The 114,875-nt window shown below is 42.0% G+C and overlaps 2 protein-coding genes and 1 long non-coding RNA gene across 10 annotated transcripts; 1 reads left to right on the forward strand and 2 right to left on the reverse strand.

Moving 5' to 3' along the window:
* The first annotated feature begins 7,309 nt into the window (after window positions 1-7,309).
* Edem3 (ER degradation enhancing alpha-mannosidase like protein 3) lies at window positions 7,310-74,784 on the forward strand. Of its 8 annotated transcripts, none has more exons than XM_039090448.2 (21): window positions 7,310-13,261; window positions 17,122-17,167; window positions 26,244-26,344; window positions 26,908-26,947; window positions 30,725-30,837; window positions 31,760-31,913; window positions 37,732-37,866; window positions 39,380-39,485; window positions 46,017-46,114; window positions 48,400-48,525; window positions 48,705-48,788; window positions 51,661-51,744; window positions 52,353-52,477; window positions 57,844-58,009; window positions 58,243-58,397; window positions 59,365-59,521; window positions 60,923-61,114; window positions 61,705-61,870; window positions 64,804-64,989; window positions 66,094-66,141; window positions 71,026-74,784. In XM_039090448.2, the coding sequence occupies exons 1-21, from the start codon at window positions 13,101-13,103 to the stop codon at window positions 71,430-71,432; spliced, it is 2,850 nt and encodes a 949-aa protein (XP_038946376.1). In that variant the 5' UTR covers window positions 7,310-13,100; the 3' UTR covers window positions 71,433-74,784. The 8 variants fall into 8 exon arrangements, with proteins under 8 accessions (XP_038946376.1, XP_038946377.1, XP_017454191.2 ...); XM_039090449.2 differs by having other exon boundaries at window positions 59,365-59,464; XM_017598702.3 differs by having other exon boundaries at window positions 59,368-59,521.
* On the reverse strand, window positions 49,178-51,095 carry Rpl23al9 (ribosomal protein L23A like 9). The gene has a single exon (XM_063272742.1). It carries the CDS (start codon window positions 49,732-49,734, stop codon window positions 49,264-49,266), a length of 471 nt encoding a protein of 156 aa, XP_063128812.1. The 5' UTR covers window positions 49,735-51,095; the 3' UTR covers window positions 49,178-49,263.
* Window positions 74,785-105,644: 30,860 nt separating the features above from the next.
* Window positions 105,645-111,444, reverse strand: LOC120096277 (uncharacterized). The gene is made up of 2 exons (XR_005492537.2): window positions 110,983-111,444; window positions 105,645-106,890 (listed from the first exon to the last, which is right to left on the reverse strand). It is a non-coding gene; the product is annotated as an uncharacterized LOC120096277 (long non-coding RNA).
* Window positions 111,445-114,875: the final 3,431 nt, after the last annotated feature.

Here is a 114,875-nt window from a genome sequence, read left to right on the forward strand (position 1 = left end):
AGACACACCAGAAGAGGGCATCAGATCCCATTACAGGTGGTCGTGAGCCACCATGTGCTGCTGGGAATTGAACTCAGGACCTCTGGAAGAGCAGCCAGTGTTCCTAACCGCTGAGCCATCTCTCCAGCCCTCGTCTTACACTTTTCAACAAGTCTTTAAAATCTAGTATCTTGGAAGAAAATCCAAAAGTATATTTGCGCTCACAAATTAACCGTGTTTCAAGTGTTCGATGGCCACCTGTCATTAGTGTCACCCTGCTGGCCTGCACAGTCCCAGCGTGTACCATTAATGAAACTATTAATCAGCTTCACAGGAGTGGGAGGAAAAAGGAAAAAGAAAAACTTTACAAATCCGTATAAATGGTTTCTAAACTCCAGGTTCCCTGGCATCCTAGGGGAATATGACGGAGCAAGGCTTCTGTTTAACAAACACTCGTCCCTGCTTCCGCAGCTGACAGCACTAATACTTTCCATGCTCTCTCGCAAAACCTAGGATTAAATACATCGAGCGATTTTGCAAACTGTTAAACTTTCTTATCAACTTCTAACAGACTCCCCCTTTCCAGAGGTGGAGCCGGAACTAACTAACAAACTAGCAGGTTGTTTACGCTACTGTGCCATCTCCGGGGCCCTGGAAGACTGATCATTGCTTTTACTGCTTACTAACTGCCTCTCATTCCTGTGGGACCTGGATACTCACTAGGGAAGCTGCCTGCAGCTCTTCCAGGATCACATCATCTCTGCGCATCTCACACACAGGAGAAAAGGGGCATCATGCTAATAAAAGGGGCTCCTTTTGTAACTGTTAGGCTTCCCCAGAAAGCGTAATGAGTATTCTACACACTAACACTTCTCCAAGCACCCGTTATTTATCTGCTGTGCTAGGGGTCTCAGTGAACACACTGTATACCATAATGCTTTAATGGGATTGCTTTGCGCAATTAATCTATTTTTAAAAAGAATCTGAGTGTATCACAGATCCCTACCTGTACCTTTCTAAGTAAATATGACTGAAGGAGAGCAAACAAGGACTTGGCGTGACAACTGAGCGACTCCCAGCGACTCCCGTTCTCCTTTCGAGCTACAGAATCCCTTGAGCTTAAGGTCGGGCACATTTATGCTCACTAAGAATCAAATCCCAAGCCTTGTAACTAGGTGTGACCAATTCCTAACTCCATGATATCCATTCAAAGAGGGTATGAGGAAAGAGACACAGGCAGCTTCCGAGTTCGTGTCCCTCTCAAAGGACTCTGCTTTCGTCCTCCCTCCCTTTTGTATCTTCAGGTGTTTTACGGCCCTGGTGAGCCGGTCATCATGGAAAGCCTTTCAGTTGACCAAACAAGAACCTGCATTCCTAGACCATCATGGAACAGATTTGCCCAGTGGTCCTGGATTGTCCATTCACTACTGAACTTGCACTGATTTGGATTCTAAAGAATTTTAGGGTGGAAAAGCTTAAAGCCTCTGGGACAAGACAAAGTGCTATAGCTGGGGCCAATGTAAGCTTGTAAACGTGGCCGTCTGTCATTTCTCTCTTGTAGTTTCTAAATCAGCACTGGCCAACAGAAATCAGTCTAATGCCATTTCAATTTTAATTTAATTCACACACACACACACACACACACACACACACACACACACACACACACACCACAAGACACAGCTAAAATGCTAAATCTTACTGTGATGATTAATAGTAATTGCCTCTGGGCACTCTTTCGAGGAGATGTCTAGATTAAGGTTAGTCTCTGAGAATGTCTGTTGGGATTATCTTGGTTACATTGATTTATGTGGGAAGATCCACGTGAACTTTGAGTTGGGCTGTTCCACGAGTCAGGGATCCTAGATTACATTAGGTGGGGAAGACAAGCTGAAAATTAGCATGCACCAGTGCACTGCTCTCTACTCCTGACTCTGGGTGAAACGGGACCAGTTCTCTCGGTTCCCCCGAGTGTGATTTCCCTGACACGGTGGCTTGTAACCTGGAATGATAGGCCAAACAACCCTTTTCTCCCTTAAACTGCTTTAGTCAGAGTATTTGATCACAGCAACGGGAAAATAAATGAAGACACTAATCATACCCTCCCCCACCCACCATCCCCCAAAACCTCCAGGGGTCTCCGGGTAACCCTGGCTGTCTTGGAACTTGCTCTGTAGATCAGGCTGGGCTTGAACTCACAGAGATCCACCTGCCTCTGCTTCCCAAATAAATGCTGAGGTTAAAGGCATGTGCCACTGCCGTCCAGCTGACACTCACCATCTTGTACCAGCTGGTTATCTTTGGGGTCTTTTTCTTCCAGGACACTTTTTTCCTTTACAAAGCTCCCATGACTACCAGCTTCAAGCAGAGTGTTAGTATTACAGGATACAGTTAAGCACCTAGGATATATTTCTTGAAATTAAAAGGAGTTGTCCAGGGGCCATTAGGTCTACACAACTCATTGAACATGGAGAAGTCGAGCTGGTGCCTAGCTAGAATCTCCCACTCCTACTGACTAGTGTTCACGGTACTGTAAGGAACACACACGCCTTACATGCCACCAGAGAAGGTTCTCTTCATGCCACGGATTCACCTACGGCCCTGCAATCTACAGTGGTGTTCTGGCTGTAGGATAAGCCGGAGCACTAGTGGTACAGAGGTTGTGGAGGTAACCAGCCACCCTCTGCTTGGATTTAAGGCTCATTCTGTGAAACGGAACCCATGCCTGCTTCCATGGCCAAGAGCCTGAGACTAGAGAGACCAGGGACTTAGAGATGTAGCTAAAGCGATGTAGCAATAAGAGGATTCCTCAGGAGTCTCTGCTATACCCACAGATCAGCCATCATCAGAGAAGCTTCCTCCTGCGGTAGATGGGAACAGCATCGAAGACGCACAATGGGACAATGTACAGAGACCTTGGACAATGTGCAGAGCGTGAGAGACCTGGGAACGCTCAGTCCTCGATGGGCTGTCTCTATCGAGCCCCTCCCCTCAGGGGTCAGGGAGCTACTGGAAGAGGAGGCAGAAAGAGTGTAAGAGCCAATGGGAATGGAGGGCACTGAGCAAACGAGGCCTTCTAAACACAGCAGGACTGGTTTACATATGAGTTCACGGAGACTGTGACAGCCTGCACAGGGTTGGCACAGATCTGTGCCAGGTAGAGTCCCATTGCTGAGAGGGGAAGTGGATACAAGCCCCCATCTCTAACCCAGAAGCTATAACCACACCCAAAGGAAAAAATCGTTTTCTCCAATGGAGTCTCACTGATAATACAAATCACTCTTAGGGCAGGCCCCATGTTTGGCTGTAGAATGCTAACACAAAACGAACTCAGTGGCGTTTTTGAGGTTCTTTGTCTCATAATGCTTTGTGTAGGCATTATTTAATTTCTTGTCTTGTCTTTCTTTCTTTCTTTTCTATCCCACCCCCTTTGTCACTTACAGGTCTTTTGTAAATATAGTATGGTTCCTGTTGTTTTATTTTAATGGTATTTCTGGGTCAAACAGGCACCACAAATTCATCATGTCCCAGTTGAACTCACCTGTCTCCTCTTTTCCCCTGTGGCCACTCATCCTATGGCTTCCATTGTAGTGAGTGGGGTTTCCACTGTAGTAATCACTTTTTAAGTAAGGGATTCATCCAAGTTGCTACTTATATCAAATGTTTGTTGAGCATCTGAAGTAATGAACAGATGGAAAGCCTGATCAAACATGACACAGACAATGGGCGATCCCTGCTGATGGTGACGTAAGGGAGCCTGTTCTTAACTCTGCCCACTGTTGAGCATTCATTATTCACTAATTTAAGGGGCAGCACTAGGTACAGATTTCACTGAAGACTGAAATGTGAAGTCTTTTTCAGGAAGTTAAGGAGCAGAGTTGGTCAGAAAATGGTGTGTTTCCGTGACATAAATATATCAAAGTTTATTAATTTTACTACATAAATAAGACATGCTCAACGGTCAGTGGCTCCTCTAGGATCTTGTTCCTTACTGTCGCCCTCAAAGATCTCAGCATGGCTTATACACAGTAGTTATTAAAGGATATTTAGGAAGTCAGGACACTCTTTTGTGTTCAAGGTCATTAAATTTGGCCATGTCACCTCCCCCACACTCTCTTTGCTTTATATTTGTATTATACTGATAGCAGACATTGCTGGTTTTATGATTTAAGTGAATATCATATACCCTATCAAAGAGATCTCACCCTGACCCCCTCTCCAGACTCTCTGAGCCTTATAATTGGGAGGAGAGAGAGTAAATAGTTCAAAACTGAGAAAATAGTAGTTCATCATTTAGAAAAAAAATCATTTAGAGGCAGTGTGAAGATCTTAAAAGTCAAATATTACCAGGGGTATAAAGTTTGTATTGATCTCAACATTTCGTGTGTGGGAGTGTTTCATCTGCATGTATTTTGTCCACCACATGTGTACAGTGCCCCTAGAGGCCAGAAAAGGATGCTGGATCCCCTGGGACTGGGATTACAGATGGTTGTGATGCACCACACTGGTGCTGGAAATTAAACCCCAGTCTCCTGCAAGAACAAGACGTGTTCTTAATTAATGCCGTCTCTCCAGCCTCCATTCTTTCTGTTTAAATATGAGAGCGACAAGCTCAGTCTTTAAATAAACTTTAGAGTTTTGCCTCCATCCATAAGGCAGAAGGGAATGCGTTACCTCATAGGAAGTAGTGGTAAGGCCAGGTGGTTGAATGCTGCCTCGAGGCTAGAATGCGTGGATTGGAGACCGAGTTGCTCTATGGGAGGTGAGGGTCTCTCAGAATCTTACTTTTTCTTCTGGAAATGAGACCCACAGTAGCATTTACAGAGATACTGTGAGCGGATAAAAACAAAGTATGCCTTGCAGAACTATTTTAGTTTCTAATTATTCTATGGAAAGAAAACACAAGAGTAGAGAGGGTAAGGGAAATGCTTGTCTAGATGAAGAACAAAAGGAACATGGGAAAAGGTAACAGTTTCTTATCTACTCCGGTGGAAACACGCCCATGGCTACATTGTACTCAGGGTACCAAATACCCAGTGGGTGTTCTCACCATCTAAATTAAGCTTATTGTACTAGTATTTGTTTATGTATTTTATTTATGCATTTATGTATGTATGTATTTGTTTGTTTGTTTGTTTGATTATGATTTTCTGAGACAGGATCTACTGTGTAGTCCTGGCTGGCTTAGAACTCACTTCCATGTGGACCAGGCTGGCCTCCAGCTTGGGGTGGTCCCCCTGTCTCTGCCTTCCGAGTGCTGAGATTATAGGTGTAAGGTCTCACTCCTGGCTTAGTAAGTATTTATTAAATGATTTATGTATACCAAGCATTGTTTTAGCAAACAATAACAAAAAGGTGCTTTTCCATGATCATTCACATAGTAGAGTCTGCAATAAAATAATCTTTTTTTCATATATTTTTGCTTTTAATGGTGATTTCCAATCCTTTGATATGAACAGTAAGCTCGTTATTATTCATTGTTCATTAAGTTGTAGAAAGCAATTTTATTAGAAGATTTTTTTTCTTGGCCCGTGGGAAGGATTTCATTATGGAGACTCGTGATTTAGAGTCAAATAGGCACACATTTCACACAATATTGTACTCTATATTTTTAGCATATTTTGCTCAAGGAACTTCTTTTCCCTCGCAGACCGTGTTAACTAAGCCTGACTCCCTGCTCTCTTCCCCAAGCTTCACCTCTCACCACCTAAAACCTTCCAGTAGTTTAAAGAAAGAGAATGGGTCTAGCCAAACCTAAGGTTCACTGTAAAAAAAAAAAAAAATTACGACCAGAGTGTCCAGTTCAACTTGCCGATCTCTTCCAGCGTCCCCTCTTTTTAAAGACTTACTTTTAACGATGTGTATGTGTGTGGGAGGATGTACATGTGAGTGTAGATGCCTGAAGAAGTCGTGAGACGGTGTTGGTGGAGACCTGAAGCTGGAATTATAGGCTTTTGTGGAATCTGCTTGGCTCGAGTAATTGTCTCATGGTTGTGACTTCATGGTATGTTTCATGGTTGTTTCAGGTCATGGCTGTGAGTCTAAAAGCACAGAACCTGTGATTTAACCAAACTCACATAGGCCGTTTGTGGTCCCTTGTTGTGGCCTGCCAAGAGAAATTAGCCTGGTTATGACGTGGTCAGGTAATAACCCCACTCCTGTCATTTGGCTGCTATAATTACTGCTGAAAGCAAGCTAGTAGTTTCGTACGATTAAACTGCGTCCTAGTTAGGGGTTCGACTGCTGTAGAACAAACTGCTATAAAGCAGACAAACAAGTAAAAATATCATGACCGAAAAAATGGAGGAGGAAAGGGCTTGTTGCATCTTACAACCATGACCATCATCTATGGAAGTCAGGGCAGGAACGAAAGGCAGGGACCTGCAGGCAGGAGCCGATGCAGAGGCCATGAAAGACGCTGCTTACTGGCTGCTCCTGCAGCTTGCTCAGCCTGTTTTCCTATGGAACCCAGGACCACCTGCCCGCAGGTTGCACCGCCTTCAATGTGCAACTTCGAGGTAGTGGCCTTTAATTCCAGCGCTCAGGAGTCAGAGGCAAGCAGATCTTTGTGAGTTTGAGGCCAGCCAGGGCTATACAGAGAAACCCTGTCTTGGAAAAAACAAAACCAACTGACCAAACAAAAATGCTTCACATGCTTGCGCTGAGATAGGGGCGTTTTCTCAATTGAGGTTCCCTCTCCTCAAATGCCTCTAGCTTGTGTCAACCTCACATACAACTAGCCAGCATGAACTGTCTCTCCTCAAATGCCTCTAGCTTGTGTCAACCTCACATACAACTAGCCAGCATGAACTGTGTGTGACAGTTATTCGACACTTTAAAAGAATCAGACTCATATCTGAATCCTCTGCTCACTTCTTTGGTAATTTACATTGGGAAAAAAATACAACCTAAAACTGAATCGTTTATGGGTTATATACAATATAAGTGTTATATGTAGGTCTCAGATGTGTAAGGTATCTGATTATATTCTATTCAAAGCTCAACAGTCAGGAGTAGGCACAAGGTACAGGTATATGGACATGCATGCCAAATAAATTGGAAATGATCCCAAGTGACACAGGACACACGGGATCCTGGGAACCCTACCCCCCTCCCCCGCCCCAAATTGGCTGCAAGTCACCCACAGAAAGGCTACGAAAGCACTGAAGGTAAAATTTGCTTATCAATTACTTGTACAATATTCAATAAAATCCACCAATCTTTAGTGGTACCACTGTTCATAGCTCACGTTATGGTTTCTTTATGCTCGACCCAGGGAGTGGCACTTTTAGAAGGTGTGGCTCTGATGGAGTAGGTGTGTCATTCTGGGTATGGGCTTTCTCATCCTAGCTGCCTGGAAGCTGGTATTCTGGTAGCAGCCTCCAGATGAAGATGTAGAACTCTCAACTCCTCCTGCGCCATGCCTGCCTGCCTGGGTGCTGCCCTGCTCTTGCCTTGATGATAATGGACTGAACCTCTGAACCTGTAAGCCAGCCCCAATTAACTGTTGTCCTTTATTAGAGTTGTCTTAGTCATGGTGTCTGTTCGCAGTAGTAAAGCCCTAAGACAGCTCATTATCTGATGCACAGAAAAGATGATGAACTTTAAAAGGGCGGTGGTATCTAAAACCACATCTCAAAGTTTGAAGTTTAAATCCTGTATCTGAAGTGGTAAGCTGATTTCACTAGGAGAGTGAGTACCTGTGGACAAACATATACCATGCATACACAAGCATGCAACACATACATACAAGACTGGGAAAAAACCCTCATGTAGGCGCTAGAGAGATGGCTCAGCAGTTAAAAGCACTAACTGTTCTTCCAGAGGACCTGAGTTTGGTTCCCAGCACCCACGTGGTGACTCACATCCATCTGTGACTCCAGTTCCAAGGGATCCCATGCCCTCTTCCAACATCCATGAGAAGAGACATATATGCAGATAAACACTCATTCACATAAAATCTTATATATATGCAGATAAACACTCATTCACATACAATCTTAAAACAATCACGCAGAATCTTTATTTATTTATTTATTTTTTTTTGGTTCTTTTTTTTTCGGAGCTGGGGACCGAACCCAGGACCTTGCGCTTCCTAGGTAAGCGCTCTACCACTGAGCTAAATCCCCAGCCCCAAGAATCTTTAAAAAAAAAAATTATGTAGATCAAAAAGCTCACAAGACCTGCTAACCACCCAGTCTCCAACCCCTCATACAACTTTAAATGTCTTACAGGTGAAGTCATATCCTCTGAGGGAATGTGTGCACAATCCCTCCCAAACAGGGGTGGGACTCTGTAGCTTTTACAAGGTCTCCATGGCAGAATCTGTGGTTCACTGGGTAGCACGGAGGTCCAGGAAGGTTAGGATTTAGGACAGGGAGGTGTCAGGCAGCACAACAAGGTAGTGGAGAAGATTTGTGGTAGAGATTAGAGCCAAGGATGTGGGCATCTACACCCACCCCTGACTCCTATTTTCATCAAGGCAGCTTTCCTGTTATATTCCACAGTAATGATAAATATCAGTAACTACTATTTATTGAGCTGTTCGGAATTTTCCTACATATTGTGCACACACATTATTTTCTTATCTTCATGAGGTAAAGGTGCCAAGACATGAGTACTTCCCAAAGTTCTGTGAAGTCAGCCTTATCTTACAAGCAGAAATGCTAAGACACAGAGAATTGTAATGGCTGGTTTATGTGGACAGGACTAAAAGGTAGTAGAGCTGGTTCAGAACCATAGTTCTTGGCCTCTGTGATGCCAGAGCCAGAGGTCGTTGAGCAGTACTGACTTAAAACCTGTGGCTACTCCTAACTGTCCAGAACCATATTGGTGGTGCAAAACGAGGCTGTGAGTCCGAGGAACAGAGAAAACTGGGCCTCACCTCTGATAAAGAGAGGACAGGGAAAATGGCTACTAAAAGGGCAAACGTTTCTATCGTGTATTATTACAAATGATACTAAAAGAGCAAATGACACATCTTGTATCTTTACAAATGATACAGGAGACGGTACTGGTGCCAGGGAATCAGTGAGGGCAATCTGAAGTGTTCTGAAGGTCTCAAATCATTGCGGACAGTGATTCATCTGAATTCCTTGTTCCCTTTCTGGAATTTGGAGAAGACAGCCATTCCGGGAGACAGCTCATATTTACTGAGTGCTTTTCATGAAATTCACCTTCTGGAGCTTTAAAGTTCCAGAATGTAAATGCAGAATAAACATTGCCTTGATTTAATATACACAGGCTTGAGTTCACAAGACGAAAAATGTCCTGTAAATTCCACATCATCAACTGATGGGAATATTGAAAGGAGAAGGATGGGAAGTCATTTGAGGAATGCTCCAATAGCTGCTTCTGAATCTTACTTTAGGAGCATGAGACCTGTAGAATTAAAGAATACAGGGGCAAGGGCTGCTCTGTGACCAGTGTTGTTCAGCTGCCCTCAGCCTCCCAGGACTCTCCTTGAGACCTAACAGAGTTGAAGTGGAGCTTCTCCCTTGTGTCAGTATGGTTTCTACCCACAATCTTTCATAGCCTCTGACGCATCCAGGCAGGAAAGGGAACATATATATTTGCATAAGATACAAGGCTGTGTAAACAAACTCTTAGCTGGTTAAAGGGCACCACTTTATAAACTGCCCTTATTAGTTTTAATGGGCTCTACACAACCAAAAACCCATTTTACATTCTTTAAAAAGTCCTTCTCTCTTTTCCCCTTGGGTGTTTTATACTAATACTGTTTTGTTTGTTTTTTTGTTGTTGTTGGTTTTTTGTTTTTTGTTTTTTGGTATAACTCCAAGCTCTCCAAATTAACTTCCATATCCTTTGAAAAGATCACTCATGTGTACGTCTTTTTTTTTTTTTTTTTTTTTTTTTCCGTTCTTGTTTTCAGAGCTGGGGACCGAACCCAGGGCCTTGCGCTTCCTAGGCAAGCGCTCTACCACTGAGCTAAATCCCCAACCCCTCATGTGTACGTCTTAAAACTAACAAATTTAAAATTTTACAGGAGTCCAGTTAGCTAATAATTCCTATTCCCATCAATGGGTTAAAATGGGATCTACTTTGAAATGTACTTTTGTGAGTGCATTTCCATCATGAATATGAATCTCCCACATAGAAATGTTAACTTCCAATACTTTTTAGGTCAGATTTTCCTATTTTTGATCTTGCAGAGGTTGGTGGAAAATGGACTCAACCATTGGTTAGAAGTTGAATCACAGAAGGGAGAAGAAGATGCTTATTATTCAGTGAATCAACAAAGAATGTGTCCTGGCCGCTCACTGCACCCTTTAAAAACGCAGCGTTAGCTTGGAGACAAGCAAAAATGCAGAAAAGATAAACACTGAGGCCAGGACTTCCTTTCAGTATGTTGTTTCTTTAACAAGATCACTAATGTCTTATTGAGAGCCAAAGACTCAGAAGTTTTTATGATTAGAACATCTAGAAGATTAATAATAATAATAATAATAATAATAATAGTAACCATAGTAATAGAGCCAACTGGGTTATTGTCAGTACGCCACTTCAAATAACAGACTCGAAAATACATCTGAAAGTCCTTAGGTATTTTTCTCCTGTCTTTGTTGTTCCTTTTCTATTACTAGATGATTGGCGTTGACCTTTGGCTTGTCCTGTTCTCTATGCCACATCCACCCTGACTCAGAGGCATTCATTTACTTAGCTAACTTCTTTATTAGGGCTGCCAACACGGATCCAGGATGGCAGCGGTGCAGGATTGCAGGTTTGTAAAAGGGATAGATAAACATCGTTCAGAAATGAGCTCACGTGTACAGCATACATTTGAGCACAGGGAAAGGGCATATTATTTCCATTTTATAGTGAGGAAACTGAAGGAATAAGAAAACAATACCTTCACTACTTCTTGAACATGTATAGTTCGGGGAGACACAGCACTAGGCCTTTTAGAATAATCTGGTTATTTAGAAACACACCGGTTAATTCCCCTCGATCAATCAGAATCTAGAGCATGTTAAATTGCACTAATAAAGACACAGAGTCCAGTGGAAGAACAGGAAGGAGGGTGGCTTGAGAGCTCTCTGCAAGGTTTAGAACTGTTTTGTGGGGATGGAACCTAAGCCAAGTCTTAATGGTTTGTGGGTGTGGGGCAAAGATTACAGCATAACAGAGACTATAGAAGAGCAAAGATAAAGAAAAGACAAATTGTGAGAATTTATTTCATGGTCGAATAGAATTTGAAGGGCAGATGGAAGGCAGATAGGAGGAATTCAGAGGGATTGCAAATTGAATGTTTACTCTGTGGCAGTGTAGACTAGGGTGGGAGTGTAATCTCTTAGACTGTTGCAACAGTTCAGCAAAAAAGATAATGAGATCTGGAACTAAGCAAAAGTGGAATAGAAAGGCAATGGTCTGAAAGATGGCTGAGATATGGACCTGGGTAATTTAGCCACTGGTTGGACACTAAGAAAGCAGAGGGTGTGTAAACATAGTTCTGAAGCACTAAATAATTTTACACTTGAGTTTCTCTTGGACCAGACAAAAAGGAAATTGAATATAAGGCTAATGATCAGGACAGATATAAATCTAAAAATCTATTAGAGAAATATGGTGGCTGAATCCATGTTAGAAATCACTAAGGAATAACCGAGAGTACAAAGAGCAAAGGGGTTGAAACAAAACCTTCAGGAAACACCTGCGTTTTTGAAAGAGGAGTGGAGGAAGAAAGGTTATTTTGTAACCTGGAGGGTCAGAGAGATAAGACTTAAGTGGTGAGGCACTAAAAGCAAGAGGTTTCAGACAGCTCAATACTGCTGAATGAACAAATAAAAATTTACTGTGACCACAGAGGTCACATCCAAGCTTCTCGATTCTGTAGCTACCTGCTGAAGTAGCACAAAAGAAAGAAATGTGCTTTTGCAAGAGAAATCCACTTGTCATTTTACCAAAAGTTAGCCTGCCAATCAGCCATTGCAACTCATTACAACATCTGGTCTTCACTAGATTTAAAAAAAAAAAAAATCACTTTTGAATTGTACATTTCTTTACTTCCTGGGCTTTTACGATGACTATTATTAATCATGTCCTTAGCTTTGCTTGCCCTTCTTCATTTTGAGGGTCCTGTTTAGTTGCTGGGGCTACTGAATTAGAGGTGTAATCCAGGAGTGAGATTAATGTTTGCTAACTTCCTCAAACCTTTGTGCAAAAGTCCAAGCTACGTGTGCAAAAGTAGAAGGATGATATATACATACTAGAATTGAGTATATACGCTAATAAAAGTAAAACTCTCACATGGTTCAGTCATCAAAGACTCAAGTCATTTTACTGTTGTCATTTGCTTGCTTTTTTTTGTTTTTGTTTTTGTTTTTGTCATTTCCTTGAGGGCAGATGAATATTCCCAGTGTTCCCAAAGACATTCGGTACCAACCTGGGGACAAGTCTCATTCTGTCAGCTCTCAGGAAAAACATCTTCAGGCAGAGAATGGCAAAGAACTTACGAGTTCCAAGGATTGGGCAGCCCACCGATGAGGTAGGGTTGGCCAAAGGTCCTGCGGAACGCAGAACGCCTGGAACCTGCGTGGCCTTTACAGAATGGGACTACAAGTCCCAGAATGCAGGGCGCTACTAGGCAGAAATTTAGCAAGGCGCCTGCGCGTAGGGCTGTAGGCAAGCCGGAGGAAGCGGTGCACTTTGGGACTAGTAGTCCCCAGGTGGCAACTCCTGGGGTCGGAGGTGGGTCGAAGGGACAGCTCCTTGCCCAGTCCCTCCTTTTGTCCACGTCCCGCTTCTCTTGGCCAATGGCAGGTCCTGTAGCTGCGGCCAGCCCCCCTCCAAGGCTGTCTCCATTGGTCCCGAGGCTATCCCACTGCAGCTCTACCCGGAAGTAGCCGTGGGAAGGCGGTTTCCTAGACTACGACACCGGAAAGCTGGGGGCGGTGCTCCGAGCCGTGGAGGGCGGAGGGTGGTGGCAGCGCTGGCGCTGGGGACCGGCTCGGTGGCTTCGGCAAACAGTTTGGCGCCGGCGGCCGCCAGCCTCACCCCACAGCCGGCCCTCGACACGGCTCGCAGCCTCCTCGGCGCCGCCATCCCGCGATGTGGCCCACCGTGCGGGTGTAGCAGCTGCGCGTGCGCGGAACCGCGGGGCCATGAGCGAAGCCGGCGGCGGCCGGGGCTGTGGGTGCCGGGTCCCCCAGCGAGCGTCATGGAGCCTGGTGGCAGCGACGGCCGCGCTCTATCTGATGTTGGCCACGACCGTGTGCACGGCAGGGGCCGCGCCCATGAGTAGGGAAGAGAAGCAGAAGCTTGGGTAAGGGTGCGTGGCTGTCCGGGTGGGTTTCCTAGCGAGGCTACCAGCAGTGGAGGTGCCTGTCATTGCGTCCCCGGCGCACAGTGGACTTTTCTGTGGTGACTCTAACAGCTGGTGAGGCTGGAGGACCTCGGTGCGGTGGACAGGGTCCAGGAGGATGGGAGCCGATCCCCGGGACGTGACCTCGGGGGCTGTCGAGTGTCTCCTGGGCAGCCTGTGACATCTGTGGTGTTGTGTCAGCGCCTCTGCCATGTCGGGGGCTGGTGGAGGGGCTGCCGCCTGGGTAGCGGAGTTGTGAGGGCTCCTTTTGGCAGAGGCAGGGTTAGAGGTCTCGCCCAAGTGAGCTCCCAGCGGGAAAATGCTGCGATGTTTACACCTGTTCAAGGAAAAGGGGCGTTCACTGGGACTTGAACTTTTCCGACTTCACTACCCACCCCTGCTGTGTGTTCTTTGCCACGGGGCATTTGTGAAATGGAGCAGGCGATTTGATGTTATTCGATTAAGTGTACCCCCTTAGAGTAGTTTTATGAGTCTTAAAAGTGTTACAAAACACTATTTATAACATTTAATCCAGTAATTCTAATACTTCCGAAGTGTGGCACAAATGACTAAGTACGAAGTGGGGACTCTCTGGAAATTGCCAAAACCGTGAAGTTAAGTGAGAGAAGAGGAAATGCTTACCTGTCAGTAGTACGACGAGTTGATTGTGAGAGATGCTTATTAAAACAGTGAGGTGGGTGGGCTTTGCTTGTCTGGTTAGTAAGCACAGAGCACTAAAATGCAGCACTGGCTAGTGAGGATGTGAGAAAACTGGGTGGGAGTGTAAACCACGTGATCGATTTATTGACACCACTCCGGAATTTTAAATTGTGCTTGTGCTTTGATTCATTTATTTCTCTGCGGAATCTATCCTACAGAAATAAAGACACTGTTAGAGATAAGTGTATAGAGGGGTGCACTTTGAAGGAACAGAACGGACTCGGGGAAGCTCATACATTTAGAGTTATGTACAAAAGTAAGTTGTAGGGTAATATATAAGTAGAAAACACACCATTTTATAAGAAAAAAAGTTGCCTGAACTCAGGAAAAATAAAAGGTAACTTATCCCACAAAGGGGAGGGGAGCCATTAGATTCTAAATGTCGATGCTTCTTTACTTCAGTCATTGCAAAAGAACTAATTTTTTTTAATAAAGGAGCAAATAAAAATGTGAGAGAAAGAAGATGAAGTGTCAGCTACTCAAACAAACTTTCCAGTGAACTCCAGTATCTTGCTTTTTTTCCTTTATAAGTTTAATGTATTATTTTGTGACATTTTAACGATGTTCCCACTCTGCTGGCATTTAACTCACGCCGTCTCTAAAACTGTTATTTCATCCCGTGGTGGGTGCCATCTCCATTGTGCAAATGAAGGAATTGAGGTTCAAGGTTAAACTTGCTCAGCGTCTCAAAGCTTGGTGGAGTCAGGCTTGCTGGTTTTTTTTTTTTTTTTTTTTTTTTTTGTTACATTTTTATTTTTAACCCATGTCTGATCTCATAGCTCACAGTCAGTGCTGTACTTCCTTAAGATTTGGGGGGAGGGGAAGTATTATTTCTATTATGGCTGCAAATATTTTTCTTGACATTCTTATTAAAATTTTTATGAGTCATTGGTTCAGTCTCAAAAAAGACAAGCTGTACCCCCCCACCCCACCCCACACACACACGTTGGAACTGTGAGCAGTCGCTCAGCTGCTTGCACTCAAATATCTGATCATATGTTATCTTTCATGGAAAAAAATGTTTTTCAGGACAAGCAATCTTGCTAATATTTTTAGTTAACAGAGACTATAAATCAATGCATTCACTGTTGATGTTGGGAGGCAGTGTGACTTTAGATTCTAACCATTTATAGAAATTATTTAGGAATGAAAAGCATTTTTAAATGGGATCAGAGTTCCAATATCCCCTATACAGTTGGTAAATTGATATAAGCCCATAGAGACTTTTTAACAGTTCAGTATTGTCACCGTGCCGTTCTGTAGCTAGGTCCACTTTGAAGATGGTGTCGTGGGGCTTGCCAGTTGTTGCAGACATTCAAGTATGCTCTCATCTACAGTCATAATTTACTCATACTTTGGAAAATTGACAGCTCTCAAAGTTGATTTAGCAAGGTTTTTGTTTTTGTTTTTTTAACCTGCGATCCACCTCTAGGCTGTAGCGTTCCCAGAGACAAGAGAGTTGCCTTCTTGATAGTAATCATGTATTGTACTTCAGAGAAGGAAAAGTTAGCCTATCCTATTTTTATGTTATTGCTTGCACGTTTTGTGGGGCCTTGACTTCACAGCTGTTTGAGAGATTTTTATCATTAGCAAAATGAGGAGTTCTCTGAAATTTCTGAAATTTGCTAGATCTGTGTAAATGTCCAATATTTTATCACAGTAGCAGGAATATTGTTTTTTAATTGCACTTGCCGGTGTACAAGTGTGCCATGGCATGTAGAGTCAGAACAACATGCAGGAATTGCTTATCTCCTTCCACCACGTGGGTTTTGGGATCAAACTCAGATTGGCAGGCTCTGTGGCAAGTGTCTACTTAGCGAACCATCTTGCCAGCCAAGGGCTTGTTTTAATGGCTAAGTGTTTTAAAATAGTCATAAAAGTTGTCAGGACTTATTTAGGTCACCAGAGTGAGTGTACTTGACCGTGCTGGTCCTTACAACCCAGGCTCTGTATATTAGCTCTTTCCGCCAGAAAGCTCTATTGTTCCAGCATTTCATCTTCTATTGTTCTGAAAACGACAGAGTAGCATAATAGGAAGGGAGAATATAGCCAGTTACTTCCCTTACTACTTTTTCTATTCCTGGTTTTAGTGGCTGCTATTTCGGGAAGAGAAGAGTTAGTAAAAGACCTTTTTTCCCCGCTGTTTTCCTTTGCTAGTTATTGATTTGGCCCTGCCTGGCGCTCACATTAGCTTTTGTAATAACACTCAAGCCCTGGTCATGAGACTGCTTCATTGTAAGACTTATTTCATTGCTGAGACTTGCGGGGTTTGATTTGTAAATCTGGTTTGGGCACCTGAAACCTCCATTTCAAACAGCTGTATTGGAAGTTGCTACAACTCTCTCTCTCTCCTCTTTTCTCCTCCCTCCTCGGCTTCCTCTTTAAGGATCTGCCTTGGCTGATCTTAAACTTGTGATCTTCCAGCCCTAGCCTCCTGAAAGCTAGAAGTCTCTCTTCTAACTCCCTTCTGAGCCTTAGAGTTTTTACTTTTGAAGTTCTACTTTTTGAGAGTGTTTTTAAGAGAGCAGAGTACATTAGAAAGTGTATCTTTTGGAAAGGAGACAAACATAGTATGTACTTAAGTAGGCATTAGTGGTTTTACTCAGTTTAATGGGCAAGGCAAAGGCTTGAGAAAATGTTTTTATTTCATAGTAGCATACACATCCCCCCACACTGCCCTTAGTAGAATATATAGAATAAGCAATAAATGGTGCTAGTAACTGTTGCTTTGAGGAGCTGTCTAGAAACATCCCACTCCAAGAGTAAGTTACATAATTACGTTAATAGCAGTAGTGTTTTTTTTTTTTTTCTTCAAGACCTGCTTTCCTTCTCTGCCATTCTGACATGGATCATTCAGTAGTTTTCTTAGGAAAAAAAAAATCCAGAAGTTTTATTTTAATTGCCAGGACTAGGAATAGGAATAGTAAAATCTTGACCCAGCTCCTTGTGGTGAGGTAAGAAAAGCTTCTCTCCTCGCTCTGTGGTATCCTAGCTTGTTTTACATTTTTATTAGTGTGCTTTTATGAAGGAGAATTATGTTCTTGAAGTATAGTAGATGGAATATGCGTAACTTTTCTCCCTCTCTGTTTTTTCACAATTAGAAATCAAGTCCTGGAAATGTTTGATCACGCTTACGGCAACTATATGGTAAGTGTGACGCTGGGCTGTGCATACCGTTTGCAGGAGCTAACTAAACACAGCTGGGAATTTTTGAAACCTCAGTTACTAATGTGTATTTTTAAAGAAAGCTTTTTAAAAACAGCAGGACAGATGTAAGCTAGCAGCATTCCTGTTGGTGATTCTTAGGGACTAGGTAAGAAATTGTCAGCAGATCATGAAACTTTGTATGTAAGCAGTTTACTTAGGTTCTGGCAGCAGTTGACCATGTGCATAGGTAAACAGGAAAAGGTGTTTCTGGCTTTGAGTGATGTCCTTTAGGAAAGCTGCAACATTACTTTATAGACTTAGGAAGCCAACCATTGCATTAGAGATAATATCACCTCGCTTCTGTCCAGATGTTATGATGTGGACTCTGAATTATGCATTTATATATAGGACAGAAACCACGGTTATATATCAGTATCATTAGTCCTTTTATATGTTCTCATATTTTATATGTCTGTGAGTGTATGCCATGTGTGTGAGTGCTCCCAGAGGCCAGGAGAAAATATCCAATGGCTAGGAGTGACAGACAAGAGATTGGGAGCCACCCAGACAGAGTGGAATCAAAATCAGGTCTTCTGGAGAGCAGTAAATACTCTTAGCAACCCTGTTACCTCCCAGGCCCTGTTTTTATATTTTAAACACATTTCATATTTGATAGCCCTTGTTCTCTTTTATCATTGCTTGGCTAGAGTGAGGTTTGACTTTTAGTATGTTTTTAGGATCTGATTGTTATGAAGCTTTGGGTATAAACATTGAAAACACGATTTTAAACTTTCTACTCAGTGTAACTGTAGCTACTCCTGTAGTATTTCTTTCAGAATCATTTATTCCTCATTAATTTTGTTTAGGGGAAGTGTAATTTAACAAGTCTAGGCTAGTTACGGTAGAAATAGCCAAATGGACCCCTAATAAGACCCTCAAGCTGTAGCCAGCTCTTACAAATAAACTTCTGATTCCAAAGTTGAGTAAAATAAGAGAGAGCTAGATGGATTTACCACATGTTGCTCTAAGTAGGGCCCTCACCTTAAAGCTTATATTTACTGTGTGCATATATTTGTGTATGTGTTCATGCGTGTGCATGGAGGACAGAGATCGGCACTGGATGGTTTCCTTAGTTACTGTGCACCTTGCATTTTGAGACAAGGTCTCACTGGTCCCAAAGCTGACTTGCACTTTGGCTAGACTGGCAAGCCCAGCCAGGGATCCTCCTTTCTCTGCGTCCCCAGTGCTGATGATTGGCATGAGTTTACATGTCTGGCTTTTGTGTGGGTTCTGGGGAATCTGAACTTAGGCCTTCATGTTTGTGGGACAAGCACTTTACTGACTGAGCTGTCTCCCCAGTCCTTAGGAACCTCTCTTTATAAAGTATGGCATCTTTAATATTTTACCCCTTCTAAGTATACAGCTGAAAGTCTATCACAATGTATTCAGTGGGTCTGTGACAGAGGGCACCGAGGGCAGCCCTCCCCAGACTTAATGACTCAGTTCCTAACGTGACCTGGCTGCGCAGCTTCGCTGTAAGTAAGTACATATAAGATTGACGTGAGAGGGGTTTATTCACTTAGATCCTGACCTGATGAATTAACTCCTTTGACTCAGGTCTTGTAGAGTGGGGATAATTGCAGAGGATTGTTGTAGACCATAAGACTTTTTAAAACAAAGAAACCCTTCTTTATATTTAATTTTTAATAAAGTCATCTTTATATGTCTTGTGCTTAGGATGGTACTTGAACACCTAAAGTATTTATTAAACATTTTTTAAAGAACTAAATTGAATTCTTGTAAAAATGAAATCAAACATTTTTGCATTTGATTATTTTAATACATCTTGCCTTTTAGAGTAAAGAAAAAAACCTAGTAAACTTCTTTTAAAATGGAAAGTTGTGGAGGATGTCGGGATCCATAAACTTCCTTGTCTTGGCTGCCTATGTTAAATGTGGAGTGCCTGCTACGATAGCTTTAATAGCGCAGAGAGCTTGCCCTCATTTCTCAGCAGCTGTGTGCAGTGTGGGCCTGCAGTTTGCTCTGCAGACTCTTCTTGGCTCCCAGGGGAAGAAAATGGCATTTTCTAAAGATGGGCAGTATTAGATAGTTCTGACCATGGACTTGGGCCCGGGAAGAGGATCCCTGTGGAGGCCCTGCCACCTACCAGCCTGGCTAAGAAGGGAAGGAGGTGAGGTCACAGATCTGGGAGCCTGTTTTCTCATGTGTATAAAATGAAGGCAGTCCCTTACCAGCCTCACAGTCCTGGGCAGGCAAGACCGTCTTCATCTTACGCAGATTGCCTCGTTAGAGCGAGTGTCTGGCAAGTACTGGGAAGTACCATATGGAAGTGTGGCCGGAAGTTATAACTTGTGTATTATTTGGCAGAGATGGAAATTTCTTCTGTAGGCTGATGTGGTGTCACACATCTCTAATCCCAACATTTAAAAGGCAGAGGCAGGAGGATCACTGCAAGTTCCAGCACAGCTTGGTCTATACAGGATTAAGACCCTGTCTCAAAAAACCAAAACCAAACCAAACCAAAAACCAGACAGGGAGAAAATTCTCTCCTAAAATTCATCTAGATTTGAATCCATTTGGTTTCCAGGTGAGCAGAGACCCTGCTGACAGCTCACACGTCTGTCACTGTCTGGGCATATACTCTTGGAGCTCATTTTCTGTCTGCTCATGAGATACAGGCTTCTCCGTGTATCCTCTGTTTCTTGATAGAACGTCTTGCCCGCTCCCGGTACATTACTCCCTCTCTGATCCTCAGAGTTATCATGAGACATATTCTGATTTTGTGCTATTGGCCTGACTATTAACATTGTAATGAGTGTTTGACAAATCTGTAGTCCCATCAGACCGTGCACAGATGGCTTTCTCTTTTCTCCAAATCACATGAAATTTGGTGTTTATTTTGGCAATTCTTGCATAACTTTACTTAGCCCTAGACCACAGTTGTTCTAAGGCTTCTAGGAACAGGTTTTGTATGTCTGTACTGAGTTAAGTTTGCACAGTAATACAGATGATAAAATGACATGTATCAGGGCCATGCCTGCTTATGATGTTTGATTCTCAGGGTTTATCCTGGCTACTCTGGGCAATCAAACTGTTGTAAGCAAAACATGTTCTTTCATGGACCTCTAAATACTACAGCTAAGTTTGGAAGGGTTGGGAAGCAGACTTTCCTTTATCTAGTAGCACCCTCCTAATTCTACAGTCACTTTAAGTGGGACTTCCTGAAATAGTCTTTTGTTTGTTTTGAGATGGTTTCTGTATGCGGCCTTGACTCACTGTGTAGCACTGACTGATCTCAAACCTGGGCATTGTCCTCTCAAGTGCTAAAGTTAGGGCTGTGCACCACCGCACCCAACTGACCAGTTTTCATTATTAAGCCATATGACCTATTTTAATATTTTATGCAATTTTCAATGCAGTTACATTGGAGTTCCAGATTTATATCCATCTATTCCCCCTTTAAATTTTTATTTTACAAAATATGTACAACACACATTTTAGTCATTTTTAGAAATACAGTTCCAAGGCATTTATCTTTAGAACAGCGGGTCTCAACCTGAGGGTTGAGATCTCTTTGGGGGTTAAATGACCCTTTCACGGGTGTTGCCTTAGACCTTCAGAAATATCAAATATTTACATTTCGATTCATAGCAGTAGCAAAATTATAGTTACGAAGTAGCAGCAAACACTTTTATGGTTGGAGGTCACCACATTATCAGGAACTGTATTAAATGGTCACAGCGTTAGGAAGGTTGAGAACCACTGGTCTGGGACATTGTCTTTCATCTGAAGTCTACACTAGGTTTTTCTTTTTAATCATTTGTTCACCAAAGAGTAATCCAGGAACAGACTGTTTTAGGAAGGTACCAGGTCATTGGTAAGTGTGAGTTTGAGTTAGAACAGACCGCCAGAGTTTGCATTTTGATTTCCCACCACAGTGTGCACTCAGTCACTACACATCCTGTCCAGGGCTGCATTGTCAAGGCTTTTAATGTTAGCTGTTCTAGTGGGCATGTGGTAGTGTTTCACTTTTCCTGGTGACTAATGTGGCTGAAAGTCTTCCCATGCATTTATTTTATGTTCATGTATCTTTTGAAAAAGCATCTGTTACATTTCCTTTTTCATTTTAAAACCAAGTCCTCTGTCCTGTTATTGCTGAGTTGTAAAAATTATTTTATAACCTAGATGTAAAACCTTTATCATGTTTTATGGGTATTTTTTAGTTTGTACTTTGAATTTTAATTTTTATAACAGTGATGTTTGAAGTAGAAGTAATTTAAAATGTGATGAAGTCAGATTTAATTTTTTATTTAAAAAATTATGCTTTTATAATTTCCTAAAAACAAACAAAAAAACTTTCCTAGTCCAAGGTCACAAAACTTCCCATTTTTGGCTTCTAATTTTTTTTTTTTTTTTTTTTTTTTTGGAGCGGGGGACCGAACCCAGGGCCTTCGGCTTGCTAGGCAAGCGCTCTACCACTGAGCTAAATCCCCAACCCCTCTAATGTTTTTATAGCTTTAGTTTATTACTTAGACTGATGACTCATTTCGAGTTAATTTTTGCGTATGATGAGATAAATGTTGACGTGCAGGTTTTCCATGTGTCTAGTTAATACAGCAGCATTGTTATTATGTATTATTATGGCGGCCTGCTTCTGCTCAGTTACTCTGACACCTGTATGAAAAGAAATGATTCGACTCTGTGCGTGCGTGTGTAAGTGCGCATGCGTTTGAGTGCGTGGGCGTGCGCCCCCGCCCGCCCGCCGGCAGGTGAGCGGGTCTCGGCTCTGCTTGTGTGCTGCTCCTTTAGAGCAGTGTAGATCTGCTAACTTTGTTTTTCTTTTCCAGGACTGTTTTTGACTATTTTAGATATTTTTGCATATCTATGTAAAATTCAAGACCATATTGCCAATTTCTACTGAAACAGTCACCAGCTTTTGTTTGGGGTTGTGTTTTGTCAATAGAACAATTTGGAGAGAATTTCTTTTCTCCCTTTTTTTCTGAGACCGAGTCTTGAACTTACTGTGTAGTCAGAGATCACCTCCGACCTCTGATCCTCCCCCTCTGTCTTCCAAGTGCTGAGGGGCCCCAGTACTACATACCTAGACCCCATACCTAGCTTTGTAGAGAACTGATTTTTTTTTTCTTGTTTTGTTTTGTTTTGTTTTCTGAGACAGGGTTTCTCTGTATAACAGGCCTGACTGTCCTGGAACTCCCCCTGTAGACGAGGCTGGCCTTGAACTCACAGAGAGCCTCCTGCCTCTCTGCTTCCTGAGCCCTGGGGTTAAAGTTGTACCCCATTGCTACCTGGCTGAGCACTGATTACTTAATATTAAGTCTTTAATCTATAAATATGTTTCTATCTACTTAGGCTCAACAATATGATTAGTGATTTTAGTTGTTTTAGTAGGATAAAATGCCTTCCCTTTACCTAACATATAAGAAGTGTTACTAGACCGTCTTTGGGCGAGTGTTTGACTTGACTCTGTAGATGAGTCTATCACCTCAAAGCCATAATAAATCGAGAGTCTGATGTGGAGAATCTAGTAGCTTATATTTGTAACTTCCTTTTTCTCCTGTGTTTTTAGTCAGGTGCATTTTCTACTTAGTTCTGTATCACCTAAATTTCGTTTCTGAGTTATAATTAGTTATCCTGACACTTGGTTTCAAGTCAGCACGTGAAGAGGAGAGACTGTTCTTCACAAGGCCGTCTGAAGCCCGCGGCCGCTGTCTGCTGACACGTATACCTTGTTCTGGCCGTATGCACACTCTCTGGACTGTGCTTTGTGGTGAACCTGAAGAAAGGCTATGGTTTTATTTTTACCTTTAATCTTGGGACAAAGAGCATGAAGTATTCTTACACCTTAGCTCAGAGTTACTTTGATTATTTTGCTTTGTACTTGCTATGGATATTTTTATTATTTTATTATTCTGGATTTGAATTTTCATACTTAGTTTGTAGTTCAGATTTAATTTCAGATAAAAGCATTTGTGTTTTTGTTTTTTAGAACTCTAAAAATAGTAGTGTGAGGTTTCTAAACAGTTTAAAATAGTAAGGAACTTTCTGCCATCAAATTAATATTTTAATTTTTTACAAAATAACTTTCAAAATATTAAAGCAATTTTAAACTTTTTAACTTTTATAACTTGCTTGTGTTAAATATAAAACAAAGCATTAAAATTACAAGCATTCCATGTTAAGATTGACACATAAAAATAATTAAGAATTTATGCTGAAAATATGTATTATTAAAATTTAAAAAATATAGTATGGGGTCCAGAATGCAGTGACTGTTATGGATTTCAAATGTGTCAATATTTGTTCATATGAATCAATCATCATGGAACATTTAAGTTTTCTAAAAAGTAGGCTAAGAAATAAAGTGTCAGTGGCTGTAACCACATACTCTAGTGTACAGGAAAACTGAGAATTTAAAAAAAGATGTGTTTTTATGTGTACAAACCCTCCACATACATGTACAAAAGTGCAGCATGTACATGCAGTGCCCTTGAAAGCCAGAAGAGGGTGTCAGATCCTAGAACTGGAGGTAAAGTATTAAAAAAACGGAAAGTAAGCCCCTCGCTGTTTACACGGACAGCTTCCTGGCGGTGCTCAGGCAGTGCCTGCTCTCCTCAGACACAGGGCAAGCGCCTTCCTTGGCGTGGGGCGCTGTCTCAGTCCTTTCTAATTCTGGATGGGCGTCAGGCATCAATGCTTTGCTCTCAGTGCCATGAAATACGTCCTTTGTAGGATTACTTTCACTCTTTGTCATAACAAGTTTCCTAAATTACGTTGATAATTTGGCCAATATATTCCATATAATTGAGAAAGAATAAATTCTTTAAAAAGTATACTTTATAAAATTGACGTTTGGGGGAACAAATAGCATTAAATATTAGAAACAAAATAAATTCCACATAGAGAAAACGATTTTAGAGTGTGTATATGTGTGTGTGTACACTATGTGTGTATGTATATGTGTATGAGTAATGTTTCTAGGGCCCACAGTAGCCTGGTGTGGCGTTCCTGAAACCCAGAAACCACGAAGGAAGGAATAAACAGACTTATCTACTTAAAGCTTATAGCAAAAACACTATAAACAGAAATTAAAAACTAAACAAGGGAACGATAAAAGGTATTTTATTGTTTATAACAAATCATGTTTGTTGACTCTCTTTTGGCAGTAGAAGTAGCCTTTAAAAAATAAATTATTTAAAGAGTGGCTAATATAAGAAGATGTGTATACTTTTTAGTACTGGAACTTTTTTTTTAACCCAGGAGATTGGCAAAATGCAAAGCATCAATCATTTCATACTGAGTGAAATAAATAGTAAATTGATACCCTGCTTGGGAGTAACAATTCAATATTCCCTTGACTCTTATTTATTTTTAAGTGATCTACATAAATAATATGTATATGAAAGGTGAAAATGTCCTCAGCCGTTTGTTAGCCCATCCTCCATGTTTATCCATACAGGAATAAATAAAGTATGCATGCCTTGCAGGCTTGTCCTGATAAGGGTGTGGCTCCTCAGTCAGGTCAGCAGGTTTTGAATTCTGGATTCATCATGGCAGCTGCTGAGCCTAGGCTTATGTGATGGCCCTGGGTCCTAGTTTTCCCCATGTGAAACAAAGACAATTAAATCTCCTTCAGAGATTTGTTGAAATAATTGAACTATTTGTATGTGTAGAATAGAGGGTAGAAAACACAGACTCAATAAATACCAGTTATAATTACACTTCATTATTAAAGTATTTCTGAAACATTCCAGTACAGTGGGAGAGGTTGTCTTAGTAACACCAGAGCCAAGGCAACCTATGAAAGGAAGCATTTAACTGGGGGCTTGCTTACAGTATCAGCGGGTGAGTCCATTGTCGTTGCAGGAAGCATAGTGGCAGGCAGTGGGGCATGGCACTTGAGCAGTGGCTGAGAGCCCACATCTGATCTGAAGGCAGCAGAGTAGCAGTCTGAGAGAGACAGACAGACAGCAATCCGAGAGAGACAGACAGACAAAGTCTAATGTGGGCTTTTGAATCACAAACCCCACTCCCAGTGACACACTTCCTCCAACAAGGCCACACATCCTAATCTTTCCCAAACAGTTTTACTAGTTGGAGATCAAATGTTCAAATCTATGTGTTTGTGGGGGCCATTCTCATTCAAACACCACAGGGGTACCTTGTGTTTTGAGTAAAATATAAAATAAATGGGACCAGTGAGTATACTTGGCCTAAGTACCTACTTGTGTAAATACAATTTCTGTATATAGATCAGTCACTCCTAGAGTACTTGCCTGATATGCCTGAGACCCTGAGTTTGCACACAAAATAATGCATGTACATAGCTATATGAGAACCCGGAATGTCCCTGGTATTGCCCATCACCAGGAGGAAGGACTGTATTCAGTAAGATCCACTAAACTGATCTGGGTTTTGTTCCAGTCCCAGTTTTTATGTGGGCATGGCAGTATGGGCTTGTCATCCCAGTTTTCAGAAGGCTGAGGCAGGAGAATTGCTGGTAACAGGCCAACCTGGGCTACATACTGAGACCCTGTTTCAAAAAGAAATGTTAAAAATGATACACGTGCATGCATTTGAGTGTATTAATACATGAGTAAACCTAAAAGGCGGAAGGCTGGTCTGAAAGTGGCAACTTCTAGAGGGAGATTCAAGGGAAAGCAGATTATCAGGTTTCGTTGTTGTTATTGTTTTTTGTTGTTTGTTTGTTTGTTTGTATCTTAAGATAAAGTAGCCCTGGTTGTCCTGGAATTGCTCTCTAGACAGGCCAGCCTTGAACTCACAGAGACCCGCTTGCCTCTGCCTCCTGAGCACTGGGATCAAAGGAGTGCGCCACCACTGCCCAGCCAGAGGTTTTTTAAGAGAAATTTTAATATGCTTTTTTTTCCAAGCATGGATTACATTTCAAATTAAGATTTAAATTATCTATATTAAATTATCTACAAATTGTATAGACAGTCCACCTTTTAAGTATCAGTCCTATTCTCTAAATGATTCTCTCACTTTCTTTAGTGACTTATTAACGATTTTTCTGTAGGAACATGCCTACCCAGCTGATGAACTCATGCCTTTAACCTGTCGAGGTCGTGTCAGAGGCCAGGAGCCAAGCCGGGGTGACGTGGATGATGCCTTGGGAAAGTGAGTACGAGCCTGAGGCGCATAGATAGATAGCACGGCGTCTCAGAGTAGCCAGTTCCACGTGGAAAGAAGTCACAGTCACAGTCACAGTCACAGTCACAGTCTGGGCTTTGCCGACTGTAGATTCCCTTTTCATTTGTTTGTTATTATATGTGCATGTTTACACATGTGCCACTGCATATGTATGTGTGTGTGTATGTGTGTGTGTATGTATGTATGTATGTATGTGTGTGTGTGTGTGTGTGTGTGTGTGTATGTATGTATGTATGTGGTATGTTTTGATTTATGATTACTAATTTGATTTGTGCTGCTAGGATTGGAGCCCTAGCATTGAGCTTTAATGCTTTGTTTTAAGTGGAGCTAATGGTGTTTGTTTCTATGCATCTTCAATGATACATAGGATGTTTCAGATTGCTTGGTTGTTGTATGATCATGTCGCAATGCAGGGACATGGAGGAGCTGCTTACTAGAACTACCAGTCAGTAGGATGTAGATAATTGTGCTCACACAATGGATGGAGCATTTCAAGTAGTGTTACTTATCTTGTTACACTTGTTTCTTAGGTTCTCCCTAACACTGATCGATTCTTTGGACACTCTTGTGGTAAGTTCCATTTTTCTTGGAATTATTTACTTTATAGGTTTCATGATATGCGTACTCAAGTATCGCAAGTATAACCAGCGTGCTATGTGTGGAATAGAGCCCACAAGTATAACCAGCATGCTATTATGGAATAGAGCCCACAAGTATAACCAGCATGCTATTATGGAATAGAGCCCACAAGTATAACCAGCGTGCTATGTGTGGAATAGAGCCCACAAGTATAACCAGCGTGCTATGTGTGGAATAGAGCCCACAAGTATAACCAGCGTGCTATGTGTGGAATAGAGCCCACAAGTATAACCAGCGTGCTATGTGTGGAATAGAGCCCACAAGTATAACCAGCGTGCTATGTGTGGAATAGAGCCCACAAGAACTTAAGACGTCCAAATCTTTGCTTCTTAGTAAATCTTGAGCATTACTGCCTCATGTACATTATTGTCCCATACAGTCACGTAGCATAACAGAAACACTCAAATAGTTTTTGGAGATGCAGGGTCAGGTACCCCCTCCCTTTGGAAAAGGAGGATGAAGCTTTTGAAAGAAGGTACTTTAGAAAATGCTTTGTTGTCCTTGTTCTGTGGTGGTATGCCACATGATGCTGAAATACGCACAAGAAGGCTGTTTTGCCTTTTCATCTTATATGCGGGAGATCGTGTTGATCAGTCTTAGTTTTAGAGTTGTTTGTGGCGTAGAGGGACACGAGTGTGTTCTAGATGCCCTGGTTCTGAAATGCTGTCTGTTTACGGTTTTTAACCATTGTGGAATGTGGGCTTGTGTAAGTGTTTTCTTTACTTTAAATTTTTGTACTTTTAATTATTATTCTGAGTGCTGATTAATCTAAGAACAGGATAAAAACCTTGTTCAAGTAGCAGAAAATATTTACTTCCTGGTAGTGTTCCTGTATTTTTCTTAGCAGCACAGTCTTAATTTTGGGACAGAAATCTCACTGTCATAGCAGCTTAGAGAGTGCACCTTTGGCATCCAGAGAGACATGCCCACTCAGGTCACTGCTCTGTGATTGCTCTGGTGAGGCCTCAGTCCTGCTTCTCTCTGACCTTGATGTAGCTGTGGTGAAAACTGACTTTAGATCTTCCCACTGGGCTGGAGATTTGACAGTCAGAGCTTTACTAGCAAAGAGGGATAAAAAAGTACAAGCTACATTATAAGAATTATGAAAAAGATCTGTTAAGATACTTCATTTCTGATTTAGTAGTCACAGGGTAAGAGAGAGAGAAGACACACAAACTACCCCAGTCGACATAAAGGTGTGTCCTGGAGCTGTACAGCCTCTGGAAGGCACAAGTGTCACCCAGGAGACCAAACGGTGTGATTTGTGTGTAAGTGTAGCTGAGCGAGGCACAGGGCCACTTTGGGATGGGGAGAAGGTGAGGGACGGGAGCTGGGAGTGAGCTCTGGAGAAGGGTTACATCCTTCTTCATTCCTTCAGAGTTCCTCGAATTTCTAAGTTCTTAGTGTGTTTTCATGACTGTGGACTTTAGTTGTCATTATTGCTTTATAAAATATCTTCAGACATAAAGGAGACAAGGTTTTTGCACGATGCATAACTTTTTACGTTTAGAAATATGTCGACTTCTCTTATTGGGTGGCCGCACATTGTTATGGAGATGGTTTCTTCAGGGTATACCTTTTAAAGGAGTTTGGTATTAGTTCTCAAGGTAAGATGCCTAGACTAGTAATAACAGCATTCTTAAGGATTTAGTTAGAAATACAAATGATTTCTAACTGGTGAGTTGGCTCAGAAGGTGTGTTTACCACCAAGGCCAACAACCTGACAAGCAGGAACCCATATGGTGGAAGGAGAGAACTGACTTAGGCAAATTGTTCTGAGGTAGGCATGATAATGGAGAGCCTGTTAGAATTGACTTTGTAGCTAATCGCAGGCAAAGGGTGAGTTCTGCTCAGAAGTTTGGCATTGGTGCTCCTGTGATGTATGTTGGAGGGAAGCGGCTCCTGGGATGGGGAGGAGGGAAGTGTGGCTTGAGTGCGAAGAGTTCTCAGGAGGTAGGCCACAGAGAATAGTGACAAGGTCGTAAGATAGAGGGATGGCCAGTGGGGACAAAGCAGGTGTGTCTCTCTGTGAAGAGAGGGCACGGGGTTGGGGATTTGGCTCAGTGGCAGAGCGCTTGCCTAGGAAGCGCAAGGCCCTGGGTTCGGTCCCCAGCTCCGAAAAAAAGAACAAAAAAAAAAAAAAAAAAAAAAAGAGAGGGCACATACGTTGGGGCTTCCATGCATGTGGGGCTGGCAGGAGAAACGAGTCAGCTCAGAGTCAGGGTCCCCACAGTCCTTGATTTCAGGCTTGCCCTACATGTTACTTGGATTTTAGACACAGACTCTTAGGGAATTTGTCACACTTAAGTTAGGATCTGATCAGACTTGAAAAAGAACTGCAAAGTATTATCAAACAAAAAGATTATACACAGTCAAAGGCAACTTTATCTACTGCATCTGGTCTCTCCATGACACCTAATCACCTCCCTAATTAGATGGGAGAACGAGAGCAGCCTTTGCAGTGACAGTGGCCCCTTTCATGAGCTCACTCCAAGAACTCACTGAGGTTTCCTCTGGGTCACTTGCTTGACTGTGGTAGTAATGGCATTAAATTGCTGTTCAGCACGTCAGTCGGACAGTCTGGCTGTCTTATTCAGTAAAACAGCTCTGTAGAGTAGTTCCTGCTTCCTTTAGAGATGAGGGAACACTCAGCTATGCAGTAGCTTGGCTTGAATCACAGGGGATTTACGTGAATGAACTAGAGGTCCAGTCAGGGCCTGGTTTTGACCATAATATTGCATGGTTTTCTTTGCCAGTGGGACATCCATGGGGTAAGGGTGGCATAGGACAAAGGCTCAGGCCCAGTCAGTGAAGACAGTGCTTTCTTATTTTACATGTTTATGTATTTATTTATTCTGTGTGTATGTATGTAGGTGCATGTCTATACTGTGTCGTGCAACCTGGAGGAGTTGGTTTTCTCCTATCATATGGTCTCAGGGATTGAATTCAGGCCATTGGGGTTGGCAGCAGGATGCCTTTACCCATTGAGCAAGCCCAATGGGCTTAGTTTCTTAGTGATGCTTGATGAACACGATGGCTGTTTGCTTTGTTCTGACTTAGGAATCAAATCCCAGTAGAGCACACCTCATGTAGCTCTAACTGTGGCCATGGACAATGTATGTATGTATACAAATATGCACAGTATTTGAAGTAGAACTAGAAGTAGGAAAAGAAAAAGTTCTCTATATATGCCTATCTCATATGTCTCATGTCTATGTATGAAAAAGAATCTTTTTATCTGAATCACTTGGTTCTAGAAGTGTGTGTTTTGGAACATGTCAGAAGCTTTACAGACTGAGCATCCCTAATCCAACAGTCTAAAATACTTGAAATCTGTAACATTTTCACTGGTGCCAACAACATATTGAAAACCTAAAATTTGTAGGTTTTGAAGTTGAAATACTTCAATATTTCAGATTTGGGGCTTAGAGATGTTCAACCTGTATTATGAAGCAGTCTGAATTTCTTTGATGAATCTTTTCAAGTCCTCAAAGTACATCAGTGTAAAGGTGCTCCATTGTTTGTACTTAACTTTTCAGTTTTAGACATCATCACACTTTTATAATATCCTTAAGGGATATATTATATTTTGAATGTCTCATTTTTCTAACTGAAAGTATGCTAATAATGATTTTAGTGTCTTACTCTGAGTATAATATTTTCTTGGCTTGGTAGAAAAGAATTTTATCTCTGTTTTTCTTCCCCCAGGTATTAAACAAAACTAAGGAATTTGAAGATGCAGTGAGAAAAGTTTTAAGGGATGTTAATCTAGATAATGATGTAGTTGTTTCAGTCTTTGAAACAAACATCAGAGTTCTTGGGTAAGTACACAATGCTAGAGTCATAATGCTAACTGTAGGAAAAAGCTTCCAGCTGACCATTTCTTGAAGGGAGTAAAGAAGTTTTTATACTTAAAATACAGAATTCAGGGGGTTGGGGATTTAGCTCAGTGGTATAGTGCTTGCCTAGCAAGCGTAAGGCCCTGGGTTCGGTCCCCAGCTTTTGTAATTCTCTGTTCCACCTCTTCAATTAAATGTAAGAAGTCTAAGATAACGTCTTAGAGACTATTAAACCTTTTAATAAGGCTTAAGGTGTTTTAAATTTTTAGATGTTATACCAAGAGTCAAAGATTCATGGTGATAAAATTAAAACTTTATATTCATTTTGAAGACATTTAGCTCATTTGTTAAAATGCATATGGTGCATTTTATGGCTGGAGAGGTGGCTCAGTGGTTAAGAGCACTGTCTGCTCTTCCAGAGGTCCTGAGTTCAATTCCCAGCAAACTACATGGTTAGTGGTTTTTTAATCTTAAAAAAACACATGTGGTATATAGGTGCACTCTGGTACTTGAGAATGTCAAGTACTTTATAATAGTTTCTATATTTTTGCATTTATTTATTTATTTATTTAGTGTAAGGAGGAGGGGCCTGCAGGCCATCAGTTTTCTACTCGTAGTAAGTGGGGTTTGTAGTTGAAACTCTAGTCTGCAGCCTTGGAGCAAACACCTTTACCCACGGGGTCTTCTTACCAGCCCCTAATAGTGTTTGTTTGTTCTTATATATTAGCTATGTGATTGTAATAGTTTGTCACAAAATGAGTAATAAGTAAAAAAGAACTCAGTCATTCTGTAGCCTTCCCTTATGTTTGCAAATTGTTGTGAACAATGCCCACACCTTCTTAGGCAGTAGCTTGTAAATATCTTCAATTAAACTACAGGTAGAGTTTTGTCTTTGTGATCCTAGGGGTCTTTTGGGTGGACACTCGCTGGCAATCATGCTGAAGGAAAAAGGGGAATACATGCAGTGGTATAACGACGAGCTTCTCCAAATGGCAAAGCAGCTGGGTTACAAGCTCCTTCCAGCTTTCAACACTACCAGTGGCCTTCCATATCCCAGGGTAAGTCACCATAAGCAAGTACAACCTTGTTGATGCTGTTTACAGAGTGAATTCTGGTGATCAGAGATATTCCTCACTGGCATAAACCTTGAAGAAGATGCGTTGGAGCTGACAGCAAATTTATATTGACATTTCAGCTAACATTTGAGCAATGTGGTAATGAGTGTAAGCTTTCCTCAGCCTCGGTGTGTCAGACTAGATTAGATTGCAGGAGGAGGAGACAGATGCCAGGATGCAGTGTGGGCCAGAGTTGTTGGTGCCCAGACAGTAGTGGGAGCTATGAGAGTAGGAAGGTGTTACTCTCCAAGCAGAAGATGATCAGGAAGTGGAGCTTGTGAAGAGGAAAACATTTAGAGATTCAGCATTTAAGCATCCTACAGTGGACAGTGTAACAAACCATAAGAAAGAAGTTGCAGAAGGAAGGGAGTGTCTTGGTGTGATCTATCCATCCTTGCAGGGTGTTCTGGGGCAGACTGCAGTGTGGCTCATTCACTCTGGGGTTCCTTCTTTGCTGGTGTTAGAGCCCTGAGACCTGTCAGTAGAGTCGTTGAGGGAGCTTTGCTATTGGTTTGCCCTCCAAGAATAGTCTATATTGAAAGCAGTGGGGAAGGAAACCACTGAGGATGGAGTGAACTCTGTCAGTCTTTATTAACACTTTCTCCCATTTGTCCGAGTTGGACATGAGGTCTTTCACTTTCTCCTTTCCTCCTGCTGCTGTGCAATTAAAGCCAGTTTTAGGGCTAGAGAGATGGCTCAGCCCTTAAATGCTGGACTCACAGCCAAAAATAAAGCCAACTGAACTTCATTCATAAACTACTGTATCTTAATGTGGTTATTCTTTTCTCAGGCTTACTATTCAGAACACTTGGGAAAATAGTATGACTGAAACATATTTTTTTATTGAAGTGCTTTCAAAACTTTACCATTCTTCCGACTCCACTCCAGAAATCTTTGTAGCTTGGCAGTAGACTTCCTGATGTTCTTTCATGGTCCTTAGTGACTTTTCTATTGCTGCAACAGAACACTGTGGCCAAGGTGACCTGAAGGGAAGGGTCTAGAGCTTGTGGCTTCAAAGGTTAGAGTCCATCATGGCTGAGAGCTCATATCCCAAACTGCAAAGAGGCGGCCAGGGAGATAAAGGAAGTGGGGAGACTGTGGCATGCCTCCTCCAACAAGGCCACACCTTTAATCCTTCACAAGTAGTTCCCCAACTGCAGGCCAAGCAGTCAAACATGAGCCTAAGGGGCCATTCATATTCAAACCTTCGTATTCCTGGACCCAGGGAAACTACCTTTCCATCCAAAACAGTATGTCGTTCTCTCACGAACTCCTAGGGATTTTTTTATCTTTTGCATGCTTTAAGCCTACCATCCCTACTGTCTAGTATAACTTCTCTGAAAATTTAAGTCAAGCAAGGTTCATTCTCTGTATTTATGAAGTCACTGTTGCCTGAGTAGGTGTTCAGCAGTGTGATACAAATAGGTCATATCTGTACTTTCAGACTACAGGTCATAGCTATTGATTTCTCCACCAGTTTAGTATATCATGACTGGAACTTTTTCTTTAATGAAAGAGTAGTATTAAACCCCATATTATTTAAATTTTCAGGTGTGTATCCTTTTCTCTTCTGTGTATGCACATTATATGTACTTGTTAGTGTGAGCATGTGCACATACGCACATGAGTTTGTGTGTTCATGTTGGGGTGTGGATTTGAATATAGAGACCTGAGATAGACATTTCAGTCTTTTTTTTTCCTTTCTAGACAGGGTCTCTGTGATTCTGGAATTTGTTAGTTTATTTATGCTAGCTGCTAATAAGCTTCTGGGGTTCTCCTGTTTGGGTCCCACTAGTGAAGGGGTTACAGGAGCATGCAGCCACTCCCAGATAATGTCCTTGTGCTCATGTGACAGCACCTTACTCACTGAGCTGTCTCCGGGCCCCAATTTTAGTATTTTAAATAGTTTTCCTGTCAATAGACAATCTTACATACATCTTTTTACAAATCTTTGATTATTTTTCTTTTGGATGCATTACTAGAAGAAAGAAATATGGAATGCATTTTAAGACTCTGAGTACTTATTACCAAATTGCTACCAAAAATATTTTTAAACTCCCTTATTTTCATAGTGTGTGATACCAACACTGTATAAAATCATTCTTTTCTCAATATGGTGAGGGAGGAAATTGCAGTCATGTTAAATGAGAATTTCTTTGTTTGCTAGTATATTTGCATTATTAACTGGTCATTATCTCTTAGTTTACTAAAGTTAGATGCAAACTATTTAAAACAGTATGTACACATTGAATTTACTTTCAGTATTTTTAATTTTTGTTTTATTTTCATTTTTTTAACTTAAAAATTATGTGTGTGGTTATTTTGCCTGTATGTATATATGTGTACTGTATGCCTGCCTGGTGTTCACAGAGCCCAGAAGAGGCATTGGATCTATTGGAATTGGAATTTCAGTCAGCTGAGAGCCACCATGTAGGTGCTGGGAAATGAACCTAGGTCTTCTGGAAACACAGCTAGTATTCATCTCTGCTGCCCTATTTTTTTAAGTGTGTTTGTATGTATGTGTGTGCACATGTGCTCATGCTGGAGTGTGTGTGTGTGTGTGTGTGTGTGTGTGTGTGTGTGTAGGTATATATGTATGTGCATGTTGGTATGTGTGTGTGTGTGTGTGTGTGTGTGTAGGTATATATGTATGTGCATGTTGGTATATGTCTGTGTGTGTTGTGCATGTGTATATGTGTACGAAAGAGGCCATCTTTGAGCGTCTTCCTCAGTGGTCCACATTATCTTTTTGAGACAGTTTCTTGTCGAACCTGAAACTTCCTGATTCAGCCTGACCATCTGACTGGTCAGTTCCTGTTTTTCCCTCGCCAGCACTGGGGTTATGGGTACACCGGCCAAACCTGGGTTGAACTCAAGCCCTCAGGCTTGTTGTGTAAGCAGTTTACCAACAGAGCTCTCTCCCTAGCCCCTCTCTAATGTTTCTTTTCCATAACCGGAGAGACAGGCAGTAAATTGGAACAGAAGGTATTACCAATATTAGAATAAACAAAGAAACTTGTTATTTTCCTATTCCTTGAAGTGTCTAAAAGAGTTTGAAATGATTATTTTAGAAGGCAACCTTTCCTTCTTAATACACACTTACTAATTAATTACTTTTGCTCATGAAAATGATATAATCAGTTTCTCTTGGTTATCATAGTACTTGATAGAATGTACATCGGTGGCTGGAAGGCAGAAGAATTTACTAGATAGAAATACTTTTGTATGAGTTACTGGTTTGTAACACCTTTTCTATTTGTGGGGCATCCTGCATGCTGTGCTAGTGCCAAACTCCGACTGGTTCCATCTCAGCCTTTAATGGCGTTAAATTTGTTTTGTAAATTTTATACATGAATATAATGATTTTTTTTTTTTGGCATTTTCATCCCCGTTATCTTCTCTCTTCTTTCTTAACAAGTGAAAGTTCCCCTCCCACTTTTGTGATTTTGTGTGTGTATATGGAGGGGCTGTCTGTCTGTCTGCCCCACTGTGTTTGTACGCCTGTGTGCATGCGTGCGTGCGTGCGTCCCACTGGGTTTTACGAGGGTAGCCACATGAGCATGGGTGGGACATTATTTATTGGAACATGGAGACAACCTAACAGTGCCCCTCCCCTCCTCATGTTGACATTTTGACAGGTAACTTGTACAGGTAACTACAGCGGCTGTGAGTACTTGCCATGGCTGTCATGGTCATGTTAAGAACTCACATATAAATCTTATCCATACATTGTAATAACCTTTGTTTAAAATTAATTAAATACTCAAAGCTAATTCTCAGGTAAATCTCCTTGTTTGACTATGATTTGGATTCATCATCATCATTATTCTTTGAGAATTTGATACACGACTACTCTGCTTACATCATTTCCCCCTTTCTCTCTGCAGCTCTTCTCATGTCCCTCTTCTCCCTCTCAAACTCATGACCTCTTAAATTATTGTTACACACACACACACACACACACACACACACACACATACATACACACACACACACATACACATACATACACACACACACACACAAACACACGTAAAGAGACCCTGTTGAGTCCATTTAGTGTTGATACGTGTATTTGATTAGGGCTCACCACTTGGGATTGAATAACCTCTTTCAGCAGCCATTAATTTTCTGTAGGTCTTCCTCTAGGGATGGGGTCCTGTGAGATTTTCCCACCTATGTTGGAATGTCAGCAGATGTGTGGGTCTTGTTTGAGATTCCATGGGTATAGCTCCCTGTCATACATAGAAGACACAGACTCACACAGGACTTACTTGTCCTCTGACTCTTACAATCTGTCTACCCTTCCAAGATGGTCCCTTTGGTGTAGGGTTTGTGTTTGTTGTAGAAGTATTGATTGGAGCTGGGCACCCTACGGTCAGTTGTTCTGCATTTTGACCAGTTGTGGCTTCCTGTAATGGCCGCCATCTGTGGAAAAGAAGCTTCTTTGGTGAGAGTGGGAGTTACACTTATCAGTGAGAGTAAGGGTGAGCATTGGGAAAGCTTGGGGAGTTATACTGCTTTAAGAGAATGGCAGTAATCGGTTCTCCATAGGGTCCCTGACCTGCTTAGCCACTTTTTAAATTTTGCAGCTTCTTCCAACCCAGTGATACTTTATTTCCTTCATTTTAGCATTATTTTTGTCCATCCCTCTTTTTGCATGTATTCACAATTTTTCTGTTATTATTAATTCTCTGTTTTTATATATATCCTATTCTGTCTGGATTTTAGGCTCCTTGAAGGCAAAGATCCATTGCTTTATATCTTACCACGTATAATACAGTGGTTCTCAGTTTTTGGGTCGCTACCCCTGGGGCACTGAACGATCCTTTCACAGAGGTCGCACACCAAATATTTACATATTATAGCTCATAACAGTAACAGAAAATATAGTCAATGAAAGTAATGTTATGGTTGGGGTCACCATGAGGAGCTGTGTTAAAGGGTGATCATCAGGAAGGTTGTGAAGCACTGATATGATGGATAGTAAGTATTGATCAGCACTGGAGGTGGGGGCAATCTGTCCTCAGTGATGTAGCCACTGGTGAGTTCCCTGTGCTCCAGAGGAGAGCTCCATACCCATGTGGGCAGCCCTGGATAAACTCAGCGAGGCACAGAACAAAACTATAACTACGTGCTAGGGACCAGTGAGGTGAACCATAAAGGCTCCTGCCGTTGAGCCTCCTCAGGACTGCATGCATGCTACCTTCTCCAAACACAATAAATAATGACTATAATAAGAGATAGTGTTTGTGGAAAGAGGGCTTTCTGGGGGAAAGGAGGATTGGGGTGGGGAGGAGTGTGAGCAGGATGAATTGTATACATATAGAAATGGTCAAAGATAAATTAATTTATAAAAACCTATACAAATTTTAATCTCTTCTAAATATACCATTACAATCAAATTTTTCTCTGTGAAGGACTTAACATTGTACTGATTTTACAAATTCTCAATTAAATGTAGTTTCTTTTACAGTGAATCTAACCTGTATTCTTTAATGATTATATTGTTATAATATTGTGTTATTACATCATCAAGAAAAAAAATAAATGAGAACTTATTTACCCCATGAGTTCTGTATGCTCAGCATAAATGTTCCTGTTCACTGGAGAGCTGCAGATGTCCTCAGACTGATTTTACTGTTCATTCACTTCCTGAATCATTTTCACAATCTGACAAAGTCTTGATTGACAGTGAGAGGTCATAAATTCATCTGTCTCTTGGTAACATTGCTCATGGTAACATTCTTATTGTACTTAGATTAATTTAAAGTTTGGCATCAGAAAACCGGAAGCCCGGACGGGAACTGAGACGGACACCTGCACGGCCTGTGCAGGCACCTTGATCCTTGAGTTTGCTGCATTGAGTCGGTTCACAGGAGCTACAGTATTCGAGGTTGGCTTTGCATGACCTTTGATCTCCTGGGGTTTGGGAGGAGCTAACCTTCCTTCTCTGTATGTGTCTTTTGGCCAGTGAGTGGGATTCTAACTGTAGTATTACTATTACTTCAGTGTACATTGAATCAAATGTTAGTTACGTGAGGCAGCTGTAGTAGATAGAAGTTCACTTTTTGCTCACAGACCATAAAGCAAAATTTCAGTTTTCTTCTTAGAAGATTGTTTAACTACATCATGTAAATTAATGACTCCTTGTTAGCACAGATGTCCTGGTACCTGTGTTTTATTTATTAGACTTCCTTATGGCTGGTTGTATTTCTGAAATCTTCACAAATCATTTAATAGTAAAGTTTGCATATAATCCTTGATCAAGAGTCTAATATGTAAATTTGTTTATTTCAAAGGAAATGTTATCCACTGTTCAAAAGACTTATATTACCCCACCTATTTTATTGGGGTTTATCTTGCTTACATTGAAAAGTTCTAATGTAATTATTTATTATAATGTAATTATCATTAGATTAGTTAGTTACATGCCCACCTTAACCTGCCCAGGGCAGGAGTAGTAGACCAATGTACAGAGAAGTCAGAGACCTTGTATTAGTGTCCTGTAATTAAATTTTAAACGTTGGTAAACCTGTAGTTTTACTCCACCTGTGTTTTTTACAGCTGTAAAATAGGAATAAGGAAGTATAGCCAGTATCAAGTTTTCCAGATTTGAAAATCCACCATGTAATTATAGTTGTGATCTGCTTTGTTGAAATATAATTACTATGCAAAATTGGCATCGAGAATGTAAATGATTTTAGAATCTATTGCCAGATCTTCAAAGTAACAAATTAGGTTTAATGATTTTTTCTTGCATTGCTAAAGAAGTTCATACCTTATAAGTAATTTAGAATTTTACTGGTAGCTACCCTTTACTATTTCACTTGTAACATCTTTTATCGAAAGCTAAGAGCTTTATAAGAAATAATTTCAATTTAATGTCCAGTGAATAAAAATAAGTGAAAGTTGTCATAAGATTATACATTATATCCGTGTATATATATATGTTAGCATACAGATAAGTCCTTAGTAGTAGCCTAGTTGATTTGCTAACTTTTCAGTAATAAATTTATGTTTCGCTTAGAAAACAGTATCTGAAATGACTTTGAAGGATAGCCTAGCAATTCTGAATCTTTTCCAAGTTTGCTAGATGAGGAGGTTTCCACTTTGCGCTTAGGTGGTAAGAATTATTTTAACAAGTGCATTTCATTGTGTCAGCAGTTAATATGTATGTATATGACCCATGCTACAAGGGTTAAATGGCCATGGGTGTTCTCCAAGTGAGATCATTTAATCTGAAGTGGTTGAAAATGAGCAAGGCAAGATTTTAAGGAAATTTATAAGTGGTTGTTTTAGAAATTTTGCTTAATTCTTATAAGATCCTGTGCCTCTTTGATTTATGGATTTCCCAGTCTTTGCCAAAGACAAAGTTCTTTAAATATGCTTTTGTTTTTTAATTATAGGAATATGCAAGAAAAGCTCTTGATTTTCTCTGGGAGAAAAGACAGCGAAGTAGCAATTTAGTAGGCGTGACTATCAATATTCATACTGGAGACTGGGTGCGCAAAGGTATGCAAGCTGGACTTTCTTTTTTTTTTTTTTTTTTTTTTTCGGAGCTGGGGACCGAACCCAGGGCCTTGCGCTTGCTAGGCAAGCGCTCTACCACTGAGCTAAATCCCTAACCCCGCAAGCTGGACTTTTAGATCCAAACTTCAGCCTCAGGATGGTTGGTAAATGCAGTATTTGTGAAAATAGTCAAGATAGCATTGTCTCATAAACTTAGTGAGTATAGCATTAACAGGTACAAGGAGAAACGAGACACCGGGGTTGATTTCCTTGAGGACTGAGGAATCAGAATACTTCATTTCATGTCACAGTTTAGTGGATATATTTAATAATGTTATCTCAGTCCCCCCTCTCCCATCATGCATGCGTGTATGTGTGCGTATGTGTTTTCTACTTCTAGAAGTAGACTGGAGCACAGGCTCCAGAGTCATGTTGGAATTTAAGCTGTGCTATCTTGGGCAAATCATGGAACCTATGCTTGTCTGTCTCCTCAACTGTAAGGTGAGGCATTAGTACTGCTTCTGAGTTACTGTGAAGGTTAAATTCCCGGAATTCTGAGGACAGGATAAGTGCCGTATGCATTTACTGTGAGAAGTCACCGATAGTCCCTCTGACTAATAGCTTTACTTCTGGAGTCTAGCCTGAGAAAATAGTACAAACACACAGGAGACTTGTTTTCAAAGATACCCTTCACCTTTATTTATAAGACTGGAAAACAGAATTCAGTGATAACATAATAGCTTAGAAATGTACATTCTAATTGTTGCAGTATTAAGTTTTTAAAATTAATTAGACTCAGGGAAAGAAACATAATAATGTTATGAGCAAATAGTATCTGAACTCAGATAAAGAATATTTTATGTTTTAAAACCTCCCTGTTAGACAAGCACTGTAGGATGAAAATACACTGGAATGTTTCTAAGGAGGTTATCTTTTATGTTTCTTTGTTTTCCAAAAGGCTTGCCTTGTTTGTCTATAAATAAAAATTAAGTACTTGTGTATAAATAAAAATTAATTTGTCTTTGTTAATAAATTTATTAATCTGACAATTAAAATGTAATGCTTAGATTTAATATTATAAAATTTTTTGTTCTTCCCCATATTCCTTCCTTAATCTCCCACTTCTGTCTCCCTCCCCATTTGATCTTTTCATATCAGCTCCCCACCCCTCACCCTGCCCACCCATAACTGTCTATTTCCCCTTTCTAGGGTGACCCAGTTCTCTACCCAGTCCTTTACTCTATTCCTAACCACTGAGAGTATATGGATGTAACTTGCTAATAGAAAATGTAGCAGCTAAAATCCTCATATAAATAAACACAGACCATATTTGTATTTGATGTATTTGCTTTATTTGAATCTAGGTTATCTCATTCAGATGATTTTTTTCTTTTCTTTTTATTGTAAAGAATAATTAACAATAAAAATATATAAAATATACACACTGTAATATTTTAAAGAGAAAAATTTAAAATGTGAATAGCTGTTAGCTTTATTGCTAATCTTTGTTCTGTCTTAGGCTATGTGCCAGTAATTTTATTTATATTCAGTGTTCTGGTTTCTGTTTTCGTTTGAACGTGTCCTTAGTTTTGGCTTTGTAACAGTGGTTTCAGATTCTTTGCACAAATTTGCAAGATGAGCCTCCAGCCCAGAAGTCAGTGTTAAAATTCTACCTGTGAGGGAGGCTTGGTCCATGGAAGCAGAAAGAAGAGACCTGTTAGGTCTCCATTAGACTCAGTTACAGATCTTGTCGAGGTAGGAACAACTGACTCTGAAAAAGGGCAGAGGAAATGTTTCCTCTCCACGTGAGTTGCACTGGGAGGAGGGGGAAGGATGGCAGCCAGTGATTTTTCTAGAGCAGTGACTCTGGTAGCCCCAGGGTCTCATGCCTGGAGAGCTCCTGGGGCTGTGAAAGTGGGGTGCCTCATAAACTCCTTCCTGGGAGCTACCAATGATTGCTGGCACAGAAGTGCTGTAGCAAGAGCTGGCAGGAACTGCATTAATATCTTCTAGAACCCGTTATAACTATATTTTTCAGTTTTATTCATTTTTGTTTGTGTCTAAAAAAATACCCACATTAAAATAAGTAGAACCCGTAATTATTAATTGGACAACTAAAAAAAAGTGTAATACTTATATTTAGTATTATAGAAATGTTTCTAAGTTTGTTTAAATGGTCCCTGAGAACTTTATAATTCTGCAATTTTCCTTAACTTTTTTTTGTTTTAGGTTTTTATCTTCTTGAATTCCTTGTAATTCCTGATTTATGGCATGATCATTGGTTCAGGCACAGCCCATTTTAATTAGTCCTCTGACTCGAGTGCCTTCTAAGCAGCGTTTGCAGCAGTCACATCTGGACATGGTCCTGTTGTACGAGCTCCTTGTGCTCCCACCTTAACAATGCTGCCTCCCCCTCCCGAGTGAAGAAGCCAGACTTCTTAGTTTGTTGTTACTTTGCCGTCTTATTCCTGTGCTACATACACATTTACAATGTGTCTCTTAATGAGAATCTTCACATCTAGCTATTCCCAAAAAGTATATTTTTGCTTTGTTTTGTTTTGTTTTATTTTGTTTAAGCTCTATTAAAGTATAGCACATTGTCCGTCCCTGTGCGGCTTTTTTCACTTAGCAATACATTACTGGAACTCATCCTTAGTGCGATGAGGTGACTCACAGCTTTCGAATGCTACAGTAATAAACCAGTTAATGGACACTTGATGTCTTTTAAAGGTTTTGCTGATGTGACGATGACATTAAAATGTTGTGAAGTTAATCATTCTCCATGCGTAAGTTTGTCTTGTCTATATAGCTAGGACTAAAAGTTTTAGATAACAGTGTAAGTTAATGTTCTCTACTTCAGGATATGAGTTCTAGTTCCAATCTACTCACTGCTATGTACTTCACTAGCAGCACGTAAGAGACCCGTGTGCCAGTGTCTTCTCTGACACTATATATCCTGCCAGCCTTTAAAAGTGTGAGAGTACTTTAGGAATACCAAAAAACAAACAAACAAACAAACAAAACCACCCAGATGAGTAAGCAAGCCAGTTAATATGAAGATATGTTTGACATTGTTGGAGTCCAACCGAGTGAGTGTCAAAATGCCATCCCATGTGGTTTAGTTTAGGTTTGGAGGTTTTTTGTCTTAGTTTGTTTTGGTTTTTTGTTTTGGTTGGTATTAGGGAATCAAATCCAAGTCCTTACCCTACCTAGGCAAGGGCTCTACCACTGAGCTGTGTTCCCAGCCCTGTTTAATTGTGTTAAAATTATTTGCTTTTGTGGTTTTTACCATTTGCATTTGGTTAGTGTGTGATTTTAAGAGTTGCAGAATTGTGCGGATATCACTGCCGTTGTTTGTGTGTTGTATCCCTCCATGTGCCCTCTTCCAGTTCATGGTGCCTGCTGTCCCATTAGGGTCTTTTCGTTTATAATGTCATTCTCACCAGTTTCTCTCTGATTGACCCTATTTTGTTTTAAGAACATTTCCTTAATATGATAGTAATACTAAGATTGTCATTTGTGACTATCTGGAGTTGATCGAGATCTGTAACATGAGACACACTAAGATTGTCATTTGTGACTCTCTGAGGTTGATCCAGATCTGTAACATGAGACACACTTCGCTGCTTAGGAAGTGTCAGCAGGTCTTCACCTTATAAATATGGTTTTCAATTCCACCTGTGATTTGGTGTCTGTACAGTTCCTCTATGCTGATACCTGCTCTAAAATTTATCAAGTGTTCTTTTTTGGCCTAAAACATGGACAGTTTTTATAAATGTTTCTTATGGATTTAGGGAAGAATATTTTTCCTAATTGTTATTTGTAGAGTTCTGTACATGTCAGTTTTCTCAGTTAATTTTTTTATCTTATTGGTGCATTTTAATTGCACAAAGTAATGGGCTTCATTCACTGTGACGTTTTCACACACACATACATGTGTTCACTCCTCTGTCATTTTCTCTTACCCTCTCCCTCTTTCCTCTTTCTCCATCCCTGAGAGGCTCCCTTTACTGTCTGGGTCCTCTTCCTGCACACACCTGGTTTCCAAATGTGATAGAAACCATTGCTTCTCGTTTTCTAAATACCACATCTTAGTGCTTAATTGCTATGAAGAGACACCTAGACCAAGGCTCTTACAAAAGAAAGCGTTTAACTCGGGCTTGTGTAGAGCTTCAGAGGCTTAGCCCATTATCACCATGGTGGAGGTGCACAGCATAGTGCAGAACAGCTGACAGTTCTGCATGCCGACCGCAGACCGCAGGGCTTTTGAAACCTTACGGTCCCCCTCCAGTGACACCTGAAGGCCATGCCTACTCTTCACAAAGCCCAAAGCTCCCGCTGTGACTCTGCAGAAGGGTAGAGCACGTTATCTTATTAAAGGGACAATCCTTCCTCCATCTCTTTAGCATGGCTTACAGCCAATCAGCCACTGTAAGGGGTGACATCTTCAGTTGAATGACCAACCCAACTGATTTAATTCTTAGGGAGCAGTTTGCACACAGGCAGCTCAGGACAGGAAACCCTGAGCAGCAGTTCCAGATACACCCTTGGTTTTCTGGCCAGCAAGTATCTGAAGAGAGCTCCGACTTCTTATTTTCCCAAAGGAGCACTCCTGTCTCGTAGACACAGGATGGGACTAGAACTCCAGTTCAGACACTCATCGATGCCATCTGGTGAACAGCTTTGAATGAGTGATCTCTGGGTTTTCATGGTGAAGATGGGCTTTATCTACTCTCCAATATCACTGTCTATTAAATGATTTTAGGGTTATGTCTTCAGAGAGGGGGATATTATAGTGGTATTAGATGCCAGTTAAGGGAAAGATATTTTCTTCTGGTCAGAAGAGTGAAATCTTTAACATTTTAAAATCCATACTGAGTTTCATAGTGGCTGGACTAATTTACATTTCTACCAAATTATCAATAATGTATAGACCACACTAATTACCTAGTTGGTTAACCTATAATACCAGCAATAATTTTTATATATGTTCCATTGGGTACGATGAGTGCATTCATTTTTAATTGCTGTCTCTTCTTAGCTGAACCCTTTGTCACAATGCAGTGATCCCCTTGACTTCTAATTCCCTCTCTGAGCAGCTGTCTCCATTTTGTCTTGCAGTATTTACCAGACACACCTTCTCATCCTGCTTTCCCTCTCTACAGGGGCCTGTGCTGTAAATGAGTGGTTTATATTGCACACAATCGACGGATTTTACCTTCTCTCATATGTTAATTTGTTGATATTTTAATACATACAGGCGTATGCTACTGTTATGTTATTTCAATATGTTACTCTCTTCGAGTTTTTATCCTCTTGGTTTTGATATCTTTGTCTCTAGAGACAAACTGAATGTGCTCTCTGGTCCCTTCGTCTCCTCCTCCCAACCCTTTTATGTTATGGCGATAGTTCTGAGTGAGTAGCTATATGGCGTCTCTGTTTTCTTTTGGGTTTGTTGCTTTCTTTCTCTGTTTCTCCCCTCTTATGCTCACTTCTTCATTGTTTGAATAACAGCAAGCTTCATCGAGGTATTTACTTTTACTTTGAGTATCCCTTACAATACATGAATTGTCTCTTAGTTAACTAGTCTCTGTATATATGGGTTCTTCTCCAGTATTCAATCACCTGCATGTGGAGAATATCCGGGGGGAAAGTTGAATCTATTCCAAACATATCTAGATTTATCATCTGTAAACAATGCAGTAGAGTAAGCATTTATGTTGCCTGTACATTGTACTTTGTGTTAAAATGTATTTGGAGGTTGCTCAAAGCATGTGAGGCCACGCCAGGCTATACCATTAAAATGGCACTTGAGTGTCTTGGGATTCTGGCGTCCCCATGAGTCTTGAAACCCGTGTTCAGATAACAGAGGTGATTTTACAGTACATAAACTATGTGCAGTAGTCTTTCCTGGGCACCAAAGCTGTATTTCTATAGTTCTTAATTATTTTAATATTAGAGCGATGGCTTGGCTGTGTATAATTCTTGGCTTAAGTTACTTTCCATCAAGTTTTTTAAATATAACTCTTTTTATTTTCCTGTTAAAAATTTGCCCTTAACATGTGGTCTATCCTTTATTTTTAGAAAGTTGTAAATAACAAAAACAATGAAAAACTTACAAAAATGTTATAATTTTAGGTCTAAATTTTCTTCTTTTCTTCAGCATTTTTTTGGATCTTTTAAATTTAAAATGTTTTTAATTGCTAAAATTTGGTTTCTATTTTTTTTAATTTTTTCAATTTGTGTTGGATAAATCACTGTTAACTTGTCCTCCTACATAGTGTAGACATGATGATAGCTCTTTTTCTAAATAAGAAAGATTGTAACCAGTGTCATAGAGCAACTTCAAACAATCGCCAAGGGAGCTGTCACTCACACAGCAGAGGGCTGCAATTCTAGAGATGTGCAGTTGGTACAGGAACGAATTTCATGTTGGCATGTAATTTTCATTCCGCTGCTCTAGTGTCCTTGTTTGAACTCTCGAGTTTTCAGACATGTTTAATAAAGGACCACCTTTATGTGTGTTTCCTATAGACAGTGGAGTTGGAGCAGGGATCGACTCATATTATGAGTATCTGTTGAAAGCCTATGTCTTGCTCGGAGATGACAGTTTTCTGGAAAGATTTAATACAGTAAGTTGATTTATTTTCCTAATAATTTTGTAGCTAATTTCACAAGTTCAAGATGATGAAAATTTAGCAAGCTAAATGATGTTCTTAAAACAGTTTGTCTAAAAATGTGTTTAGTGTTTTGTCAGCTCTAACTGATGACGTTGGGCAAAGCAGTGTGCAAGTGGGTGGGACACATCCACAAAACAGTCTTCTCAACTTCTGTCAGGAAATTTCTAGATCTGGCAATGTATGTCAAAATAGACAGATTGGGCTTTCCCTAATCTTGTTTTGAACGAAGAAGGCAGTCACTGGAATGCGACAGAGCTAGCTTTCTCTTTTTGGATTCCAGTTCTATTTGAAATGTTGGACGTTTGGCCTAGTCTTTGATCATACCCAATCAGGGTTTGGGTAGTGCATATACATTTCAAAAGATGGTGTCTTCTGACTGGACCGTAAGAACCACACATAGAGGCTTTGGGAAGGAGATGGTTAGATACACAGTGGGTTTTGTAATTGAAGCAAGTTAAGTTACTGTAGCAAACTCATCAATCATGTCTGTGTCGGTCTATTCATTTAGACACAATTTCCTTTTATTTTTGCCCACCCATCAGTTCATGTGCATTTTATATGTGTTATGTTTTGATAATGTAGTTAAAAGCAGTAGAGAGATCTTGGTTTATATCCTGTTTGGGCAGCATACTGATTTTGTGAGCATCTCTGGTTGCCTTTTTGGAGATTACAAAAGTTTTTATACACAGTGATTAGAGCATGGCTAACGAAACACTGTCAGTAACAGTGATTAAATAGCAGGTGAGCTGGCCGCACAGCTTAGATTGGGGCTGAGGAGATGTCGCAGTGGTTAGAGCACTCGCTATTTGACTGAGAACTTGGGTTCAGTTCCCAACCCCCACATGGCTGCTCATAACCCCCTTAACTCTAGCTCCCAGTGATCGTGGTCTTCGTGGGACTTTTCTAGGCACCAAGCATGCATGTGGTGCACAGATATGCATTCAGGCACTCACATAAAACACACATAAAATAAAAATAAATAAAAAATACAAAATCCCAGTACATTTTTGAGTACTCAAAAAACTGTCAAAGTAAGATTTTGTTTTCTTCTTAGAAATAAATTAAGTCGGTAACTTATTTTCATTGGTTCATTAATACAACTTGTCTTGTTTTCAAAAGTGAGGCATTTATAAGAGAAGCTGTTAGAAGAAGGGGAAAAGGAATCTCAATAACAGAAAAGGCAGAGGTAGCAGACCTCGGGAGTGGTGACAGGGACGTGTATTAGTTGTGGTTGTAGTATCAGAATGTTGGGTTAGCTGAGAAGGCCCCACAGTTCTAGGTAAGATGAAAACTGTGATTTTGTTCCAAGGGGACCAGAGAATGTCAGTGGGCCACACAGGCATACTAACCATGTGCTGATCACACAGTAGGTAAAGATGCTTAGATCTGTTTCCCAGAAGACCCTACCCCACTTTGGCTTTATGTATGTGTTCATATATGCTCAAGTGTCTGTGCGTGCGTGTGGAGGCCAGAAGCTCATGTTGAATGTTGTCATCAACTGCTGCAAGCCTCACCCTAGTGAGGATCTCAGGATCTCTTTGCCAGGCCCAAAGGTCCTCGATTTGTCTAGGCTGGCTGGGCCAGCAAGGGGTCTTCCTGTCTCTACCTCCTAAGCCACTGGGTTAGAGAATGGTGCTGTGCCTGTCTTTTTTATGTGGATGCTAGGTGTCTGAACTCGGGTCTCACGTTTGTGCAGCAAACCCCCGGAAGTCGTATGCTGGTTATAGGCTTTAACATTCTGCCTTGGAAAGATAGAGGATCTTGAATGTACCTTTGGACTCTTGTTCCTCTATCTCAGCCTCCCCGGGTTGGCATTGTGGGCGCTTACCACTCACTGCTTCAGTCTTGTTCAATACCTTAGTAGAGCTGTTGTCTCTCTCTCTCCCCCTTCCCTCTGTCTCTCTCGTTCAACACTTAGTAGCTGTTTGTATGAGTTGTTCTCCTCCACACCCCCGTGTGTGTGTGTCTCTCTCTCTTTCTGTGTATGCATGTGCACCCATGCCGTAGGTTTGACACCTTGCACATGCTAGACAACTGTCCTTCCATTGAGCTATACCCATACTTATATGACTGAGAAAATATAGAGCAGTTTATATAGTTTCTCTCACCTAAATATTTACATGATCAATTGACATATAAGGAATCTATGTGTATATCTATATATATTCAGGCGTAATTATTTTACTGTATTATATTTTTACATCTCCTTTCATGAGCATTTTGTTATGCTCTTCCAGCATTATGATGCCATAATGAGGTATATTAGCCAGCCCCCTCTCCTGCTCGATGTGCATATCCACAAACCAATGCTCAATGCCCGGACCTGGATGGACGCACTGCTTGCCTTCTTTCCAGGTTTGCAGGTAAAGAAACCCATTTTCTTCATATTAAAATAAATTTATTTTAATTAAGTGCATTTGTGATCTCTAAAATCCAAATGATAAAAATAGGATCATTTCAATGTTGTACTAACCTTGTAATGTTATGATTATAGATGAACTTAATTCATGCTTTACTAAATGATTTCCTTGTTTACGCCTAGGTTTTAAAGGGTGATATTAGACCTGCTATTGAAACTCATGAAATGTTATACCAGGTGATTAAAAAACACAACTTCCTACCAGAGGTAAGCTATAGTTGACCTCCTACACACACTGTGTGTGTTAAATTAATTATACATTAAATGTATAAAATATGTCTAAATAATAGATAAGTATATTAATTTAGTATATATTAAATTTCTAATTTAAAGCTCCACATGGCTATTCACAACCATCTTTTTTTTTTTTTTTTTTGGTTCTTTTTTTTCGGAGCTGGGGACCGAACCCAGGGCCTTGCGCTTCCTAGGTAAGCGCTCTACCACTGAGCTAAATCCCCAGCCCCTCCCAACCATCTTTAACTCCAAATCCAGGGGATTCAGCACAGATATACACACAGGCTAAACACTATACACATAAAATAAAAAATGTAAGAGTACTGTTGGTTGTTATTGATTACATTTTAACAGTCTTCATCTTTAAGACATGTTTACTCCTTTACATTTATTTTTTTTTATGGTGGAAAAAAAAGTATATATTTAGAGTTAACCATCTGGACTCACTTTAGATGATCCCAATCTTGTTGGCAACATCTAGAGCGTCGTAATCAGGAGCCAAGTGAACATACGCCTTCTTCTCTCCGTCAGGCCGTATCATTGTATTGACTTTGGCCACATCTATGTCATAGAGTTTCTTCACGGCCTGTTTGACCTGGTGCTTGTTGGCCTTAACATCCACAGTGAACACAAGCGCGTTGTTGTCCTCTATTTTCTTCATAGCCGACTCGGTGGTCAGTGGGAATTTGATGATAGCATAGTGGTCAAGCTTGTTTCTCCTGGGTGCACTCTTTCGAGGATATTTTGGCTGCCTCCGGAGCCGCAGGGTCTTGGGCCGCCGGAAAGTGGGTGACGTTCGGGTCTTCTTCTTTTTGTGACTGTGGACACCTTTCAGCACTGCCTTCTTAGCTTTCAAGGCCTTCGCTTTGGCTTCGGCTTTGGGAGGGGCAGGAGCTTCCTTCTTCGCTTTCGGCGCCATCTTGGCAAAAAGCTACATTTATTTTTATTTACATCTATATTTTGCTTTTCTTTATGTATTGAGAGGTCTAACTTAGAATCATGGTGACACTGCTCTAAAGGTGCAGACTTACTGTTTCTCAGCCTGTTTTAACTCATCTCATTGAAGTATTGTGAAGTCACCTTTCTCTTTTGGCTTTTCTGTGGGTTCCAGGGATTGAACTTAGGGCATCAGGCTTACACGGCAAACCTTCTGACTAGCTGAGCCCTCTTGCTGGCCTTCATTCTGACTTATGCTGCACACCAGCCAGGGGCATCTTATCATTCATGTTTTAAAGCTATGTACTTTTTTTTTTTTTTTTTGGTTCTTTTTTTCGGAGCTGGGGACCGAACCCAGGGCCTTGCGCTTCCTAGGCAAGCGCTCTACCACTGAGCTAAATCCCCAGCCCCAAAGCTATGTACTTTAGATGTAATCTCAGTCATCAAGCACTCATCCTAAAGATACTGATGATGTCTTCCCACTGACTGAAAATGACTTTTTAAAAACAACATTACATTCATAATAGATGTCTTTGCTACATTGATTTGAAAAGGTAACTGAATGCTTGCTCTTTTTTTCTTTCTAGAGATATACCTTTATAAACCTTGTGCCCTGTGTGTAGCCTTAGCCTTTTGTTCTCCGAAATACCTAAGGTTTCCATTCACTTAGGTTCCTAAGACATTAGCTATGGAAAGTATAGTTTTCTTAACCTTCAGGGCAAGGCTTAGAATGGCACAAAGCTCATCTTCATGCTGAGTTCCTTGAGGTTTCAATTAAATTCACTGATCACAGATGAAGTTTTTCTCTATCTTTTATTATTAAAACAAACAAAACCACACACACCAAAAAAAAAAAAACAAAAACAAAAACAAAAACAAAAAAAACAAAAAACCAAAAGCCCTATTGGCCACCGGGACTCACAGACAGATCAGTGGCTGCTCTCCCAGAGGACCCAGGCTCCATTCCCAGTCTCACATGGCATTCACAACCGTCTGCAGCTCCACTTCTAGGGCGGTCAGCACAGACATGCACATAAGATAAAAAGTTAAAGAACACTGTTGGCTGTTATTGATTAAATTTCAAATAGTCTAATTTTAAGTAAGTCCTTGATTCATTTCACAGAGGATTTGGCATTATTATAAAAGAAAATAGGCTACAATAAAAACATATTTTTGAAAGTACCTAAGATAAAAAAGAACAGAAAATATATAGAAGAGTAAAGTTTAATTGTCCTCAAAATATGTTGTTAGATAAAGTGTATATGACTTACCTGACTTAGTGCTTCACCGTGTATGGGTACATGAAAACAGTGTCCTGTGCACCGCAGACACAGGTTTGTCTACTAAAAAGATTAAAAGGAAATGAGAACAGCAGATAAATAATCCAGAGGGAAACGGAAGAAACAAAAGGAAAATACAGTTATTAACAACATAGGATGTATTTAGCGCCACGACTAAGTGTCATTGAGTTTTTCTGATTTTGTCTTTGGTCCAGTTGGTTATTTGCAAGTTAACGTAGGGCTGTGCAGATGGGTCAGTTGGTGAAGTGCTCCATGCAAGCGTGAAGACCTGAGTTCAGTCCCTATAACCCAGGGTGGCGCATACCTGGTGACTCTGGGACTCACTGGCCAGGTGGAAGGCACTGAGGAGCACAAGGGTTGCCCTCCATGCGTGTTTCTGTGATCACACACATACATGAACATGCTCACACAGAAAAAAGCTCATTAAGCTCGGCTAAGCAGTCTTTCTAAAAATGAATTAATATTTTAGTAACAATAATATTTTATGGATATAAATTTACCGTGACTTGAATATTAATTACTTTTATCTTTTATATATTTTCTTTGTATTCTAGGACTGATTGTTTATTTTCAGTCACATTTTAATGCTTCTGTGCTGTTCTTTACAGGCATTTACTACAGATTTCAGGGTTCACTGGGCTCAGCACCCTCTAAGGCCAGAGTTTGCAGAGAGTACCTACTTCTTATATAAGGTAAGATAACTTACCACTCTTGGCCTTTCCCTACATCTAGTTGTCTCTCTTGCCCTTTTATAATAAAAAATAATATTTATGGTTATAATGTTAGACATATCATGATTTGTGTTCACTTAGCCCATAAAATTATAGAAAGATGTTAGATTTGATGTGAACTTAATGCCTTTTCAAATATAATTCTGAAGACCCGAGGTAGAGGCTGTAGTTCCAAACAGAAGACACAGGAAATTGAGGTCCTAACTATGCTATAAATTAACCCTTCTGAACACTGTAAACATCTCTGCTGTAAAGAAGAGGGGTCACAAGAAAAAGGAAAACAAACAAACAAAACCCAGCAACTTTATATTGAGCATCTGCATCCTGAAGCAAGTCTCTTCCCTTCAACCGGAGCTCTTTTGAGCATTTAGAAATGTAACTTAAAGGCTAAGGTGATGGTTTCAGTTGACTGGAGTTCTATCTCCAAACCTATTTCCTGTGTAATGTGTGCTGGGGCCCAACACAAGGCCTGGCATCTAGTAGGCACTCAGTAATTACTGGGTGGATGAACGGGTGTGTGGCAGCATATATGATCTGTCTGTACATACATGTGTTATCCTATTTGATAGGCTACAGGAGACCCTTACTACCTTGAAGTAGGGAAAACACTTATTGAAAATTTGAATAAATACGCTCGAGTGCCTTGCGGATTTGCTGCCATGAAGGATGTTCGCACTGGGAGTCATGAGGACAGGTAAACAAGCACCATCCCTTCCTTAGCAGGGGTCACAGCACGACATACAGAGACCCTGAGTGCTAGAGCATCTGAGGATGCAAACCTTAGTTCATTGTGCTTGTTTTTGTTTTTAAAACACTCTTTGATCTGCTCATTTAAAGTAGTTTGACAAGCCATGGTTTGTTTTGTTTTGGTCATAGTGCTAGGGTCTGTTTCACTACTAGATAGATGTGGTGCCGTGAAGTACTCACATAAGGGCACACGCATTGAACGGTGTGGCCATCACTTACACTTCTGCTGTTCCTAGATCACTTCCTATCCCTGAATGAGCACTGAAGTTTGTTCGTTCATTTGGTTAGCAAACGTCCATTTCATAACTACTCCTAAAACCCATTTTGTGCCAGCATTCATTATACTAGTTTTAAAGATTAGACACATAGGGCTGGAGAGCTGGCTCAGTGGGTAAGAGTACTGACTGCTCTTCCAGAGGTCCTGAGTTCAAATCCCAGCAACCACATGGTGGCTCAGATCCATCTGTAATGGGATCTGATGCTTTTTCCTGGTGTGTCTGAAGAGAACTGTAGAGTACTCATATAAATAAATGATTCTTTAAAAAAAAGATTAGACATATAAAGGTACGTCTTTTAGCCTCTGGTCAGTGAAGACAAGATATGTAAACAGACTTTTCAAACGTGCTGAGAACCATTTGGAAGGGGCACGAGATGCAGGGTGGGATGTGGTGTTCACTGAAATGCTTCTGGAGGATTCTGAGTCCTGACAGATGAGCAAGAGGAAGAGTAGGAGACAGAGTGAAAAATGTTCTAGGCAAAGAGACTGAAGATATGTGGAACACAGCACTTACACTCTTACAACTCTGATGACACGAGGAACACAATGTTCACACTCTCACAGCCCTGAAGATGAACACAGTGCTCACACTTCCTCCCACAGCACTAAAGACATGAGGAACACAGTGCTCACACTCTCACAGCACTGAAGACATGAGGAACACAGTGCTCACACTCTACAACACTGAAGACATGAGGAACACAGTGCTCACACTCCCTCCCACAGCACTGAAGACATGAGGAACACAGTGCTCACACTCCCTCCCACAGCACTGAAGACATGAGGAACACAGTGCTCACACTCCCTCCCACAGCACTGAAGACATGAGGAACACAGTGCTCACACTCCCTCCCACACCACTGAAGACATGAGGAACACAGCGCTCACACTCTCACAGCACTGAAGACATGAGGAACACAGTGCTCACACTCCCACAGCACTGAAGACATGAGGAACACAGCGCTCACACTCTCACAGCACTGAAGACATGAGGAACACAGCGCTCACACTCCCACAGCACTGAAGACATGAGGAACACAGCGCTCACACTCCCACAGCACTGAAGACATGAGGAACTCAGTGCTCACACTCCCTCCCACAGCACTGAAGACATGAGGAACACAGTGCTCACACTCCCACAGCACTGAAGACATGAGGAACACAGTGCTCACACTCCCTCCCACAGCACTGAAGACATGAGGAACACAGTGCTCACACTCTACAACACTGGCCGTTGGTCCCTCTCTCAGAGTGTTTGCAAAATAGTTAACTGGTTTTGGGAAGTGGACACACAAACAACAGCAGAAAAGGAAAACAAACACTTCCTGTGGTCCAGGAGCTCTTCTGAGCATGTTATATGTTTGATTCATTTGATCCAGCAGCCCTTGGAAGTATAAACCCTTCATAATCCTCATTTTAAAGAGGAACAACCCTAGGGGGAAAATAAGAGATTTGCTTCCAAGGCATTTGATAAGGCTAAGTGAGAATTGTAATCAACACATTGGCACAGACAGCCATGTGATAGCAGCAGTCTGTTCAGAGGACAATAGTTAAGCACCTACTTTGTGCCAGGCTCTGCACCTACGTGTTAGAGTTGACAGATGAGATGCAGTCCTGGCCCTCCAGTGCTTCTGGTTGGTGAGCAGGGTGGCTGTGTGGAGAGGTTAGAAGCCCATGATAAATGCTGCAAACAGAACATGGTGGGGAGTTAGAGGAGAGGTGGGTTATTCTGTTAGGATGTTTCCTTTTCCAGAATTTACCAACCTTTCTTTACCTTGCTACTCGCCTCTCCTTTTATGGTGTTGTTGCTAGACTTGCTCCTTCCTGATTGTGGTTCCGTATAGAGAGTATCTCTTGTATTATATGGGCTGGGATGTAGATTGGTGGGAGAACCTACCTAGCTTGAGTTAAGTCCTGGATTTCTTTTCCTTCTTTTTTTTTTTTTTTTTTTCAGAGCTGGGGACCGAACCCAGGGCCTTGCGCTTGCTAGGCAAGCGCTCTACCACTGAGCTAAATCCCCAACCCCAAGTCCTGGATTTCATCCTCAGCTTTGAAATAAAAGCTGCACACCCATGCGCACCCGCACATCACATGCATGCGTGTGTGCACACACAATTATACTCAGGATATGCCCAGCACAGGAAATAGCACCATAGTGATGTGGACTCATGTAGTCTTATTATGTGTATTAACTGCCTTCATGTTTGTTTTTGTTTTGTTTTTGTTTCAGTAGCTATATTTGGTTGAACTCATACTGAATTTGTGACAGACCCAGCTAGTCTCAGATACTGAGTTCTAGGCTGCTAATAAACATATTTTTTGCCTTGGTCTTGAGAAGCTGATTTTTTAAAGCATAAATTTACTCAGTGTCCTGCAGCTTAGAGAAATATAATTTCTCTAATTGAGGAGGAAGAATTTTGGATTGGGATTATGACCAGTCCCCCTACAAGAACTTTTAATGACAGACTGTTGGTTTTGGGTACATATTCCCCTACAGATCTACTGACAGGAGTAAGTCACAGGCATCCTCATGTAAAACACACACACACACACACACACACACACACACACACACACACACACACACTCACACACTTTTCAAGAAGAAAATTTTTGCATTTTTCTAGTAATATGTGATTACTAAAAGTAATCTAATTGACAAGGAAAATGAAAATGAAATCTTTGAAGACCTTGCAGTAATGTGCAGTGTGGTGGTCCCGTCAGACATGGGACTGCCCTGCATTTGTGTTTGTTTGCATGTGTTTCTGCCTTTAGACAAACCAGATCATCTGGAACTTAGAGATGAGGGATCCGCCTATGTCACACTCTTTTCTAAATGCTTACAAAACATGTTTTACAATCAGTTCACAGATTTGTTCAATCTCACTGTTCTTTCTCATTAATCTACCCCTCAGTCTGTAGTTCTCAAAGTAGCATTGAGAAAGGCGGAGCTACGATCACAAGGTTGTAAGATATTATAACCAGGACATGGCTCAGTGAGTAAAGTGTCTGCTGCACGACATGAGGAGTGTGACCCCAGCACCCACATAAAGAGCCAGGTTTGGCCACATGTGTCCGTAAGCCCCAGAGTTGCAGGGGCAGAAACAGGATGCTCGGAGCCCACTGGCTACCTGGTCTAACCAGCTGACTAGTTCCAGGCCTGGTGGAAAACTCTGTCTCAAATCGTAAGGTGGAGAGTGATAGAACACACCCATGTCAGCCTCTGACCTCCCCATACTCACTACACAGCCATTCAAATACATGTCAGCCTCTGACCTGCCCATACTCACTACACAGCCATTCACATACATGTCAGCCTCTGACCTCCCCATACTCACTACACAGCCATTCACATACATGTCAGCCTCTGACCTCCCCATACTCACTACACAGCCGTTCACATACATGTCAGCCTCTGACCTGCCCATACTCACTACACAGCCATTCACATACATGTCAGCCTCTGACCTCCCCATACTCACTACACAGCCGTTCACATACATGTCAGCCTCTGACCTCCCCATACTCACTACACAGCCGTTCACATACATGCCAGCCTCTGACTTCCTCATACTCACCACACACACACGTTCAGACACAGGAAAGAGTAGAGTTGTGGTTTCACTCTCAGACATAAACCTGCTGTTTTGTTCCCTTTGCAGAGCAGGAACAGAAGTCACAGTCTTTAGGTAATGTCCCAGTGGTCAGCGAGCTCCTTAGCAGAAGAGCTTCATTTTTTTTTTTTTTTTTCGGAGCTGGGGACCGAACCCAGGGCCTTGCGCTTCCTAGGCAAGCGCTCTACCACTGAGCTAAATCCCCAACCCCAAGAGCTTCATTTTTAAAGCCCAGTTCTTCACCAGTCCCATCATTCTTAGTCATGCCCTTTCATTTTGCATTCAGTTTAGTAAGCGTCACTGAGGGCCTACAGTGAGTCAAGAGCTCAGCTTGGCTAGAACTGTGGTCAGATGCAACCTATTAAACAAACCATAGGCATCTGTCACTGTCAAGGCCTTGCTGTGGGAGGGAGTAAGAATCCTTAACTTTGATGCTGAAATTCCATCTACTCCCTAGATACTCTTTTCCTGATGTGTTATTTTATTTCACTTTAAAATGAAATAACATTAAACCATTCTCTTTAAAATGTTGTAACATTAAACTATTTGTGAAGGCGTGTTGTAACCAAATAGATAAACCTCACAGCCCCAGGACATAAGTGTCGTACAAAGCTGTGCCTACAGTCCTGGGGCTTTGTGTTTACTTCTGTGGAACTTTTTATAATGATACCTTTAAAACTTCTCATTACATAAATACCCCCATAACAAATGTCATCAAAGTGACGTGTCTTATCCATCTGTTAACATGACTTGAAGATTCCTTTATGGGACATTAGAGAATCTGTCAGATGAGTAGTGTGGGGGCTGGTGAGATGGCTCAGAGGTCCTGAGGTCAGATGCCCTCTTCTGGTATATGGGGGTGAATGCAGAATAAGCACACCTACATTTAAACAAGTCAAAGCATAAATTAATTAATTAAAACAAAACAGAACAAGCAGTTATGTCTTAGACCTTAATCCCAGCACTCAGAAGGCAGAGGAAAGCCATTCTCTGTGAGTTCAAGGATAGCCTGGTCTACAGAGAGTTCCAGTTCTAGGATAGCCAAAGCTCCCTGTCTCAAAAAAACAAACAAAAAATAGAGTGGTGTGGATTTTGTGTGGGAATTTTTGCAGGTTTCTTTTTGTGTATTTTTGCTAAGATTGATGGTAGTGGTGGGCAGCTCCTCTGGTCTTTTGTGTACTGCATTATACTCGGGTTCAGGTTATTTTGACAATGGAGGGTTGAAACACTTAGAATTGGTGGACCACTTTTTTTTTTTTTTTTTTTTTTTTTTCCGGAGCTGGGGACCGAACCCAGGGCCTTGCGCTTCCTAGGCAAGCGCTCTACCACTGAGCTAAATCCCCAACCCGAAACACTTAGAATTATATCGACTCTAACACTGCTATTTGGATTTTTAAATATTTATTTGTAACTTCAATTTAGAATGGATTCGTTCTTCTTGGCTGAAATGTTCAAATATCTGTACCTGTTATTTGCTGATAAAGAAGACATTATTTTTGACATAGAAGACTATATCTTTACAACAGAGGCTCATCTGTTACCTCTTTGGCTTTCTACCACAAACCGAAACATCTCGAAGAAGAACACAGTGAGTTTTAAGTTAAATGCCTTCATCACCTTTCACTTTTATATATTTGTTTCCTTTCTCTAAGTTAGAAGTAACCTATAATTAGAACTCAGATAATATATGTATAGTAGGAGGGACCTACTTACAATATTGTCTCATTTTCTTTTAGGGCATCTTGTTTAATAAAAATATTTCCTTTTTATCCATAATATTAAGTTATCACTATTATTTGTTACATTTTTTTTATGTTCTAGACCTCAGAATACACAGAACTGGATGATAGTAACTTTGATTGGACTTGTCCAAACACGCAGATTCTTTTTCCTAATGATCCATTGTATGCCCAGAGCATCCGTGAACCCTTGAAAAACGTGGTGGATAAGAGCTGTCCAAGAGGCATCATCAGAGTGTATGTATTGTTTTATATTTAATACCATAGTTATTTTATAATAAATACCACCGTATTTAATAATAGAGTTAATGCCATTTAATTCATAATAAATAACTGTGCTTAAGGAGCTATAAAGACTTTCCATGAGACCAAAGACACTGAGATATGTAGTTTTTATTGAAGAAAAATTATGTGAACTTTTTTGCATTTTTGTTTAATAATAGATAGTATACAACAGTTTTTAAATTTATCTGGCTTGTTTTTGACACGAGATTCATTAGTTAATTCAGTGTGTCTTGATGTTTTCCCTGTAGTTTCTGCATAGTGGGAAGACAGGTTTTATATTGCTTTGTGTTTTATTTATTTATTTATTTATTTTTTTAAGAATTCCTTCTTGATTGTAGCTAAACTTACTTGGGAGGCATATAAACAAACTCACTTTCTTCTGTCTAGATAGCTCTTATAAAGGCTGTTGACCACAGGGAACTAAAAGGGTGAAGTAGGCATTATTGAAAGTATTGTTTTGCTTTTAAAATATTGTAAGGGCTGCTGAGGCCGCCTTTCCAAGGACCCAGGTTCCATTCTTTGTGCCCACAGGGCAGTTCACAACTGTCTGTAACCGTAGTCCCAGGGATGTGACATCCACCTCTGGCTTTGAAGGGCACTGCATGCACATGGTGCACAGACATACATGCAGACAGTTTTTAAAAATTAAAACTGGAAAAAATTGTGAGAAATATAAGTTTAGAGAAAGGCAGCATACATGGTCTACTTTACTGAAACACACACACAAATGCATACACACAGGTAAAAGTGGCACAGTTTGTTAATAATCAGAATTATGCATGGGAAAATGAATTGCTACAGCTCTGCCAGATCTAAAATTAGGTGTTTTGCAAATATCTACTGAGATTATTCTTATTTTACTTTGATACTTCCCTACTTGTAATGTGTAGTTGTAAGCCTTGCTTCTGATTCCTTTCAGCAGAGAGGAGAGTTTCAGAAGTGGAGCTAAGCCTCCTCTGAGAGCCAGAGATTTTATGGCCACTAACCCTGAACATTTAGAAATCCTGAAGAAGATGGGGGTGAGTTTGATTCACCTCAAAGATGGGCGAGTCCAGCTGGTCCAACATGCAATCCAAGTAAGACATTGCTGTGTGGGCTCGGTACTGTCTCTTTGGTCGTTAGCTTGAATAAGGTGAAGGCATTGGACTGGTGGAAGCGTGAGGAGGAAACACACATGGAGTCTTTTGGAAAGATCCAAAGTCTGTGGGATCAGTTGGGATAATTTGTTTATATCACTACAGTCAAAAGTAGTAAATCTAAATTGTCTTTCTCAGTTCATTGTCTCTCCATTGTTTTATTTTGAGTTAGAGGTTAATTTTAATATTTATGCAATAATATTTCACACTGTTTTAGTTTCCCAAAAGTATTGAATCTTGGTAGTTCAGTCATCATAGAAACCAAGCTTTGTATACATTTGTTCCTGAACAATATAACATACTTTTTAGATAAATTTTTATTGGTTGTTACTTTAAAGTTTTTAAGCCTCTTAACCCTTTAAGTTACTTAGGTTATTAGCTCGTTGATTCTGAACAGCATAGTCTTCTGAATGGTTCTAAGCTGTAAGCACATTCACACAGACAGCCTTTACTCAGACCAGCCTTCCCACGACATTGCCTTCCCTCACATGCTCATCTGTGTTTTTGTCACCTCCGTACTTCATTTAAGAATATCCCTCTGTCCTTGTGGTCCTTAGTTGTGAGTGTGGCATTTCTAATGCTTTCACTTAGGCCACCATTGAAGTAGTGGCCTCCTGTGGCCTCTTAGTCATTAGTACAGTTTCCCTTTGCTTAACTGATGATTCTCCTTCTCCAAAGACTGTCTTCCTTTCGGCTCCCAGGGTGTCCCAGCAGCACAGTTCCTTTCCGGTTCTCACTCTTTGCCGTGTACATTCCTTTGTAGCTGCTTCCCTGGTACAGCACCCGCTCAGTGGAGACCCAGCTCAGACTCTAGGTGGCATTCTTTTCTCTCTTCTTCAACAGTACCCTGTTTCTGCTGTTAGCTTTGAATGGTTGCTGTCTTGGACATGTGCATATAGCACTCATTCTGAACTTTACCCCAAACCCACGGTTTATACCTCTGCTCCCTACAGATGCTTTCTACCTCTCAGCCTGTATCCACCCTAACTTGAATTGTATCTTCTTTCTCTGAAAGCTCTTTTCTCTGAAAGCAGAAGCTTTCTTTTCCTTCAACGGGAAAACCAGAGGGTGCTGGGGCATTTGATACAGGACAGTTTCGGGTCTACCCCAGAGCTGGCGTGTACAGTAAGAAAGAGACACGGAGAAAAATTACAGACTGTTGCTTTCAGAACATTTCATTGATGAAAGTAGTGTATCAGGTCAGGTCAGATCGCAGATATTTAGTACAAACGTGAATTAAGAGGAGAGAAATTCCACGCACAAGTCTGTAATTTAGAAAGTCAGAAGATGGGAAAGTTTGCAGGAGGACAGCTAAGCTCCCTGAATCTGTTTCCTTCGTAGGCTGCGAGTTCAGTTGATGCTGAGGACGGGTTGCGGTTCATGCAGGAGATGATAGAGTTGTCCAGTCAGCAACAGAAGGAGCAGCAGCTGCCTCCTCGAGCTGTACAGATTATCTCCCACCCATTTTTTGGCAGGGTAGTCTTAACTGCTGGACCAGCTCAGTTTGGGCTGGATCTGTCTAAACACAAAGAGGTATGTGCACTCCAGTAAGCGTATTGGAGTTTAAATAGTAAGTATTTGACTTCTTTGTCTCTTCTGTAGTAGCTTTCCATGTAGAAGCTGGGGGACTCAGTGGTGGAGACACATGCTCAGCTGGGCGAGCCCCTAGCTTCAGTCCCCAGCATAGCACAGCATAGCACACCTGAGCACCCAGCCTCCTGCATTTGGTTAAAGGCTCTTAAGTGGCTCTCTGGCTGAGTGGCTGTGGTCATTAGAGTGCTTGCTGTGCACACACTCATCCCCAAGCACCCGAATTAAAGCTGGGCACATTAGCGCCCTCGTTTAATCACAGCCTGGGCACAGACAAGAGAATTTCTGAGGATCCTTTGGCCAGCCTGTGAGCCCCAAGGTCTGTGAGAAACCCAGTCTCAAAAGTTGAGGTGAATGGCTCTTGATGGTGGATGAGACTGATGATTGATCTGTGGCTTTTGTTTGTGTCCACACACTCGGGAGAGGGAGAGAGGGAGGGAGGGAAAGAGGGCCCTTCCCTTAAAGCTTACGATACTAAAATGGAACTAGTTACAATTGAAGAAGATGATTTAGGTCGCCTTTATTTCTGACAGACAAGAGGATTTGTTGCAAGCAGTAAACCATATAATGGCTGTTCGGAGCTCACTAACCCTGAGGCAGTGATGGGAAAAATTGCCTTGATACAAAGAGGACAGTGCATGTTTGCAGAAAAGGCTCGAAACATCCAGAATGCTGGCGCCATCGGTGGCATTGTGATTGGTGAGTGAGGTGACTGGGGCCTTTTCCTTTTGTTTTGTTTTTAAATCTTGTCAAAAGGATGTTAGCTTATTTATATTTTGACAACATAAAGGATAGATGATTCAGGGACATGATCATTTCTTGACAATCCAGAAACGAGTTTGTCAGCAAAAATATTTAGGGTGAGGTGCGAGGGTGGAGTCAGAGTGCTGTGAAAATACCCACACTCTGGAAAAGAAACTGTCCTCAGAAAGACGCCAGGTAAGAGCTGCACTCAGGGGCTTGGGGATTTAGCTCAGTGGTAGAGCGCTTGCCTAGCAAATGCAAGGCCCTGGGTTCAGTCCCCAGCTGTGGGGGGTGGGGGGGGAGACCTGCACCCAGCCACCTGCAGTGGGCAGCCTTTAGAGACTTCTGTCCCTCCCTCCACAGGGTGGCAGGCTTTGGAACTGGCAATGCCATTTTGGCCCAGCTTCAGCTATTGTCCTTTCTTTCTGAAAAGTCTTCCTTTGAGCTACACAATTCCGAGAGGCACATAAGCACTAGTGCTAGGATGTTGTCTCCCTGTGGACGTCTCTGCTGAACTTACACATGGACAGTCTTAGCTTGCCTCACCCACGTGTTTCAACCTGCGGGTTTGCTCTTCTTTCCCTCCCACTTCCCCAACAAGCTATGATTATCAGCAGCAGTATGACATTTTGGATGTTCAAGGTAAAAAGGCATTTGCATTTACAAAGAAGTGGAAGACTGGAATCCTACATCAGCTGTGATTTGACTGAGAAAGTTCATTTTGCATTTTTTTATTTTCCTTAATTAGCATCCATTTTTACATTGAGAGTACGTAAGACATTTAAAGGGCAGATTGGGTGTGTGTAGCAGGGGTGACCCTGCTTTTGACTCATAAACAAACTGTGAACACTTAATAATGTTTAGCAAAAATTTTTTACTATTCCCTTTGTTTATTCTATATGGGTACTAAAATGATTGTTTAAGTGAATAAATTTTATTACAGTTTTAGGAGAAAGTGTGTTTAATAATTAAACCCACATTGCCTGTGGGCCTCCTCTAGCTTGTGTCTCAGTTTGTTACTGAGACCCAGGCAAAGCGATGCGTGTGCGTACTGTCTCAGTGCTTTGAATTGTACAGGGGCAGTGCCAGCAGCGTTCACTGTGTGGCCAGTTACAGGAAGTTTTTCTGACTCCTCACATAAATCTCTGGAGCGTGCATATGTACAGGTTTGTGTGTGCATGCACATGTGCATGGAGGCCAGAGGTAGGGTCAGGGTCTTCCCAGCTGTAGTCTTTCACAGAGCCCAGAGCTCATGAATTCGCTACATTGACTGGCAGTGAACTGAGTCTGCCTGTCGCCCTAACTCCCAGTGCGAGGGTTTCGGATGTGTGTCACACTAGCCAGCTTTTATGTGGGTACTCGGATCCACATTAGTGTCTCCGTGCTTGTGTGGTGGGTGCTGTACCAACGAGCCCTTCCCAGGCCCTCAGTCACCCCGTTTGTCCTTGGCTACTTCCCATTGACGGTGCTCACTCCTACTGAGGAACTTAGGATCTTATTGTCACTATGATTGTGAGCATGTCTTACTTACCAAGACTTAACAGAAATTTAAAGTGTAAAACATAGCGTAGGATGTGTATATCAATCTTTTAAAAAATATCTTTCCGTGTATAAGAGTCTCCTAGTTTCTGGGCACAGTCTTCATGATGTTCTCTGATGTATAAAGACTGTCAGGTCAGACATTTTTTTTTAGTAGCTATTGGTGCAAAATCCTACACTGGGTTCTATTGTTGTTCTCAGAAAATTTAATTAAAAACAATAAATTTAATGTGTGACATCTTTCCCCTAAATTTTTTTTCCTATAAAGCATTTTTTTCTTTTGGTAAATTTTTTTTATTATGAGGACTAAAAATACAAATTACCTTAGAAATCATTTGACTGCAGGAAGTAATAATTTACTTGTTATTTTAAGAAGAGAGATTGTTTATTATATGGAAAGGAATGATTTTCATTCAGCCCAAAAGTAGGACATACAGCTGGCAAACCTGAGGAACTGAGCTCGAGTTGCTGTGCTGACAGGCTCCACCTTTGCTTTCATCCGCGCTGTCTCAGCTTTGGGTCTTACAGCTGCGTCTCCTCCCACACCTGGTCCCTCTCCCTCTCTGTTCACAGTTCCCAAAAGGCAGCCAGACACACAGTGTGAGTCACTTAATGGATGGTTACTGCAGAAACAGTATGTCTGTGTGGCAGTTCTAGCAGGTCAGGGGTCAGACAGCCGTCTTTTGTCTGATCAGCCGTTACTGAGAGGAAGATTGGGCCTGTGAAGCAAACATGAGCGATGGGGCTGTCCTTTACTCAGGGACGCTGATGTATGACACGGCAAGTGGCTGTGATTGACATTGACATTGTCAGAGGATTTCACTGTCACTTAACCAGTGCGCAATAACTTTAATAATACTGTTCAATTCAGCTTATTACCAGTTCAGTCCCTGGTCCAAATTCATGGCTTGGGAGCATTTTAAAATTTTGAATTAGAAATGTTCAAACTGTAATAAAACCATTAGAGGAAATCTAAAAGTTCATTCACAGTTATATCTGTGTGATCCTAGCCATTCACAGTTATATCTGTGTGGTCCTGGCCATTCACATTGTTCATGTGTAGGCTTTTCCTTACACATATGAAAATAGCACAGTCAGGAAATGTGTGCCGTGCAGTTCACACACTGTTTTCCGTATCAGGAAATTCATCATAATTTATTGAGAGTGGTTTAGAACTGTGCAGTCCAGTAAATTTCTTTGAGGTTAGAGTTTTTGCTGATTTCAATTATTCCTTAGGATAAATCATAATAAAATGAGTTCATGTAAAGGTTATACTCATTTTTTTGGTACACAAGAGCATCTTCATCAGCAGGTCACAAGCAGTGACTCCCTCTTTGTTTTCTGGGCAGATGACAATGAGGGGAGCAGCAGTGACACAGCCCCCCTGTTCCAGATGGCTGGCGACGGGAAAGACACAGACGACATCAAGATCCCCATGCTGTTCCTGTTCAGCAAGGAAGGCAGCATCATCTTGGACGCCATCCGTGAGCACGAGCAGGTGGAGGTGCTCCTTTCTGACAAAGCGAGAGACCGAGGTAACAGCCAGGGCTAGTGTGCTGGTCCTGTTGAGCCCAGCAGAACTGCTGACGGAAGTCATGTAGGCTTGCTTCTTTAGTTCTAGTTCACTGCTAAAACACGTAACGCTTTTAGATGGTGGTTTATAACTTTTCTTTTGGAAACATTAGTAATTTATTGTTTTTACTTTATTAATATCATTAGCATTTATTATTTTTAATTATATATAATACAGATTAAATTCTAAATAATAAGTTGTTTTTAATAATTTACTATTAGTATTAAGAATTACTAATAGTAATTTATTGTAATTATAAATAGTAAAACATTTGTTTTGCTGGCTGAATTGGAATGCTATTAGAATTACAGTTTTACATGCAGGGGTTTTATACAGTATGATAGCAGTGGTCTTACCAGCAACCTGGACTGTCATGTGCAGCCTTGATAAAAGCGTTAAATGCAGCAGCTCCTCCTGCTGCCATCTGCATTGATTTGTCTCACGGGTATAAATACATGGAGTTACACATGCTGTTAGGAATCTCAAAGTTCTTTGAAACCTCTGTGTAAAGTCCGCACAGTTTTCACACCTGAGGAGATAGGGGAGCTGAGGGGGAGCAGAATGTCAGGTACAGGCTATGACTCTGCTCCTGGTAGCAGTCATTCTAGGCCGAGTTGTAGAGGGAACTGTCCTCCCCATCTTCCTTAAGTGAGTGGTGCTATGTGGTACATAAGGGGCTGTTAATAGCCCAGAGATACTTGGAACCAACTTATTTCACTGTGACTTCCACATGAGACATCCTTTTTAAATGCTGACAGTACAGTGCTGTCCTGGTCAGTGTTTTGTCTTCTTGTACCGCTTGGTTCTTTGAGAGTCTTTGACTTGTCAGTTACTTCAGAGCAGTGGAGTGAATGAGTGGGCTATGTAAGGATGTGTACGCATGGAAACAGAAGACAAACATCCCGATCTTCTCAAACCCTCCTGTGTACTTGATTTTCTCTTTCCGGGGCCCTTTTCAAAACCCCCTCCCTTCTACTCTGCTGCTCATCGGACGCAGGCGGTTAGTATTGCTCTGTAACTCTGTAACCTTTGCTTTCCCTCTCTTGTGCTGCCGTGGGAATTTCAGCAGCCATATTAAAAGGTAAAAGGATTCCAAGCTACATTATTAACAGTAGTAAGTATCTCGCACTTAAAAACCAATTATATATGCGTGTGTCTGTACTACACATACATGCATATATAATTTTGTTTTAACAAACCAATTATTATATATATAATTTTGTTTCACTGAGTACCATAATATATGACTTAATGTAATTTGTAACTTCCATCTCTAGTCAGTTATCCACTAATAATAATTCTTTATTGATCCTTCCATAATCAATTCTATTAATTATATATTCCACACTCTAGCTGAATCCACTGATCCACGCCCACACACGAGTCACCCTAAGAGCAGCATTGTTATATAAGAAAGGATTACTTTGGATCATTTTTCATTTACGTAGAAAGTAAAATATTTACAGTATTGGCTTGTTTACAAGCTCCTGTGGAGGTGAGAGGCACAGATCTGTTAAGACTGTGATTATGGTGAACAGGTGTCCCACAGACCAGGGAGAGGGTAAGGAAGAAGATGGCCATCTTACTAGACAAAACTTGCTAAGGCGCAGTAGTCCCTTAAAAACTACAGTTAAGAAGGCATTATGGAAGTGATGCTTTAGAGCACTTTGATATTCCATGACTTTATTGAACTGTTAATCCTATAGTGCTCGTTTGATAAAGGTTTTAAGATTTGTGTATATAATAGTCTTTCAGAAATGTATAACTGTTATCCAAACCAACAAGTTATAATTATTAATATTCATCGTTGTAAGATAAACCAGCGATACTAATTCTATAGGGTCAACCACTCCATTCACTTAGGACAATATTCTGAGACGTTAGATTCTGTAGTGGTCTCACACCTTCACCACATCTTGTGCTTTGCCAGCATCAGTGTCGGCTGATGTGCTTGGTGGAGGTGGAAGCTCCTGCGTTCTCCACTGTGCCGAGTGAGACTCTGATTCTCCATGTGGACATACTCAGCAGACAACCATAGTACAGTAGTTCTTCGCCTGCAATTTGAAGGACGTGGAACGACACCCAGAAGACCTTTCTGTCTCTTGGTTCTGCATCACGAGTTCTAGTTAGAATTATATAAGGACCCTCAAGTAATAAGTACCTAATGTAAGCAGCAAAATGTCTTCAGATCATCCTTCCAAGATGAAGTCGCATTCCTTGTGGATGAGAAGTCCTTTGCACTTATAATACAGGAAATAGAAGCCCCAGACGCTCCCTCCTATACCCACTTTTTTCTGACAGGTTTGACTGTTAGGATGTGTGTATCTGATGCCATCCTTCTACCTGCTGGCAACAGCTTCCAGACATTACACATTCTTCAGAAGCAAAAACACTACAAGTTTATCAAGTAGAAACCTTGCTTCCTTAGGGAAACGGTTAACACTTCTAAAGTTAAGTTATCATCACACAGTTTTAACACTGTGTCTCTTAGTTCTCATTGCTTCAAATTTTGAATTTTAAAAGATAATTAATGATTCCAGCCCTGTCTCACAAACAAAAATGTGTTGGTTACCTTTAAATTAATGCAGTTAACACTTTAGAGCAGTTTTCCCTCTCCTTTGACTGTGGAGGAAAACACCAGCATTTAAAGATCCAGATGTTCTCATGCTTCCAGCCTACAGAACAGGCAGGCCTCTGTGCCCCGGAGGCTAGAGACAAATGCTTTCCAGGCAACTATTGTGTTTGTGTGTTTGTCGGATAAAAAGTCAGACAGAAAATGGAAGAGCGATTAAAAGAGTCCTGTCGTACAAACTGTCCCAAATTTAAGCCAAGCAGTCTCAGTCCTCAAATAACCCATCCAAAGTAGGCTTCAGTGTGGCTGCCCAGGCGCTGGACGGTGCAAGAGCAGTGGTAAAGGTCTGAGTCCTGCAAGGGTAGCCTCAGACATGAGCAGATGGCTCTCTGCCTGGAGAGGAGCAGCTCAGCGTTATGGTCAGAAAGCCAAGCTCGCCTGCCTGCCCTCCCTTCTCTAACAGGCCATGTCTGTGTGGAGTCACCTGTCGGTTTTTCGTATCCCTGTGGCTCTTTTCCTCTGTGAGAAGTTCAGCCATTCTATTCCCAGATCAAATGGCACCCTCTGTGTGCCATTCAATGATTGTACTGCACGATGTTTAATATATAGCTCTTCTTAACTGTGTGAGCTTTGCTTTTAGTTCATAGAATGTGCTGGTGAGAGAATGATTGTAGAACATTCAAACTCTTAGGTTTTCACCATTATCTTCCCCTTTTATCAGTAAGACCCACTAATGTTCTTTGTTTCTTGGCTTTCTGATATGCCATTTCTGCATTGACATTACCCCCTTTAGACGGGTGACAGGTACCTTAGATGTAACAGGGCTGACTCAGCTCCTTTGAGTCTTTTTTCCTCTCAGAGCCCAGGCTGGCATGGCTGCTGCTCCTGCTGGCTTTTGTTCTGTGGATCCACAGTCTTTACACCAAATAGGCAACACTCACACTTCTGTTTTTCTAGCCCATTTGTTTATTCTTGTGCAAGGAACTCAAGCTTTGATTTGAATACATTCATATGGTAGCTCTTCCCTTACTGAATCTGTTCAGAATTTCAGTTTTAGTTAAAAAACTAAAAGAAGTAGAAATGAGATTTATTTTTGAAATCATGTATTTGCGTATTTTTATAGAGAATAGAAAACTGTTAAATGTGACAGTGTCTTGTTCTGGAACATATCTATAAATTTAATCAGCTCTTATTTTTACTGTTATTATAATTGTATATTTTAAGCACTAAGAGCTGTCATAAATTTGTTTTGTGTTTGTTTTTTTTTAATTAGGAAAGAATGTACAATTTCACTTTTAGCTGCTGGCGTTTCTATTGAGGAGTTAATGATGCCTGCACTCAGTTTTCTTTACAATTCTTTATTAACTTTGGTAGTGTTCTTAAAATCAGATTTGGTTTATGTCTTAGTCAGTATTCTGTTGCTGTGAAGAGACAACATGAGCATGGCAACTCTTATAAAGGAAGGCATGTAATTGGGTCTGGCTTACAGTTTCAGAGGTCGAGTCCATTATCCTCATGGCAGGAAGCATAGCAGCATAGGCAGATCTGGTGCTGGAGAGGTAGCTAAGAGTTCTATGTCTGCAGGCAGCAGGAAGAGAAAGTGACTGGGCCTGACTTGAGCATTTGAAACTTCAGAGCCACACCTCCTGACAGTGCAGCTCTCTATGGGCCTCTTGGGGCTGTTTTCATTCAGACCACCATGTTTTAGTTTCAGTCTACAGTTATATGTGGATATATATGTGTGGATGACATTTCTTTCCACAGTGTTAGAATCCTGCTGAAGAGAGACCATGTCTTAATGTCAACCAGAGAACAGAGAATGAATGGAAGTGGGTCTAGGCTATCAAACCCCCAAAGTTCATCCTGAGCAAACACACTTCCTCCAAGAAGACTCTACCTCCTAAACTTTCCCAAATAGCACCACCTAGGGCAACTGGGGACCAAGTGTCAACACTCAAGTCTGTGGGTGACAGACTGTTCTTATTTAAACTATCACGTCATCCAAAGACTCAGGACCTGAACTGGAGAGAGTGAGCGTGTGTGCGCATGTGTGTGCAGAAACTCCCCTAATAGGGTCATCCTAGCTGAGGGGAGACTGCGTCCTCACCTGTATGTGCCTGCCTGTCCACATGTCCTCCAGGGTTGGTTTGGTTTCATAGTAGGTCCATTTCTTCCCTCTCTGACCCCAAGCTCTGCTTACGTTCCGAAGGAGCCCTCAGATGCTGTTACCGCAGCTTTTCTTGTAGCACATGCCAATCTCCTGGATTAAAAGTGGGGTTTTTCACTTATGTGTATTCACATCCAGTTTTTGTAAATATTGTTTTCTTGTTGGGCTGTGAGGTGCTTAAAGACAGACATAGTCTTAGCTTTCACTCCTCATTTTCTCTCTGGCACCAGGAGCTGGGAGAGTTCTCTTGGCTGCATTCCAGAAAGAGGCGCAGCAGGATGTGGCCAATGGGTGACAAGGCCGATTAGATACTGTATTATAGGAACTCAGAGTACTTCCAGGGCTTTTATATTTTATGTTCATTACAAAAACTACCTGCTCAGGCTCCTAGTGAATTTTAGAATTACTTTAAAGTTCACAGATACGCAGTAATAGTTTTATTAACAATCTCAGTTCTTGTCTTTATGAAAATATTTTGATGAGTTATAATCACACCTGTAACCATCAGGTTTTTCTGTTTGAATTTAAGTGGATCACTGAGTGGACATTTCACTTTTCCAACAAATAGTTTCAAGCTGCGATACATGCTATTAAAAATTTAAATTTGGGGTTGGGGATTTAGCTCAGTGGTAGAGCGCTTGCCTAGGAAGCGCAAGGCCCTGGGTTCGGTCCCCAGCTCCGAAAAAAAGAACCAAAAAAAAATTTTTTTTAATTTATTACATTTAGGATGTTCTTGTGTGCAAACTTTCGTGAAGTTATGTGTTAATGAATTGTATGTGTGTGCCTGATTGTATGAGTAGGGGTGTGTGTGTGTGTGTGCACATGGAGGCCGTAGGATCCTTTGGAACTGACAGATATCTGTGAGTTGCCAGCTTGTTCCGTGGGTGCTGAGATCCAGTCCCGTCCTAATCATTGTCCAGTAAGCACACTTAGCCACTGAGCCATCTCTAGTTATGATGTTGAAATTTTATATGCATTTTAACATTTTTGTTTTGTGCTTTTGTTACTTATTAATCCTCATCCAAATCAGGATTATCTATTAATTATTGTTCCTTTCCATTTGGAGTGACATTTATTTTCACTGTCAGCCATTCTACTCATAGCTACACAGAAAATGTGATCGTAAGACCTTGACGTCAGTGCCACTGTTTCCTGCTCTGCAATGATACAACTGCTTTATTTCTTTATTTTATTGCAGAAACCAGGTGACTTTGTGAGTGTGGTGCCTGAGAGTTATGTGTTGTTTCTTTCCTGTGCAGATCCTGAGGTGGAAAATGAAGACCAGCCGTCTTCTGAAAACGACTCTCAGAATCAAAGTGCAGAGCAGATGCTGCCACTTCCTCAGACAGTCGGCTTGGCTGATCAGGAGAGCCCTGGAAACCCTCTGGAGTCTCCCTCAGAGCCACCATCGCCAGCAGACAGTGAAGAGGCTGCGGGCTTTGCGCCTTCTGAACAGATCTCTAGCCCCACAGAGACCCAGGAGACGGCAGGTCTTGATGGTGAGTGCACAGACTTAGATAACCAGCTTCAAGATCAACCCGAAACCGAGGAAGACCCCAGTCCGAACGTCAGCTGGGGTACGAAGGCCCAGCCTATGGACTCCATACTAGCAGACTGGAATGAAGACATAGAAGCATTTGAAATGATGGAGAAGGACGAACTATGACTCTCTGTAAAGTGTCTGGTGGTAGATATTTAAAAAGAAGAGGTAAACTGGTTTTCAACACCCTGTACCAGGCAGGCTCTCCTGGGAGGCTCCGAGCATTGCTCGAGCACGTTCTGACTAGGGTAAGTAGTTACCATAGGAATCTGGAGCATGCTGTGTTAGAGCTGACCTCACCGAAACGGTCCCATCCAAAGTGGAAACTCACAACCCCTCAAATGGTGGTACGCATAACCTGCAGCTCCCTGGCCAGGGAAAGATGACTGGCCATTCCTGGGTAAACAAGAAACGAAGTCGGCCATGGGAAGTGGGAACAAGAGTCAGTGCAGCTTTCTAACCGAAGGGAGTTTCACTGCCTTAGGGTTGGGGTCGGAAGCCCTCGGGGAAGATGTGAGTGAGTGTGTGGCATTGTGGCTTTGCTGCCTTCACAGGAACACTCTAAGTGACCCACGGTCATGAAGCAGATGCATTCACGGTAACAACAGCTTCTGCCATCGCTCTTACCTGCTTCAGTCAGTGACCTATGGCCAAGACAGTCGACTTGATTTCTTTTCCTCTCCCAACAACGACCTTAGCATTTAAACCAAAGGTGAAGCCAGTATACTTTTTCCATAGGTCTCCATAAAAACCCACTATGGGGCCAGGAAGAGGGTCCTAGAGATATTGTGGAAGTTGGTTGCTTAATGCTCGGGATAAAGAGAAGGAGGAACTGTAATGTTGCAATATCAGCTTCCCAATGGGCCGCCATGGGGGAAGCAATGACTACTCTAAATGGAAGTCAGCATTAGCTGCTTGTGGGTAGATTAGAAGTCTTTTCTAGTTCATTTCTCTAAGGTGGTTATCTAGCCATCAGCCTTACTCCATCCCATGTTTAGTATGCAGTTTGAGACCGAAGGCTCATCTCCAAGCCCTGTCCCATTTCCCTATCTTACAGAGCCATGAGAAACCATGGTAGTAGTCTGTATTCCTGGGGTGACTACTGTCTTTCTCCTTTGAAGCTGGAGTCTGTCACATTTTCTGTTAAATCATGGGTTTAGTTTTGTTTTAACAAATACTCCTTCTGATGTGGACTTGAAACTTAGTCTCTGGTGACCTGTGTAAAAACTAAATAGCCATATAAGTAAAAGAACAAGATGATTATTTTTTGGGTGTGGCAGTCTGGAGCTTGTCACATTTAATTATTTTTGGTTTTGCTTATTGATAGTTCTACATTGAAATCATGATTTTATTCATTTTATTTATTTTTAAGCTTATTTTAATTGCTTCTAAAGGAGTATTTGAGGGACTTAATTTTTACCATGGCATCACACAATAACTTCCCTCTAAAACATGGTTTTGAGGTACTGAATTACTTAGCCTACATATGGATATGAAAGGCAGCAGTGCTATGCAGTGTGTGTGTGTGTGTGTGTGTGTGTGTGTGTGTGTGTGTACACAGTATGACTTAGGTCCCAGGTAAACCAGCCCTTTTCTATGGGCATGAATACCTGTTCTCAAAAGGTCCAACTAAACCAAACTGGTCAGTGAGTAATAAGTCTTAGGGAATTCCTGGGGGTGGGGTAGGATGGCACAGCCTTTATTAACTTAAACCTGACAGCAAAACTGGGTATTTAGTCTCCCTGCATGTGGTTTGGTGCGAGCAGACAGACCTGCAATCCGGAGTCATGGAAGGTAGATGTGCTTTGTTTCATTTCTCTGCAAAGCTGGCAAACAGCTGAAGCTTAATTATTTGACTTGATTGATAGGACTGGAGCGGGAGAAACGGAACAGATGTTCCTCTGAGACTTTGATTACAGAAGCCTTGTGTGGATTGGTTTTGTATTTGTAGCTCAAAGCCATTGTTGTCCAAATCAAACTCTGCTAAGTTATCAAAGCTATGTATTTTTTTTCCCTTGAGAACTTAGGGCATAAAGGGGAGCCCATGACACTAGGAAAGCCAGCTTACTGCCACGTGCCATTCCTCTGGCCACTAGGAGGTGCTGTTGCCCTTCATTGAGGTCTAGATGTACCTATTGATTTGTTTAGAAAAACCAAATTCTTTAAGACATTTTACTTACTATCTAGAAGGAATAAACTCCGTTTCCCCTACTTAAGAAAGGAGCAATATGTTCCCCTTCAGAACACAGCATTCTAACTGACTTTCCATTCATTTTCGCATTTCACATACTGCCACAAAGTAGTCTTTGAGTTCACTAGAAAATTCCAACAGCATAGTTTTTTTTTAATATTTTCTTTTCATTGTTGTTGATGTTGTTTGTTAAAAACCTTTCATAGATATTTTATTTACTTGCTGAAGATTCAGGGAATTCTGAGACCCTGAGTTTAGAAACATCTGGTCTACCTCAGTTAAATGTTGACTGCTTAGAAATAGAGCTGAAATGATCACCACAGCCATAAAATGGTTTGACTAAGAAAGATTTATATAATGTTTACAAACCTGGAATCAAGTCAGATTACCTGAAAGCTAAAGATTAGGGTTAGAGCAAGTATTTAATTCAGGTATTTTCAAGTCTTAAAACTTGTTTACCTAGTAAAATTAGGTGTTTTTTCTCACATAAAAACTCCATTGAAATTATATGCCCTGATTTGCAATATTTTCCCCATAAAAATTAAATGTGAAAGAATAGTAATTTACTAGGTATGTTTGGGGCGGGATATTTTGTTAATAGGTTTTCTTTTTCCTTCTAACCTGTGTAATGAGCTTCCGAAAAGAGTATAACTGTTTTAGAACAAATTACTTTGTCATTTTCCTTTCCCTTTTTCTTTACAGTGTTAGGTATTTTTAAATGAAAAATTATGCACTCTCTGACTTCAATTTCACTAATGTAATTATTTTCTTGGGAATTCTTTTAGATTTAAATTACCATCATATAAACCTTTCTTATAGCAAAGCCAGCGTTTGTTTTCTCACCAAACTCCATGCCAGACTCATCATAAAGAAAGCTCAGCCTAAGTAATTCAAACAGTGCTTATAGTTTTAGAGGGAGGGTAGCATTTACTAAATATTCCAGCTGGTTGTTTTATGCACAAGGCTACAGTCAGAACATAGAAAAAAAAAAACATTCTGTGAATGAAACATTGTATGTTCAGATTTTATAAAAAGACATTTTTAAAAGCCCAATTTACAGCCGTATATTTTCTTATGATGTAATTTATGAAAAAGCTGTCTGTACTAACAGGTGCTGTAACACTACTGTTGTTGGGTTTTATTGTTTGGTGATAAATGTAAACAATATTTCTAATGGAAACTATGTACTGTGATGTAAAAGTCTGGGCAAAATGTATATAATCCTTGTATATAATTGTGTATTTGATTATATTACTGATTGTAAATTTAATAAAACATGTAAATATTCTGGTCTAGTTTTAAATTTCAGATTTTTAGAATCATTGTACAAATATCTAGAATTTGGTATGTCTGTTTTCCTTTTGTTTCTCTTTACCCCAGGGCAGTGAATCCGCAGGCGTTTTGGGGTAGAGAAACCAATGCAAGCATCACTTCTAAAACTCAGATAGCACCCAGTACAAACGAGTTTAAAAACAGTAGTAATTTTGTGTCACTGTTGGTAACATTTGTGTCTTGAATTTACTTATATTTAATAAAATTACTTGCCCTCTTTTAACATTATCATCAAAAGTAGGTTCATTACTTACTTTTTATTCCGGTATTGAAGACCATGACCAAAAGCAGCTTTGGGTTTATGGTTCCCAAGGGTACAAAAGTCCATCGTCATCATGGCAGGGAGTGGCAGCCATCAGACTTGGTAGCATAACGCCTGAGAGTTCCTACCTAGAACCATAAACAGGAATCAGCAAATTGTGGTGGCAGAAGCAAGGCCACGCCTCTAAACCTCCTCAAATGGTGTCACAGACTGGGGATCAGATCCTTACACGCCAGAGCCTATGGCGGCAGGAGGGTAGTGACGGCATGCCTCATTAAAACCAGCACACTGGCCTTGGCCCTTTTTTGTTCGTCCCCAAGAAGCCGCTGCATTTCAGTCACACCCTCTGATGGCTCTGAACGCTTGCTCGCCCAGGGTCTCTGAACAGACACAGTAAGATCATGTGGTGTTCATTGTCAGTTTAAGACTTGGACAAGTTCCAGGCATCTTAGTCAAAGTACCAAATTTAATGACCGCGCACTGGAGGGGAGCTCTGGTTTAATTCCGAAGGCGAACCTGAGCTCGTCCCAGTGGTCACCCTCTTCCTCAGGCCTGATTCACCTCATTTCTGCTGACCTTTGCTCAGCCGCACTCCCTTCCTACTTAGCTCATCTCCCATCTGAGACTGAAAGTTATGAGGTAAGAGTATCCGGTCTGCGCTTGTCTGGGTGATTGGCCCAACCTCACTATCTGCCCAGCTCTTCCAAGACAATGAAAGTACCACAGCCAGACTTTTGATGATAATGTTAAAAGAGGGCAAGTAATTTTATTAAATATAAGTAAATTCAAGACACAAATGTTACCAACAGTGACACAAAATTACTACTGTTTTTAAACTCGTTTGTACTGGGTGCTCCATCTACTTAGAGGTGAGTCCTTTGAAGGTTAATGGAGAAGAGTAACTACCTACCTGTTAATAAATACAGCCTGGGCACTTAGACCTCACTTGTTAGCCTGAGCTTGTGTTGGGCTAATCAATTACTATGTGCTCTCGTCAAAGGCATTGCCATTGACGGGCCTCTTGAAGACTCGATCTGTAAAAAAAGGCTAGTATAGGTTATGAGGGAACGTTCCCTTAGAAATCCTGTGGTGCTCTGAAGGGCAGGGACTTTGACCACCAGCTCTGTCTTACAGCAGCAGGTGATGCTGAGGTAATGTTAGGATTTATAATAGCATGTGACTTCTCAGAGTCAGTTTCCTCACATGGCTGATGAGAGAACCAAAAAGGAAATAGACCAAAGTTAGAGAACCGTCATTCTGGAGGGCTAGCTGCTTCCACAGGAGTCACTCTGACATCTCCAGCAGCCTTCCTCCACTTTGTCTACTCACTCTCTTTCAGCTTCTTCGTCTATAGACTTGTCAAAACTTCCCGACAGAAATGGGTCCTGACAGCTGCTACAACTAGAAATGGTAAGCCTTGCAGCCACTCATCTGCCCTACCTTAGAACTATTAAACTGAATCAATTCTAGCCTGTCTTCTTGTTAGCAGCCACGGTGATAGACAGTTTCCAGATCCCTCTTAGCCTGCTCTCAAAAGGACCCTTTGCCTGGAAATCTGGGGAAAGGTTTTCTGAGTCTGGAGCAGGTCTAGGAGGCAAAAAGTCCAGGCTACCCCACACACCCAACTCTTGATGGGCAGGACAGCTTTCAGGGAGGAAGTGACTTCAACAAAGAGGGAGGATTTCAACTGGGAGCTTCTGGGTGGGGTGTGGGAGATCTGTGCCCCAATCTGGTTCTTGACTGCCTTTTGCTATTGCCTAGCTGGCCAAACCCTAACCCTAACCCTCCAACCTCAAGTCACTGTGATTCCAGTGATCATGATGACACAAGCTAGATTTGCCTGTGATTTCCCACTTAACATCTGTGGGAAGGTGAGCATCTCAATCTTCCAGCCATCTTGGAGAGGACATTGCTGTCTGACATCTTTACTTTTTGAGATTGCCCTTAACTAAACATGCCCAGGCGTGTACATCCTAAACTAGCCGCATACCCACCCAGAACTGCTTTTTCCAGATGAGTAAATTCCCTGTCTGACCTTTGTCATGGGAGACTTGCTATTGGGGGAACTGCAGTCTGTGTTCTCATGCCTTCAAGCAACAGAAATCCACTCTTGTATGCCTTGGCTGTGACTTTGGCTTTCACTGATCAAGATGCACATTCATTGTGTCATTTTACTGCACAACTAAAGCCATCTGTTTCTTTAAGTGATGTGATCTCAGTCTGTAACCTTTGTTCACCGGATTGAATAGCACCAAGACCACCAAATTTCTCAGAATCAATCCTTGGCTACCTTCCCATCTCACCCAGTACTTAAACATTCTTTCTTCTGTTGAACTACATTGGCAAAGCTTTAAATATTAAGTCCAACTGCACACTGATTGAACATGTACGCATGAATAGCTTTGGGAACTGGATGAAATCAAATCCCACAGCTGAGCAGCCTCACCTAAAATCATGGCTGAGCATCTCAGGTGAGATTTAGCACTGCCTCAGATTCTAGCCACCGTTCTCGGATAGATGTTTGCAACTTGAAGTAGTTTCATCGTTTCTTCCCAAATCTCCCACACTCATCATCAAAGAAAACAGACACAAATGAGGATTCAATATTCAGCAGCCTGTGAGTGCTTGTGTACACAGACACCTCCTGAAGGAATCCAAGGGCTCTTCTACCCTCATACTGGGGAGCTGGAACCTCAAATGAACCAGATGTATTGAGAAATGGGAAGACAAATCAGACCATTAGACTCCATTTGAGCCTGAGTGAAGGAACTCTGGCCCACTGCCGAAATCCCTTTCTGCCGGCATCAGGAGCCTCACATGGCCTCCATCCCTGAGCCACAGAACAGAAATGCTGGCTGTTGAGTCATAGTACAGCACCTCATTCATTCAATGAAACTGAGTGGCTCTTTGTCTTATTTTTGTTGTATTCCTATTGGAAGCGCAAGCAGGACCCAGAAGAGAGGGAGAGACAGAAATGGAGACAGAATTTTTGTATGTAGCAATACAAAACAAAGTCTGTTTGCTTCTTTTCTAATTCCCTCATCTGCTCCAGGAACCTAAAAAGATAACTAACAAGAAACCCACACATCTCCCTCCAAATACGGGAGCAGTAGGGGGTGTGTGTGTGTGAGAAACTGGACACATGTAAATGTCTGCAGGTGAATGTTGGTAGCACTTGGATAGGTCAAGGCAGAGCAATGGGAATAATGTACACTTGGAGTGTGGAGTGTCTAAGTGTTCTCCAGTGTTGATTAATGAAGCTATTAACGGTGTCTTTGCTGTTCTCCAGACACTGAACTAGGCTCTAGGAATCCTAGTGTGATGCTCAAGACCATTCTCTGATTTTATAAAGACTTTACTGTCAAATCAGAAGTCACCAAACAAGAAATACGAAAGTGATGTGCTTTAGAAAACAGACAATCTACTCTGGGATTCTATGACACAGGATTCAGCCCGGTGGGAAGCTGTGTTATAGTGGATGCTAAGGTTTCTGAGATGCCTTCGCCCCAAAGGTTAGGACTATAGGTCTTTCCAAAGGGAAGGCTAAAGGGTTTTGATATATAATAAGGATTTTGAATTTTATTCTAAGGGTAATGAGAAATCGCTGAAGGGTTTTAAATAAGTCGGTGGCTTGCTGAAATGTAAGACTAAATCATAAAAATCTAGAATTACCTATTATTTACTGTAGTTCTGATAATTAAACACACATACACACAACACACACACACTCACACACACACACACACACACACACACACACACACAGATAGTCACACCCTTGTCTCATTATCAACAAATACTGAGTACCTCCTATGTGTTAGGACATTCAAAACCAGAGAGTCTAACAGTGAATGGAAAGGCTATAGAGGGTACATTAAATAAATCAGTAAGTAAATAAATAAACAGGAAGAAAGAAAGCAAACAGTTTATGGGAAAAGGTATAAGTACATAGAGATTGGTGGGAATCAATAGGGGCTGGGATTCTATTTTAAATAACAGATCACAAGAAATAAATAACAAGAAAATATCTGACCTTACCTCTGGATAATAGGCAACTGCTCTTCCTTTTTGAATGTAGTAGTCTCTACTACTTCTGTCCTGCACACACCATTCTCAGACCTGAGGTAATGTAACGCCTACAGGAGACATGAAGTGAGGGTGAGGTGGACGATGAGGCAGGCACTGTGACCCAGTGTTATTAAGGCTTAAACACAATCACTGTTACACAGTATCCATCCATCCAACAGTGGATACAGATACTAAGTGACTGTCAGGCAACTAACAGATACAGAGTATATACAGTGGATACCCTTTGAGAAAAGCCAGACACCCAGGTGAATCTTCTCATTTTAAAATGATTTTTCTATTGCTAAGACAGGAGTCCTGAGATAGCCAACTTAAGAGAAGTCGAGGTCGGTCTGGCCCATACTTGAGGGATTTTGGTTGCTGGTTGTTTGGTACTGTAGTTCTTGGCTCTGTGGTTGAGTAGACCACAGAGTAAGGTGCAAGTCCCAAAATGTCTGTCTTCGTGGTAAACAAAGAGCAGAAAGAGAAAGAAAGAGAGGAGGGTCCCAATAACTCCTTCAAGGATATACTCCCAGTGATACAACTTCCTTCCTCTGGGTCCCAGCTCCTAAAGGTTCCACTATGCACCACCCCCTAAAGTGTCACAGGCTAGACACCTAGGCAGTAGCATGTAAGCCCCGAGTGGTATTTAATGTGATAGATGTTTTCAAAGTGAAAATCCAAGAGAAACAGATTAAAGGAGGGAGGGATGACTCATTTTGGTTCACAATTTTCAAGGGCTCAGTCCTTGGTCGTCTTACTCCATTGCCATAGCTGTGGTGAGGAAGAGAATCATCCTAGCTAGGGCATTCGGTCGATGTTGCTGCCCACCTCAAGGTGATTGGAAAGCAGAGCATTGAGGGGAAGGGAGGGGGAACAGTACATTCCTCAGTGCTAAGCCCTAGGGACTGCTTTTCTCCAATTAGATTAATGTTCTCATTACCTCCCAATAATGCCATCAAGTTAGAAATTCACCAGCCCATTCATGAAGCCCTTGCAATCCAATGACCTCGACCAAAGCCTGCCTCTGAGCACTGTTTCCATTGGCCAAGCCTACAGCACTTTAGGGCAGGGACAATTTAGATCCAAACTAAGAACAAAGATGTAATGGTATTCAAGCCACACAATGTGTGTGACAGAAAAAAGGTTTCCAGACTGCAGCCTTTAACCTGTCAGAGTGTCACTCCATGTTTGCCTGGAAGGAAGAGTCCTCTTCATGGTTAGAGGACCGTTAACCATCGACCTTCCTTCAGTTCATGATCAACTTTATACGCCAAAGTCTCCCTCCAAGTGTTGAGATGTTCCTGCCCTCTCTGTTGGTGATGGCGTGCTTTTTGACTCAGAGCTGCCTCTACTTCAGTCTGGTAGGTCAGTGGACACTGCCCCTGCCTGTCATCTTCCCACAGGTTCCTGTCAACCAGAGAAGCAACGGACCTGAAGCAATGGAGTGTCTCTCCCAAACTGGGTTCAGATCTTGCCTTTACCAGGTAGTCCTGAAAAGCTGCTGACTTAGTTTCACCCCACGTCTTCCTTCTGCGCTTCCTGGGGCTCACAGTCTCCAGCAGCCTCACGAGAGCTCCAGACCCAGGTGGATATATTTACAGTTTTCTGTTCCTGCCCAAAAGTGGCTCCTTCCAGTCCTAGCAAGTTCTCAGAGCGGGCGGAACAGGCAAACGCTAATTCAACATGGTGAATAATGGCCTCCTCAGAGCCTGAGAGTAAAAAGTACTACCTTTAGCAGGCACCCTCGCATACTGAGTGGGTGATTTTCCGAGTGGTAGTTTTGTGACTGTAGTTTACAGAGATGCACACAAATGGCCTTTGTGGCCAACTTGCCAGCTACCGAGGGAGTCTGGGAAATGAAGGCCTCGCCCTTGCCAGAAGGGTGGAATGGGGAAATGGACTGTTTACCCATTGGGTCCCTGCTTTCTGAGGCTGGGGATATTTATCAGCCCCTTCAAAATGGCAGACGAGCGAGCTAGCTCTCCTCGTTTCCAAGGAAACCGCAGTCTCACTGATCTTTGGCTCGTTTGTCAAATGCAGTCCACACCGCCAGACCTGAGAGACATCTATAAATTATAAATAAATCCCACTGGCAGTCAGTTTCCGTGTCCTGTCACTAGACTGGGAGCCCCTGGAGTGAAAGGAAAAGTGGCCACCTGGCTTTCATCTGGGTCAGTGTGGGGGACCCAGGACAGTCACTAGCCTTGGGTGAACTAAACGGAGTGCGTAATCTGGAATGTGGGAGTGGCTAGTTTCTTCCCAGGTCACACTTATTCTGAAGGAGCAGCGAGGGCTTGAAAGCCCTGGGAAATGTCAAAGAAATGATGCAACAGCTTTTCGTCAAGATAACGCTGAGGAAGCATTTGTGGTCTTTTTGTAGTAGACCCAGAAGAGAACATAGCCCACATGGGAGCCTTGAGATTTCAGAGCCAAAAGGTTCTTGAGAACATGCTATAGTCCATTCTCTTCAATGGGCTGACAACAGAGGCCAGATGTGGGAAGCGATATCCTCAGAACCACACCCATGTGGAACCTTCTAAGCTTTCTGCAGCTAGAAGGCTCTGCGCATGCGCCTTGGGGTCGTGGGTTCACTTGGCAGACTCTGCTCACTCATCCCTCCTCTGCAAGTTATCATCCAGCTAGTGAGACCGTTACCGGCTTCAAAGCTCCCCTGCAAAGCTGGTGCAGACGGGGCTCCACTGCTGCAACGCCGAGTTGCTCATTATTTGACTTATGGCACACTTGAACAAAAATGTCTTTTAATTCCCTAGAAACTGGCTCTCCTAACTGGAAGTAGCTGTTCTTCTTCCCTGATGAATGAAGCCATTCATGAAAGAACACATTCTGTGCTTTCTTGTACTGTCTCTCATCCCAATTAGCTCATGTGTGGGCAGAGTTCAGTGGAAAGAGCGATTCAGAGTCTTAGCTAGGTGGGTCTTAAGCTCAGGGGCTTCCAAGCTCTGATGATGGTAGAACCGGTTCTCTTTAGACCCAAAACACTGAATCTGGCATTTCTAAATTTGAAACTGTGGATATCATAGAAAGCTGATGCAGGAAGGAATAGTAATTCCTCTACCCTGTGAGTATGTGCATGCGCGCATATGTGTGTATGTGCGTGCGCGCGCGCGCGCGTGCGTGCGTGCGTGTGTGTGTGTGTGTGTGTGTGTGTGTGTGTGTGCCGGAGGTGACTACAGCTCCTTCACTCTATCACTGACCTGCAATCCTAGGCTCCAAATGTGCATATCTCTGTGAAGCTCCCTATTGTCTTATAATGATGGCAGTCATCTATGGGCTATGTATAAGATACATGCCTTTGTTATTCCTATTTTACCAAAGAAAAAAGTAGAATGCTAATAGCTGGGATTCTAATGCCAACTACCCCACCTTAGGTTTTTTCATCTCTCCCAATGTTTTATTTAAAAAATTTCTTACAGCATATTGTGATCATGTTTTTCCTCCTCCAATTCCTTCCAGATCTCTCTCTCTGTGTCTCTGTGTCTCTGTGTCTCTGTGTCTCTGTGTCTCTGTGTCTCTGTGTCTCTGTCTCTGTCTCTCTCTGTCTCTGTGTCTGTCTCTGTCTCTGTCTCTGTCTCTCTCATACACACACACACACACACACACACACACACACACACACACACACACAAAGAAACAACAAGCAAACAAAACAAAACAAAAAACCTCCCACAAAACAAAGCTAATAAAAAGTCTACGAGAAAACCAGTGAGTTTGCTTTGGCCAGCTCCTCTTGAGCACGGGCCTGTCAGAGATGGGATCGGTCACTGAACCTGGAAGGTGGCTGATTTAACAAGACTGGCTCACCAGCCAGTCCCAGAAATCCTCCTGTCTCTGCCTCCCCATCTCTGAGATCCCAACTGCATGCACCATCACGCTTGGCTTTTGCATGGTTGCTGGAGGTCAAATTTGGGTCTGTGTATTTGCAATGGCCAACATTTTGCCAGGGGAGCAATCTCTCTAGCCCCATGTGACCCTCTGTAAAAGAAAACACGTCTTAGTAATATTAAGTGTAGAATAACCTTTAAATGCACAACTCTTTTAAAAAACCAAATGTATTTAGCTGAGTGTTCTTAAACTCATCTTCAGAGCAGTGATTTGAGAGCTGACACGTTTCATATGGTCTGTTTCGCTCGCTGGTGGACATAGTCCTCTGGCGGGTACTAGAGAGAGGTAGAGGTGTCTTGGAGAGTCCCAGTGTTGCACCAAGGGGACTTGGAGTGGGGCGAGGTCTCTGAGATTTTCTTCATCTTCATTACATGTAAACTAGAATTCAGAAGTCCACCTCAGGCCCCAGAATACTGAGTAAGAATCCCCATCCAGCTTCTAACTAACTTATCTTAAACTGAGGCTCTCAGCTTCATCACCTGTGAAGATGGACCTCTTTCAAAGGATGGTGGTTTTCAAGCTGTTAGCTCACTGAGAACCCAGTAGAGTAAAGCCCCGGGTGCAAGGGAGCCTTCTCCACCCACCCTCTGTACCTCCTCCCTGCAGAAGAGCTTCATCTATAAAGTCCTAAGTGACCGGTGTTGTCACCAGTGGCCTTTGGCAGAGTGATAAATTTCTTGACTTCTAACAGGAGCAAGTAGAGAGGCCGGGAGAGAATCCCCGAGTTGAAACCAGCGTCAGCATCGTAAACTCTCATAAAAGCACAGAGGAAGATCCCTTGAAACAATGAGGAACTTTCAGAAGCCAGACTTTGAGGAAGTAATGGGAGACTGCAGTAACGAATTGAATCGCAGCATAAAACAAGGTACATTCTGAGGCGGGCCAATCCTCAGGATAGCAGGCATCATTCCTCTCTGTAATTGTCATCCTGAGAGTCCAGGATGAGCTAAGCAAACTAGGATACTAACTAGTTAGCTCTCCAAGGCAGTACCTAACGTTGCTGCTTCTCCATATTGTCCAGATGAGCAAAGCAGAATTCTTCATCTAGAGGAGACGCCCCGCCCGCCAAAGGGTGGCCTGTGTTCAGGGTGTTGAACCCTAGCCTGAAGAGTGAGTTTCATTGCACAGTCTCCAAAACCAGAGAAAGCTCAAAACTGGCCAGAGCCACACACAGCAAAGATGGACTGGAGTTAAAGGCAGCGACTTGAATAAAAGCATTGGTTCTGCAAGGGAATCGAACATGACAGCTTTCCAGAATGTTCTAACCTCAGACACGGCTGTGGCTCCTACTCTTCCTAGGGAAAGTGGTCAGGCAGAGAGTCTACTCCAAGGGTTGTGTCTTGTTTATTTCTGTCGCTGTTTCTCCCATTACATTTTTTTCCTTTGCAGCATAAAAAAAAATAAAATTCCTGATGCTTCCTACTCCCAGAATTTCTGACAAAGTATCTGATTTTTAAAAGCGAAATAACTTGCTGTGTTACAAGTTACCTGCTGTCTCTGAGACTTGTTTTTTTTTCCATGTGGAAAACTAGTCATTTCAGTCCGGTGCACTGTCTGGCATTTTCTGTGAGGAACACCACTGTAGGTGAGATGGCTCTTGGTGCTGGTTTCTCTGTGTGTTGTGAATGTGTAACACCAGCCTCTTACTCCCCGTCTCTCACAGGGACTGTCCTCTCTGAGAGGACGCCTCGCTTGCCTCTCCACCAGCCGGTCTCCTCGTCTGCAGAGAAGCACGTGATTTACTTCAGTGCTTACTACATGGAGTCTCAGAGCACGAGGGAAGGGGTGTGAGGTCGGGAGAGACCGGTGTTCTGTATTTCAGTGTCAGAGTAGAAGCTGAGGAGAGGTCCACACATAGGGGTGTGTTAGCACTCTTGGCTTTGTCCGTGCAACCAGAAGCTTCAAGACACACTCATTTCGGAAGGGAATCGTATATGGTTTTTGTGTGTGTGATTGTAGATGTCCAGCACGTGTTTATGTGTACGTTCGGAGGTAAGAGTCAGCAGTGAGTGTCTTTCTCAGTCTTCCACCAGAGTGTGTGTGTGTGTGTGTGTGTGTGTGTGTGTGCGTGTGTGTGTGTGTTTTACATACAATGTTTATTCATACTTTTTCTTTCACCAATCCTTCCAGATCCTCCCACCTTTCTTTTCTACCTTACCCAACTTCATGTTCTTTCCCTCTCAAAAACCAATAAGACAAAAGAAGTCAAAAAACGCACTAAGTAAAATGCACTCAGGAAAACCATGGAGTCCGTTTGTGTGGGCTAACTCTGCCCAGGCATGGGAGCTTCCCTGGAGCTTGGTTGACCCAGTAAGAGTGCACTGAAGAAAATTAACTTTCCCTTTCTCAGAAAGCATCCATTGCAAATCGTTTCCTGGCTGGAGCTGGGAGTTTGTATCCACGGCCCGTTCTCCGTGCTAGGGTTTTGCCTGGTTGAACTTGTCTAGGAACAAGGCGTGATGTCACCGTCTCTGTGAATTTGTATGTGCACCAGCCTTGTGTCTGGAAGACTCTGTTTCCTGGAGGAGTTATCCACCACTTTTGGCTCTTAGAATCTTCCGCATAGGTCCCTGAGCTCCAAGGGGACGGCTTTGATGAGTCATCCCATTTAGGACTGAGGGCTCCAAAGTTCCTCTGTACTCCTCCACCTTAATGTTTTGGAACAGGCTTGCTCTCCCGCTCCCCCTCCCCCTCCCTCTCCCTCTCCCTTTCCCCTCCCCCTTCTTCTCCCCCTCTCTCCTCCCCTCCCCTCCCTCCTCTCCCCCTCCCCCCTTTCCCTCCGCCTCCCCCCTTCCTCCCAGCCCTTTCTGCTCCCCATCCCTCTCTGTCTCTCTGAACTTAGACCTTTCTAGCTTGGTTAGGTTAACCAGTCAGCCCCAGGAATCCCCCTGCCCCTGCCTCCCCAGCACGGGATTACAAGTAGGCATAACCATGCCTGTTTTGTTTTGTTTTGAATATGGTTGACGGCAACCAAACTCAAGTCTTCACGCTTGTGCGGCAAACACTTTAGTAATTGAGTGGCCTCGCCAGCCCCTCGATGACCGTCTTTAAAACAAAGGAGGTCTTGAGACCCGGTGAGAGAGAGACCCAACTGCCTGGTCAGGTGGGCACTCCTGAGGCTGCAGAGCGGAAGAGACCACCAACACTGCTCACCCCTGCCCACATCCCTGGCCCAAGAGGAAACTGTATAAGGCCTCTGGGCTCCCGTGGGGGAGGGCCCAGGAGCGGCAGGACACCTGCCTGAGACACCGCCAGAACCTGAAAGAAACAGACCGGATAAACAGTTCTCTGCACCCAAATCCCGTGGGAGGGAGAGCTAAACCTTCAGAGAGGCAGACAAGCCTGGGAAACCAGAAGAGACTGCTCCCTGCACACACATCTCGGACGCCAGAGGAAAAAGCCAAAGACCATCTGGAACCCTGGTGCACTGAAGCTCCTGGAAGGGGCAGCACAGATCTTCCTGGTTGCTGCCGCTGCAGAGAGCCCCTGGGCAGCACCCCACGAGCGAACCTGAGCCTTGGGACCACAGGTAAGACCAAATTTTCTGCTGCAAGAAAGCTGCCTGGTGAACTCAAGACACAGGCCCACAGGAACAGCTGAAGACCTGTAGAGAGGAAAAACTACACGCCCGAAAGCAGAACACTCTGTCCCCATAACTGACTGAAAGAGAGGAAAACAGGTCTACAGCACTCCTGACACACAGGCTTATAGGACAGTCTAGCCACTGTCAGAAATAGCAGAACAAAGTAACACTAGAGATAATCTGATGGCGAGAGGCAAGCACAGGAACCCAAGCAACAGAAACCAAGACTACATGCCATCATCGGAACCCAATACTCCCACCAAAACAAACATGGAATATCCAAACACACCAGAAAAGCAAGATCTAGTTTCAAAATCATATTTGATCATGATGCTGGAGGACTTCAAGAAAGACATGAACACACTTAGGGAAACACAGGAAAACATTAATAAACAAGTAGAAGCCTACAGAGAGGAATCGCAAAAATCCCTGAAAGAATTCCAGGAAAACACAATCAAACAGTTGAAGGAATTAAAAATGGAAATAGAAGCAATCAAGAAAGAACACATGGAAACAACCCTGGATATAGAAAACCAAAAGAAGAGACAAGGAGCTGTAGATACAAGCTTCACCAACAGAATACAAGAGATGGAAGAGAGAATCTCGGGAGCAGAAGATTCCATAGAAATCATTGACTCAACTGTCAAAGATAATGTAAAGCGGAAAAAGCTACTGGTCCAAAACATACAGGAAATCCAGGACTCAATGAGAAGATCAAACCTAAGGATAATAGGTATAGAAGAGAGTGAAGACTCCCAGCTCAAAGGACCAGTAAATATCTTCAACAAAATCATAGAAGAAAACTTCCCTAACCTAAAAAAAGAGATACCCATAGACATACAAGAAGCCTACAGAACTCCAAATAGATTGGACCAGAAAAGAAACACCTCCCGTCACATAATTGTCAAAACACCAAACGCACAAAATAAAGAAAGAATATTAAAAGCAGTAAGGGAAAAAGGTCAAGTAACATATAAAGGGAGACCTATCAGAATCACACCAGACTTCTCGCCAGAAACTATGAAGGCCAGAAGATCCTGGACTGATGTTATACAGACCCTAAGAGAACACAAATGCCAGCCCAGGTTACTGTATCCAGCAAAACTCTCAATTAACATTGATGGAGAAACCAAGATATTCCATGACAAAACCAAATTTACACAATATCTTTCTACAAATCCAGCACTACAAAGGATAATAAATGGTAAAGCCCAACATAAGGAGGCAAGCTATACCCTAGAAGAAGCAAGAAACTAATCGTCTTGGCAACAAAACAAAGAGAATGAAAGCACACAAACATAACCTCACATCCAAATATGAATATAACGGGAAGCAATAATCACTATTCCTTAATATCTCTCAATATCAATGGCCTCAACTCCCCAATAAAAAGACATAGATTAACAAACTGGATACGCAACGAGGACCCTGCATTCTGCTGCCTACAGGAAACACACCTCAGAGACAAAGACAGACACTACCTCAGAGTGAAAGGCTGGAAAACAACTTTCCAAGCAAATGGTCAGAAGAAGCAAGCTGGAGTAACCATTCTAATATCAAATAAAATCAATTTTCAATTAAAAGTCATCAAAAAAGATAAGGAAGGACACTTCATATTCATCAAAGGAAAAATCAACCAAGATGAACTCTCAATCCTAAATATCTATGCCCCAAATACAAGGGCACCTACATACGTAAAAGAAACCTTACTAAAGCTCAAAACACACATTGCACCTCACACAATAATAGTGGGAGATTTCAACACACCACTCTCATCAATGGACAGATCATGGAAACAGAAATTAAACAGTGATGTCGACAGACTAAGAGAAGTCATGAGCCAAATGGACTTAACGGATATTTATAGAACATTCTATCCTAAAGCAAAAGGATATACCTTCTTCTCAGCTCCTCATGGTACTTTCTCCAAAATTGACCATATAATTGGTCAAAAAACGGGCCTCAACAGGTACAGAAAGATAGAAATAATCCCATGCGTGCTATCGGACCACCACGGCCTAAAACTGGTCTTCAATAACAATAAGGGAAGAATGCCCACATATACGTGGAAATTGAACAATGCTCTACTCAATGATAACCTGGTCAAGGAAGAAATAAAGAAAGAAATTAAAAACTTTTTAGAATTTAATGAAAATGAAGATACAACATACTCAAACTTATGGGACACAATGAAAGCTGTGCTAAGAGGAAAACTCATAGCGCTGAGTGCCTGCAGAAAGAAACAGGAAAGAGCATATGTCAGCAGCTTGACAGCACACCTAAAAGCTCTAGAACAAAAAGAAGCAAATACACCCAGGAGGAGTAGAAGGCAGGAAATAATCAAACTCAGAGCTGAAATCAACCAAGTAGAAACAAAAAGGACCATAGAAAGAATCAACAGAACCAAAAGTTGGTTCTTTGAGAAAATCAACAAGATAGATAAACCCTTAGCCAGACTAACGAGAGGACACAGAGAGTGCGTCCAAATTAACAAAATCAGAAATGAAAAGGGAGACATAACTACAGATTCGGAGGAAATTCAAAAAATCATCAGATCTTACTATAAAAACCTATATTCAACAAAATTTGAAAATCTTCAGGAAATGGACAATTTCCTAGACAGATACCAGGTATCGAAGTTAAATCAGGAACAGATAAACCAGTTAAACAACCCCATAACTCCTAAGGAAATAGAAGCAGTCATTAAAGGTCTCCCAACCAAAAAGAGCCCAGGTCCAGACGGGTTTAGTGCAGAATTCTATCAAACCTTCATAGAAGACCTCATACCAATATTATCCAAACTATTCCACAAAATTGAAACAGATGGAGCCCTACCGAATTCCTTCTACGAAGCCACAATTACTCTTATACCTAAACCACACAAAGACACAACAAAGAAAGAGAACTTCAGACCAATTTCCCTTATGAATATCGACGCAAAAATACTCAATAAAATTCTGGCAAACCGAATTCAAGAGCACATCAAAACAATCATCCACCATGATCAAGTAGGCTTCATCCCAGGCATGCAGGGATGGTTTAATATACGGAAAACCATCAACGTGATCCATTATATAAACAAACTGAAAGAACAGAACCACATGATCATTTCATTAGATGCTGAGAAAGCATTTGACAAAATTCAACACCCCTTCATGATAAAAGTCCTGGAAAGAATAGGAATTCAAGGCCCATACCTAAACATAGTAAAAGCCATATACAGCAAACCAGTTGCTAACATTAAACTAAATGGAGAGAAACTTGAAGCAATCCCACTAAAATCAGGGACTAGACAAGGCTGCCCACTCTCTCCCTACTTATTCAATATAGTTCTTGAAGTTCTAGCCAGAGCAATCAGACAACAAAAGGAGATCAAAGGGATACAGATCGGAAAAGAAGAGGTCAAAATATCACTATTTGCAGATGACATGATAGTTTATTTAAGTGATCCCAAAAGTTCCACCAGAGAACTACTAAAGCTGATAAACAACTTCAGCAAAGTGGCTGGGTATAAAATTAACTCAAATAAATCAGTTGCCTTCCTCTATACAAAAGAGAAACAAGCCGAGAAAGAAATTAGGGAAATGACACCCTTCATAATAGACCCAAATAATATAAAGTACCTCGGTGTGACTTTAACCAAGCAAGTAAAAGATCTGTACAATAAGAACTTCAAGACACTGAGGAAAGAAATTGAAGAAGACCTCAGAAGATGGAAAGATCTCCCATGCTCATGGATTGGCAGGATTAATATGGTAAAAATGGCCATTTTACCAAAAGCAATCTACAGATTCAATGCAATCCCCATCAAAATACCAATCCAATTCTTCAAAGAGTTAGACAGAACAATTTGCAAATTCATCTGGAATAACAAAAAACCCAGGATAGCTAAAGCTATCCTCAACAATAAAAGGACTTCAGGGGGAATCACTATCCCTGAACTCAAGCAGTATTACAGAGCAATAGTGATAAAAACTGCATGGTATTGGTACAGAGACAGACAGATAGACCAATGGAATAGAATTGAAGACCCAGAAATGAACCCACACACCTATGGTTACTTGATTTTTGACAAAGGAGCCAAAACCATCCAATGGAAAAAAGATAGCATTTTCAGCAAATGGTGCTGGTTCAACTGGAGGTCAACATGTAGAAGAATGCAGATCGATCCATGCTTATCACCCTGTACAAAGCTTAAGTCCAAGTGGATCAAGGACCTCCACATCAAACCAGACACACTCAAACTAATAGAAGAAAAACTAGGGAAGCATGTGGAACACATGGGCACTGGAAAAAATTTCCTGAACAAAACACCAATGGCTTATGCTCTAAGATCAAGAATCGACAAATGGGATCTCATAAAACTGCAAAGCTTCTGTAAGGCAAAGGACACTGTGGTTAGGACAAAACGGCAACCAACAGATTGAGAAAAGATCTTTACCAATACTACAACAGATAGAGGCCTTATATCCAAAATATACAAAGAACTCAAGAAGTTAGACCGCAGGGAAACAAATAACCCTATTAAAAAATGGGGTTCAGAGCTAAACAAAGAATTCACAGCTGAGGAATGCCGAATGGCTGAGAAACACCTAAAGAAATGTTCAACATCTTTAGTCATAAGGGAAATACAAATCAAAACAACCCTGAGATTTCACCTCACACCAGTGAGAATGGCTAAGATCAAAAACTCAGGTGACAGCAGATGCTGGCGAGGATGTGGAGAAAGAGGAACACTCCTCCATTGTTGGTGGGATTGCAGACTGGTAAAACCATTCTGGAAATCAGTCTGGAGGTTCCTCAGAAAATTGGACATTGAACTGCCTGAGGATCCAGCTATACCTCTCTTGGGCATATACCCAAAAGATGCCTCAACATATAAAAGAGACACATGCTCCACTATGTTCATCTCAGCCTTATTTATAATAGCCAGAAGCTGGAAAGAACCCAGATGCCCTTCAACAGAGGAATGGATACAGAAAATGTGGTACATCTACACAATGGAATATTACTCAGCTATCAAAAACAACGAGTTTATGAAATTCGTAGGCAAATGGTTGGAACTGGAAAATATCATCCTGAGTGAGCTAACCCAATCACAGAAAGACATACATGGTATGCACTCATTGATAAGTGGCTATTAGCCCAAATGCTTGAATTACCCTAGATCCCTAGAACAAACGAAACTCAAGACGGATGATCAAAATGTGAATGCTTCACTCCTTCTTTAAATGAGGAAAAAGAATACCCTTGGCAGGGAAGGGAGAGGCAAAGATTAAAACAGAGACTGAAGGAACACCCATTCAGAGCCTGCCCCACATGTGGCCCATACATATACAGCCACCCAATTAGACAAGATGGATGAAGCAAAGAAGTGCAGACCGACAGGAGCCGGATGTAGATCGCTCCTGAGAGACACAGCCAGAATACAGCAAATACAGAGGCGAATGCCAGCAGCAAACCACTGAACTGAGAATAGGTTCCCTATTGAAGGAATCAGAGAAAGAACTGGAAGAGCTTGAAGGAGCTCGAGACCCCAAAAGTACAACAATGCCAAGCAACCAGAGCTTCCAGGGACTAAGCCACTACCTAAAGACTATACATGGACTGACCCTGGACTCTGACCCCATAGGTAGCAATGAATATCCTAGTAAGAGCACCAGTGGAAGGGGAAGCCCTGGGTCCTGCTAAGACTGAACCCCCAGTGAACTAGTCTATGGGGGGAGGGCGGCAATGGGTGGAGGGTTGGGAGGGGAACACCCATAAGGAAGGGGAGGGGGGAGGGGAATGTTTGCCCGGAAACCGGGAAAGGGAATAACACTCGAAATGTATATAAGAAATACTCAAGTTAATAATAAAAAAAAAAAAGAAAGGAGGTCTTAGAAATATTAAATGTGCAATGACATTTAAAAGCACAATTGTTTTAAAAATCAAACCTCTTTCTCTGTGTTTAACTAACTTAAGCCGTCTTCAGACCAGTGATGCATGAGTTTTTATCTGGGAATGACACATACCATATGGTCTGCTGTGTTTGTTGGAACGAGTAGCTTATTGTTGTCCCAAGGTAAGAAATTCTTGACCCAATTGAAAGTTGCCCCAAGTAGTAATTACCATTGCGTGAAATTAGTAAGCTCGCATGTGACGTGCTCACATACTCCTCACTCTGTGTTGATTGTCATAGATTCCTAGCAGGAACTGAAGTCGGGCAGTGTGAGCTCTCCGATTTTTTTTTTTAAGTTGTTATTTTCAGTCTCACACCCTTTCTCCAGACTGTTCTAGATCCTTCGTGTTTCTATATAACTCTCGTCACACGTTCCTGGCTAGCTACGTGGAGATGCTGACTGTCGACACTAAACGGGGAAGAATGAGCATCTCAGACACAACCAAGCCGTACCTGTTAGGCTCGTGGGATGTTTGTTCGCTTAAAAAATAGATCTTCTTCAGTGTCCGTCAGCAATATCCCAGAACTCCCAGCATAGAATCTTTGAATGTCTTTCGTTAAGTTGATCCACTTAATTTTCAAATCATTCAATGCTTAAACATAGACATAAAATTAGTTTTCTTAAATACTGACCTATATCTTAAACCCTATTGCATTTCCTTAAGAGCTCTTACATTGTTGGTAAGTGTTCAGTGGTTTCCTTTATACACAGTGATGCTATCTTAGCATAACTCTGAGGGCCACGTTAAGAAGAGGGGAATGAGGCGTTTCATCCCTAAATGGTGGCATGAGGTTCAGAGCAGGAATTGGGACGTGTGTGTGAGAGAGGACTCCAATCTTAAGCGGTCTTAGTCAAACTGTGACCTGATTAGTCGTAGCTTCAGCTCTGGTTCTGCGAGGAGACCTCTGGAAGTCATTATTGTTTGCTGGGCGGGGACAGGCTGGTTCCTGTGAGATCATCACTCCTACTTGGGGGTGACTCTGACATCTGTCTGGGTGGGTCTGCTGTTCCTGGAACAAAGGTCACTACAGGTTCAGGACAATGACCGGGGATTTCCTGGGATCTTTGAGAGTGTCTGGAGCAGGGCATTATTATATAAGGCGGCAGCCACATAGATGTCCCTGCTACTCTTCCCTGTGTGTCTTCAGCTTAAAGGTGGTTAGACAGGTTAGGTGTGGCCAACACATATTCCTTAAAGGAGACAGATACTCAGCAAAGGCAAGGATGCCTGGCTTCTTCCTGCTATGTAGTCCAGGCTGGCCTTGAACTCAGATTCCCTTGCTTCCGCCTCTCCAGTGCTGCGACTAAAGGCGTGTGTGTCACCATGCCTGGGAGCCAGTCATCCTGTTTGAGTTACATTGTGGGCCCAAATGAGGAGTCCGTGCTTTTTAGCAGACATAGTTACCTACCACAAATATTTCATTACTATATATGTTGTTAGCTACATGATTTTCAAAAATGCTCCTTTCCAGGTCGGGGTAGCTCCCCTCTATTCCTACTTTAATAAGAATGTCTTCACGAATGGCTATTGTATTTAGTAAAAACATTTTATGCAATGTACTTACAGCATAAATTGTATACATTTTCTTCTTTGTACCATTGCTACAATGAATTACATCGACCAATATTAAATCAAATTTGAACTTTTGGGGTCAACCTTGGTTGACATCGTTATATCTGTGTTTTTTGTTTGTTTGTTTGTTTGTTTGTTTACTATATTACTAAGTTGCATTAGTATTTTCTGTTAGTATTCATGAGGGAGATAAGTTAGATTTTATTTCTCTAGTGTCTTTATCAAACTTTGTCATCAAAATTATAGTGGTCTCAAAATATGCTGGGAAATATCTTTTCTAGTTTTGGAAAGAACTTAAAAATTGTGTTATTTCTTCTATGTGAAACAATGCTGTGGTCAGTAAAAGATTTTATTAGGACACAGAAAATTAAAGAATTTATGACGGTCCAGATGTAAGCAGGCAGGTGACCATGGAGGGATCAGGGAGGTGACAGGGGTTGGAATCTCTCTCGGATAACAAGGAAGTTTTCTCAGGGACAGTTTATATGGAGTGCATCTCCCCTGCAGAGACAGACAGGTATCACACTACCTTTCTTAAGAAAGTTTGCAGTCTGAGTTGCTTTCCTTGAAACAGGCGTTTTCCTTGAAACAGTTCATCAGGGGTTAGGTTTCAGATATCTGCTTATGACATCACGAGTCGCCAGGAGTGAGGCTCCAAGTAGCACAAACCACAAAAGTGGTTAAATATGACAATTTAGCCTTTCATATTGGTCTTTTTACTAATTCCTTCTTTTAGATGTTAGATTTGGCTAGTGAAGTTCGCAGGAGCTGGGTGGTTTTGTATTGTTCTGGTGATAGTCGTGAGCTGAGAACAAAGGAGGAAAGGAACAGGAAGGCACAGGGCTGGAGAGACGGCTCAGTGGTTAGCAGCCTTTGTCTTTTCCAGAGGACCGGCACCCACCTGGTGAATCACAACTGTTTGTGGCTCTGGTTTCATGGGACCTGATGCCTCTTCTGACCTCTGTGGGCATCACACGTGCACATGGTGTATGTGCACGCCAGCAAAACACTCATGCATAGTAAACAAAAATTTAAAAACTAAAATAATTTAAAAATAGATACTCAGGTTTTCCATCCCCACCTTGTGGTTTTGAAATGTTGTACTTTTCAAATACTTTGTAGTTTTTATTTGGACTGTTGAAATTATATGGAATTAAGTAAAATTGTTGAATTTATATAGTAGAGTTGGTGAATTTATACAATTTATAGCAATAAAGTTAACAATAATTTCTTGCTCTCTTCTTATTGCCAGTACAACTTATAGTGGTATGTCCTCTTTCTCAATATTGTTTGTTTTATTATTGGATACTTTCTGAATTTATATTTCAAATGTTATCCCCTTTCCCAGTTTCCCCTCTGGAAACCCCCATCCCATCCTCCCCACCCCAAACCCCCATCTCCACGAGGGTGCTCCCTTACCCACCCACTTCCTCCTGCCTTCCCGCCCTGGCATTCCCTTATGCTGGGGCATCGAGCCTTCACAGGACCAAGGGCCTCTCCTCCAATTAATGCCCAAAATGTCCATCCTCTGCTACATATTCAGCTGGAGCCCACGGGTCCCTCCATGTGCACTCTTTAGATGGTGGTTTAGTCCCTGGGAGCTCTGGGGTGTCTGGTTGGTTGACATTGTTGTTCTTCCTGTGGGGTTGCAAACTCCCTCACTTATCTCAGTTCTTTCTCTAACTCTCCATTGGGGACCCCATTCTCAGTCCAATGGTTGGCTATGAGCATCCACCTCTGTATTTGTCAAGCTGTGGCAGAGCCTCTCAGGCTCCTGTCAGCAATCACTTCTTGGAATCAGGAATGTTGTCTGGGTTTGGTGACTGCATGTGGAAGGATCCCCATGTGTGGCAGTCTGTGGATGGCCTTCTTTCAGTCTCTGCTCCACACTTTGTCTCCTTATCTCCTCCTGTGAGTATTTTGTTCCCCCTTCTAAGAAGGACTTGAAGCACCCACACTTTTGTCTTTCTTCTTCTTAAGCTTCATGTGGTCTGTGGATTATATCTTGGGTAATCCAAGCTTTAGGGCTAATATCCACTTATCAGTGAGTACATACTGTGTGTGTTCTTTTGTGATTGGGTTACCTCACTCAGGATGATATTTTTCTAGTTCCATCCATTTCCCTATGAATTTCATAAAGTCATTGTTTTTAATAGCTGAGTAGTACTCCATTGTATAGATGTACCACAATTACTTTACCCGTTTTTTTTTTTTTTTTTGAGTATGTCTGGGTTCGTTCCACCTTCTGGCTATTATAAATAAGGCTGCTATGAACATGGTGGAGCATGTGTCCTTGTTATATGTTGGGGCATCTTTTGGGTATATGCCCAGGAGAGGTATAGCTGGATCCTCAGGTAGTGCTATGTCCAATTTTCTGAGGAACCACCAGACTGATTTCCAGAGTAGTTGTACCAGTTTGTAATCACACCGACAATGGAGGAGTGTCCCTATTTCTCCACATTCTTTCCAGTATCTGTTGTCACCTGAGTTTTGATCTTAGCCATTCTGACTGGTGTGAGGTGGGGTCTCAGGGTTGTTTTGATTTGTATTTCCCTGATGACTAAGGATGTTAAACATTTCTTTAGGAGCTTCTCAGCCATTCAATATTCCTCAGCTATGAATTCTTTGTTTAGCTCTGTGCCCCATTTTTTAATAGGGTTATTTGATTCTCTGGAGTCTAACTTCTTGAGTTCTTTGTATATTTTGGATATTAGCCCTCTATCAAATGTAGGATTGGTAAAGATCTTTTCCCAATCTGTTGGTTGCCATTTTGTCCTATTGACAGTGTCTTTTGCCTTACAGAAGCTTTGCAGTTTTATGTGATTTGTCGATTTCAGAAATTTTCCCCTATGCCCATGTGTTTGAGGCTCCTCCCCACTTTCTCTATTAGTTTGAGTGTATCTGGTTTTATGTCAAGGTCCTTGATCCACTTGGACTTGAGCTTTGTACAAGGCAATAAGAATGGACCAATTTTCATTCTTTTACATCCTGACCTCTAGATGAACCAGCACCATTTGTTGAAAACGCTTTTTTCCACTTGATGGTTTTAGCTCCTTTGTCAAAGATCAAGTGACTGCAGGTGTGTGAGTTCATTTCTGGGTCTTCAATTCTATTCCACTGGTCTACCTGCTTGTAAGGAAGAAGTCAAAATATCACTATTTGCAGATATGATAGTATACTTAAGTGACTCTCAAAATTCCACCAGAGAACTCCTAAACCAGATAAACAATTTCAGCAAAGTGGCTAAGTATAAAATTAACTCAAACAAATCAGTAGCCTTCCTTTACTAAAAGGATAAACAGGCTGAGAAAGAAATTAGGGAAACGATACCCTTCACAATAGTCACAAATAATATAAAATATGTTGGTGTGACTCTCACCAAGCAAGTAAAAGATCTGTATGACAAGAACTTCAAGTTTCTGAAGGAAGAAATAGAAGAAGATATCAGAAGATGGAAAGATCTCCCATGCTCATGGATTGGCATGATTAATATAGTAAAAATGGCCATTTTGCCAAAAGCAATCTACAGATTCAATGCAATCTCTATGAAAATTCCAATTCAATTCTTCACAGAGTTAGAAAGAGAAATTTGCAAATTCATTTGGAATAACAAAAAACCCAGAATAGTGGAAAATAGTCTCAACAACAAAAGAACTTAGAATCACCATTCCTGAACTCAAGCAGTATCACACAGCAATCATGATAAAAACTGTATGGTATTGGTACAGAAATATTGTTTTTTTATTGCTATAAATCTAGCTATAGTGGCTTGGCAGTGTTTTCAGTGGACACCTGATGGCTTTGTTAAATTCTTCTACAGATTACTTCCTCTTTCCCCAATTTCATATCTTTAGTATCTCCTCCCTTCAATATATTTTAAATTTTTCTCATGAGCCTATATATAAGATTAATAATTTAAGGGGTTGGGGATTTAGCTCAGCAGCAGGGCACTTGCCTAGCAAGCACAAGGCCCTGGGTTCGGTCCCCAGTTCTGAAAAAAAAAAAAAAAAGAAAAGAAAAAAAAGATGAACAATTTAAAATATTTCCCTTCTATTTTCTACCACTTTTGGTCACTCACTATTGCCTTGAAATTTCAAGAGTAAGACACTTTATTCATAGTTTCTGAATAGATGATTCAGATTGTCTAATAAAAGTCATTGCACTATTTATAGGAACAACTGTCTGTTAATTAAGTTCTAAACTCTATGATCTCGGTGACATGTTTTTACCTAAATGTCAAATGTCTTCCTCTATAAAGCACAGCTGTATGATAGCACACATCTTAAAGACTGTTCATTGTGGGAAGCATAAGAAACCCTCTTGAAAGGCTAGCACGATATATGAATTTCTTTTTCTGACATGAACACAAACCAGAAGAGTAATGACCATAGCAAGCACTTATTTCACATTCGAAGTCAAGAGGTAATACTGAGACATTTAATTTCCATAGCTGGGCAGATGGGGAACACGCACATGCATGCCTTTCGTATCCCCTTAAGATGTGTTCCAGTCACGGAAACCCTGCTTCTTAGGAGTCTCTACATTAATTGTCTCCCACTTGAAACAGGAGCTTCTGTGGCCAAGGTGAACAGAAGAGCTGATCTATAAGCACAAGCATAGATGTTTAAAAGGTATATGGATACACACACACACACACACACACACACACACACACACACACACACACCACACGAATACACAATCAGGTCAGACCCTTTTCGTATTTCTCAGTTGAGTTTTTAGCTTTCTGACAATCAAGTTGTTCAAACTATGTGTGTCGGATATTAGCCCTAGATTTACCTTGTGCACGTGTGTGTTCTTCAACCCTGTGGTTGTCTCTTTACTCTGTCAGGTGTAGGGAAGTGTGTCTGCTGGAGGCAATATCACTAGCAGATACACAAAAAAAACCTCTCAACATCGCTGAGCACTAAGGAAATTACAAATGTGCACAGCAAGGAATTCTGGCTCGTCAGAATGACTGTCAACTGTCACAAGGGCTAGCAGGAATGTGAGTTTGTATAGCCATTGTGGAAAACAGGGTGGGGTTGTCATTTGTTACAATGTAAGTAAACCGAGGGAGTGTTATGTTAAAGGAAATAACTCAGTCCTGAAAGAAAACACACATTCCCACTCTCACGTGGACTAAAACAACCGCGCCTACGGGAGCGGAGGGTGGACTCTAGACCCTGGAGTCAGGGGACACAGGGCCATGCCTTACAGTGTGGAGGAGGGTTCAGTGGGACAGCAGGAGTGAGATGTTGGAGCTCTGGTACACAGTGGGCTGATGGCAGCTAACATCGATGTGTTGCTACTTCAGGGTCACTAAGAGACTAGCTTCTACCCATCCTTACCACTAAAAAAATAAGTATTTTGGTGATGAGTATGTTAATTTGCTTAACTTAATTTCCTATTATACATATATGACATAGATCACATTGTATCTATGGAAATGGATACAATTGTAACTTGTCAATTAACACATTTTGAAAAGATAGTGTCAAATTGTTTTTTTCACCCCCAAGATGGTTGCAGGAGAAAACATGTGGTCCTTCAGCCACTGAGAGATCCTATGTTATGACAAGTAATGTTGCCTTCCAGCATTTGTTTCCAGAGGGATTGTCGTAGGGTTTTTACTGCTGTGAACAGACACCATGACCAAGGCAACTCTTATAAGGACAACATTTAATTGGGGCTGGCTTACAGGTTCAAGGCAGGAGCATGCCATGTTTAGGCAGGCATGGTGAGAGTTCTACATCTTCATCTGAAGGCTGCTAGGGTGAGGGTATTAAAGCCCACAACTCACAGTGACACCCCTACTCCAACAGGGCCACACCCCTTAATAGTGCCACTCCCTGGGCCAAGCATATACAAATCATCACAGAGATGTACTGCTTTTAGACTCAAAGAGAAGAGAGTGTTCCTAAAAACAGGGAAGCCTGGTTACATCCTTTCCCCTGGATGCTGGGAAAGGAGGTATAGGGGCACAGGAAGTCGTGTTGACTGAAGCCACAGCAGCAGAAACTTTCCAGTTCTAGGGAGCCTCTCCTCGGAAGCCATAATGAGGGACAGTATGGGTGGAGAAGGAAGAGAAACTGCAGGGGATGTGGTGTGGGGATGTTTTCTAAGAGATGGTGAGATTGTACTGCAGAACTGAATTAGAGTGAGCTTCTATCTATCTATCTATCTATCTATCTATCTATCTATCTATCTATCTTCTATGTATTTATGTACCTATCTGTTATCTATGCATCTATGTATCTATCACCTGTGAATCTATCAACTATCTGTTATCTGTCTATCTATCTACCTATCTATCTATGCATATATCATCTGTTATCAATCGTCTCTCTCTCTCTACACACACACACACACACACACACACACACACACACACACACACACCCCACTGGTGTCTTTGCCACCTTCTTCCCATGTATCTAAGACCTGTCCTGTTTGTGTTGTTGTTTTATGAATTGACAAGTGGGGAGGTCTGCTCACAAACCGCAAAGATCGTAAAACTCAGAATCTTGTGAATGGGCAACAGATTCAATGGTGGCACCCGCTTGTCCATCATTTCACAACTTAGCCGGAGTTTCTGTCATCTGAGACCTGATGTACAGCACCAGCTAGACATGAGGAGATGGCATTTTGCCCATCCACTCTGAGCAAGGTAGCCAGCCCCTTTAAAAACACCCAGCAAAACAATGGCAATGATCATCTTGAAGGCCCAACTGACTGACCACTCAGCCTGGAATTGTCAGTCAGTCCGAAGGGTGGCTGTCAGGGACTGAGATGCAGGGGGACTTTGCATGTTAAATGCCTGCCACTAGTGAGTGGTGGTTCTCACAGTGGGCTCAGCAGAATTTTCTCAGGGTTCTGGAGAGAAGACAGTTGGGGGAGCATTCTGTCATCTTGTAGAAAGAAATAGAGCAGCTTCAAATATTTGACATATTTTGTTTTCAAGCTGAACATCCTTTGAAGAAAATACTTGTTTAAAAAAGTTTGGAAAGCAGCAGTAGGACTTGGGACCCTGAGGGGTTGGGGAAGGACAAGTGGATAGATCTACAATCCCTTCAGGAAAGCAGAGAACCGTAGCACAAGGTTATACGTCACCAAGAGCCAAATCCATGAGATTTCAAAACCAACCAAGCCTATGTAAGATTTGTATCATCTCATACAAGTTAAGCAGCTAAACCCATGTTCTGGGGTTTGATATGACATACAAATAACGCCGAGGGTGCCGTGATTCAGATGGGGTTCGTTGTGCCATCCCTAAAATGCCATGTGATCTGACGCTTGGTCTGCAGGGTGGCAGTTTTGAGAGGTGGTGAGACCTCAAAAGATAAGACCTAACTGGGGGTTCTTAGGTATCTCCTAGAGTGTTGTTGGAAAAGGAGCAAGGCTAGCCTCTCTTGTGGCCTCTACGTTCTAGTTGAAGATAAACTCTTTCCCCCAAGTTCACTCTCAACATCATGATGTACTTGGCTTACACGTAAAAGAAGTTTCCCTGAGTAACACCGCAAAGATCAACTGAGGATAACGGCAAACGCTGAACACTTACCCATCACACACTCTGCACTAAACACATGTTTCCCTGAAGCCTCCAGTGGGGATTGGCCACAAGGGGAGGTAGAAACGAATGAGCTCATTTATGCAGGTTCATTGCAGGAACCACAAGTGACTTTAGCACAGCCGTGACTGATCCCAAGCGCTATGTCTGAGGACAACAGCAAATTACCCAAGCTCCATTCCCGGTTCCTGATTCTCACCTGGGTCACACTGTGCAAAGGTCACGAGATGAAAATCATCAACATGTGTGCTAAATGCAGGGCCTGAGGCACCCTTCAGACGGTACTGCTCATTGGGGTTGTCGGGAATGTGTGTGTTCAGAGAACTCAACTGAACTAACCAACTCTGGAGGCAGTAACAACGGGTACTGGCTTGAGACACTGGCCAGTTATTGACGGGTATCGAAGATAAACAGCTGAATGAAAACTTAGTTTCAGTGCGCAGGATGTGGTGTTGGGGAAAGCTCAGCACGCACGATGGGTGATCTGGCTGCTTATTGATGAGTGATCAATATCCCCGGGGTACCACATAGCCTGGACTCCTCCTGGAGATCCCAGGCCGAGCAGATCTGGAAACTTCAGCCCTTACCAAGAAAGGAGTGTTTAAGTATTGCTCAGTAAATCGACCAGGCCCTGGTTCAAAAGAAGTGGCCTATACTTGTTACTGTTCCCCATGGACTCAAGTTGATAATACAAACTTCCTGGAACCCTATCCATTAGGCAACAAGCGCACGCCCAAAGAAGGGATCTTTATTAAGGACACAGACTTTTTGAAATTTAAATGAAACCTTGTGAAAACATAGCCCAAAGCTTATCAGAGAGGAATATGTCAGTTATAAATTTTAAGACATTCATTCAGAGGATGAAGAACTGAGGAAGAGCAGTGCTGGTCCAGACTTGAGCCTCTGATCCCAAGATAACAAGTTCACAGCTGGCTGAGGATAGCCCAGACCTTCTGTAGCTGCTAACCTCTGCCCCTAGTGCCCTAAAAAGCATTTGATACTTTAGATATAATAAAGTTTGTATAAGATCTGGTGGGTGGTGGGTAGTGTGTAAATGTATGCAGTTTAACCAGGACAATTTTACAGAGGAAGGTTACAGAGTGGACAAGCTAGACACAGGTGAAGACAGAATAAATTGGAGTGAGAGGAGACAGAAGATTAGAACAAAGTAAAATTTAGGGGTTCAGAGGGCCACCACATACCACACCACCTCTCTCTCTTTCTCTCTCTCTCTCTCTCTCTCTCTCTCTCTCTCTCTGCTTTTAAGTAGCCTCTCTTCCTTGTGTGTTGGTCTTGTGAGAGTTGGCTGTATTCTGTCTGATTCATTCTGTCAGATCTTTCTCTGATTCGTTGCTTTGCCCCTCAATTAGACATCACTTTCAACATGGCTGCCTCCTTCTACACCAACTTTACCTTCATTGTTTGGGGTTAAAGGTGTGTACTACTAATGCTGTGTCTGTATTCCCACCAGATCTTACTGTAATCCAGAACATGTCTGCATTCCAGTAGGATCACATAGACCTAGAAGGTCTTTGAATGTGATATAATCCTTACCAGAGTAGCCATGTTGCTGGATTTAAATTCCTCTATAATCTCTTTATGGACCAGATGTGGGTGATTTAAAAGACTGCATTTGGCAAAAAAGTCACTTAGAGGATTAACCAGTCCTTGAACCTCACTTCAATCATTCATTCCTGTTGATCCAACTATGGACACAAACAGGTCCCAACACCTCTGTAATGTACCAAGGGAAAGGGGACCTTATTTATCTGTCTCCATATCTTCCTCTCAAAGATGGACTGATTACAGCGTAACACTGACAGCAACTGCAGCAATAACCCTCCCTGTCCCGTGTTTTCTCTGTTTGGGTGCTGTTGATCAACACATATGCTATGGAGGAGGGATTTTAGCTGTGGAAGTCACAAACACACAAGGCGTTTCCTAGGGAGCATTTCAGAGCAGAAGTGAGGTAGGCATGGGTGTTAATACCACCATCAATAATTGACTGGCAGATGGGACCAATCGGAACGGCTGCCGCTCCGTGGCGGTAAACTAGAGCGAGACAGTGTTTCAGACACCAGTGGTGGAAAGCCTTTAATCCTAACACTTAGGTGGGTGGGTGGCACAGAGGCAGAAGGTTATCTGTGAGAGTTCAAGGCTAGCCTGCTCTACATAGCAAGTTCTAGGCAAAACATTGTCCCCAAAAGAAACTGTTCCCAAAGGAGACATTTCCAGCTAGAGTTGGTATCGACCTGGCAACTCTAGCTGGCAAGTAGATTAGAGTTGTCTTACATCATAAAATGGTCCTCAGTCGCTGAAATATATCAATGACAAAGGAAAGAACAAGCCAAAAGGTGGAGGGAGATGCTATTTGAAGAGCATGGTAAGTGGCAAGGGAAGTGGAGGGTCTCCCTGAAAGATCCTGCACTCATCCCTGGGTGGCCTTGTTTCAACCCTATCACACACACCACTCACTCCCAGAATGCACTCTCCTAGGCTCAACGTTCTTTCAGGGAGACCCAACATCACCTATAAGATAAACGGCCAACTTCTCAGCGCTCACCCTTTGTCATAGGGTTTTATTGTTGTGAAGACATCATGACTAATGTACGAGAATGTTTAATTGGGGCTGGCTTACAGTTTCAGAAGTTTAGTCTATGAATATCATTGAAGGAAACAAGGCAGCATGAACACTGTGACCTGGTCTAACCTGGGCGATAGCTCCTTCCATCAAGGTCCATCTTTACCACTGGATGTTCCCCAATAGACAATGTCTCTTAAACCCCGCATCACTCCACATCTCCACTCCCCTTGCCCGTTCTGATATGGTTCTCAACTCTTGTGGTTGAATGGATAAGCAAACAAGGGAACCATGGGGTGGTGCATGGTGTCACTGAAGACCAGCTTTGTGGGAATGGATTCCTAAGTCCGATTCACTGCAAGGTCATGATAATCTGCAATTCTCATTTGTGAGCCATCTCAATAAACTCAAAGAAACTGCTCTGTAAGAGATTATGTAAGAATTCTCTCGTGCTGTCCATGGTAACACAGGCCTGTAGTCCCAGCATTTGAGAAGCTAAGGTGGGAGGATTTTAAATTCCAGACTAGTCTAGGCTACAAAGGTGATTAGATTTCGACTCGCTGCACAGAAGAACTTTCTTTCCTTCCAAGAATCTCTAGCTTTTGTTGTTGGTTAAAGTTGTCAGTTGTTACTAGTTAAATAATTTAGCTATTTAATTAGAGAAAAATAAATAAAAGTTGTTAAATTTTGTTGTCAAAGTGCTTCCTTTTGTTGGTTCGGGGCTGCCTCAGGACAGTCAGACAGGTTCAGGAGAGTGAAGGTCTCTGACGGTACTGGATTCTCTTACTGACATTGCAAGTGTCTGGAAGGCTTGCTGCTCGGCGTTAGACGCAGGTGTAGCGCATGCTCAGTTCCCCACAGATGGCTGCTTGCCGCATGAGTCATCATCTAGATAACATGCTTGGCTCAGTGATTCCTCCGGTGACACATTTATTTCCACTCTACCATGCAACAGGAGGCCTCCTTACTCCTTACAACTGATGCAGTTTTCTAATTAGGTGTCTTGACACAGCAGGCGTTCCAGTCCTGAACATTTCTTTTTCTTTAATGTGCCAGCGAGCTGCCTGCCTTTGACCTGAGTAGTCTTCTATAAAACAAGTCAACACACAGAAGACACCTAGCCGGGTGCCTGACACCGCGGGAGGCCCCTGAGGCTCGTTCATCATCTACCTGTCTTGTCTCTGCTCGGTCTTCCCTTCCGGCATTTCAGTTACCTTAGAAATAAAATACCGCCCTTATACGGCTCCATTTTTCTTCATTCCATTAGAAGCCAGCGACGCTGTAAATGCAAACTACGTAGATGGAACATTTCATTTCCGTTCACCTCGCAACATATGACAGAAATTTTTATTTACCTTGCTGTGTGGGGGAAAGAAGCCTTTTATGAGAAGTGTGGTGGGAAGGTTACAACTGTGGGTGAGGGAGGAGAGGAGAGGGAACAGGCGTCTCATTTTTTTTTTTTTTTTGAGTTTGAGACTCCATCTTTTTTTTTTTTTTTTTTTTTTTTTTTTTTTTTTTTTTATTAACTTGAGTATTTCAGGCGTCTCATTTTTACCTCTTCCCAAACATTTTCATCCTCAACAATTATGCTTCGGGGACTCTGGGTGACTGTCACTTAGAGCATGAGGGTATTAAATAGGGCACACAGTGGGGAGAGAAACCACAGCTCTCCCTGAGCCTGGAGAGGTTTCAGCACAGAGCCAGGCCACCTGTCTCCCGTGGGCGGCCTAGTGCCCCAGCTGCAGTGTGGGGGAAGAACTGCGCGCTCTAAAGGCACAGCATGACCCTCCCAGCCCCACTGTGTGATGAGGTTCAGCCCAAAGGGAGAAAACAGCACGGGCTCTACCACCCACGCCTCCAGGGTCTGGCTGTGCTGCAGCCCAAAGACCCAGGTATGAGGGAACACGGGGAAGCTCTCACCAACGGGTCTTCTGCTGACTATCTAATGGCATCTTCCGGATGCTAAGAGAAGCCACCGGCCCTATGCAGCAACAAGGGCACCGGCCCTATGCAGCAAATCTCCAGGAAGCTTTGCAGCCGAAACCTTGCATCTTGTGATTCCTGCAGAGTCTCTGGAATAAGGAACGAAGCACATGCTCCAGACACCTGCCAGGCAGCAGGCAGGTGGATCTCCCCGGTGCCAGGTCCGGGACCACAGCTGCCACCTCCGCAATGCCTGAGCCTGCCTGCTGGGGAGCGCTGTGCTCCAGCCTAAAGCACAGGTGCTGGACATGGCCAAGAAACCCCAGGGGGCAGGGGGCAGGGGGCAGGGGGCAGGGGGCAGGGGGCAGGGGGCAGGGGGCAGGGGGCAGGGGGCAGGGGGCAGGGGACAGGGGGCAGGGGGCAGGGGGCAAGGGGCAGGGGGCAAGGGGCAGGGGGCAGGGGGCAGGGGGCGAAGCAGAGGGCTTCAGGAGCAGCGTGCAACCCGGCATAGTGGAGATCCTTGAGCAGCTCATGGATTTTAGAATCCAGACAGATTCATGTTCACGTCTCAGCTCTGCTCCGAATGTTGTTAACTTGTTCTCCTGCATTGGCCGAAGGTTTTTCCATTATTGTGCCACGTAATGCTCACAGCAGCCCTTTAAGAAAAATGATGTAAAATATTCATCTCCATCTGGCAAGAAATGGACAGTTAGTTCAACTCCTTGCTTCTGGACACACTCCTTGGCCCACAGTTTAGTTTTAAGGAAAGGTCACGTTTTATTCATTAGAAATGGGGGGGAAAAAAAAGCTTAGTGTGTCGACAGCACTGGTCCTTACAATCAATGAGTTTCTTGGCGCTCTAAAACCGGACCAGTCACAGGCTAGTGAAGGCGCTTTTGTGAGAACCAGGGGTACTGTACACATAAACAGTGCACAGAAAAGCGTGGGGAGGTTTCCATGCCTGCCTTCGGCACCGTGGTGTTCTGGGTAGACTTGTCTCGGGACGGAGGGAGGGGGTCGGGGGGAGTTGCTCGGAGTCCATGCTACAGTTGCTATTTATTTTAAATTAAATAGTCTCCAGAAACATACATTAAATCAAAATAAAACAATAGTTGAATATGAATGGGTGTGGGATTGTTTTTATTTTTATATTTTCTAAATGAAAAGAATGTACTGTTTTCTTATTATAACACTAATGCATATTGATGTGTTTGCCACCCATTAAAAAAATAAGATTCTGTCAAAAAGGAACTGGGGAAAATGTCCATTTGCCACAAAAATGTTCAAAGGTAACTGTTGTTAGCGTTTTTTTTTTTTTCATTTACTTTCTGTGACTCATTAGTGTATTTACCATTTTGCAGACTCGCTCTCATTCTGTGGGTTGCTATCCTACATTCTGCTCTTAAAATTCAATACTTCACTCTTCATGGCTATTCAAGTCTTTTCTATAAAACCTTGTAATACTTGCATGCAACCTACACATATCCTCACTTGTACTTTAAAGCATCTCTAGATTACTTCTAATACCCACAATGTGGATGCAAATAAATAGTTGTTAGACTGCATTGCACCGTGAATAATGCATGAAAAAAAGTCTATCTCCTTAAATCAGACAGGTTTTTTTAAAAGTATTTTCTTGGCTAGTGAGATGACTTAGCACCAAGCCTAATGATCAGAGTTAAATTCCCAGAACCCACATGGTAGAAGGACACGGTCCTGAAAATTGTCCTCTGACTTCCATGCATGCTGCATCCTGCACCCCTGAAATAAATAAACGAATACAATAAACATATTTTACAGTATTTTCTGGGCTAAGCAGATGGCTCGGTGGGTAAAGTGTCTCCACTTTAAAAAATATGTAGCTAGCTCTGTCTTTAGATCTTTAACGTCAATATAAAGGAGCCAGGCATGTTTGTGTGCATTGTAGCCTTTGCATAGAATGGGGCAGAGAATCCCTGGGGTTTCCTGGCCAGCCAGTCTAGCCAGTCAGTGAGTGCTGGAGCCACGGAGAGATCCAGTCTCAAAGGACAGGCTGGAAAGGGACAGAGAAAGACCCCATGACTGGAAAGATGGTTCAAAGGTTAAGGTGCTTCTTGCTCTTGCAGAGAACTGGGGTTTGGTTCTCGAACCTGCATGGTGGCTCACAGCTGTCTGTAACTCCAGGGGATTCAGTGCCTCCCTCTGACCTTGGAGGGCACCAGACACACGTGTGGCACACAAGCACACATGGAGGCAAATAAAAAAGAAAGACCTCTGGGGGTGACCTCAGGATTCGACACTCACACATACTGCACACACACACACACACACACACACACACACACACACACACACACTGTGGTGATTTGAATATACTTGGCTCAGGGAGAGGCACTATTAGAAGATGTGGCCTTGTTGGGTGAAGTGTGTCACGGTAGGGGTGGGTTTTAATTGAGGCCCTCCTCCTAGCTGCCTGAGAGACTATAGTCTTCTGTTTGCCTTCAAGAACTCTCAGCTCCTTCCCTAGCACCATGTCTGCCTGTAGCCTGCCATGCTTCCCGCCATGATGATAATGGACAGAACCTCTGAGCCTGTAAGCCATCCCTAAATGAATGATGTCCTTATAAGAGTTGCCTTGGGGGGTTGGGGATTTAGGTCAGTGGTAGAGCATTTGCCTAGGAAGCGCAAGGCCCTGGGTTCGGTCCCCAGCTCCGAAAAAAAAAAAAAAAAAAAAAAGAGTTGCCTTGGTCATGGTGTCTCTTCACAGCACTGGAAAACACAACTAAGACACACACAAAGTATTTTCTACCCCTCCCCCCCCCCGTGTTGGTTAACTCTGTGGATGTGAAATCCACAAGAGCCAGCTGAATATCATAATCGCTTTTAGCATATTTCGAATAGTCTTACCACATGCAAGAAAGAATGGCTACTTTCCAATTTTCTTTACAAAGTTGGTTATTGCCTTTGTAATAGAAAAAGTATCAATATAAGGACTCCATGTGCTAAAAAGATATTTGTAAAGTGTACACTGCGTCGCTGGAGGGATGGCTCAGTAGTTAGCACTGTCTGCTCTTCCAGATGACCTGGGTTCGATTCCTAGCATGCAACAGTGGGTTACAACTGGGTTGATATGACACTTCCAGGGGGATCTGGTGCCCTCCTCAGGCTTCTGAAGGAACTAGGCATGTAAGAGGTATGCGAACATATGTGCAGAGAAAGCACCTGTCTTAGGGTTTCTATTCTTGCACAAACATCATGACCAAGAAGCAAGTTGGGGAGGAAAGGGTTTGCTCAGCTTACACTTCCACATTGCTGCTCATCACCAAAGGAAGTCAGGACTGGAACTCAAGCAGGTCAGGAAGCAGGAGCTGATGCAGAGGCCATGGAGGGATGTTACTTACTGGCTTGCTTCCCCTGGCTTGCTCAGCTTGCTTTCTTATAGAACCCAGGACTACCAGCCCAGGGACGGCACCACCTACAAGAGGCCCTCCCACTGTTGGTCCCTAATTGAGAAAATGCCTTACAGCTGGATCTCATGGAGGGAGGCATTTCTTCAACTGAGGCTCCTTTTTCTGTGACAACTCCAGCTTGTCTAGGGTTGACACACAAAACCAGCCAGTACAGCACCCAAGCTCATACATAACAACAGAAAAAGTGGCTACTACGTTGCTAAGTAGAGAGAATGCCTAATGCTTTCTATGTCACACAGGCAGTGAGGAAGTCCCTTCTCTAGAAACAGTCAGGACATGTAAGGCAGAAGTTGGCTTTGGGAGGAGTAACTGAGATGTGCGTATTATGTCTATAAGACGGGGACTGTGATGTGTGAAGGCAGAGCTGTAGTAGTCGATGACAACGTAAAGGATCAAATCGCATGTTTGCTGACGGTGACCGGGATGGTGACGGTGACTGGGAGACACCCCTGTCTACAGTGTGCTGGAGTCGGCTCCAACAGGTTCCTAATTACTCCATAATCAGGAACTTTACACGCTTGCTGCTAAATGGCGTAAAATTCTATTGGCAGCTTGAACTCTGTTATCCTGGGAGTCTTTAGATCCCAGAAATTTGACACCAGGAGGCGCTATTTGTTTTTCTATTTATTCACTTTACAGAGAGCTGACTTAAGGCACCCCTTAAGGGATGATCCCAAGACAGATTCCCCTCCTTCAGTGTGTTTTGGAGCCTGCAGTATTAGTAGATTTCATTGAGAGGGTGTGTGGTAAGCGCGAGGGAAACCTTGGCTCACTGGCTCTTTCTATAACTAGAAGCCTGATTAGAGAGGCTCTGGGGAACCCACAAGGGCGAGCCATGACACTTTGGTTATCCTTCTAATGTTAAAAAAAAAAAATTAGATCGGAGGATGAGATGTCAGGAGGTAGGGACACGTGTTCCTTGGCCCACCCAATCCCTATTAATGTAGTGAACGGGAACCTTGGGCTGGAGAAAGTTGAGTGAATGGGTCGAAGAAATGGCTATACAAGGAAGACTCTACGAGTGTGCTATAAGGAGCCGGGTCAGGTTCCCCTTTCTCTGACCCCATCACTTAGCTCTGAGAGCTTCCTCATGCTCTAGGCACCTAGGGACATGCTTCCTTGTCCGCTTCCTCACTGTGCCAATGTGCCTTCTGCCCCTGCAGTTCGGATAGTCCGAATGGAAGACTTAGGACAGAGACTGGCTTCCGGCGTTTACTAGAGATAGAAACGGGCGAGAAGGAGGTAGGGAAGAGATCCTGTAAAGAATTTCAATGAGGTCTCATAAAAGCCGGTGCCTACCTGGTGAAGCGTCACGGTGTGTAGTTCTGTCCCGGAAAAGGAACAAGGATGTGGCGACTGTGTTTAACAACTCATGGGAGGTGCCTTGGCCCTGGGGACTCTCAGAGCCAGGCTTCAGGTCTGACTCCAACAGAGTGGGCCTGCTCATTTCTACTCAGGTCTTCACTCCAGATCCCATGGCCGGGAGAGGAGAAAGGCTCACTGGCAGAGCAAGCGGCCGGCCTGTGCCGCCTTTCCAGACTTTCTTGTGCCACCTTCCTAGCAATATTCTGAGTGGGATAACCACCCCTTTTCTGGAGATGCTAATCTCCTCAAGGTGGCATTTGGGGAAGTGATCTACCTCCCTCCAGTGTCTCAGCAGATTTTGGTCTGTTTACTGTATCACAGAATGGCCTCGGCCCAGCTGCTGTGGCCTCGGCTTCTTCTGGTTTCGTTTTTTAGCTTCTTCTGGTTTCGTTTTTTTAGCTTCATCATGCGAGTCCAGCACCCCTCCCCCGCCAGCTCTCTGATACTTGGAAACAACGCTTTACAAAATCCCTTTCAGTCTGTTGCATTCCAGATTCATTTAGAAACAGGGAAATATTTCTCTTCTTTTTTTTTTTTTCTCTTTTCTTCCACACCATAAAAAACCCCACAAATATACCAGGCAGAAAGGAACCCTAACCGAGTCTACAGGAATTGGTCTCTGGTGCAGGCAGACACACACGTTTGCCACCCTCTGCCCAGTACCCTGCTTCATAGGCCAAAATATTCCTTTTCTGGAATAGGGATGATTTTACGATTTTCTCTGAATGAAATTCTTGAGGACAAAGGGCTTATTCATGTTTCCCCGGAACAAAAGGGAAGTCTCCCAGAGTGTGTCTGAATTACTATCTTTGCAAGAAAAAGTGCCTTTCAATGTTGGAATCTCTGTTTAGCCCAGCTTTTATTCGACCAATTAAAAAATTAGAGAGAAAATTACAGCCACAAGATGCCACAGAGATACAAATAACTTTTAAGATAAGAAAAAGGGAGCCAGAAAATAGAGAATAGTATATGTAAGAAAGTTTTATAAATTAAAACCAGAAGAAAACTCTAGTCTAACTATACCAATTAAATCCAGTTGCAAAAGGGCTGAATTTAAAGTGAGCAAGTAGAAGATTGTATTATAAGAATCATGTTGGACCAGGGAGGTTTTATTCTAGAAATGTGAAATTGGTTTTGAATCAATGCATGTATCAATGTATTTCATCGTGTTAGTATATTAGAGCACATCGTTGTTCTTTAAAATCCTCCAGTATAAATCTAAGTGTAAATAAGGTATGTGTATGTGCTGGACATGAACATCAGCAGTGAACACCATTGTGAGCGATGACATGGAAAGTCACTGCCATTTAAATCAGCAAGAGAAAGGCATCCTCGAGATTGCCCTTACAAACCGGTGTTATTCAGAGGCTCTAATAGATGCAAGAAAACAATGAATTGACATGTTTTCTACAAGTACTGGAAAAGAAGAAGTGACATGTTAGAACTTTGGTCAACACAGTTTTACACCTGAGAATCCCAGGGATATCATGGTACTAGAACTAATACAACTTTCTAAGGATTATTAATTTAGACTAGAAAGCCATAGGAGCTATATGGAACAATACTTTATCAAAGGATCTGTTAGCTCAGAAAAGTGTAGTAAAAACATATAGGAAGGAAGAGAAAGTCTTATGTATACAATTGCAATATTTTTCCAAATAACAAGTGTATTAATGGAAATCTAATTGGAATCCAAGTAGAGTCTATAAGTTAGACACGGGATTTTATGAGTTATGTGGAATGGTATATATCTGAGAACGGTCATAGAGTGATGAAGAGGAGGGGGGCAGGAGGATTCCTACCATGAAATAAACAACTTTCTAACAGCATTGGAATATATTTAGTACAGTGTGGTACAGAGCGTTAAAGTTTTTCATAAAATCCCTAGACCAGCATAGATAGCTTAAAAAATATGTCTCAATAGTAATATATTTACTGTGCAGAAGAGATAACATCTAATCTAATAAGAGAGGACCATTTCTATTCTGTCATAAAGGATGATGGCTCTGCATGAAACCCATTAGAAGAAATTGAAGCTGGAGTCCTACCTTGTACCATATTCAAAAATGCTTTTGACTGATTACACATTAAAATGATAAAAAATAAATGTGGGCATAATAATATATACACTATTATATACTTAGATACATGCAAATATATATATGACAATTTCCTTATTGCAGAGAACACTTTTACTGATATAGGAAGGCCAGAAGCTATATCTATTTCTATCTATCTATCTATCTATCTATCTATCTATCTATCTATCTATCTATCTATCTTCTATTTATCTACTATCTATCATTTATCTATCTATATCTGTCTATCTATCATCTACCTATCTATATCTACCTATCATCTATCTATCTATCTTCTATCAATCAATCAATCTATCTATTGTCTATCTATCCATCTATCATCTATCTATCTATCATCTATCTATCTATCATCTATCTATCTATCATCTATCTATCTATCTATCATTTATCTTCTGGCCTCCTTGGGCATTGCATTCAGGAAAACTTATGCATATATTCAGATAAAACATCCATGCACATAAAATAAAAATAAATAAATCTCAAAAAACCCAAAACAAATCAACAAACAAACAACAAATGATAAACTTGGGGAGATATTTCAACAGAACTATCGGTGAAGGATTTTTATAGTTCATATCCACATACCAAAGAGGCCTTCCTATTGATACTGGAAAGATAATCTAACACAAATTTGAGTAACATAACAAATCAGCACTTTATAGAAAACATCATCAAACGTCCACACAGATGAGAGTACTGTGTACCTTGGGGGTTGATGGGATGACAGAGGGAGAGAAGGCCCTGAAGAGACAGGGACTAATGCTTGACCAGTTACCGAATGTCTCCATCTGAATGTCTTAGTCAAGGTTTCTATTCCTGCACAAAACATTATGAAGCAAGTTGGGGAGGAAAAGATTTATTCAGCTTACACTTCCACATTGCTGTTCATCACCAAATGAAGTCAGGACTGGAACTTACACAGGGCAGGAAGCAGGAGCTGATGCAGAGGCCATGGAGGAATGTTATTTACTGGCTTGCTCCCCCTGTCTTGCTCAGCTTGCTTTCCTATAGAACCCAGAACTGTCAGCTCAGGAATGGCATCACCCACAATTGCCTGGGCCCTCCCCCACTCGATTGCTAGTTGGGAAAGTGCCTTACAGCTGTGTCTAATGGAGGCATTTCCTCAAGGGAGGCTCCTTTTCTCTGTGGTAACTCCAGCTTGTGCCCAGTTGACACACAAAACCAGCCAGTACAAAGGTCTTCCACTCCCTGAATCCTGGATTGCCGTAGAGGTGAAGGCGGAACTTATGCAGTGCCCGCAGTCTGGAGCACACGCATCAAGCCTGGTGCGGAGCAGAGCATTATGTAAATGTTTGCTGGAGTTATGAATCAGGAAAATGCAAATTAGGGTAACCTCACCCATCCAGCTGGCAAACACCGAGAGTGATCGCACTGCTGGGAGGGATCCAGAGAGAGAAGTGGCACCGTGGACTGTCACCATCATTTTGACGGTGGGTTCTGGCAGTCCCTCTTAGTACTTCAAATCTACACTGTCCTTTGACTCATCGCCTCAACTCTGAGAACAGCCTTCTGCAGAAATAAAGCCAACAGTGCAGGGATACTCACTGCAAACAACAAGGAACGAGAGGAGCTGTCAGGAGAGGGAATGAGCAAAATTAAGGTGTATTTCTAATCTCGTAATGTTACATGGTCTATCGTGTTTTATCAGTTTTCTTGGGGAGATTCTTTGGCGATATGGTTTTAAGTGATTGAACAAACTTCAGAGAA

The sequence above is a fragment of the Rattus norvegicus genome, chromosome 13 (genome assembly GCF_036323735.1).
Source record: "Rattus norvegicus strain BN/NHsdMcwi chromosome 13, GRCr8, whole genome shotgun sequence".
NCBI classification, from domain to species: domain Eukaryota; kingdom Metazoa; phylum Chordata; class Mammalia; order Rodentia; family Muridae; genus Rattus; species Rattus norvegicus.

Coding starts and splice junctions, on each gene's coding strand:
- Edem3 (XM_039090448.2), top strand. CDS start 13,101: ATGAGCGAAGCCGGCGGCGGCCGGGGCTGTGGGTGCCGGGTCCCCCAG. Junction 26,948..30,724: donor ATTCTTTGGACACTCTTGTG/GTAAGTTCCATT, acceptor TTCTTCCCCCAG/GTATTAAACAAAACTAAGGA. Junction 52,478..57,843: donor ACTGGGAGTCATGAGGACAG/GTAAACAAGCAC, acceptor ACTTCAATTTAG/AATGGATTCGTTCTTCTTGG.
- Rpl23al9 (XM_063272742.1), bottom strand. CDS start 49,734: ATGGCGCCGAAAGCGAAGAAGGAAGCTCCTGCCCCTCCCAAAGCCGAA.